Raw genomic sequence first — 143,397 nt, 5'->3', positions numbered from 1 at the left:
ATATTACAAAATAATTTAATTTTACTTTTAACAGTAAAATAATCAAATGAAATCAAGCATTTTTTGATTAATGAAGAATTTAATGCACTAAATTATGAAAAATATAAATAATTAATATATTACTATTATTATATAAATAAATACATATTTTTACAGTTATTTAAAAAAACCTTTGGATTTTCAGACATATATTGTTAGTGTGATATAAAATGATATTTTATCGACAGCACACATCTCTTCCCCTGAGCAGTGAAACTTTCTGTTTGAAACAAAGTTTCTCTGTCTGACTTCAGCTGACATCATCAATATGCAAATGAGCCTTGTGAAGAGGATGGGCCGCTCTTCCTCACACACGGCACAACAATGAGCGCTCTATGGACAGAGACTCAGGGCTCTTCATTACACACACACATCCTTCCTCTCTCAGCTCTGCATGAATGCGTCTGTGTTTCTGAGGATCCGCTGCGGCTCCGGCGCATACAGATGTTTCTGCACAGCATCTCATTCGGCTCTGAGCTACAGTGCATCAGACGTGCAAATGAAGTGAACTCGATTAAATACGAACGATGAAACTGCTGTGATCCTGATCTAAACAGGCTGACGTTCTGCATCTCCTCGTAAATCGTTTGAGGCGCTATCAGTGGTCATGTGATCCTGGAGGATGTCAAGGTGAATCAGATTCACTTGTGTTTGTGCTCAACACACACCATGTTTGTTTTGAAATCCGCCGGACCCAAACACCAGCGCGCTCACATCGAGACACACGTGAGTGTATGAACACGTACCTGCACCTCTGAATCTGCACAGACCGGCTGCAGCGGGAACCAGTGGTCTTTACCGTGGTATTTCTGCAGGTCTTCCTTCTTCACAGCCACTTTACCTGCAGAAACAACACAGATCCCAGACCAGCTCATGAATTGAGAAACCCTGATCCCCACCAACCAGAACACCCTAGCAACCACCTAGCAACCACACAGTCTTACTCTGGCTCCTTGGCGTTTTTGGTGTCAAACACTCCTTGTGTTTTCTTAGAAAGCTGTTAGTTAGTATTCAAACGCTTTGTCTGTCTTTGTTCTATGTTGTTTCTCAAATATTCTCCCTCCTCCTGCCTCTGGCCGTGTTAATCATAAATGAATCATAACGATCTGGTTGGTCAAGCTGTGTGATTAAATGTAGGATCTCTGCTGTGATTGGACGAAAACTTGGCGTTGAGGCCTAAGCTGTGTTTTCATTGGCTGAATGGACACAAACACACACTTATTTACTTTGTGTTCTAAACAGTGCAACTCCCTAGACTTATATTGTTTTATATACAGTTAGTTATAAATATTGTAATCAAACAACAATCCATACACTAACCCTAAACCTTGCGTACTTTCATTTTTACAGCACATTTACAAATTATTAAATTACAGGAAGTGCTGAACATCTGGCGACAGGTCAGAAACATGTAACATCCTGTACTGAAACACAGACATTAATAAGACGCGCTCACCGATGCTGGAGTCCCTCCTGAACACGTCTCTGTCAAAAATGTAGAAGGACAGATGGCGGAAACTGCGTGGGATTTCACAATAAAAGTCCTCGCCGTAGAACGGACTGCCGCGGACGGAGACATCAGATATTGTGGGTGTTATTATTCTTAATTAAATGACTGTTCATTGTTAGATTGATGCACATGTGAGTGATGCTACACCTCATTAACAAATTATGTGCAATGTGTGTGTGTCCTCACCATAAGGATTTCTCTATGGTTTTGGTTCGAAACACTTCCTCCTGGTCCAGGTTGACCGTGCAGTAACAGTCCCGCATCTTATTGGGACCCGGATACTGAGGGATGTTCTTCGCTTCACCTGCAGAGACACAGACAGTCGTTTAGTCATTTATGAGGCTGATGATTAATGTGTTTGCAGCCGTAATGAGATACGAGCAGCTGTCAGATCGCAGAGACACATGTTTATTCTGACACATTTTTACATCGCATCATTGCAATTTGCATTCTTTCAGTGATGCATAAAATATGACCTGGAGATGGTGGTTCCATGTGCATAAATTATGTGATAATGTCACTTTTATCAAAAGGAAAACCTGGTTACTGTTGTTTAATATAAATGTGAGCTCATCCAGACAGAGACATCATGTTATTAAGAAATACACTGTGTTTGCAATTTGCGCTACAAGAAAAATGAACACTGAATATTAAAACCAAATAAAATTTAATAAAATGCACAAAACAAAAACAACAGAACATATTTCATATTAAATGGGCAACAATAATACAAAGGGCTCCTTACTCCTTACTTGACTAAAGTTCAAGTTCTCACAACTTTCACTAACATTTTTTAAAAGTTATATAAATGTTATCACAAAACAGGGCTCTAGACTAACTTTTTGCACTGGTTGCACTGGTGTGCCTAACTTTTTTTCTTAGGTGCACCAGCACAAAAGTTAGGTGCACCCAAATTTTCGACCGCATCGCATTTAATCACCATTTACAATTATTCTAATTCTTATTTTTGCATGGTGATATGATTAATGGATGGTTCATTTTTAACAGCAGTTTCAGCTGATCTGCACATCCCTGCACACTTATATAAGCTTATAATCAATCGTGCTTTTAAGCCAAATCCACACTAAAAAGAATAACGTGAACTGACATCTGGACGTGACTCTCCGCAATCTCTGATGAAATCAGTTGGGTGTTTGAACGCCTACTGGATCCTTGGCCAAAAGTTTACAGGGGCTCACCCAGTTTAAGAAATTTCTGATCATAAAAATCTAATTATTTAAATTTTTAATGTATTGTTTTCATTATAATGTACTGATTCAGATTGGTAATCAATAATAATTCTTATGTTAATACTCGGCGTGCATCCCTTGACATGCTCTCGCGCATGAACAGGCAACAAATCTGGTGCGGGCGCGGACAAAGCGGGCGCGGGCACATCAGGCGCAATCATCAAACATATTTCAAAGGAAGCCGGTGCCCCGGTCCTTACAGTCTTTACTGGGTGATTTGAGCGAATATTTGCATTCGTTTACATACGATTTAATTAGAAATGGTGGCCTGTCATGATTTTGGCTAATGCAGGACACTACTGCATTATGCACATCAGAGGGGATTTAGAAGTGGGTATACACAAAACCGACTGATAAGAAATGAGTATATATAGGCACTGTACACCACTGCATGTTACCCTACTCAATAGCATTAACACAGACGTAACTCCCTTCAAACTTTATCTAGAATGTCACCTTTTCTGTCACAACTTTTCAAACAGGCAAACAGACACACACGCATCATTAAATCAATAAATAATAAATTATATTTTAAAGGGTTAGAAATAAAAAACATTATTTTATATTGTAAGAACATTTTGCAATATTACTGTTTTTTTTCTGTATTTTTGATGCTGAATAAATGCAGCCTTGATGAGCATAAGAGACTTCTTTAAAAAACATTACAAGTCTTACTGATCCCAAACGTTTGAGCAGTAGTGTACGTGGTCATAACATTGAGACAACATTCTTGGAATGTCCTTACGCTATGTGAAGATGAATGTTCTAATAAGCATTTTTCTAACCTTTAAACAACACTATAATCACAACAAGAAAACTGGGTATTTCAATATTTTAGGAACATTTTAAAACACCTAAATTTGTTACCTGGGATCACGGTTACAGTTGCAATTGCTGTGTAAATGCATTTATGCCACTGCTGAGCAGTATTAAACATCTGTGCAAATGCCACTTCAGAAGCGCTTCGCTGGCACTTTTGCAGTGTAAAATAAAACAAACACAGATGGAGAATCTCGATATGCGTTGTAAGTGCATGCACACATGGTGCTCTGCATTTTCACAACACGTCATTGCACACAGACAAGCAGATCTAAGTTGCTCTCCAGCTGCTCTGGGATCAGATGCAGAACAATAGAGCGTAATATTCAGCAGCCGGTGGGGCAGGGTGGGTTCAGCGCAAAAATCTGTGTGGGATCTGCAACCCAATGCACACATCAGACACGTGAGCGAAGGAATGCTTTCGGCCCGCACACACACACACGCACACATGGACACACGGCTGCGGCCCTGCAGCAGGAAGAATGCAACACTTTGGGAGGAAGTTGGGTGTGTTGTGGTGTGTGTTTCCAAAGAATGAACTGGTGTCCTGTTACGCCCTCATCAACCCACTGACACCACTGAAGGTGTCAATCAATCTCAGTGCACAGTGTAAAACACAAGTGTTTGTTGCCTGCCACGAGTTTGCATTTCACTGCATGCAATGCAACTGCAAGTGCATGTGGAATATTATGATCCCTCATAATGCAGATCAACCGGACTGCGGTGAGTCATTAAGCAGATCAGAAGCACATCTGATGCTGCAGACAGACGCCGGCGAGGTGCTGCTGACGTGGTAAGCCGATCCATGCATGACATTTCGGATCTAGAAGCATCTCTGTTTCCTGTCCACTCCCTCCCAGCGCACATAATCGCACAGATCCTGATTGGATTACAGCTCGCAGGTCACTCTGGGGACCACGGCACTGTGGGATTACTGGAGCTGTGAATGCGTGTGTGTGCTCAACCATCACTAGTGCTAGTGCTCACAAATGATCAAACCTCAGGGCCTTATGATCACAGAATCAACATAAAAATAGAATTTACAGGATGTCACGGAATTTAGCAAACTTTGGATGAATAAATCAAAAGTAGGGCGGTACATTTAATCAAATATGAATTCTGAAGCACAAGAAGACTTGAAATATGTCCGTGAGTTATTAAAGACTGAAGAAATTAATATTTTGTCTTCATTTTACCACCGTTTTTGATCATAAATTTGTATTAAATCATGAATCCATAATCTTAATTTACATAATCCATAATCATTAACTTTTTTAAACTGTTGCTAAATTGTATGTGTCAATTAATTAAGAACAGGTTTCCATTCCATTTTAAATTAATTACTAAAATGTAATTTTTTTCATTAAAATTAAGTCCAGAAAAATGAAAAAGGGGAGGAGAAATAAAACGAAATCCAGAAAAAAGAAAGCAGGGGGAAAAAATAATAGAAAAATGCAGAAAAATGAAAACGAGAATAAAAACAGAATCCAGAAAAATGCAAAAATGCAAAAAAAAACAAAAAACTACAAAGTCAGAAGAAAAGAAAAAAGGAAAAAATGCAAGGAAAACAAAACAAACAAACAAACGAAAACGGGAAATTAAAAAAATCAAGTTTTATAATATTATAGAACATTTTATAACAGTAACTTAGCAACACTCTAGCAACCACTCAGATGAACCTAGCACCTAGTTTTTATTATGACTGACACAAACACACATCATAAACATTGCATTCAAAACACAATTAATCTCCAATGCAACAAGACTTCAGACCACAGGAAAACAGCAAAACAGGAAGTGCGGCCCTCCATTCCCGGCATCTGTTTCCTCTCTCGACATAAGGACAAGCGTCTTGTGTGTGTTTCTCTGCCTGTGTGTGTGTGTGTGTGTGATATCACTGTCCATGTCAGTCTCAGTGTGTGATGCATCAGTGATGCTGCTGGGATGTTCCTACCTGCAATGATTTACATGATTTACCTGAATTCGGTAGAAATGAAATAGATGTGTTGGGCATTTTAAAGCATGAGCATTAGATAGGAAATGCTGTTCAGTAACAGTGTCCTTATCAGCAGTGCATTGAATATGTAAAAAAGTACATACAAACAACAATCAAAATGACAACTAGTTTGCATATGTGCTTACAGTAGGGCCCTATAAAATACTTTTTTTTTTAATTCCCAAATTCCATTTTTACGTTGGTTTGAGAAAGTCAACTTACCGAAATGCTACTGAAACTTCTTCTTCTTCTGAGACTAAATCTGTCGACACTGACTCCTCACAGAGCTTTAACCCTACAAACTCCGAACTCAGTCCTGATCTACAGACTGATCTGATCAAGTGTGCTGTATCTTTTTTAACTGATCGGACTCATGGTTATATTTATCTATCTAGCCAAACCTAGCAACTAGAATCATGCTAGTAAATTTGCTTATCATGTTAGAAACATGCTAGCAACCTGCTAATCATGCTAAAACATGCTAGTAACTTGATAATTATGCTAGAAACACACTAGCAACTTATTATTAATGCTAACAACAAGCTAGCGACATTCTAATCATGGTAGCAACATGCTAATCATGTTAGAAACATGCTAGAAACATGCAAGCAACATGATAATCATGCTAGCAATAAGCTAGTGACCTGGTAATCATGCTAGAAACATGCTAGCAACATGTCAATCCAGCATCCATCTGACAGACTGTATTGCTTTCAAAACATTTAAGCTTTAAGCTTTAAAACTACATTAAACTTCAAACTATTTTAGACTAAACTGTAAAACATTCTAAACTTTTCAGTTTTTTCAGACATTCTGATCAGGCTTTCTCAATTTTAGATTGTCTTGATGAACTTTTTTGTCTGTTTTCCTCTAAATTCCATTTTCTTGTTTCAATTTTTAAATTTCTAGGATTTTTTTCTGTATTCTGTTCTGGTTTTGTTTTAATTTGTGTAGATTTTTTCCCCGTTTTAAATTTTGGATTATGTTTCTCTTATTTTCTGTATTTTTTGTTAATTAATTTTTTTTTTTTTCTGGATTACCTTTTTATTTATTTATTTTTCATTTAAATTATTCAGAATGTATTTGTTTCTGTTTTAATGTTTTAATGTTTGTTTAACTGCAAATGAAATTTTATTACTCAAAAAGCATGCCCAATCAACTGAAATCATAAATCTTACACAATGTAACAACAGTTTCTCAAAAGTTTAACAAAACTCGACCTGTAAATTCTGGGCTGGAGGAACGTTTCCCACTGGATCATGCTGACAGTGCGGAGGCGTAAACATGAAACATCTGTAAACACATTCGCTCTGACGTGTGTGTGGGAACGCATGCTTGTTGCCATGGCGACAGACTCAACGCAGGAACTGCTTCCTGTTTTGTGGCTCAACAGACAGTGTAAATGAGTGTGAAATTGAATGCGTTTCAGAGACCAAAATATCCTTCCGCTGCAGTGCGTCATCATACGGGCGACTCTGTCTACATCTGCGGCCCTTTGGAAAGTGAAATCACACATGAGATCTCAGGAGCGTCTCTTAGATAGTGATGGGATAAAAAAGGAAGACAAGAAGACCCCAGTAATCTCACGCGTGTCTCAAACTGATATGAACTCACTCCACTGACTCTAGACTCAGTGACTCAATGTGGGATTTTTCCACCTGTTTTAATGTGACTCAGTAAACATGTTTCCTACAGATAAACACGTGTCTTCTCTCAATTATGTGTTTATTTGAAAGTGTCAGGCTACGTTTAATTCTGTCTCACAACAAACACATTCCCGACATGCATAAAGACGCTCATGAACCTCCACACACCCACACATACGTGTCTCAGACCTCGCAAACACAAACACACCGGGTAGGTGGAGAAGAATAAATCACAGACACAGGAAATGAGGTCAAGACACTCGAGAGATGAAAGAATAAACAGAAGAGTGAGAAAGTGAGATGATGATACTGACAGAGGAAGAAAAACAGCTAAACGGGTCAAAATGAATCACACAGGAATACTGTAGAGAGAAATCTCATAATGAGAGGCTGTGCTAGGAAACGAATACAGTTATGGATAATAAACCGGTAGGATGGTCAACTAGTCAACTAATCACTGGTGGTGCTTTGAAGCAGATTAAATAAAAGAGTGTTTCCCAAACTAGGGTTCATAAGTCTACGAAAATCGTATTTTAATTAATTTAAATTAAATTTAAATTAGCGCTTTCAAACGATTAATCGTGATTAATCACATCCAAAATAAAACTTTTTGTTTACATAATATATGTGTAAATATACACATAAATATGTGTATAAATACAAACACACGCATGTATATATTCAAGAAAAAATATGTTGTTTATATATTAAAAATATTAAATTAAATATAACATAAAATATAAGAATATAAATATATAAATGTACGTAAATATTTTCAAAATATATACTGTATGTGTGTGTATTTATATATACATAATAAATATATACCGTACACATACATATATTACGTAAACAAAAACTTTTATTTCGGATGCGATTAATCACAATTAAACGTTTTTTTCACAGCACTAATTTAAATGCATTTTAATGATATAATTAAATAATAAAAATGTAAAAATAACATAATTTAGAAATAAAAACATTAAAATAAAGCGCTTATGTAAAATGAAAACATTTTATTTGTTTACCTTAACTACATTTTTCATTAATAATATTTTTTAAATAAACTTTTTTTATTTCAGCTAGTTGTCAAGGCAACATTTCTCATTCTTGTTTATTTTAACTAGATGTACTAAAATAAACTAAATAAACTAAAAAAAACTCATAAATAAAATTAATAAACTCATAAATAAAATTAATAAAAACTCATATTTAAAAAACAAAAACTAAAAAAAATGATAAACTCAACAAAATTACTACAACTTTAGCTAAAATGTTTAAAAAAGTTAAATCTGAATGAAATCTATTTTAAAATACTAACAAAAAATATAGTATATCAATCATACTAAAACTTGCCGTGAACATGTGAATATTTTAGTGCTGTCAGACGATTATTCACGATTAATCGCATCCAAAATAAAAGTTTTTGTTTACATAATATATATGTGCATACTGTGTATATTTATTATGTATATAAATACACACACATACAGTATATATAAACTAATTCTTAAATATAAAAATGCATGTGTTTGTTTATTTATATATACATAATAAATATACACAGTACTCACACATATTTTATATGAACAAAAACTTTTATTTTGGATGCGATTAAACGCAAATAATCATTTGACAGCACTAGAATATGAAATATCAACTTGTCAGAGGGGCTTGAAAAATAATTTTAGCTAAAAGGGAGCTCAGCTGATGAGAATGTTTGCAAATCCCTAAACTAGTAGATCTGCTGGTCAAATAAACAGGTTAATAGTTCGTACAGTACCTGTGAGACACACACACAAACACAAAGACACACAAGAGATCATGCACTTTACTTTGTCCATTTACAATTACTGGACAAACGGCTTCAATAACAGACACAAACCCTGAAACACACAGACACACAGATAAAGACAGACAGAGATAAAGACACAACAGAGCTGCTGTGATCGGCGTGTGAGAGAACGACCACACTACACAAAGAGAGAGAGAGAGAGGGAGAGAGAGCTACGACAGGAAATGAGATCGCAGGAAAGGAATTCCAACTGCATCCAAGATGTAGTTTAACGTCTCTAAACATGAGCATGAGTGGGACACGAGGACCTACAACACAACAGCCACATGTTCCACAGACTCAACAAGCTCTGATCCCACTAACAGAGTCACAGAAACGGCAAACGGATACTGTTACAAAAGCAAGAGTTCAGCCAAAAAAGAAAATGTGCTGAAAATATCCTCACTCTCAGGCCATCCAAGATCTAGATGAGTTTGTTTGTTCATCCGGTTTGGAAAAATGTGTCATTTCATCACTTGCTCGCCAATGAATGTGAATGGGTGCTGCCAGAATGAGAGTCCAAACAGCTGATAAAAACATCACAATAATCCACAAGTAATGCACACCACTCCGGTCCATCAGTTCACATCTTGAGAAGACAAAAGATGAAACAAATCCATCATTAAGACATTTTAACTAAAATAGTTAAGAGTTCGTAATCCATAATAACTCTTCCTCCAGTTAAAAAGTTGTCTGGTCTGAATCAGGAGAGAAATCTGCACAGACCAAGCACAGTTTACAAGCCAAAACAGCTCTAAACAAATACATATTTACACAAATATATTTAGTTAAGTAACGGTTTAATGTTGGATTTTTTCTTTCTGGAGCTTTTATCTTCTCAAGATGTTAACTGATGGATTATTGTGATGTTTTTATCAGCTGTTTGGACTCTCATTCTGACGGCACCCATTTACTGCAAATGATCCGTTGGTGTGACAGTAATGGAATGACACATTTATCCAAATCTGATAAAGGAACAAACTCAGCTACATCTCAGATGGCCCGAGGGTGAGCACATTTACAGCTCATTTTCATTTCTTGGTGAACTTTTGCTTTAATCCGGTCACAACAAAAGGAATAGATAGTTCACAAGTCATTATTTACTCTCCCTCATCTCATTACTGACCCGTATGACTACAAAAAGCATCACAAATGAATCAAAACATAGATCCATGTGCTGTAAAAGAGCCTTGAGTGAGAAACCAGACCTCATTTTTTAAACCTTCCTCTTCACTATATTTCAAATCTTATTTGCATTTCCACATATTCAAACTTTGCTCAACGCGTTCGGTTACGAGACACATGAGAACCAGTGACATCAAACCCGCCGGGACAAGTTTGAATAAGGATTCATATAAAGTCTGAGGAAACCAGTACAGAATTTGAATAATTCCTTTAATGTAAAACATACATCCACACTTGAACATCATCATTTAGTTTGGATGTTTAATCATTTTTAAAGTGGCAGCGTGTCATTTCTGTTCCACAAGCGACGTCGAACAGACTTGCAGAAATGCTGACTGTGTTCGAACAGGTTTCACAAACACTCTGATGTTAAAAAATGAAAGTCAGAGAGTGGCATGAGTGAGCTCACATGCTACACCCAATTACTGTCAACAAGCCGTGCATCAAAACAGGAAGTGGGTGTAGAGTTTAAATGGCATTTCCTTCACAAGCTTTAGAAGGAAACCAAAACAACCTGAGGATGATGATGATCCTCATTGGACTGATTTACACGTTGCATTTATGCATTTATGGTGCACGCAAGGTTGACACACTTTCAGTAAGTTTGTTTCTGAGAATCCAACTATTAGTCATTCTCTAAATGAGAAAATACACAATCGACTATCCTGAGCTGTGACGTCACAGACAGAAAAAGACAAGAATGCTGTAGTAACAGCATTAACCAGCAGGAGTTTACTAGTTAACCATGCTCTGACTGCTGACAGCGGGTGTAACGGTGCCCCCCCCATAGGTCACCTTTACTAAATGACTGTGCAGGATAGAGACAGACAGTCATTACACACATTTACAATCATTCTGCAACAAACTAAATGAGAAAGTGCAGTTCCAGTGGTGAGACAGCAGCAAATTATACACTGAACATGATAGCGCTGAAGTTAAAGGACTAACTATCCGTTAAACAAATTTAACCTCTCGCTTCCCAGCATGACAGAAATAGAAACCAGCTGAAATGTGAAATGTTTCATAAAAATATTTACACATTTGATCAATGTTTAAATATGAGTAATATAATATAATATAATATAAATGCTGAAAATAAAATAAATACACAACAAATTGGTGTAATAATTACATCAATTAACACTATGAATTATACATGATTTTTTATTAGAAAAACTGAAATAGCATTTTAAAATAGATCATATTTTAAAATATTTAATATTATAATATTTTTATAATATGTAAAATATACTCCAATAATCTTATACTTCCTAGCATGTAGGAATAGACACCAGCTTATAATATAATATAACATAATATAATATAATATAATTCAAATGCTGAAAATAAGATAAATACACTAAAAATACTGTAAGAATTACTTTAATTTTCACTCACAAATTGCTAATTATATTTACAAATAATTACAAAGAAGCAGCAACACACTGAGTTAAATGTGAAATTTTGGAGTTGAAAAACTAAAAGAGTATTTTCTTGTCATTTTTGTTGACAACTTCAAAAAATCATTTTTACAGTGTATTTAAGATTGTTTATTTTTATTACATTTAATTACAATTATTAAAATATAGTATTTATATAACATATATAATATAATATATTATACAATATATCATATAATATATCTATACTATAATATATTTATAGGGTTTTTACACCTTTATTGTGAGAGGACAGTGGAGAGCTGACAGGAAAGTACTGGGAGGAGAGAGGCAAAGGACCTCAAGGCTCGACTCAAACTCAGTTGCGCTATATGTTGATGCACTAACCACAAGGATATGGGTGCCGACCCACACAACGTACTGTTGACTGTTGCTACAAATATACCCGTGCCACTTACGACTGGCTTTGTGGTCCAGGGTTGCATATATTGTTTTAAAAATTGTGTTATCATTCAACTAATTGTTCAGACAGCTTGTTTTGCACATCCTAGTAGCCTAGTCTTGCCATTATGGCTTTGCTGGTCCATAAAGCGTGCAGTAACAGAGTTATATTGGATTTGCTCTGTTAACTCCTGAAGGACGTGCGCCTGTTTGCCCTCATGTACACTGGGACGCTCCAGCGAGAGCCATTTCCTCACCTGAATGAGTGCGGCAGGTGGAAACAGGTACAGAAAGAACACGATGCAGGTGGAAACGTGCAGAAATCCACCTTCAACACACATTTTCCAAGGAGACTTGAGAACGTCTAATTATGTCAACAGGAAACGTGTGTTGAGATTTACATGAAAACACTGCTAAATCTTCACTCCACGTTTAGCGTATGGGCGCAACACAAAGACAGGAAACCGAATCTTTCATTGCACTCATTACGCTTTGATGCTTTTCCCAAATACTCCAAAGCCACTGCATTTCTCAGCAGTGTTCCTGGAAAACGAGTCCAATCCGTGCACCTGACTCATCGGCGGCCCTCTAAAGGATAAACAGCGCCTGTGACATCACGTCCCCTATGAGCCGTGTTAAACATTACTAAAGAGAAAGAGTGGCGTGTCATTAGAGGTCAGGTCACACCCTGCTAGAGACGCGGTCGGCGTGCTGCCAGACGGGCCTAACTCCTCATAAACGCACCTCTGACCTCCTTCAGACGCAGCGCTGGGACGTTTTTTCATCTGAGGGCGGCGCGGATCAACGGCGGACGAACCGCAGTTTAACTCACTACACTCATCCTCAACAGCACAAACTACAGCCTTCATTACATCAACAAGCATTAAACGACCGTTTGGAAAATGACGTCTACAGCAACAGCATAAAATAACAACTGAACACACCACTGACTACTAGTTAACATTAACCAGTGGCATGCACGGCCTAAGTTATGCCTGCTGAAAATAAAAGTTGTTTCAGAGCAAGTTATTGCATTCTGATTAAAGATTATGAAGATGTTCTTTTTTCTTCATAATTTGGGGAAACAACCGAATTGCAATTTTTCGAATAAAAATTGCAATTCAAAGCTACTGGTTTGCTGTACTTATCTATAGAGCTGCACAATTTGGCCAAACAATGTGATTGTATATCACAAAACTAAATAATAAATAAATAAATAAAAATATTTACATAAAATACAACTACTGTAATATTTCAGTGTAAAATAAAACATTGAGTATTTAAGAAAAATATAATAAAAATAAAGATACAATTATTATTATTATTGCTACTATTATTGATGACAATATTAAATAAATTATTTTAAAAAATACGAAAAATATTACTATTGTAATATTTCAGTGTAAAATAAAATATTGAGTATTTAAGAAAAATATAATAAAATAAAACACAATTATTATTATAAGTACTATTATTAATGACAATATCAAATAAAATATTTTTTTAAAAATAAGAAATATTACTATTGTTGTGATATTTCAGTGTAAAATAAAACATTAAGCATTTAAGAAAAACAATAAAAGTATTAGTATTACTATTATACAACTGTATTATTAAATAATTCATATTAATAAATATTTTAATATTTCATTTTAAAATAAAACAACTAGTTCAGAAAATATAATAAAAATATCATTATTTATTATGATGAAATAATCATTTTAATATACTATTATTATTATTATTATTATTTGTATAATTTTTAAATGACACTACTAATATTTGTGGCTGTTTTAGTTTCAATTATCATCATAGCTTGGGAAGATGGTTTATGCATCTCGCATTTCCATAGTCATAGACTAATCGTGCAGCTCTAACATTAATCGTCCACAACAAGATCATGACCACAAGAATTACGAGAGTAAGTGCAGTCACAGATGATTTGAAATGTGAGTGAAAGACGGAAACAGCAACACAAATTCACGATTGTTCACGTGACATTCAAAGTGAACTTCCATCTGGTTTGCATTATCCCGCTGCTTCCTAGGAATATGGAAAAACAAGCAGCTTTGCAGCTCATTCGGCCAAATCAGGAAGTGATTTGGAGCAGTTTCCTGTTTCCTCGTCGCTCCCTCTTCCAGAAGCTCCTGACCCCTGAAAGCCCGACAGCGTTTCCTCTAGACACGAGCTCCGTCAGGAAACTCCATAAAAGTATGAGACCGAGCGGGAAGCCTCCGCTTCCTTCCGTCGACACATCGGCCTAATCTTAGTCTGCTAACCGTGACACCATTATTCTCAGAAGTGCTCCACAATCGGACGTGCAGAAAATTACTCTGCTGTCTATGAACGGTTTGCATGTGACAAATAACTTTAAGTTGGAGCAATGCAATACAGCTGCTGAGTGACTTCTGAGATGTTCAGAAGAGCGAAACACTGCTTGATGATCTGTTTGTTTGAGCGACATGACTCTCAACTTCAGGCTCAGACATTCACACGAGATTGGGGCGAGGCTATCTGACGGACTGACCAATGACAGACGGGTGTTTGGAGACATATTTGGAAACAGCTGTTACACAGCGCAACAGATGTAAAAATCCCACTCATTTTCACCAGACTGGGACTGATTTTTACCTAGAACTTGTAAACCTACCATCCAGATATTTCACATGCTAAAACGAAACATCAGATGCTCTCAGCATCAGATCTGATGCAATTTTCCAGCCAATATAACTACAACAACATTAAAATTAAAGCAAAAAGCATCCATCAGTCAAGGACAACTTAATAATGCAACAGAGACAGACGTTACTGTACATCTGCCCAACCAACTGGACACGAGAGTTTCTGTAAAGCAGGGTGTGACCGCCGATAACATCTACCACAGATGAGATTTCTCTCAAAGATCTCACTGGTTTCCTCTGCTGTTCAAAGGTGCGTGACGTGAAGCGTCCGACTGTGGCTACTTCTCCAAAACATGCGCAATCATGTAAAGCACTGGTGAAGCAATCGTGTTAAAAATACCAAACTGCCACACAGGGATGTGAGGATGTTAGGAAACAATCCTCAATCCTCAATCGCAATCACAAATCAGGCACAAATGGATTTGCTCCCATGTGTCTATCAATCTAATACTGTTGCTCATAAGTGTTATAAGTTTAATAAATAACACAATGATAATAACAAACACATTTTTAATCTAAAGTGGAGATTAATGGAATCGCACGTTTGTTTCTGACTTAAAAACATTAACAAATGCTTTGAATTCTGCACTTAAGAACATTTACCAAAGTAAACAGAGTTCCTGCCAAAATACCGTAGTATTATGGTCAAAGTTTATTTAATTCAAATGGGATCTTCTTCAAACACCATAAAAGTACCATGCAATTCCATCGGTATACCACAGTATAGCCACAGTGGAGTTCTTTGTCTGTTAATAATAATAACAGCTTTATTAAGTGTTAATAATAATAAAGACGTTTTATGCATTTAAAGTAGGGAAAAATAATAATAACATAATTATATCTGAAGAGATCTGAGATGCAAAACCAGCTAAATCCATCTGACGTATTTCTTTAAAATGAGCTTTTCTTTCTGGTTTCTTTGTTTAGGTTTCTATGTAAGTACTGGCACTTCTGATTGGGCTGAGGCCGGAATTTAGCGAGTTTGGAGTAAAAGTATTTGATGTTTGATGGACGTATACTATGTGTCAGGAGCATTCACTCAGTATCATTATCTCATTTTTGACAGATATATATATATATATATATATTTTTTTTTTTTTTTTTTTTTTTGTTTGTATTTTCCATTTTGGTGATTTTTATATGTTGATTTATTCATTTTTATATTAGTTTTAGTTTCTGTTATTTTAGTGCATGCAAGTTAAATGAAAATTAGGAATGTCGCTTTGGCAACCAGCTGTAATAAAATGAGTTTAAGTACGAGTTTTTTATTTTATTTTATAGCAAAAAAAAATAAAAATATATATATATATATAATAAACCATAATAAACCTGGTATGGGTAAGTGATTCTAACACGTTGTTTATGAACGTTATTTCATGTTTAGTTCAGTGTGATGCTAATTTAAGCAATTTCTGAATTAATATTGGGTAACACGTTACTTGAAGCCTTTTTTATAATACGTTATAAAGGTATTCATAATGGGCATTACAATGCATTATATCTTTTCACAAACATTTGTAACCAAAGTTAAAATGCATTACGATATTTGCAGATTCCTGTTACATCTGAAATTGGTTGTTTGTCATGTCATTGCACTATACTTTCTAAAGCTGTATTTAATGCATAAATAAGTATTGTAATGCTTTATAAATGTGGTTACATTATGAGACGCATTACAAGGCACATATGATGCATTATATATTAAAGCCTCAAGTTTTAGTTTAGACTGAACTTTATTACTGTTATGCAGAGTGCAAATACAGAGGCAATGCGATACAGTAAAGTCTTGCGTTAATTGTTTCTACACCATTTCTTTGCAATGCACAACCAAACGGAGTGATATTTAAATGCAAAGCAGTTAGACGAGCTCATATAAATGTGTTCAGCTGCACTGTGGTACATATGGAAATGAAGAACCAGACGCTCAGAGCCAAACACGTGCCCGGGTGCCGCACACTCCCGCGGCCAGAGCGCGTTTACTGTGCCGTACAGAGATTAGATTAGACCTGCAGGACTCTGTGTGTGTGTGTGTGTGTGTGTGTGTGTGTGTGTGTGTGTGTGTGTTCTGCTTTAATCTGAGTCAAATAACAACTCAATGACAGAAGTAAACACACACTCACCCCATGCATGAGACCTGTGTACACCTGAGAAACAGAACAACATCACACACACAGAAATGTGCAATTTGAAATGTCAAGCACACTCAAATAGAAATTGAAAGAGACAAACACAAAGAGCATCTTCCCAGTGTTTATCATGTTTACATCAGTCAAACCACATGCCAGCAGTCAATCTGAGAACACACACACATGTCTGTCTGTCTGTCTGTCTGTCTGTCCAGGAAGAAAATCACATGCGTTTCTGTTTGAGTCGGAAAGAATGATTTCATCAGCATGTTGTACTTGTTGCAATGCCTGTGTAAATGATTTCAGATGCAGAACACACTGAAAAAACGCCTTTATCGTTTACGAGTCCAGAGCTAAAAATGCTCTGCTGCTTCTAAACATCCACAGCTGGAGTCAAACACACACATCTGTGCTCTAATCTGCGTCTGTGTGAGGGAAAACACCTTAAGGACGAGTATAAGGATCTGAAGACGCGTTTATCAGTGTTTTCGCGCATCTGGATGTGCAGCTATTTGAGGCTCACTGTATTCAGACTGAGCTGAGGCGTCATTCAAACACATTTATCAGATTATTCACTGTGTGATATGACCAAAATATATATCTGCGCTAAAGGCTAAATGACAAAATGACACGTTCGTTTGTGTATATTTGTATAAACATCCACAATTCTCACAATAGACAGTGAGCGCGCTGAGCGCGCCCGTGAGATTTCAGTCAGTCAGAATTTGGAAAGCGCTCCAGAACTCACCGATTTTGATTTTGACACTCTGGAAAACCCGAAGACCTTCCTCTTCGACCGCCATGCTCGCAGCTCCAGCTCTTTCCCGTTTTCCGTTCGTTATCCGCCACTCTCTCTCTCTTTCTCTGTATTCCAGCGCGGACGGTGACTCACCGGACTGAACAGCGCGCCGCGAACGCACAGCTCAAACGCGACCGTTTCTCGAGGGGGAGGGGCGCTGGAATGGCTTCTCGTGTGCTGATTGGATGATAGCGCGGGCGCGTCATGAAGCGGGCGGGAACTGTCACATTACACGGCGTCTACAGCGAAACCGTCGCGTCAAAATCAGCTTTCTAGCTTGGTCGCGTCGCGATGATTGCAAGATGTCACCCAAATTAGTCATCCTAACAGCATTAATAATGGCACCGCTGAATGCCATTTTTCACACTTTAGCTTTCCTCCACCAAAGCAACTGTTGTTTCACATTATGCAGTTAATGTCATGCAACCTGTGCCAAATGAGCCAACTTGCATCTTTTTTATTAAAAACCCCGTCAAGCTGTTTGCGCTTCTGTGCTTTTTAGATGCGCACTGTACTTGAACTCTATAATGACAATGAAGTTAAACGTAAAACTGTCCTTTTTGTTTGCTTTTACATCTTTTTGAGACTTTTGGACCACTTCTGAGTCTTGCCCTCGTCTGCTACTATAAATAACACAAGCATGTTTTGGGACAAGAGTCACCCTCGCTCAAGGCCTAACCACATACTCAGCATTGAGGATGGGGGAACACCAGAATGCATTATGAAAACTCATATTAATGGACTAAAAAGTTGCCATGATAAAAAAAAAAAAAATTGTGCTATAGTTACTGTTAGTGTAAAATCATAATGTGTGACCCTGGAGCCCAAACCAGCCTTAAGTAGCACGGGTACATTTGTAGCAATAGCCAAAAATACATTGTAAGGGTCAAAAATCATTAGGATATTAAGATCATGTTTCATGAAGATACTTTGTACATTTCCTACCGTAAATATGTCAAAACTTCATTTTTGATTAGTAATATGCATTGCTAAGAACCTCATTTGGACAACTTTATAGGTGATTATTTAAAAAAAAATTTTGCACCCTCAGATTCCAGAAATCGTTTTATTCAGCTTTGATAGTTTTTTTTTAATGACACCACACCACGTTCACACTTTAATAACTCACTTTAGTGCACGCTACAGTTACCACTGCCTTTTTTGTGTGGAATGCATGTACTAGATATGATCCTCCCCAGATTTAATGGCACATATATCACTGGCCTCACTGAATAAAACAACATGGTGATGTGCCATCCACCGAAAGCTCATCTAGTTTGTTACCAGTCACTGAAATCTCATCTGGCTTGTGAATAGAGAACGAGAGTGTAATTTAAACCTGTGAAACAGATCTCATGTCATACATCCATTTAGGCTACAAACTGCAGATTTGTCCGTGAGCCTCTTACTGAAGGATCATGAAGTCCAGGGTGATGTTTTAATGACCCTGAGGCTGCTCTTATCCGGACTACAGCTGTTGGGCCTCTATCATGTGGGCTTTGCTGGGCTAACTGTTGGACTTGAGCTCATCGAACTGTTTCCCTAATCTCCCTTCCAGGACGGCCGGCAGTCTTTGTCAGCAGTGAAGAGGAAGACGCTGAGAAGGGGCTATTGTTGCCACACTGCTTCCATTAGCCACGGCTGTAGGTATTAGTGTCTGACCCTTTTAAAATAGTACCAGAGCTAATTGCATTGCTCCAATCCTGCACGTCAGCATGCAACAGTCACTGCGAGGCGCTTCGAGAAAACCAGTGACGTCTGCACGGATGCAACTGATAGACTTCTGAACATGAGCGTGCTTTGACGCATATACAAAGCATGGTGAGACAAACAACACTTTGTCACACAAGCACCAGCCGCATGCAAATTTCCCACTGAAGGGAGTGTACAGGCACACACAGGGCAGTGTGTAATGGGGGCAATCTAACCGTCTATTTGATGCTTTTATTTTAGTCAAAACAGCACTGACTACGCCCTGTGGTAAACCACCAGGGGTGTGTGTGTGTGTGCGTGCGTGTTCAGCTTTAAGAAAACAGAGGTTAATGCTTAAAATGCATTGAAAATCTGCTCAGGAAACGGATTATGTTATTAGATCAGCACTATGTTGTTTCTCTGTTGTATGGAAATATAAAGGAACATTTGCATTTATTAATTTAGCACGCACTTTTATTCAAAACACTTGTTTGTGTCTGTTGGGCCACATTTAGGCTGTCAAAATCAGATATGATCATCAGGCTTTTGTGGAACAGTTATTTGTTCATCTCTCAGTCATCACTGCATTGCATTCTAGGTTTGGCTCATTCAAATTTCACCTTGCAAGACATATTATTGAAGATATAGAGTGACCAATATTGATATTTATATCATTTTATGTAAAGATCTCGGTGGTTTACATCTTACTTTTTACATCTTACTACACTCTTGGAACATATTTTTGTTAGCTTGGTAGCAGGCTTTTTTTTTTTTTTTTTACTTTTTTGAGACTTTACAAGCTTAAGTGACCAGACAGTTCAAATTATTCAAGTAATACTAGAGAAAAATATCTGTAATGCCTGCAAAGCAGTAGACAACGGCTTTTATATTATTTATTCATAAGTTATTAAGGGGAGACACTGCAGGCAAAAACAGTTTTTTCATACGCCTGTCAAGTTTTTCAAGATTGTCAAGATTTTGGGCTTTTTCGTTTTTCATAAAGTGTTTTTTTTTTCAGACTATTAGAAAGAAAACATCCAAAATACACTGTTAAGTGTTTCTTTTATAGCACTTTATCTATTTGTGTCAACAGATTTCAATTACAATACAGATTTTTAAAGGCCGTTTCCTCAAAATGAGTCATAAATCTCCACTTCAGCAGCACTTGACATTTTTATTCCTGTCTATATCCTGATATTTTCTGACTATCATTTCATATGTCTGGCTTTATAGGGTTAAAATGCAGTGTAAATCTGCTTATCACACATACAAATGTTACTTTAATGGCTAAGCCTTGAATTTCTTCTGTTGTATGTTCAGGGAACATTTGCATTTTTTAATTTAGCACATGAGCATGCGCTCATCTGCCGTCTGATAGGCCACATTTACACTGTCAACCTGATTATTCCACTGCAAATTTTATTGCATGCATATAAACAGCACATCCAGTTTGTCGCTTTTGAATGTGGCGATCTGATATCCGATCATCTGAGCATTTTTGCATAACCATATTTGATTCCCCTTCTATTTTTATACCATTGACAAAAACAGTAAATACGCACATGCGTGCACGAGGCCTTGCAGCATCATTCGTCTCTGAATGTGTGAGGGTGTGAGGGACAGATGTTCTTTTTATAAACTGAGAAACGCGCAACAGTGCTTTAATTTCTGTCACAAGTCAAAGAAACAATGGAGATGAGCTGGGAATAGCTGTTGAGATCAGCACACACACAGAAAATTACAGAGCTGGCAATGGTAATGCCTCGCTGCGAACACTGGATTCAGGATGAGAAAACACAGAGACAGTATGTCCATCTAGAGATTAACAAGCGATAAAGCGAGAAATAAAGTGGATCTCTCTCAAACGAGGAGCATTTCGTGTCTCTAATAGAACACGTCCAAATGAAATGCGGAAAACACAGCAGTAAAATCCATATTCATAAAGCCTCCGTTGTGCTGCTTTAATATGTCTCTATAATCGCTTCTGTCCCAGATTCCCACTCTACAGTACAGAAAACACAAAATGTCATTACATGGGTATTTATTTTATTCCCCTTTCTTAAATTGAAGGTTTTGTGTAATATAAATGCATTGTTGGAGTGATTGTGCAATCTGTTTTTCTCCAATATTGTGTTGATTTGATACTTTGTAAGTCTGTTTTTCAAAATGAAATCACAAGTGAGCTCTGTCATTTAACGCTATTGTTGTCCTAGAGAGCAAATGGAAATGTTTGAGACAGAATTATCCTGCTTCTCAGATGAAAAAAGACTCTTGCATCTCTAAATAATCTCACATGTATCTCCTCAAGAGATTCAGAAGAAATCTCAGCAATGTCTCAAACTGTCCGGAGTCAAATATCAGAGATCTCAATACAGAATATTTATCTTATTCTTAACTTAAAACAGTTATAGTTTAGAAAGCTATAGTTAAACATTTAATGGGATAGTTTTCCCAAAAAATGAGAATTCTGTCATCATTTAGTCAGTTTGTACCAAACATGAGTTTCTTTCCTCTGTAGAATGTTTGTAACCCAACAGTTGCTGGTAGCCATTGACTTCCATGGTATGGAAAAATACTATAGAAGTCAATGGCAGTTACTCAAGTGCTAATCCTACACGTCCTTTAGGGTTTCAAATCATCTCAGAGGTTAAAACAATAAGGTTTCATGCATAAACATGTTCTCTGCTTCATTCATAACAGCATTTCTCAGAAAAGACTCTATACTGTAGACATTTGAACTCGGTCATGCCATCATCAGCAGTCTTTTAGAGAAGTGAGCTTCTGAATGATTCAGCTGACCTTAAAAGCTCTAACACAAAGTGAATGCAGCTTGTGTTTAACACACACTTCACATACACAATCAAAGCAGAACAAGCTCTTTACCACATGCTCGCTCGGGACGGGTTTCTGACATTCCTCATTGCCAGGTCAGCACTGGACAGACAAATGAAAGCAGTATGTTGAACACCAGCCCTCTCAGTGGTGCCCTCTCACCAAGAATAATCACAGTGGGACAATATCGCCATCTAGAGGTTGAGCACAAGCAGCCACACAACTCGCATTGTTCAAACGAGAACTTCAGAAGTTAAGCTTTCATTTTTTTTTTTTTTTAGTTTGCAAAAATCCACACTGCAGTTACTGTTACTATTGTACATTACCAGAAACTAAACGCTGCCAGATTCACTGTCTATAGACAGTCGATAGAGTCAAATATTCTTGATGTTTAATGTTATGCATATTTGTGTATTAAATATTTCACTGGCATATTTTCTATTAACTAAAGCAAATTTGTTTTATTCATGAAACATTTTTGTTGTCTAACATTTTTGAAATGTTACTTGTTTCAGAACTTTCAGAGAACATTCAAAAGTAACGCTCCTGTGATGTTTACAAAATAAGAAAATAGAATGTTTTTGAAACATTAAAAAAGAAACTGGACGTACTGAACAGAGAACATTCAGAATAATGTTTTATAACTTAATGGGAACATTAGCAAAATGTTCTTAGAACATATTTTTTTGCAGGTTTTGTTAGCAGGTTTTTTTTTTTTTTTTTTTTTTTTACTTTTTGAGACTTTACAAGCTTAAGTGACCAGACAGTTCAAATTATTCAAGTAATACTAGAGAAAAATATCTGTAATGCCTGCAAAGCAGTAGACAACGGCTTTTATATTATTTATTCATAAGTTATTAAGGGGAGACACTGCAGGCAAAAACAGTTTTTTCATACGCCTGTCAAGTTTTTCAAGATTGTCAAGATTTTGGGCTTTTTCGTTTTTCATAAAGTGTTTTTTTTTTCAGACTATTAGAAAGAAAACATCCAAAATACACTGTTAAGTGTTTCTTTTATAGCACTTTATCTATTTGTGTCAACAGATTTCAATTACAATACAGATTTTTAAAGGCCGTTTCCTCAAAATGAGTTTTTTCTCCTGCACTGAGTCATAAATCTCCACTTCAGCAGCACTTGACATTTTTATTCCTGTCTATATCCTGAAGGTTTTTTTTAAAAGAGGGATTTGTTCATATATAATTTGCTTGATTTTATACATTTTATTTGCCAAAAAATATGAAAAAAAAAAATGTTTTCTGTCTGTTCTGTTTTTTTTCCGGAATAAAGGAGTGACAAAATGAGATACCCAAAATTTCCTCTGTAAAAACATTTAATTTGTGAAAAATAAATAAATAAATAAATAAGCAAGAATTTTGAAACTGACTCACATTCAGCGTTTAGATTTTTGTACTAGAAATGTATGCAAATTAGCGCATATTTCATTACATGAATATTTGCATATTTAAACCTAACATTTTAAAAAACTACGAAGATGTTTGCAAATATCGATGTAAATCAATCAACTGGGTAAGTAAGGCCATAACTGTTAGTTATTTTTTACCCTATTCATCTGCAGTGTCTCGCCTTAAATGAGTTACTAAGTATATAAATATAATGTGCGCAAGAATTATGTAGTAAAGCACGGTGAAAGTGAGATGAAGTAGTGTGTGTTTGCTGAGTGAGATTGAGTGTTACTGCGCCTTTAAGAGAGTCGCTCGGCTCTCGCGCACATTGTGTCGATACCGGTCCGCCGCTGTCGTGTTGTGTTTTCATTCTCGCTCTGTACCGTCATGTCTGCTCATTCCGCTGAAGAGCCGTTCCCGTTCCACGGGCTGCTTCCGAAAAAAGAGACCGGCGCTGCTTCGTTCCTCAGTAAATTCCCGGAGTACGATGGCCGAGGGGTGCTCATCGCGATCCTCGACACCGGCGTGGATCCAGGGGCCCCGGGCATGCAGGTAAATCCAGCCCGCGGCTGCGGTTCATCACTAGGCCGCAGTGGGTTTTCTTCCCGTTTAGGGGACCACAAATACTGGACGTTACCGGAACTCCGGTGTCACGTTTAAACAACGAAGCACTAACATATTCAAAGCAAATCGAGTTGAATAAAGCTGTTAAAAACATAAACAACGTGTTTGAAAGGACAAGCTGTGTCATCCTCATCAATGGCTCTCACTTACAAAGGAGTACCATGGTAATACCACATTTTCTTTGGACTGCCATGGTATTTTTAAGCAACATTATATGGCAGATACGATGATAAATTAATATAGTTAATCATTTGTCATGTTAGACGTTAAAAAAAAATTATGTATGACAAAGGTTGTGTTTCAAAACCTATCGAGCTCCCTATGTAGATAGAACTTTGTAGGGAGCTCATTAGTGCTAGTTAGTGCTGTTTTATGTGTTATCGTTTATAATCACCTAAAACACATGATGGTTGTGTTTTTAACTTGAGCTGTAAGCAGATCCAGCAGCTGTTTTGAGCTCTCACTCAACTGTCAGCCGTCCTGCTGCACACTACTGTGGGATTCATGTGATGTACATGTCTTGTTTCTGTCTGTCCATCATCATTTAGACAACAAGAATGCTCATATGGCAACACTTTGGATCATGTGAGCTGATCTGTGCACTTACAGATCATTTATCATAAATACACAGTCTGTTTTAGCATCTAAGTTTCCAAACGCATCCCGCTGTGAATCTGATATGATTTGTCTGACTCCAGACTGATGCTGAAGTATCTCATGATTTTTCACATAGACCACGACAGACGGGAAACCCAAGATCGTGGATATCATCGACACGACGGGCAGCGGCGACGTGAACATGTCTACTTTGGTGGAGGTGAAGGACGGGGTCGTGACCGGACTGACCGGACGCACGCTGAGAGTAAGACAAGCGCAATCATAATAGAGAGAACAGCACAATAACATATGTGCCTCTCATATTTCAGCCTAAAATCAAAATACAGAAAATAAGAGATGATCTGATGCATTTGGAAAATGCAACTGTATCAGGACCATTAAAATATTATTTTACATTGTGAAATTTACATTTTAATATTCAGTGCAAAATGTTAAAACATCAACCAGTCAATGCAAAAAAACCATATTCTCTCATTACTTTGCTTTGTACCGAATGTTTTACTTTTCATTTTAATTGTCAATGTAAAAATACACAAAGTGCGAAGACTTTCAAAAATTAAGTCAACTGTGAATCCAAAGCAAACTTGTACAGATTTGAAAAAAGTCTCTTTTATAGTATTTCAACTTGCCATGAATATAGTCAGTGAATCTGGCATGCTGTTAAAACGCCAACCAGTCAGTGCAAAAAATATATCATTCTCTCATTACTTTGCATTATACAGAATGTTTTATTTGGTAGTTTTTTCCCCTATTATATTTTCACTGGTGATTTTTTTTTTTTTTTTTTTTTTTTTTTTTTTAATTTCCTGTGGTGGAGCTGTGATTCAAATTAGTTTAATTCATCCTAAATACATAATACAAAATATATGCAAAAATGTAAATATAGTTTTTTTGAAAACACATTATATGTATATACAAAATATACAAATATACGCCCTCATGCATGCATTTAAATTTAATTCCTTTTAATTAATTTTGTTGAAAAATCCAAAAGAGCAATGCAAATACAGAACATATATAATAATAATTGTTCTATATTTCAGCAACTGATTTACAGTAATCTGTATTTAATATTTATCTATTGGTCAGTTTACCAAATTGTATAGTTATGTTAAAAAAAATTAAAGTAGTAACAATTTTTTTTTTTATATATATTTCTTTATTCTGGGGTGAAGTATGAGCCAGACATGGTCTCAACAGAATTTGTGAGATTCCCTCCTGTATATTATTTTAATAACTAGACTGTAGTGTTTCAGTGACACTAAAGATGTCCTGTTTTCCTTCAGGTTCCTGCCACTTGGGTGAATCCATCTGGGAAGTATCACATCGGAATAAAGAACGGTTATGATTTTTTCCCTAAAGCTCTCAAAGAGAGAATACAGGTAACACATGATTATTTGGCAGCGCTGGTGTTATATGCACATGTTGACCTCAAACTGATGTGTAATAATTCCATGTATGGCGGTTCAGAAAGAGCGTAAGGAGAAGCTGTGGGATCCGGCACACAGAGCAGCTCTCGCTGAGGCCAGCCGCAGGATAGAAGAGTTTGACCAGACTCACCCAAACCCGTCACAGGTCAGACCGCAGCTGGGATTTGTATATTTTTTAATAAAAATGAAACATGAGAAAATAAGATGTTATTTTATGATGCTTGCTGATTGTTTTGCATGTTGAATGTGGCTTAAAATAAATGTGTGTACGTGATGTCAGATGGAGAAGCTGCAGAAGGAAGAGCTACAGTGTCACGCGGAGCTGTTAGGATCCTTGGAGAAGAAGTACAGCGATCCAGGGCCGGTTTATGACTGTATATCGTGGCACGACGGCGTCACGTGGAGGTCAGAGCATTTCCAAATAAACCACCAGATTTATAGGCCATGCAAAAATGGCCATCCAAGATTAGGATGAGTTTGTTTCTTCATCAGATTTGGATAAACGTGTCATTCCATCACTGTCCCCTCAACGGATCCTCTGTAGTGAATGGGTGCCGTCAGAATGAGAGTCCAAACAGCTGATAAAAAACATCACAATAATCCACAAGTAATCCACACCACTCCAGTCCATCAGTTCACATCTTGAGAAGACAAAAGCTAAAACATATCCATCATTAAGACATTTTTAACTAAAATAAAATAGTCCATAATTCATAATAACGCTTCCACCAGTGAAAAAGTGGTCTGAATCAGGAGAGAAATCTGCAGAGATCAAGCACCGTTTACAAGCCAAAACAGCTCTAAACAAATATGTGGCTGGATTTTGATGTGACTTTTTCACTGGAGGAAATGTTATTATCGTATTTCAGTTAAAATTGTCTTAATGATGGATTTGTTTCAGCTTTTGTCTTCTCAAGATGTGAACTGATGGACTGGAGTGGTGTGGATTACTTGTGGATTATTGTGGTGTATTTATCAGCTGTTTGGACTGTCATCCTGACGGCACCCATTCACTGCAAATGATCCATTGGTGAGACAGTGATGGAATGACACATTTCTCCTTAAATCTGATGAAGAAACACACTCCTGTGGATGACCTGAGGGTGAACACATTGTCAGCACAGTAGTTGATGATTGTGTGTTTATATGTATGTGTGTGTGTGTGTGTGTGTGTGTCAGGGCTGTGGTGGACACTTCAGAGACCGGTGACTTGTCTTCCTCCACCGTCCTGAGCTCTTATCGAGAGAGACAGGAATACGCCACATTGGGATACGCTGAGATGCTCAATTACTCCGTAAACATCTACGATGAGGGAAACACTCTGTGTATCGTCACCAGCGGAGGTGAGACTGATGATGATGATCATTAAATGTATATAAATTGCTCGTTGAGTGGCTTTACACTGATCAGCGTGTGTTTGCAGGAGCTCATGGGACACACGTCGCCAGCATCGCAGCCGGTCACTTCCCCGATGAGCCCGAGCGGAACGGTGTCGCTCCAGGCGCTCAGATCCTGGCTGTGAAGATCGGAGACACCCGCCTCAGCACCATGGAGACGGGCACCGGCCTCATACGAGCCGTAAGAGATCAGCACTACAGATCACCTGCATTGACACATCATTTTAGGAACTATTTAAACTCTAAAATCACGGCGATTCTAGGATTGTTTATAAACTCTTAATATTAGCTTTTTGTTTCTGTTTTCATTGTAGTTTTAGTAATTTTATGTGCATTTTCTTTTTTTTCTCTTTTTTTTTTTATATATGCACTACCGTTCAAAAGTTTGGGGTCAGTAAGACTTGTAATAGTCTTTAAAGAAGTCTCTTATGCTCATCAAGGCTGCATTTATTTGATTAAAAATATAGAAAAAAAGCAGTAATATTGCAAAATGTTTTTACAATATAAAATAATGTTTTTTATTTTAACATACTTTAAAATAGAATTTATTCCTGTGATGAAAAGCTGAATTTTTATCAGCTGTTGCTCCAGTCTTAAGTGTCACATGATCCTTCAGAAATCATTCTAATATGTGGATTTATTATTAGAATGATCAATGTTGGATAATATCAACAGTTGTGCTGCCAAATATTTTTTGGAACCTGTGATTTTTTTTTTTTTTTTTTTTTTTTTTTTTTTTTTCAGGATTCTTTCATGAATAACAAGTTTAAAAAGTACAGTGTTTATTCAAAATATAAATATTTTATAACAATGTAAATTATTTATTATTAACTTTTTCTTTTAATTATTACCTTAATACATCCTTGGTGAATAAAAGTATTAATTTCTTAAAAAAAAAAATGTACTGACCCCAAACTTTTGAATGGTAGTATATATTTATCATATTAAAAAAAAAATTGCCAAAGCAACATTTCTAATTTTTAGTAATTTAATTATTTTAATATGTAAGCATTTTATTTTATTTCAGCTTTATTTAAAAAAAATTGCAGGTAGTTTTAGTTTACAATAATAACACTTAAATCACATAAAAATGCTTAAATATCATTCACTAGATACAAAAGAAGGAACAAGTGTCATTGTTGTGTTTTTTGTTTTTTTTGTCTTTTGAATATTGTTCAATACTGAGTATTTTGAAAGGTGCCTGTAAATACCCACTTTATTATTTGTTTATTTGTATTTTCCACAAAGTTTGACAAAAGTTTAGTTTTACAAAACCCTATTGCAGTTCTCCTTTTGCTATTACTGCTTTCATTAGAATTCAGTGTCCAACAACAAATAGTTTAGCTAGATTTAAATATTTTAGTCATAATTATAGCAGTTCTCTCTTGCACTTGCTAAGATGCACCCTGCTGCTTGAAAGCACTGTTTCCTGTGTTATTTTTCAGGTGCATGTGGAACATCAATGTAATGATATATCTTACACAGCCTATATACCGTCTAGCCCTAATAGCTAATAAGATAAGCAACATCTAAGTCATACATCCACTGAAAATCTGACTCAGACACACTGAGATGATGAAAAGAGACGTTAGCAAATACAGACAGTCTGATGAATCATCTTCACACATTTATAAATGGCTTTATTGATTGTGTTATTTGTGATCTCTGTTTGCAGATGATTGAAGTCATAAACTATAAGTGTGATCTTGTGAACTACAGTTACGGGGAGGCGACGCACTGGCCGAACTCAGGGTGAGTCTCTCACTTCTGACGACAGCTGACATCAGACGTGCACAGTCAAACTCAAGTCACATGTATTTCTGTAGCACTTTATACAATACAGATCATAATAAACAGGAAAATAAGAGTATTAATGTTGCTACATTCAACAAATTCTGTTTTAGCTGTGAAGCTGCTTCTACAGAACACAACAGAGTCAATAGTCAGATCAGTAAGGTCAAATTTTAATCTCAGCCTGTCCACCTTTCTCTTCCTGTACAAGTAAATTTCATGGGTGTGGCTTCTGGTCTCATCCGTGTCCTGCTATTTTAAGCTGTGCAACACAGCAGTGCAAACAGTTTTGCTATTTACTGAACGTTGTTATTCTTCTCAGTATTTCCCTATAGTTACTAATGAACCACAACTCTTAAAGAAAAAGGTGGATAGTCTCACTGCACAGTTGACTACTCATTGGATTGTTTGAGCCACTAGTTTACTAGTTAGCATTAAGAAAGCTCTGATCTTGTCCACGACCTTGTATTGAAAAACAGCTAGATGGAGCATGGCATTATGAACTTATGAGCTAATTATGATCTTATGATCCACGTCTGTTTCTTCAGGAGAATCTGTGAGATCATCACGGAGGCCGTACAGAAGTTTAATGTGTTGTTTGTGTCGAGCGCTGGGAATAACGGCCCGTGTCTGTCCACCGTGGGCTGCCCCGGAGGAACCACCAGCAGTGTGATCGGTACTGATCTAAAACTCAGTTCTTCAGTTCGACTCCTTGACGTGATTGTGTTTAAATAGAATATTGCCAAAGCGTTATACACAAAACAAGCAATGACAAGAAATATAACAATAACAAACAATAAAAAACTGTATTAAGATCAGAAGATCTGCACATGATTTGCCGACAAAAATGTATTTGTTCCGTTGTTGTAGGTACAGGGTTTGTACACGGTGCTTAAAGTGTTTGAAGTGCTTGATTTTGACTTGTGGAAATTTAAGGCCTGGAAAACCCTTGATAATAGCAATTTTCCTGAAGAGGTACTTGAAAAGTGTTTGAATTATTAAAAGACAGTATATCTGTTTAATAAGCACACGTCTTTTCACGCAAAATTCACACAGTTAAAAAACGTCATGTTTTTTTTTTTGCCTATTTCAGTTAATGTCAAAAATATCGAGTTAAGTCAGTACTAGCAGTACAGACAGTGTAGCGTGAACGTGGCTAAAGATGCAAAAAGAGGAACAGATGAACCAAATCAAGTGAGTGAGTCATTCAAGCAGGATCCCCCTTGATTGATTCAAACTTGAGACTTCATTTCATTTGAAGCAATTCACTAGCTAAAACCAGAACAAATTAAAAGAGCCATTCATTTTCAAATGTTGACATCGCTGATTTTAATAACCATTGTGTCACAACATGATTCACTGTTTCCAAGCGCTCCAGTCAAACTGCATTAAAATCATTCAAAATCGGATCGCAACAAATCATTCGATTCAGATCTGGGCTTTAAATCACATATCATGACTTTTGTCATAGAGATCAGGACTTTGGAGCGGGTTCATGAATTATTTGACTTGGATCGGAGCATTGCGTGTCACGAATAAATTGATTTAGATCGGAACCTCAAGTCGTGTAAATATTTTATGTGTATTTTACATTATTTTATGTATATATCGTGAATACGTCCTGATCTAAAGTGATGGTTCACAAATCATTATTCAGATTAAGACTTTGGAGCATTTCTGCAAATCTTTCAGTTTTTTTTTTTTTTTTTTTTTTTTTTTTCCTTAAACAGTAGAAAACATCAAACCGTAAGTGAGATCTCTGAAGTCTTTGAAAATCAAAAAAGTAGTGCTTGAAAAGTCCTTGAAAGTCCTGGAACTTTATTTTACAGGATCTGTACGAACCCTGTAGTTAAATTGTGGCAACCAATAAATTTGTTTTATTTTCATTTTGGTTAATCATTGCCAAGATTTACCAAAACAAGGAAATGTATGTTTGTATGAAATAGACATGTTATTAAGGCATAATAAAGAAGAAAAGCCCTTTTTTTTCTTTTTTTTTTTACTTTCAAATGATATTGGTTTCTGAGGGAATTCCCTCATATTTAGCCACATCATGCAGTCATAAAAGAAGTCGTTTGATGGTTCCTGATGTGCAGGTGTGGGTGCGTACGTCACGCCTGACATGATGGTGGCCGAATACTCGCTGAGAGAGAAGCTTCCTCCGAACCAGTACACGTGGTCGTCTCGCGGTCCCAGTACGGACGGAGCTCTGGGCGTCAGCATCAGCGCACCAGGCGGAGCCATCGCCTCCGTACCCAACTGGACGCTCCGCGGCACGCAGCTGATGAACGGCACCTCCATGTCCTCTCCAAACGCCTGCGGAGGAATCGCTCTCGTGCTCTCAGGTACACATGCACTTCAGCCCGTTTGAACCTGAATTACCAAGCTCATACTAAGGGTGTGCAATATTTTTTTTCGATAATGATAATTAGATGATATTTGAAAATGGCCCTGTATATTTTGGGGTAGTTCCAGCTGCATTAAAATTTCACAGTTGTGCCGTGACAGTGTTAAACTATCAGGACTTTTTTGCAAACTGAAAGGCATTTACTGTATTGTTCGAGATGTGCATTTGTACTCTAATTACCAGGTTGTGTGTGTGTGTTTGTCAGGTTTGAAGCAGAACGGCGTGCGGCCCACGGTGCCGGCGGTGCGCAGGGCTCTGGAGAACACGGCTCTGAAGGTGGAGGATATAGAGGTGTTTGCGCAGGGTCACGGCATCATTCAGGTGGAGCGGGCGTTTGACTACCTCATGCAGCACGCGTCTCTGCCCACCAGCAGCCTTGGCTTCACGGTGACCGTGGGATCGCAGCGAGGCATCTACCTCAGGGACCCGACCCACGTCAGCGCCCCGTCCGATCACGGGGTCGGCATCGAGCCCGTGTTTCCAGAGAACACAGGTACACGCTACGCTTCATAGCAGAGCTGAATGCATTCGAGAATGTGTTTGCAGATCTTTCAGAGATTGAGATTAATCAGGTTAAAGGAGAAGTTCACTTCCAGAACAAAAATTTACAGATAATTTACTAACCCCCTTGTCATCCAATACGTTTGTCTTTTTTTTCTTCAGTCATAAAGAAATGTTCTTTGAAGAAAACTTTTCAGGATTTCTCTCCATATAGTGGACTTCTATGGTGCCTGCGAGTGTGAACTTCCAAAATGTCGTTTAAATGCAGCTTCAAAGGGCCCTAAATGATTCCTGCTGAGGAAGAAGAGTCTTATCTAGCGAAACAATCGGTTATTTAAAAAAAAAAAATTGACAATTTCTATACTTTTTAACTTCTTTTAAACTTTGCTCATCTTGTCTAGCTCTGCGTGAACTGTGTGTGTATTCCGGGTCAATACTATTAGGGTATGTTAAAAAACTCCCATCTCATTTTCTCCTTCAAGCAATGTAGGACGATTTTGAAGTTGGGAGATGGGAGTTTTTCAACATACCCTAACTTTCATTAACCGGAATGCACAGTTCATGCAGCGCTAGACAATACAAGCCTTTGAGGTTAAGAAGTATGTACATTGTCAAGAAATATACATATAAAAAAAAAAAAAAACAATCATTTTGCTAGATAAGACCCTTCTTCCTCGGCTGGGATCGCTATATACTATATGGAGAGAAATCCTGAAATGTTTTTCTCAAGAAACGTAAGTTCTTTACCAGTTTTTGTTTTGAAAGTGAACTTCTCCTTTAATGCCAGAATAAGGATAATTATTTGATCTATTTAACCTGGTCTGATTTTGAACAAGCCAGGGTTATTATTGTTATTAACTAAAAAATAACTCTTTTCATAAAATATCATTAACTGAAAGAACAATATAACTCAACTATATAAACTAAAAGGTCGTAAAAAAATATGTAGACATTTAAAAAAAAATAAAATAAATAAAAAATGAATAAAAATGCCAAAAATGTGCAACAAAATTACAAAAACCAGAAAATATAAAAGACGCACATGAGAGGCTTGACTCAGTTTATTCTGATGTTAACATGTTGCAAAACTAAGCATGCACTACTCTAATAATCATAAAAACATACAGTATAGACCAGTGTTAAGTACAATTGAGACAAAGGTTATTCTCAGGACAAACTTGTTTTATAAGATGGACCCAGAAAAACCTTTACAATTTATTTCAAAAGTAAATTTAAAGGATCTTTTATTGAGTTGTTTTAGAATTGCTTTATTTAAACTTTTGTATTGTGTACTACTGCATCATTTATTAATATATAATCTTTGTTTGCCATGAAATAGCCTGTGAAGCTGATGTGGCAATGAACTTAAAATCAAATCAAAATCATTAAATACAATAGTCGGTTTTTGATTAGATTGAACTCTTTGGATTTTTGTAAGATTTTTAAATGTTAAAATTTTTAAAGGCTGCTTTTATTTGATCAAAAATACTGTAAAATAGTGGAATATTATTACAGTGTAAAATAGCAGTTTTTATATGAATATCTGTTAAACTGTAATTTATTTCTCACATGATCCTGCAGAAATCATTCTAATATGCTGATTTGCTGCTCAACAAACATTTCTGATTATTAGCAATGTTGAAAGTTTTTGTAAAAACCGTGATGTTTTATTTTTCAGTATTCACAGATGAACAGAAAGTTCAAAAGAGCAGCATTTATTTAAAGTACAAATCTTTTCTAACATTTTAAATGTCTTTAATGACACGTATGATCCATTTAATGCCTCCTTAATTTATTGAAATACACATCATACACATGTGTGATGGATGTTTTCTCTGCAGAGAACTCGGCCCGTATCTCGCTGCAGCTGCATCTGGCTCTCGTCTGCAACGCTGCCTGGGTTCACTGTCCGTCGCACCTGGAGCTCATGAATCAGTGCCGCCACGTCAACGTCCGCATCGACCCGCAGGGCCTGCGAGAGGGGCTGCACTACACCGAGGCACGTCTGCAGATCCGTCCACGTTCACACACTGTTTGACTGTCCTAAACTGTCCTGACGCTAATAAACGTGTATGTGTGTGTTTTCCAGGTGTGTGGATACGACACGTCGTCTTTCAGCGCCGGTCCTCTCTTCAGAGTGCCTATAACGGTTATAATCCCCGCCAAGTACGTCCGAGCGCTCTGTTCCGCCAGCGTATGTGTTTCTGCTCGCGTGTGACGTGTGTTTGTGTCTTATAGAGTAGCTGACAGTCGCAGTCAGGAGATCACGTACACAGACGTCCACTTCAGACCAGGACAGATCCGACGACATTTCATTACTGTCCCTCATGGAGCATCATGGGCAGGTAATCTGAGCGTGAGTGAATGGTGCATCACTGCAGACTCACCCAAACATAGATGTGTGATCTAATCACTCAGTCTCTTTCAGAGATCTCATTAACGTCTCATTCCGGAGACGTGTCCTCGAAGTTCGTCCTGCATGCGGTTCATCTGGTGAAGCAGCGAGCGTATCGAGCCAATGAGTTTTACAAGTTCTCGTCTCTGCTGGAGAAGGGTTCGCTCACGGAGGCTTTTCCTGTGCTGGTACACCATACACAAACTATTATATATATATATATTTTACAGATGTGGTTTTTCTGTGTCTGTCAGGTTGCATGTTTATCTGTGTGTCTTTCTCAGCCAGGACGGACTCTGGAGCTCTGTGTTGCTCGCTGGTGGGCGAGTCTCGGTGACGTCACCATTGATTATGCCATTTCCTTCCACGGGCTGGTGACGGCGCCCTCTCCAATTCATATCGTGAGTATCTTCACGCTTTAGTATTTAATAGCAAAAAAGATGCATTAAATTGATCAAAAGTAACAGTAAAGACTCTTTATAATTTATAATATTACAAAAGATTTGTATTTCAAATAAATGCTGTTCTTCTGAACTCTCTTATTATCTGTGAATCTTGAAAAATTTTAGTTTGACGGATTCCACAAAAATATTGTGCAGCACAATTGTTTTCAATATTGCTAATAATCATAAATGTTTGTTGAGCAGCAAATCAGCATATTAGAATGATTTCTGAAGGATCATGTGACACTGAAGACTGGAGTAATGATGCTGAAAATTTAGCTGCACCTCACAGAAATAAATTACAGTTTAACAGATATTCACATAGAAAACAGCTGTTTTAAAGTATAATAATATTTCACAGTTTTTACTCTATTTTTGATCAAATAAATGTAGCCTTTGTGAGCAGAAGAGACTTTTTTTCAGATACTAAAAAAAAAAATCTTACTAGCTGCAAAGTTTTGATCTGTATACACTACTGTTCAGAAGTTTGGGATCAGTAAGTTTGTGTTTTTTTTAATGTTTTTTTTTTTTTTTTTTTTTAAAGAAGTCTCTTATGCTCATCAAGGCTGCATTTATTTGATCAAAAATACAGAAAAAAAAAAAAATACTGCAAAATGTTATTAAAATATACAATAATGTTTTCTGTTTCAGTATACTTTAAAATAGAATTTATTCCTGCGATGCAAAGCTAAATTTTCATCAGCTGTCGCTCCAGTCTTCAGTGTCACATGATCCTTCAGAAATCATTCTAATATGATGATTTATTATTAGAATTATCAATGTTTTTTTGGAACCTGTGATTCTTTTTTTCAGGATTATTTGATGAATAAAAGGCTAAACAATATACTTTCCTAACAATATACACTACTGTTCAAAAATTTGGGCTTAGTAAATTTTTATTCTTTTTTTTTTTTTTTTTTTTTTTTTTTAAGAAATTAATAATTGTATTCGCCAAGGATGTGTTAAATTAATAAAAAGTGATAGGATAGATTTACATTGCGTAAAAAGATTCATATTTTGAATAAATGCTGCTCTTTTTAACTTGTTATTCATCAAAGAATCCTGAAAAAAAGAATCACAGGTTCCAAAAAAATATTTGGCAGCACAACTGTTTCCAACATTGATAATTCTAATAATAAATCAGTATATTAGAATGATTTCTGAAGGATCATGTGACACTTAAGACTGGAGTAACAGATGATGAAAATTCAGCTTTGCATCACGGGAATAAAATGCATTTTAAAGTATAATAAAAACCAGTATTATTATTTTTTTCTGTATTTTTGATCAAATAAACGCAGCCTTGATGAGCATAAGAGACTTCTTTAAAAAACATTACAAGTCTTACTGATCCCACACTTTTGAGCGGCAGTGTACATTTCGAACCTCTTTGCAAACTTGTCTAGGTCACTTAGTTTCATTGGTTTGCTTTTCGCAGCGTGCATTAGATGTATTAATGGCTTCGGTGTGTTTCTGTATCTAGCACGCCTCTGAAGGGATTTCTAGTTTTGAGGTTTGCTCTCCGCTGAGATATGAAGATGTTTCCCCAACAATCACACTAAAGAACTGGGTTCAGCCTCTCAGGTAAACACACACATCTCACAGATCAGCTGTTCATGTGCAGAAACATCTACTCATTATATGCATTGTAATAAAATGGCCAAAGATTTCCCAAGCATCCTTTAAAGCATCCTTGATCTAGTTGTACATGCTCACATTTACTGTGAGAATGATGTTCATTGAAGCCCACAATACAGTTGAAGTGGGGTCTGGGTTGAAGGATATGAAGTGTTTTATGGCTCTCTGATCATAAATCACCTTCCTAATGAAGAGCTCCTGGAGGAATGCTTTAGAAACCCTCAAGTCAAATGTGTTTAAATACTTTATAAGTATTGATGAAATATGCACAATTAACCTCTCGACAGGCCTGTAAGTGCTAAAATAAAACCCCTCGGCGCCAGAGATGTGTTACCCAACAACAGACAGCTCTATGAGATTGTTCTCACGTATAATTTCCATCAGGTGAGTGTGATTGTGTCTGTACATCCTTGCATTTTTTTTTGATTAATAAATGATGTGCCGTTTCCACAGTGTTTGTGTTTGCATGGTTGATTTATTGAGGTATTGGTGGTTTTTTTCAGCCCAAGAGTGGTGAGGTGACGCCCAGCTGTCCGCTGCTGTGTGAGTTATTATACGAGTCTGAGTTTGACAGTCAGCTCTGGCTCCTGTTCGACCAGAACAAGAGACTCATGGGATCTGGAGACGCTTACCCGCACCAGGTGAGCAGAACAACACATAACCTTCACATGATGATGTACACCTGCAAAACTGCAGGATTTCATGATGTGATTTCACAAATACTAATGCCACAGTAAACCTAAAGAAAAGTTAGAATTAAATATGATTTTAAAAAGTGCCTTTTTCTGGGTTAAATAATAAAATAAAATAAAATTAAATAAAATTAAATAAAAAGATGATGATGATGATGATGATAAATATCATGCTATAACCCAAAATTCCTGAACCTCAGGGTTTTATGGTAAGATTTCCAATTGTGATATAACTACTAATGCCAAATTGAAAATTATCATCAAACATAATTTATAAAATTAAACCATTCATGTGACTGAGCCTTTTCCTTTTCCAGTGTAACAAAATATCTTTTCTTAAAACACATTTACAACATGCAACAATATTTGTTCAGTTGGGATGCATGATTTTGCAAAAAAATTGTGCAGTTTGAACAATTGTATTCTTGTTATTGTTATTATTATATATTAATTAGTGCTGGGCAGTGATTAATTGCATCCAAAAATGTTTTTGTGTACATAATATATGTGTGTGTGTACTGTGTATATTTATTATGTATATATAAATACATGCATGCATGTATATTCTTAAGAAAAATGTCATGTTTATGTATTAAATATATGTATATATAATTGTAAATTATGAGTATAAACATATACATGTTAATATTTTCAAAATATATGTATGCGTGTGTCTTTATATATATATAATAAATATACACAGGATACACACTATTGATGTATTTTGGATTAATCACGATTAATTGTTGTCCAACACTAATATTAATGCAAACTGTCATACAAATTAAGACAAGAGAATATTATCATTGTACTTGGAAGAAAAAAAAGGATGTTTAATAATAAATAAGTCATAAGTGCAAATTTTTTTGAATTTTTTTCATCTGAATTTTTTCACAAATTTGATCTGAAAGCTGAATAAATATTTGGCCGAGATACAACAATTTGAAAATCTGGAATCTGAGGGTTGAGAAAATCGCCTTTAAAGTTGTCCAAATGAAGTTCTTGGAAATGCATATAACTAATCAAAAATGAAGTTTTGATATATTTGCAGTAGGAAATTTACAAAATATCTTCATGGAACATGATCTTTATTTAATATCCTAATGATTTTGGGCATAAAAGAAAAATCGATAATTTTGACACATTTGACTTTTTTTTTTTTTTTTTTTTTTTGTTTTTTTTTGTTTGGTTATTGCTACAAATATACCTGTGAAATTATGATTTGTTTTGTGATCCAAGGTCTAATATAATATAATATAAAACTTCATGGCCTTATGATGGAATTTAAAAAAATACTAATGCTACATTAAATGTGAAGAAAAAACTTTCTCATCTTGTTTTAATTATGTGCAGTATCAATCTGTGATTGAGTTTGTGAACACCTCCTGTAATCTGCAGTGTAATTTTGTGATGCTGTTTGTCCGTGGCAGTATTCTCTGAAGCTGGAGAAGGGCGACTACACGGTGCGTCTGCAGGTGCGTCACGAGCAGCAGAGCGAGCTGGAGCGTCTGAAGGACCTGCCGTTCGTCGTGTCTCACCGTCTCTCCAACACCCTCTCGCTGGACATCTACGAGACGCACCGCGCTGCCATGCTGGCCAAGAAGAAAGCCAACTCCGTCACGCTGAGCCCCGGCGCGGCGCAGCCCTTCTACATCACCGCCCTGCCCGACGACAAGTGAGTGTCCGTCCAGCCGCCGCCGCCGCTGATGAGTTGTGAGCCGTCAGAGGATGCAGATGTTTGTGTTTGTGTTTCAGGATGCCTAAAGGTGCCGGTCCGGGCGGGTACATCACCGGCTCTCTGGTTCTGCCCAAGAGTGAGTTCGGCAAGAAAGCTGTGAGTTGTCAGTCTCTTCACATACAGTGTTGATTGAGCTCCTCTGTGGATCTGCATGCTGCTTCACTGCGGTGCTGCTGATGCTGCTGCTGCTGTTTCTTGTGTTTCTATAGCTCAGTCTCTCTCTCATGTAAGGGTGTGTGATATTGACCAAAAATGACTTAGGATTTTGCCTTTAATGATAATTAGACAGTATTTAGTCAAGTGTCAGCTGACTCAGTGGCAGAAATGAAGTTTTTCATTAAGGGGTGACGTTTGCCACTTTAAATTGATTTCCAGTGCCATTTTCACCTTTTAAAAGGGCATTTTTAACCTTTAATTAGATGTGTGTTATCTTTTATGCTACATTTTGACATTTAATGAATTCAGTTACAATAATAAGATGTTATAGGCTGTTACAAATCAAATGAAATCAAACATTGAAACAATATTATTTTGAAATTAACCAATACTTTAAATATGACGGGCAACAAGTCAGTGTCTTGATGAGTGAGTCATTGAATCGTTCGCTCATATGTTTCATACAAACAGCTGATTCATTCATGAAAATTATAAAATAGCATTGCCCCAAATATTATTCAAAATTATGGCTATCGCATAGAATTTAGGATGGATAGTGTGCACGTTGGGATGCAGGCTACGTCACTGTTTTAATGATTGAGTCATTGAATCGTTCACCTAAATGACTCATACTAACAGCCGATTCATTCATGAACAAAGTAGGTCACTTTTTTTAATGACTAAGTCATTCACTCAGAGGATTCATACAACTGACTGATTCATTCATGAATGAAAAAAGTGACTTCTAATGAGTGAGTCATTAAATAGTTCACTCAAATAATTCATACTAACAGCTCATTCATTAACATAATAAGTGACTGTTTTAATGAGTGAATCATTAACTTAAATGATTCATAATAACAGCTGATTCATTCATGAACAAAGTAGATCTTTTTTTTTTAATGAGTTAGTCATTGAATAACTCCGTCAAATAATTCATACTTACAGCTGATTCATTCATGAACAAAAGTTACTGTTTTAATGAGTGAGTCATTGAATTATTCACTCAACCAATTGAAATAAATGGCTGATTCATTCATGAATGAAGCAAGTGGCCGTCTTTATGACTGGATCATTGATTCATTCGAAAACACTGATTTATTGTAACTCTGGTTGTAACTCACAATATTATCATCTTGTTTATTGAACTGTTATATGAATCCGATATCACGATATCAATATATGACTTCAATATATTTGCAATCATGCAAATATTTGAGAAAAACAGCTTTGTTGCTCATGTGATAAATATGGAAGTATACACACATTTTTCCCCATCCATTGAATTTCATGGTCATTCTAACTGCAGTCTGCTAGTCCAAATCAGGCAGTGAAAGAGTAGGCTTCCAAGAGCTGTTTTTGTCCCTCTTTAATTGAGAGAATTCTGATATTATGATAGACGGTATGTATCGCACAGCCCTACTTGCATATGTTCAGTATTGATTTGGTTCTGTTCTCCGTCTGATCAGCTGGTGTTGGTCGTGTTTCACTCATCCAAAGACTCTGATCGTTGTGTTCTTTGCTTCACAATGACTCCAGATAATTTGAGACGCCGTCTGAAGCTTGTTACCAGTCCAGTAACAAGAAACAGCGCTGCGAAACAAAAGCATGTCTATCAGCTGTATTCCTTTCCACTGTCACGGTGCTGGTGAACAGTCTGACTAGTCTGACCTGAGTTTAGTTTACCACATTGCGGTTATGCATTTACACAGACACTTTTATCTAGAGAGAGTTACATTGCATCTCACTTTCATCTCACTTTCATCTCAGTCTTCTGAGAGCGTCCAGCACCGTCTCGGTGATGAAGGGTTTTGTCGCGTCTGTGTGTCTGAGTTGCGGGGCTCGTTTAATGGGGTTTTTACTCTCACTGTCCTGTATGTGATCATTCTGTACTGCTGCACCTTACAGTGAATCATGATGATGATGTGAAGGAGTAGAGAGCAGAGGATAGAGAGGACAGAGAGCGTGTGTGTGTGTATGTGTGTGTGTGTGTGTGTGTGTGTGATTCTCTCTCTGATGTGTGTTATTCTGACCAGCAGGGACAAGCTTCAGCCAAACGACAAGGAAAATTTAAAAAGGTACTGGACGGATAGAGAAAGAACAGAAGTTCTGCTGTGTAATATATTGATGTTGCAGGGGCCCGATTAAATGAGCCATTTCATAACAATGTTGTGTGAACAATACAAACCCTAAATTCACACTCTCACACACTAGTGCTGGGCAGCATGACCATTACATTGTTTTTGCTGGAAATCCAACCTAAAGATGGTTTATATTATCAGTAAACATTTCTGTTTTTGATAATCTGGTGGTAATCCAGCAAATTCAATTATTTTTCTTCTGTTTTTTTTATTCAGAACTTGATTGACGTAAAACACAAGGTTCATAACATTTAGGTTCACATCAGTGAGCCAATGCATATCAGTGCTTCTCAACAAGAACGCCTTAGCAATTTTCTTTTTAAGGGTGTCCAGGATGATATAGATGCATTAAAATTACTTTTGTAATAAATTAATGTTTAAATAATCTAACTTTAAATTAAATAAAAAAAAAACAACAACATGAAATTGTTTATTCCCCCCTTTAATAGGCGTTTTTTTATTGAAGCATATACAGAATCGCAAAATTCCAGAATTTTAATATTTAAAAAATGCAATTAAATTAATTTATATTAATGTAACAAATTACATATAATAATAATTGTAATATTTTATTATTATTATTATTATCCATCGCCACCTTCTTACATTTCCGAACTTCCAGAATGGTAATATTAAAAATAAATAAATATAATAATAATAATAATAATAATAATAATAATAATAATAATAATAATAATTTCAAAATTCCAGATTTAACATTAATAATAATAATAATACTTATTATTATTATTATTATTATTATTATTATTATCCATCTTCTTACAATTCCAAATCTCCAGTGTTAATATAAAAAATATATATAAATAATCATAAGTGTTGCTAATATAATAATAATTTCAAAATTCCAGAATTTAACATTCAAAATAACAACAACAACAAAAAATTATTATTATTATTATTGTTATTGTTATTAAAAATAATTCTAATATTTGTAAAATTTATATCAATACTTAATCATTTTTAATATACATATTTTACTTTAGTGTAAGTATTATATTTAATATATTAATGTATTTGTGGGGAGAGGCCCTCTGAATGTTGTTGTTGAACAGTAGGGGTCATCAGAACCATTGATGTAAATAACATAAACTGGTCTTGTCCACTAACCTATATATATATCATCATACCGCCCAGCACTCAAACACACACACACAGAGCCATTTTTTTCTCATGTCAGTCATTTGTTTGTTGGCATCTGTTTGACATAAACTGGGGAATGACGAGAGGAAATGAGTCTGGCTGTTTATTGATGTATTTCCCCTGATGCTGTTAGAGTCAGTGTTAGTGCATTAATCCACATGAACAGACAGCACAGAGGGATTTGAGGGATTGTGGGTAATGTGATTCCGCAGTCTCATCTCTGGTGTTGCTCTCATGCAGGATATCGTGCCAATCTTTTACCACCCGGTTCCTGCTCCCAACAAAACCAAGAATGGAAAAGAGAAGGAGAAGGATGCGGAGAAGGAGAAAGACGTGAAGGACGAGTTCACCGAAGCGCTGCGAGACCTGAAGATCCAGTGGATGACCAAGTCAGTCGCGCTCATTGGTTTGCGCTCATTATAACTGTGTTTTGATCTGTGCGTCACTCTGTAATCACTGCCGTACTCAGGTTGGATAACAACTCGCTGTACGAGGAGCTGAAGGAGGCGTTTCCCACACACCTGCCGCTGCACGTTCAGAGACTCCATCAGCTGGACTCAGAGAAGGTGCGGCTCACACATGCGGCTCATTCTGCCCTCGCTCACACAGAATCACATGACGGATGCTCTTCTGTCTCCTCAGGAGCGTTTGAAGCGTCTGCCGGAGATCACAGCTGCAGCAGATACAGTGATGTCACACATCGATCAGACCGCGCTGGCCGTCTACTTCACCATGAAGACGGACCCACGACCCGACGCCGCCTCCATTAAGAGGTACAGAGCAGCCGCTCGTCTGTACATTACCAGTCTCTGATGGAGACTTTTACACTTAGAAAAACAACTCTTCTGATTTCCACAAGCCAACAAATTACATGCTAATTTGGGTGGCACAGCTGCGCCAAAAAAGTCTAAATTGCAATTATTTTGTCACACGCTGCGATTGTCATTCATTTATTCATTCAAACAGTGTTTTAAAAATAAAGACAATTTATGAGCGACATTACCATTATATTGGTAATTAAAATATTTATCTTCTTCTTCTTAATAATAATAATAATAAAACTATTGTTTTATTATTATTTAATTGTTAATGTTATAATAATTTAAACAATATTTTAAAAAATTGAGACAATTTATAATCAATAAACTGTGCAAAGTTAAAAATATTCATAATAATAATTTAAACAGATTTAAAATTAAAACCTCAATATATTGCTATTGTACTGTTAAGTAAAAATTGAATTTTAATAATAAAAAAATAATTGAATTATATTAAACTTTTTTTAATTAATGTTACAATTGTCCTAAGTAAAACAAAATAGCAATTATTAGTTAATTATTTTTTTATATTCATTCATTCATTTATTCAAACAGTGTTTTAAAAATAGACAATTTATGAGCAATGTTACCATTGTACTGCTAATAAAAATATTTATCATCTTCTTAATAATAATAATAATACTTATAATGCTACTACTACTACTACTAATAATAATGAAATTAAAATAAAAATATTATTGTTATAATACTTTAAACAATGTTTTACGAATTGAGATAATTTATAAGTAATAGATTGTCATTGTGCTAAGTAAAAAATATTCATAATAATAATAATAATATACCAATATAGGATAATAACGTATCAAAAATATATCAGTATATACCAATATATTATCTTTATACTATTTGAGTATAATATCAATATTTACTACTACTACTACTACAAATAATAATGTTAATAATGTAAACATGAATGTAATTATTATTATTATTATTATTATTATTATTATTATTATTATTTTATGATTTAGTATTAAGATAACGTGTAGTGTTAAGTAAAATGTGTATTTGATCATTATAATAATTTGTTTTATTTTACAAGACAATATTTCACTATTAATATTTGTTTTAAATTCTTCACTTGAAATTATCAAACCATCAAGTTTTTATTTTGAAAACTGCAGTTTATGTTGAAAACCGGTTTATAAATGCTACTCATTACAAATCTGAAAAAAAAAAAAGCAAATTAAATCACATCACAGGGGTGAGAACAGACCAAGATCCTCATGATGATCATGATGGAAACATACGTTTCTTTTTTTTTTTTTTTGTAACTTTTTATTTATGATTTTATCTTCTCAGAAGATTTTTACAGAACATCCCCATCCCCAGCATTCAAATGATTGTTGATGTGTCTGATGTGTTGATGTGGTGTTGAGTGTGTCTTGTGTGTCTTGTGCTGTTGCAGTGACATGGAGAAGCAGAAGTCGTCTCTTCTGGACGCTCTCTGCAGGAAGGGCTGCGCTCTGGCGGATCAGGTGATGCTGCCGGCGGCACAGGACGGCGCCAGCGTGGGCGAGGTGGGCAGCTCTGATGACGATCCGCAGGGCGTGGCCAAAACACTGACTGACACCTTCTGGGAGCTGCAGAAGTGGGCGGAGCTCACCGACTCTAAGGTACAGAGGTTTGGCGTTTACAGGTGTACATGCTATTTCATTACTTTTATATTTGATTTGACATGATGGTTTTCTCTGCAGGTTTTAACATTTTCATACAAACACGCGTTAGCAAACAAAATGTACGCCAGAGCCTTGAAGTTCGCCACTAAGATTGTCGAGGACAAACCCAGCAAAGAGAACTGGAGGAACTGCATACAGGTAAGAGTTTCTGAAAGACCTCTGTGAGGCTGCATTTATTACATTAAAAATACAGTAAAAACCATAAAATTGTGAAATATTATTACAATTTAAAACAGCTGTTTTTTTATGTGGATCCAAGTTAAACTGTAATTGATTCCTATGATCAAAGCTGGATTTTCAGCATCATTACTCCAGTCTTCAGTCCCACATGATCCTTCAGAAATCATTTTTAATCATGACAAAGTCATAATTATGGATCAAACGAGATAAACGAGGAGTTATGAGATACAAATGCAAAATTCTGAGATAAAAAAGTCATAGTTATGAATTGAGATAATGTGTCTTAATTACAACAAAGTTGTGAGATAAAAATTTGGAATTATGAAATGATGATAATTGACGTCAATATTATGAGATACTATGTGTTAATTACAAGAAAAAAACTCTAAATTATTGGATAAACATTGGAATTATGAAATGCTCATGCGATATTTACAAGATTTACAAGAAAAAGTCCAAATTTTGAGATAAGTTAGAATTATGTAATGAATTGTCAAAATTATGAGATACTACATCTTAATTACAATGAAAATTCAAAATTATGAGAGAAATTTAGAATTATGATATACTGATAATTGACACGTCGAAATTGAGATACTACATCTTAATTACAAGAAAATTAAAAATTATGAGAAAAAGTTGGAATTATGAAATGCTAATAATTGACAAATCATGATTATGAGACTACATCTTAATTACAAGAAAAAAAAATCTAAATTATAATCATTTTTGTCATTTTTGATCATTTTAATGCGTCCTTGATGAATAAAAGTATTAATTTCTTTCAAAGTAAATAAAAATGACAGACCTCAAACTGAATTTGCATAGAGCTCCTCAGATTTCCAAATACTCTCAATGTTTGCCAGTTGTAAAATCCCACACATGCCTGATGTTTTGTATTTTTGTGTAATATTTTGGCTGATCTGGTGACGCTTTTCATCATAATTAAACACTTTCTGCAGAATCCCCCCCTCTATAATCAGTGCAGTGAATGTGGCTGTGTGAGGTTGTGTTCTCCTGTAAATGAAGATGATTTGTTGTGGTAACTGTGTTGTGCATCTCTGCAGCTGATGCGTTCTCTGGGCTGGACGCACTGCGTGTCGTACACTGAGAACTGGCTGCCCATCATGTACCCGTCCGACTACACGCCCTTCTAACGTCCCGCAGCCGTTCGTTTTTAACTGAGGAGACTTTTAATGCCTTCTGGAACCATCAGGAACCAAACACCTCATATCACACGGTCCTTCACAGATCCCACAATGCCTTCCTGTGCGGATCACAGCACTGAACCCACAGTTCTCATCCTACAGCTCGAATCGTACGGCTGTGTTTCACTGGGATTTTCCATCACACTCACTGACGCTCCAGCGTTCGTCTCTTTCTCTTTAGAGGGAAACGTTTGAACTTGTAAAATAACCTGCATTATGTTGTTTGAAACGTGATTGCTGGGCATCTGCACAGTGGACATTTTTCCCTCAACAACAATAACAGCGTAAACGTCAGATGAACTGCTGAATACAGAAAACGTCAAGGCAATATGATGGAGCTCAGCGGGTTTCACCCTAAAATCAAGGCAAACTAACTCTATTTCTCTTTATTTTTTAAATTTTGGGGTGGAATATATTTTTTGGTTCGTTGTTTTTGTGACTGACCCATATATATGTCAAATGTATGCATGTTTTATAAAGACACAAGGGTCAATTCATGTTCATGGCTCTCAATCTGCCGTTCTGCAGAAAGTCTGAGCTTTTGTGTGATTGAAAGTCCATGTTTTCTCATATTTTGAGTTTGGACTCAAATATTTCTTTCTGAAATTGTCATTTCGGTGTGTAAGTGAAACAGAGATTGTCACATTTTCTTTAGCGTTTAAACGTGTGCTTTCATCTTGTGTGTCTCGAATGTTTATTCAGGGTTTATACATTGACAACGGATCATCTCTCCATTGCATTTTGTGAAGGGGGATGTTTGAAAGTAAGAAACAAAGCCAGCAATTCATGCTACACGTTCTCACTAGTGCTCCGTTACCTCCAGACGTGACGTCGCATCTCGCTTTCACTTTTCCTCAGAGGGCTTTTGGAAACGCGTCAGTGCCGTGATCATCTTCGGTTCTTCGTGTGTGTTTGTTGATGTTCAGGGCTCAGACGTCTCGAACGACAGGTTTTTTTTTTTAAAAAATGGCCTTAAATATTCACCGTCTCCACACCTCGTCCACCTCTGCATTTCTTCAGGAAATATCACACAATTCTGTATCGAAAACCCTTGAATATCTTCAGATATATTTATGGATGTCTTGTATTTATAAAGTATAAATGAATACTAGGTAATGCCAATATTTTAAAGTCATTTTAATTCATGCATAGAGTAGGTAGGTGTTATTTTATATCCATTACTCCTCGTGAGACGTTTCAGAAGTAACAGCCGGTTATTTTGTTAACGCAGTAAATGTGCTGAACAGTGTATTTGATGAAGATTCTGAATAAAATTATCTGGAACTGACAACATTTTGCTCATTTTTGTGACAAACAGGCTTTGAGTTATTCACACTGATAACAATCACTTTTTTTTTTTTTTTCCACAAATGTTTAAAAAATTAAGTAATAACGTTTTTAGATCAGTGTAAACAGTATTAGTAAGATCATAGTCTTGTATGGTTATGTGGATAGCACAATAATTCATTTTCATTAGGAAATGTGATTCATCTGAAATTAATTTTTGATTTCTTAAGCACAGCATTCTCCCATTACAGCACGGTAAGAGCCGTTTTCTCAGTATGTAAACTGCGTAAACCTCCTAAACATGTCTGCTTTTATTATTTAATAAATGTGTGCTAACATATTAGGTAAAAAGCACAAATATACAATAAAAATATATTAAATATTACAATTTGCAGCAGCTACTATTGTCCATCCCAACCCCATCATTTTCCCTCAGATGTAATTTTTTAATGGTTTTGTAACTATGCCTGTATTTAGTTGTTGGTTTTTGTTTTTGTTTTTGTGAAACTTCAACAGAATTTTTTGTATATTTGTGCAAAGTTTTTAGTTACAAACGATCCATGAATTCTCTATCCTGTTTTAAGCTAAATTTACAAACCATAATTAAACCAAATCATAATTAATTTCCAATCTGATTCATTTTCTTAAGCATCTATATTAACATCAACATGGCTTTATTTACATGCAGACAATCCTGATTTGTTTTTCAAATCCCATCTGTAGGAATTACTGTTCTTTTGCAGTGAATGAAATGAAAATAACTACAACCAGTCCAAATCAAATTTGTCAAACTCACTTATCATTATACTGTTGCAGAAATGTGATTTATTTTATTTTAGTATATATATAATTTTTTTTTTTTTTTTTTTTTTTTATGAAACCAAAAAACACAAATAATTAATAATTAATAAATAAATAAATTTCCACAAACTGGTATTGGAGATATATGAGGAATTGGGCCAATCCAAATATTATAGAACGGGTAGTTCCGGTCCTTGATTCTGATCGGTTGAGCCACATTCGAAGCTGTTGTACATTACTCTACAAACATACACCTTTGTTTACGTCTGTATGTTGCTCGGCAACCAATCTAAGAAACTTCATTGTTTGGCAGAAGAATGTTTTTTTTATTAATGTCATTACACTAATTTCTCTGTTTTATTTTGTGAAACCTTACTACGTAAATGGAATAACAGTTTTATAAAAGCAATAAAGCCCCGTAGAGCTGTGGTTTACAGTGAATTTATAACAGCTAAGAGAGTTTTAGGCACTCCGGTTTTCATTGTGCCTAACAACGTCCCTTAGCTGTTATAAATTCGCTGTAAACCACAGCTTCTTGGGGCTTACTGCTTTGTTTGTGTCTGGATGCCAAATTAATGTATCTAATGTATTAAGTAATGTATTGCCTGATGATACTGATTTGGTAACGTACAAACATCGGTGTTGACAGTCAGTCCTTAAAATTGATTTCAAAAAAACAAATGGGAATTGTCTGCAGTGTGAATATGGCATTGGCTCCTTAAGCAAACGTGAGCCACAACCATGCATATCTTCACCTCCTCTACCTGTGCCAGCAGTGTAGTTCAGAAAGCCACCTTGAAGCGGTGCGTTAAAGTTCACATGATCAGATTCTCATGGTAGCTGAGTAAATCCTCACCTCATCCAGCTCTGTCAGTAATGTGGCGTTAAAAGCTTTATGAAAGTTCTCAATAAATACCACATCTGACTGGTACCGCACCTTGTTAGCAAAGATTACAGTTGTCCCCTTTTGACAGAAGTAACTCATGGTCTCAAGCAGCTCAGAGAGGCAGTCGTGGTGATAGACTGCATCAGCTGCCAGCACGTAATCATAATGATGGGTGGAATGGGGAAACGTCTCCTCCAGTTTGTAGCCCCATGTCAATGCTGTAACCTGAGGCTCATGTCTCCGTTTCCAACGGGTATTCCGGTTCAAGTTACATGTCAGATTACCAAGGATTTCTGGCAGATCCGTGGCTGTCAGTTTAGCACCTGCAAATCAGTGATGTTATTTAATCATGGTCATAAGCTTAGTCTAAACCAGGGGTGTCCAGATTTAGTCCTAGAGGGACGGCGTCATGCAGAGTTGAACTCCAGCCCTAATTAAACACACCTGAACCAGCTAATCAGGTCTTACTAGGCATACTAGAAACTTCCAGGCAGGTGTGTTGAGGCAAGTTGGAGCTAAGCTAAGCCCCAGGACTGAGTTTGGAGGTCTAAACCAGGCGTGTCCAATTCTGCTCCTGCAGAGCCACTGTCCTGCAAGGTTCAGACCCTTTTCAGGTCTTGGAGTTTCTACTAATGAGCTGATGACCTGCATCAGGTTTGTTTAGGAGACATGCAAAATGTGCATTGTTGGGTGGCTCCAAAACATGGTTGAGAACTGCTGGTTCAGGGGGTAAGCAAGTTTGGTCCTAGAGGGCTGCTATCCTGCAGAGTTTAGCTCAGAGGTGCCCAAACTCAGACCTGATTAAACTCCTGAACCAGCTAATCAAGGTCCTACTAGGCATGCTGGAAACTTCCGGGCAGGTGTGTTGAGGCAAGTTGGAGCTAAACTCTGCAGGACACCAGCCCTCCAGGATGTTGGCCCTCCAGTAGCAGGTTTGGACACCCCATGGTTAGTCCAGTCACCTTTGTCTGACAGACCCATTTTAGGTCTTGGAGTCTCTACTAATGAGCTCATGACCTGCATCATGTGTGTTTAGGAGACAAATTGTGCATTCCAGGGGGCTTCCGGAATGTGGTTGGGAACCGCTGGTTTAGGCTGATTCAGGGTTAGGCAATTTGGTCCTGGAGAGCCATTGTCCTGCAGAGTTTAGCTCCAACCCTAATTAAACACACTTGAAGCAGCTAATCAAGGTCTTCCTAGGCATGCTAGAAACTTCCAGGCAGGTGTCCTCTATAAAACCTCTACAGGATGTTCGCCCTCTAGGAGCAGGATTGGACAAGCCATGGCTTAGTCCATGAACCACAAACTGATTCAGGGGGAGGCACATCTGGTCCTAGAAAGCTGTCGTCCTGCAGAGTTTACCTCCAACCCTAATCAAACACATCTGAACAAGCTAATCAATATCTTTAGGATCACTAGATTGTAACTAAACTCTACTGGACATTCGCTTTCCGGGAGCAGGATTGGACTCCCCATGGCTTCTTCCAGTGGTTCCCAATCACATTTCTAGAGCCCTCCACCAACACTGCACATTTTGTACATCTCCTTTACTGACAGACCCGTTTCAGGTCTTGGAATCTCTACTATGGAGCTGATGACCTGCATCCGAATTGTTTAGGAGACATGCAAAATGTGCATTGTTGGGGGCTTTCGAAACGTGGAACTGTAAACTGATTCAGAGTCAGGCAAGTTTGGTCCTAGAGAGCTGCTGTTTTGCAGAGTTTATCTCCAACCCTAATTAATCACACCTGAACAAGTTCATCAGTGTCTTCAGGATTACAAAGGCTAGAGGCCAAGTTAGGGCTGAACTCTGCAGGACAGTTGCTCTCTATGACCGAACTTGCCTACCCCATGGGCTAATTTAATCAAATATTGAGACATACCTAGAAGTGTGGCAATTATTGAGACGAGGCCTGTTCCTGCTCCAAGCTCCAGTGTTGATTTGTCAAATAGATTAATCTGCTCTCGGCCTGCTGGGGTGTCCAGGAATCGGCAAAGGGCCAATGCCTATGACATTCAAAACCAGGAGTCTGCATTAGACTCATGCATTTTACATTCTCACTAAGTACACATATAGTTTCTTCCAGATCAGAGAGGTTGATGTGCTGCTGTTGAATGTTTCATGCTCACCGCTGGCCATACCACACCACCATAATTGTCAATGCCCTCCTGAATTTTGATTTCATAACCCAGAAAGTAGTAGATCTCCTTGCCAAGTCTGCAGTAGACAGCAGGAGCCCAGGAACTACGCTCTGTTGGTTCTTTCTTGGCAGGAACAGCTGAGGGAAAGACAGAAGATGAGTATCCCATCAGATGAATATCCACATAAGCTCACTGGCATTGGACGTCTATGTTTTGCAAACCTAACCTTCTTCCTCTTCCTCTGCAGGTCTTCCCAAGTCCTGGAGTTCTTCGTCTACTTGTGCCTCATCCATCTCATTTTCTAAACTCTGAGTATCATCACACTCCAGATGTTCCACTATCTTGCTTGTAGAGTTTGGTTCCCCAGTATCCTGCTTGCTTGACTCAAGGTCCTCCTCTTCCTCGTTCATTTCTTGAACCTGGTGACCTTCCTGCTCAGATGTCTTGCAGGTTGCTATATAAATCCTCACATCATCCAGCTCTTCAAGGAGTGTGATTTCAAAATATCTAAGGAAGTTGTCGATAAAGCCCAGATCCGAGGCATAGCGGACCTTGTTCGCCCAGACTAGGGTAGTTCCAGGCTGGCAGAAGTGACGCATGGTGACCAGCAGCTCGGCCAGAAAGTCGTGGTGATAGACCACATCGGTTGCCAACACATAATCATAGTGGTGTGTGGATTTGGGGAAGTTCTCGTCCAGCTTGTGTCCCCAGTACAGTTCTGCAATCAGGGGCTCGTGTCTCCGCCGGCCTCTCGTGTTCCTGTTGAGGTTGTATGTCAGGTTACTTAGAATCTCGGGTAAATCCGTTGCTGTTAGTTTGGCACCTACAGAGCAATTTCAGTGATTATCTTGCAGCATACAGAACCAGTTAGATTAGTACCTGAGTTTTAGCACAACACTTACCCAATAACGTGACGACAACCGAAAGTAAGCCGGTTCCAGCTCCAAGTTCAAGAACTGATTTGTCGAGTAAATCGATGCGTTGACGACCCTGCGGTGTTTCCAAGAATCTGCAAAGTGCAAGCGCCTATATGAAAGGAATACAAATCACATTTCAAAAGTTCACCATGTTTGTTTTGCTGGACTGTTCTCTTGGACTTTATACTAGCAGCTGATGTCATCATAGATATACTCTGTTCACACGTGTGTTTCTCTCGCATGATTCATTGATTCTGAAGCTGAAAGTGTCTCACCGCTGGCCATATAGTGGCACCATAAGAATCAATGGACTCCTGAATTATAATTTCCTGGTCCAAAAAGTTGTAAACTTCTTTCCCGGGTCTGTAGTAAATAGTCGGTGCCCAGGATCTTGTGTACTGTTGTTTATCATTCTCTGTGGTTCCTTCTGAAATGAAAAAAAACAAATCAGATTCTAATTCTTTAGATAAGCAAATGTGTTTCAGAATACATTACTGACCAGATTTCTGCTCTACAAACGTTGAATCTGTCTCACAGGAGCTGTCGTTGTCTTCATCTCCGCTATCCACAGGCTCGGTTTCACAGTTTGTGTTGTCCTCCTCTTCTTTGATACTGTTCAGATTTCCATCTTCCAACTTTGATGTTTCCTCCTGGTCAACAAACCCTGTAGCTTGTTCTTCTCTAAACTGTACATCTTTCTTTTCATATTTTTGTTCTGTCCATTTGGTCTCCCCTTCATTCATCTCTTTCTTTGACTTATGGTTGACCTTTTCATCCACTCCTTTCCTCGCAACCTCTTCAGTCTCTTTTGCCATCCCTAGGCCACTTTCTTCTCTTGTGGTGGCAGAGTAAATCTTGACCTCTCCGTTGTCTGCCAGCAGGGTGGTGTTGAATGCTTTTTTAAAGTTCTCCACAAACACCAGATCGGAATCAAAGCGGATCTTGTTGGCCCAAATGAGGGTTGTTCCCGGCTGGCAGAAGTGGCGCATGGTGACCAGTAATTCCGCTAGGAAGTCGTGGTGGTAGACAACGTCGGCTGCTAATATGTAGTCGTATTTGTAGACTGAACGAGGGAAGGTCTTATCCAGCTCATAACCCCAAGAGAGCTCGGCCACCTGTGGCGTGTATCTGCAGCGCCCCCGTGTGTTTCTGGACAGGTTGGATCTCAGGTTCCCGAGGACATCAGGAAGGTCCGTTGCTGTCACCCAAGCACCTGGAGATGATTATACAAGTATGAAAACACAACACAACCATATGCTTGTAAATGTAGTCTAATCTCACTCCTGGAGGACCAGTGTCCTGCAGAGTTTGGCTCCAACACACCTGGAAGTTTCTAGTCTGAAGACCTTGATTGATTTAGGGTTAGAGTTAAACTGCAGGACAGTGGCCCTCCAGAAACCGGTTTGGACATCCCTGCTTAGTTCCTACCTAACAGACTGGCCACAATGGACACGAGAGCTGTGCCGGCTCCAATCTCTAGCACCGCCTTGTCAACAAGGTCAACCGTTGCTCGATTGGACTCAAGGTAGTGACACAGAGCCAGAGCCTAAATAATCATTCAGAAAATGTATCATGGTTATGCATATCAATCAGGATCCAATGTATCAATGGTTAAAGGTGAACTGTGCCATTGTTTGCTCCTCTAGAACAAGTTCTAGACCGGTGGTTCTCAACCGGTGGGGCCCACTGCTATGCACATTTTGTATGTCTTTCTCATTAAACACACCTGATTCAGATCATCAGCACGTTAGGAGAAAGATCCATGAACTGAAGTGAATGTGTCAGATTCAGAAACATACAAAATGTGCAGTGGGCCCTGAGGACTGGAGTTGAGAACCACTGTTCTAGACTGTTTTCTCCAGCATTCCTACCACGCGCCCGTCCACGTTTGCCATTGGTCAGTCAATTAGATGGCACCGCCCCAAACTAATCTGATTGGCTGAGTCAGAAATTGACATTTTTGGCAACTCAAATAAACTCAAATGAACATCCAAACTAATGGCACACTTCAGCTTATGAATAAACGTGCGTAATAAACCAGTTGTCTCACTGCTGGCCAGATGACCGAACCAAATGAATCGAGAGACTCCCAGATGCTGATCTCATAACCGGCGAAATAATGGATTTCCTTTCCAATGGTGGACAGCACACTGGGCTCCCAGGATGCTTTACGCACAGGCACAACTTCTGCCCGATATAACCAATGGAAAAACTGATGCAATCCTCATTCAAATCTTCAGATGTATTGTTTACAATCAGAGATTAAAGGAATAATTCAATGTCCTCATCCTCAGGCCATCCAAGATGGAGATGAGTTTGTTTCTTAATCAGATTTGAAGAAATGTGTCATTCCATCACTTGCTTGCCAGTGGATCCTCACTGATGTAGTGAATGGGTGCCGTCAGAATGAGAGTCCAAACAGCTGATAAAAACACCAAATCTGATGAAGAAACAAACTCATCTACATCTCGGATGGCCTGAGGATGAACACGTTTCAGCACATTTTCATTTTTAGGTGAACTATTCCTTTAAGCGAAGTTAATCTTGATATTATTTACCATATATTTTAAGTTACTTACCATCATGTTTTTCTTTGGCAGTGTTCATGTTCCCCTCCGTCTCCACTGTGGCATCTGCATTTCCATTTCCACACTGGGTACAGTCCATGATGATATTTACTCACTGACAGGACTGGTTTAAAACACAAAGTTGACCTGTTAAAATCTGGTTTTGCTTGTTTCTCAAACATTGTTTGTTAGATTAGTTCATGATGTAAAGAAGCAAAAAGGCATGATGTAATGCTGTGCAGCATGCACTTGTAGGATTTTTAATTGGGAGAGGCATCAAAAACAAGTGCATGGGTTTACTCTAAAGTTTACTCTAAGCTCAGTCTTACTGTATTTCCTCAAATGCAGAAGAATTCACTGCATTCCACTCACATCACTGCACCTTCAGCTGCTTTAATCTCCAGAGGAGTCCCTGTGCCTGCGTGAACCAGAGGTGAACTTTACCTTGTTGATTCTGTCCTGTTCACAGTTATCCAGTCAGTGGTTCTTGCAACTGCATCTTCAGCCGTCGTCCAGCAAGGTTATAGACTGGCACCACGCAACACTTAAGCGTCACACGGGACTATATTTAGCTAGAGATTGATGAAGGAGAGGCACATCCACACAAACACTGAGAAATAGAGCATGACGCAGGAGACGGAGAATGAGCTTCTGTTGGCACAAAAGAGATTATGAAGACAAACAATGAAGCCTTGAGATAAAAGAGCTGTTCTGAATGCCAGCGTCTGTTATCTGGGTATTTATTAAACTAATATAGCATTAGAGGAAGCTGTGAAGGGAGTTACACATGATGTTTTTTATAGTTCTTAAAGTAAAACATTTGCTGCATATTGATTTGTACAAGTGTTTTATTTTGGGGTGAATCTTACAAAGCCTGTCAAGTTCATCCTAAAATCAAAAGAAAGAAAAAAAATCATGGTTTACTTTAAGAAAATTGGTCTTCTCCCAATTAGTATAATGCAATAAAAATATTGATACTTTTAAATGTAATAATGTAATAATCGCACATACTGAGAAAAAAAAAAAAAGCAAAATAAGAATTTTTAGGATAAACCAAATGCACACAATGGAAAACTTTTAAAACTTCATGTTTGCCTTTTCCCAAATTAGCATTATGCAATAAAAAATTGGATAAATGAAAATGTATTTAAATGCAATAATTGATGCATCAAATGTTATTTATTGAAGGTAAACCGAATGCACACAGTGTTAAAAAACAGGCTTTTTTAATGAAAATATAAATGTGATGCATTTTATTGGTTGGGCGGTGTAATCTGAAGATGTGGCATTCACCCTTTTATTTTTGCCCGTTAATTCCATCCCCGTTGGTTTCTTCGGTTTCTGAGTCCAGGCAGCTGGTATGCGCTAAATGGATTCCGCAGAAGGGAAACCCAATATAACACTCGTTGCATCTCTGGAGGACACATGAGTTCATCGCTCTAAATCCTCTCTGTATCTTCTCCAGTTTCTTGTATGATTGTCAAAACCCTCTGGAATCATCGCGCCATTGAAGACCTTCACCATGTAGGGTCTGATATTTTGATGGTTTGGCAATGCGAGCCGCATTTACAGCGTTTGGCAGATGCGCGCATGAAGAGATAATGTTGAAATGATTGGCTTTCCTGCATTAGGATGTTTTCTAAATCTCTCTTCTGCAGTAGATGCATGTGGATTATATGTGGTGTATGTGTGATGTAATCTCACTGGCAGACTCAAGCGCAAGATGCCAGATCAAATATCTCCGTATATCATCATCAGACAGTTTACGTGGTCCAAATAGGCTGCTGCCCTCAGAAGAACCAAAACATGTTTGTGTGTCATCCGTTACCGCTACGTGCCGTTAATCATGAACACATCTGGTTCTTCTTAACTTACAAAACTATGCAAGAAATCAGTTCTGCTTTCATCTAGAAGTGCCGTATGTAGTTTAGAGAAGGAAACCTGATACCGTATGTTCATCAGAATGGTTCATGTTTATTTCCACGTATGTTCAAGTTGTAAAGTACAATTTCTGTATCAAAAAGTCTTTAACTTAAGAGAATGTAGTGAAAAACATGATCACGAGAATAACATCACTGCTCACAACTTACAATGATCATATTAGCATTTAGATGGACTGCAGAAATGTAAAGCTCATAAAGTAAACATGAAGTTTGACTTCTGAATGTTGCATGAAGTTATCGCTCAAGACTTGATTTTCAGCTGCTGAACTGATGTGATTGACTAACTGTATGTTTGTGCGTTTGCAGTGGATTGTGGAGGATCTGATACACTTTTCATCATCCAGAACTTCTCCATGGATCGCAATGGTGATGCTTCTTTATCACGTTTTTTTAAAGTACTGATAAAGTAATCTAAAAGGAATGGTTCACCAAAAATGTAAGTGAGATGAGTTTGTTTCTTCATCAGATTTGTAGAAATGTGTCATTCCATCACTGTCTCATCAATGGATCCTCTGCAGTGAATGGGTGCCGTCAGAATGAGAGTCCAAACAGCTGATGAAAACATCACAATAATCCACACCACTCCAGTCCATCAGTTCACATCGTGAGAAGACAAAAGCCGAAACAAATCCATCAAGACATTTTTAACTCAAATAGTCACAATTTATAACAATGCTTCCTCCTCAAATCAAAATCCAGCCCCATATTTGTTTAGAGCTGTTTTGGCTTGTAAACGGTGCTTGATCTGTGCAGATTTCTCTCCTGATTCAGACCAGACCACTTTTTCACTGGAGAAAGTGTTATTATGGATTATGGACTTTAGTTATTTTAGTTAAAAACATCTTTTGTCTTCTCAAGATGTTAACTGATGGACTGGAGTGGTGTGGATTATTGTGATGTTTTCATCAGCTGTTTGGACTCTCATTCTGACGGCACCCATTCACTGCAGAGGATCCATTGATGAGAAATGTGAACTGAAATCATATTTAATTTTTTCCTCTCAGTAACTGTTGTTTTTATTGTAGACTATAGCACTTCTGGAATCACAAAATTGTGGTTAATTTACTTATATCAGTAAAATATTGTAATTATAGTTCAGTTAATTTACAGCTGAGGTCAAAAGTTTTTCTCCCTTTCAGAATCTGCAAAATGTTAATAACTTTACCAAAATAAGAGGGATCGTACAAAATGCATGTTGTTGCTTATTTAGTTCTGACTTGAATAAGATATTTCACATAAGATGTTTACACTTAGTCCACAAGAGACAATAATAGTTGAATTTATAAAAATGACCCCTTTCAAAAGTTTACATACGCTTAATTCTTAACACTGTGTTGTTCCTGAATGATCCACAGCTGTGATTTTTTTTTGTTTAGTGATAGTTGTTCATGAGTTCCTTGTTTTTCCTGAACAGTTAAACTGGCTGCTGTTCTTCAGAAAAATCCATTCTTTGGTTTTCCAGCATTTTTGTGTATTTAAACCCTTTCCAACAATGACTGTATGGTTTTGAGATCCATCTTTTCACACTGAGGACAACTGAGAGACTCATATGCAACTATTACAGAAGGTTCAAACACTCACTGATGCTCCAGAAGGAAAAACATGCACTAAGAACCAGGGGGTGAAAACTTTTGAACAGAATGAAGATGTGTACAATCTTATTATTTTGCCTAAATATCTTTTTTTTTTTTTTTTTTTTTTTTTTTTTTTTTTCATCATTTAGTACTGCCCTTCAGAATCTAAGAAGATACTTATATGTTTCCCAGAAGACAAAATAAGTTAAACATACCCCAAACTTAAAATTCCAAAAGTTTTCACCCCCCAGCTCTTAATGCATGGTTTCTCCTTCTGGAGCATCAGTGAGTGTTTGAACCTTCTGTAATAGTTGCATATGAGTCCCTCAGTTGTCCTCAGTGTGAAAAGATGGATCTCAAAATCATACAGTCATTGTTGGAAAGGGTTTAAATACACAAAAATGCTGGAAAACCAAAGAATGGATTTTTCTGAAAAACAGTAGCAGTTTAACTGTAGTTGTTCAAACAAGGGACTCATGAACAACTAAACAAACAAACACAGCTGTGGATCATTCAGAAACAACACAGTGTTAAGAATCAAGGGTATGTAAACTTTTGAACAGGGTCATTTTTATACATTCAACTATTATTGTCTCTTGTGGACTGTATGTAAACATCTTTTATGTGAAGTATCTTATTCAGGTCAAAACTAAATAAGCAATAACATGCATTTTGTATGATTCCTCTTATTCTGGTAAAATTATTAACATTTTGCAGATTCTAAAGTGTTGACCTCAGCTGTATTAGGGGCCCTTCAAGTCAAACAGATTGAGGGCCAGCGGTCTACGCAGCGTCTCCGCGTCGTTTTTGCGCGCGGTACAGCTTTATTCGCAGACTGGGCAGGTCGTAAAGTTCCTCCAGATGAAAGTGTTTCTCAAACGTCTCTACGAAGCTGTTTTCCGGGGCCAGACGGAACCTCATGGCCCACAGGATGACGGTGTCATCTGAGCTCAGGTGCATGAAGGTCTCCATGAGCTCCTGGAGGTATGGATGTGCGTACACCACATCTGCGGCCATGATGTAGTCGTAGCGACAGGTGGCGCGCGGGAATCGCTCCTCCAGCTGTTTCCCCCAGCTGAGCTCGGTCACGTGGGGCGCGTGCCTGCAGCGCCCTCTGGTGTTGCGGTTCACGTTGTGTCTCAGGTTCCCCAAGATATCCGGGAGGTCTGTGGACGTCACCTTTGCACCTGTGGGTGGGAAAACAACACCGCGGTATGGTTTTAATAATATCCCCTTAAATAAAGAATGTTATATTTATATTACGTTTATTTAATTTGCACTTCATTTATGTAATTTAAAAAGAATGTTAAAAAATTAAAATTTTAAAATAGTAATATTTTAAAATAATTTTCATGATAATACTAAATACTAAATTTAAATTTAGTATTAAGTTTTAATACTAAATTTTCATAAGATTAATTTTTATATATATATATATATATATATATATATATATATATATCAAATCAATATTTTAAGTTAAAAAATATAATTTATTGAAACTTAATTACAAATTAAATGTCATATTCCTACATTTTTTTTTACATTTAAATAGTAAAAAAAAAGTTTAAATGTTCTTAGTAAAATTTTTCTAAAACTTTTTCATACAATTTAAATAACTTAAAAAGTACAATTAAAAAATAATTAAATAAAATAATAAATATTCTTTACAATAATTTTTAAATGATTTTTCTTGGCTAAATTTAATGTAAATAATTTAAAAAATGTTTTATAAGAATAAATAATTCTTAAATCATTTTAATTTTTGCAAAATTTTATATTTATAAATGTAAATAAAGCCAAACCTTTATTTTTGATTTTTGAGAAAGAGATTAAAATATATATCTCAGAATAGTAAAGTTGTTGTAGTTTTTATTGTAGTATTTGTAGTTTTTTTTCCTGCATAACCACATGCACATTCTAATTGGCTGCTGTCTCTCTCTCTCTCTCTCTCTCTCTCTCTCTCTCTCTCTCTCTCTCTCTCTCTCTCTCTCTCTCTCTCTCACCCAGGAGGCTGGTTACTATGGTAACGAGGCCTGTTCCGGCGCCCAGCTCGATGATGTTCTTGTCCATCAGGTTGTATTCGTCCCGGTGAGTATCAAGAAAATGACACAACACCATGGCCTGTGAACAGATAACAGTTACCGTTTTACTTGTTATCCTATTCCTGCTCAGTTTGAAGGATGTGAGTGAACATTACAGTACATACCGAGGGCCACAGAACGGCCCCGTAACAGTCAGTCGACTCTGTGATTTTGATCTCCATGTCTGCAAACTCGTATCCTTCCCATGCTTCAGTTTTGATCAGCGACGGACGAAAGTGTCGCTTCATAATCGCTGCTGCCAGTTCAGCATCTGCTGTGACCACTGAAACACACACACACAAAAACTTTTCATTGTAATTTCATTGTAATTTTCATAAACAGGATACAAACAATTTGCAACAATTTTTATACATTATAAAATTTATACAAAGTGGTGTTTTTAACCCAGATAGGAAAGTTTTTTTTTTTTTATAATACAATTTCTTAAAATTATTATTAATATTATTTATCTAAATAAATAAAAATACATATATATATATATATATATATATATATATATATATATAAATTAATAATTATAACTAAATATATTATAATTATTATTAAATAAATTAATTAATCAATATAAATAAATAAATTAATTAATTAATTAATTTAATTATTTGAATTAATTAATAATAAAAAAATACAATAAAAAGACAGATATCCCCCTGTCCATTTCTTATGAATCACAGTTAATTATTATATCAACATTTCCAGCAACTTGTCAAAAAAGTCATAAATTCAGCTGAAATACCAAAGAAAAGATAAAGATTTTATCCTTCATTACATCTGGTGTAGGATTCACTTTAAAACAATTTTGAATTTTTTATTAATTATGCAGATATTTGGGCAGCAGAAGAGGAATAGTATTATACACAAATGACCAACAAACAAGTAACACTGAAATAAACATTCAATTTCTTGTAAAACATACTACAGTAATCTTTATTTACAGCTTACGGGGGCCTCTGAATATTGTGTTGAACAATGAGGGGCCTTTAATAATTGTTTTAATAATTAATAGTAAACTAAACAGCCCATAAAACAATCGTTTTGACTTCTAAGATTGCTAATCATCATTTTGTCGTTTCACATGAGTTCAGAGCTGAAGTGTTCACTGTCTCATTGTACGTAGTTAATGTTAAAGAGTTTCCAGCAGTGAATGAAGCACATTTCTCATCTACTCACTGTGGATTTTCTATGTTAGTGCTGAATTAAATGACAGAAAGCAGTATATTCACACCCACCCTCGCTGTCTTCATTCTGCTCCATTTGTGCGTCTGAAAGCCAAAGGAAGGTCCTTATAAGAGCAGATTCACCCGAGCACTTCACTTCCCCTCATTGGTCTCTGTGTGTGCGTGTGCGTATGTGTGTGTGTGTGTGTGTGTGTGTGTGATGATTGACAGCAGCAGCAGGCGTGTGCTGAATGTGGGTCAGCCACAGAAAGGAAAGCCGTCGGATCCTCCAGGAGTAAACAGAGCCTGTCAAACACAAGAGCTGATCTGGACTCCGATCTGGATCCGTTTCTGGCAGCTGGTGATTGTTTGGCTGAGATCACAATAACACTTCAGTCAAATGCCACGAGCAGCTGAGATCCTCTGACCTTTATATGTGCAGATTTACCATAGAGTTATGTAACTACAGTAATAAACCAGTCTGACACACAACTCAGAGACAGCTGCTTTGTTTTTCTCCCTTCAGGTCAACACACACATCAACAGAATTAGAAATAACTCAAATAATTCTAGATTTTAAAATGCCATAACTCAATGTTATTCATGGTTTACACTCTGTTTTTCTAATGAATCTACTTTTCTAATTTGGCATTAGTTTTTTTTTTCTTTTTTTTAAATATTTTACTCACAAATAGAAATGTCTACTTAAATATTATATTGAACTTGAACTTTGAGTTTTACAAATTAATTTCCATGACTTTATTTTAATTTACTAAATATTATTAATTTCCATGGCTTTTTCAGGTCACACTATTTTATATACATATAATAAGCAAAACTATGTATATATAGGACAAATCAAAAACTGAATAAATAAATTAATTAAAAAATTCATTTTTAATTTTGGCATCCAGAACCAACACACAGGATGCAAAATTGTGGAATTCACATTGCAAATTTTGTATATTAGAAGACATTTTTCAAATCTTGTTCCTGTTGTCCAAAATGTTATATATATTTTACTTTTTAAGTTAATGATTTTCATATAATTACTTGAATATGAAATGACTTTTCTAGGTCTGTTAATCAAATAAAAACACATTTGAGTTTTTCAGATTTTATTGTGCTTAATGTGAAGAAACAAACTTTTTTTTTTTTTTTGCAAATTCATCTATTGTAAAAAAAAATAGAAATAGAAAAGCAGTAATAAACTAGCAAAGGTTGGCAGATCTGTTCTAATATGAAGAAATATTGACATCATTCTTTGTTTTTCATGATTTCATGTTTGCATTTCTCAAATAATCACGTAGTACATTAATTATACAGCATCATTGTTTAAAATCAGCGACATTCAGCATCAGTGTGTTTATTTGTGTTTGTTGTCATCATCGGTTTCTGCTCCTTCCTCTTCCTCCCCGTTTCCCTCTTCCTCTCGTTTTCCCCTCAAACACAGAACGTGCTGTAACCATAGCGACGCCCCGCCCACACTCATTATCATCCTCTGAGCTGGAGCTGCTTGACTCCGCCCTCGATGACATCATTGGTGTGGCTCCGCCCCTCGTCTCATCTTGTGTGTCTGCAGGCGAGTTCAGGAGAGGCACTGACTCTACGAATCCTCCCGCCAGCGGCCCCACGGCACCAGGGGCCCCGTCCGGCTGTGAGGCTCCGCTCCTGTCCTTCTTAGACGGAGACGTTTCTTCCTCCTCCTCGACTTCCTCCTCTCTTTCCTTTCTCTTGAGGCAGGTGACGGCTCTGCGCAGACGCTGACTGCGGATCGACTGCCGCTCCTGCTGCTCCAGACGGAAGAACGAATCGATGCGCAGCTGCGTCTGCACACACACAACAACAGTGAGAAAATATTTGCTCTTCTGCTCACCAACAATGCACTTATTTGATAAAAAAAATAGAATGATACCATTAAATGTAAATGAAACTCTTTTCTATTGTAATGTATCTAAAGATGTCATTTATTTCTGTGAAGCCGGATTAAAAATTAAATTTAATTAAATTAACACTTAGATTAACACAGATTAAATTGATCAAAAGTGTCAGTAAAGACATTTTTAATGTTACAAAAGATTTTTATTTCAAATAAGTGCTGTTCCTTTGAACTCTTTTTATCTGTGAATCTTGAAAAATTTTAGTTTGACAGTTTCCACAAAAATATTGAGCAGCACAACTGTTTTCAAGATTGCTAATAATCATAAATGTTTGTTGAACAGCAAATCAGCATGTTAGAATGATTTCTGAAGGATCATGTGACACTGAAGACTGGAGTAATGGTGCTGAAAATTCAGCTCCGCATCACAGAAATAAATTACACTTGAACAGATATTCACATAGAAAACAGCTGTTTTACACTGAAAAAATATTTAATAATTTTTACTGTATTTTAAACTAAATGCAGCTTTGTTAAACAAATAAGAGACTTCTTTCAAAAACACATAAAATCCAAATGTTGTTAAATGAATCATCAGTGTTATTTTTGTATTATTTATTTTGTCATTTTTATTCCTTTTTTATTATTTCTATATATTTTTAATTTAATTAGTTTTAGTTATTTTACTACTTAAGCTTATGTCAGGTAATTCCCAAGGCAACATTTCTAAAAGTTTTTTATCCAATGCTCATATTTTATTTGACCTTATTTTAATGAACGAAAATGATTCTGAATAGTTTTATTTTGTTCGCAGGAAGTGAAGTGTTTGACCTGTTGCATCTGGAGCTGTTTGAGCATCGGCTGCAGCGTTTCCTCCGTCTTCCTGCTGCTCCATCCGAAGCGGCTCTGACAGAACGTGTGAGGGGTTAAGAAGTTCTTCTGCTCATTGTAGACTCACAGACATTCATCATGCGTTACAGCGTAAATGACGTGAAGGATATTCTTTGATGAGCTCCAGGTGTGGGCGGCCCCAGCTGAAGGAGGCGTCCGACTGGTCGACGGTGGGCTGCAGGTAAGCCTGAGCCACGGCCGGGTTCGGGAAACCAGGATGAAGCTGGAGATTCCTCAGTTTCTTCTTGACCTTTGTGTCTTTGGGGTTGGCGGCCAGTTTCTTATTCTCCTGCGCTTCGGTCCACCACTCACTACATCACAACACACACACGGTGAGCCATGTTTAGACATTTACAGTAAAACTCATATTTTAGGTTTTACAGAACTGAACTTTGTTTTGCAGCTCTATTTTGCACCTGTACCATATACTGTATATGAATATACATGATGAAATATACTTCATTACCTGTAGCTTTTTTACAAGCAATTTACTGATAGAATTTAATAACTAACAGCAAGTGAATTAATAACAAAGACTAACAAGAAGCATAATTATTTAAACAAAATACCATCAAATGCTTCTCACAAAGGGGAAAAATATTATTATTAAATAATATTAATGCTTTTAATTTATAAAAGTTTGTTTACATAATTTGTGTGTGTACCATGTATATTTATGCATATAAAAATACACACATATGCATGTATATATTTAAGAAAAATATATTATGTTTACATGCTAAAAATATTTACATATAATTATCACTTATATCAATATAACTATAAGTACATGTAACTATTTTCAAAATATATACTGTATGTGTGTATTTATATATGCATAATAAATATACACATACATTATGTAAACAAAAACTTTTATTTTGTATGCGATTAATCACGATTAATCATTTGACAGCACTAATTAATACTTAATTAAATGAATGAATGGAGTTAGTAAGTAAACATAAATTGATCTGAAGTGTCAGTAAATACATTTATATTGTTACAAAAGATTTTTTATTTTAAATAAATAGCAATAAATGACATTTTATTGAAATAGAAAACAGCTGTTTTAAATCGTAACAATATTTCACTGTTTTTACTGTATTTTTGAACAAATCAATGCAGAATTGATGAGCAGAAGAGACTTTAAGAAACATTTTTTAAAAAATATAATTTTTCCGAACAACTTGTTCAAGACTGATTATGACTGATTAACGTCTAAATGTCTTATTTCAGTATTATTTCTATAGTATTATAGTATTTTCTTTTAACATTTTAAATTAGCTTTTATTTTTTTATTAAAAATAAACAAATTATATAAATTATATAATTAAATAAAGAATTATTTAAAATTTTCAGGGAATATTTTTATATTTTTTATATTTACTTTTTTCACCGTAAATTATAAAAGGACTTCTTAAAATGAAGTTCTTGATGCATATTACTAATAAAAAATTAATTCATCTGAGTGATCTGAATTAAGAAAATATCTTCATGGAACATGATCTTTACTTAATATCCTAATGATTTTTGGCATAAAAGAAAAATCAATCATTTTGACCTATACAATGTATTTTTGTCTATTGCTACAAATACACCTGTGACACTGAAGACTGGTTTTGTGGTCACATATATTGTACAGGAACTTGCCAATAACGATTTACCGAAGCATTTTTGTGGTCTTTTACTGTTACAATGTCATTTTCCGCAGTGTTTCTGACCTGAGCTGAACGAGCGGCTCCAAACCGCCTCCAGGAAACTCGTTGAGGATCTCCATCCCGGTGACGTATCCCACTCCTGGAATGCCCTCGGTGTAATCGCTGCCCAGCAGATACGCCAGATTGATGAGTTTGCTCCTGTCCAGGCCTGCGGACGGACACAAGCTCACGTCAGCGTCTCTGTCCTCCTGTTAAACGTGCGTACGAACTGATCTGAGGTCTGCGGCTCACCCAGCTGGTTCTGCATGTCCACAGACTGGTAATGCTCCACGTATTTGTTCTGGTTGAAGAAGTTCTTGTAGACGTGTCGGCCGCCGAAGAGCCAGATGTCGCTGTCGTCGGTGATGGTGCCGTGCGTTTGGTCCAGACGGTCCAGCGCCGCACACTGGGCTTCGGCCTCCATCGGCGCCACGATGAACGGCACACCGAACAAACGCAGCAGCTCCTGAAACCATCACAGGAACAGAAACACGTCAGTATCAGACAAACCTGAGCCATGTGTACTAGTGCACTACTCGTACTGTTCTGTCACTGATCTGTAGCATTTGTTAAGCTTGTTGCATTGTGGGATACAGGATCTGGCATAACGTGCACTTTGCAAACTCTGTGAGATCCTGTATCCCATAATGCAATGTGCTTAACATTTGCTTTCATGTTTCTTTTCAGACCTTTTTACTAGTGCTGTCAAATTAATTCATTGCAACTCATTTTTACACAAAATTGTATTAATGCAACATAAATGATAACTGTGAAATACACTACTTTTTTCATTTTAATTTGACTTTTTGTTACAGTTTCACATACTATTTAAAAAAAACTAGCATGCGTAACGTAGTAATAAAACCCAAATCATGTTATGGCTTTGCACAATTACTAAACTGCAAAGACTGTGATTTATTTTATTATTATTTTTTTAATTTACATTTTAATATTAGAATAGGATTTGTAAAAACTGTAATATATTTATTTATTTAATTAAATTACAATATGTGCTGTGTTTTCCATAGGGAAGTTTATTATTATTATTATTATTATTATTATTATTATTTTTAAATGTACATTGCAATTTTAAAATAGGATTTTTAAAAATTGTAATACTGTCATTTAATTAAATAAATGCATGTGCTGCGTTTTCCATAGGGAACTTAATTTTCTGTTTGGTTAATTTTTTTTTTAATTTACACTGCAATATTTAAATAAGATTTGTAAAAATTGTAATTGAATTAAATAAATATATGTGTTGGGTTTTCCATAAGGAACTTATGGAACTTTTTTTTTTACATTGCAGTATCAGAATAAGATTTGTAAAAATTGTAATACTGTAATTGAATTAAATAAATATATCTGCTGCATTTTCCATAACTTAATTGTTTTGTTTGTTTTATGTAATTTACATTGCAATATTAAAATAAGATTTGTAAAAATTGCAATAGAATTAAATAAAGGTGTGTTGCGTTTTCCATAAGGAACTTAATTTTCTGGTTTTTTTTAATTAATTTTTTTTTTACATTGCAATATCAGAATAGGATTTGTAAAAATTGTAATACTGTAATTTAATTAAATAAATATATCAGCTGCATTTTCCATAACTTAATTGTTTTGTTTGTTTTATGTAATTTACATTGCAATATTAGAATAGGATTTAAAGTTAATTAAATACATTTAATTACATTTGTAATTTGTAATTTAATTAAATAAATATATGTGCTGCGTTTTCCATAAGAAACGTAATTTTTTGTTTTTTATTTATTTATTTTTAATTTACATTACAATTAGATTTGTAAAAATTGTGATTTGAATTAAACACAACTATATGTGCTGCGTTTTCCATAGGGAACCTAATTTTCTGTGTGTTTTTTTGTAATTTATTTTAATTTACATTGCAATATTAGAATAGGATTTTTAAAAATTGTAACTGAATTTAATAAACATATGTGCTGTGTTTTCCATAGGGAACTTAATTTTCTGTTGTTTCTTTATATTACAATATTAAAAATAGGATTTGTACAATTTTGTTGAATATTGTTATTTCTTATTAATTATAATTATTATTAATTTCAATTCAATTATAATTATTATTATTGATTCATAAAGATACACAAACACAATATTTTGGCCAAATTGTGCTGCTCTACACATAAGCACAGCTTTTAAAAAAATATATTTTTATATATTTATTTATGGAGGCCTGTAATGCAGTATATACAACAGAACCAGAATGATGGAAGTTGTCACCGTCTTCTTAAAAAGTAAAAGTAAACTGAGTTGACAAGTTTGAAACAATAAATCTCCTCTAATCCAGCTGAATCCTTCTGAGAAAAAAGGAGTGAAGAGTATTTACCCAGTCTGCGCTAAAGCTTAAACAAACACGGCGCTGTAAACGAGGACTATGATGTCACTAAGATCAGATTCACTGCCGGATTTACACCAAACACTTCAGATGCACCTGCCACCATCACACACACACACACACTTCACTACGTGCAGCTGTAAAACTGTCATACAGGATTCAGAGTCAACACACACAGATGAGAAGATGCACACGCATCATCTGACAGAAAATACGATGTGAACTTCAATCTTTAACCTTCCCATTAACCACACACAACCACATCCATATGCAATAATATCAGCGTTTACGGTCGTGACAGTAAGCAGAACTCAAGCAGCTGTAATCAACATTTTTGCAGTGTTTTATTATTTTCCTCCTGTAGATCACATATAATATGGTATAAGGTTCAGCAGAGCTTTATTTGGACTGGGAAATGTTTTTTGTAAATGTTGCACTGGTTTTATTTCAGTATTTTAGACAGATACTGCCATAGCTTTATTAATGTTTGGAATCAGATTCTATTTTTAGTAATTCTGTTGTGTTTGTGCCATTTTTAGTAGCATTTTAGCCTCTATTAGTTATTTTATTACATCAAGATAACCTAAATGAATTGCATTATTTTATTCATTTATTGAAATGATTACATGTATTTTATTTCAGTTAACATTTATTTTAAGTAACATTTTTAATGTTTCAGTTTTAGGGTTGATTTACTAACAGCTTGGTGTTAAAAACTACTGTGACACGCAGTGAAACATTAGCAGTGCATACGGTTATTTATGTGTCTGATCTTATTGCATATGCATTTGTAGCACTTTTCCTTTCAGACACGACTTTCATGTGAGGAGAGTATTTATATGAATCATGCATGGTGATTTATTTGCACTAGTCAGTTTACTGGTATTTGCAGTTGCTTTATTTAACGCCCAAAAAGCAGGTCCTAACTCATTTGTGCCTGTAGATTACCACACCTTCTAATTATCATTGTCTGATTTATGACTTCATCAGTTGTTCTCCCTGTCAGTGGATTAGCAGAACTTTACACTCCCATCTGCGCTTTTATGGGATTTTGATCTCATGCTTATTTTTTTGGTTGACACAGGCAGGTGTCCTGACCTGGCTCTCCTGGCACATCTGTCCGGTGACGGTGGAGCTGCTGCGCTGCTGCTGCTGCTGTTGCTCTCTCAGACTCGTCTGCTCGTCCTGCAGGTCTCTGTCCAGCTGCAGCAGCTCCTCCTGCAACACACAGACGCGTGACACACATATAACGCATGTGCGATCCGAAGAGATTCGGTGTGAGACGTACCGCGTCGATGTGATCCCACTCGCTCGCAGCAGCAGCAGCAGCAGCTTCATTTAGGGACTCGTTGACTTCTTCACTCTTATCTGGGCTCTGGACGCTGGACTCTTCCTCTCTGCTCTCCTCTTCCTCTGGTTGCTCCTCCTCTTTCTCTTCTGAGGTGCTTTGATCGGCCGATTCTTCTGCTTCGATGCGAGATTCCTCTCTTTCAGATGTTTCCTCTGCATCAGAGACCTCGATAAAACTCTCTGCAGTGAACAAACCAACAGGTTATGAATCACTCGGATGAATCGGATGAGCTCAGGTTTTTGTTTTCCAGTAAAAACCTCGAAACATTCTTTAAACCAGGGATTCTGAGTTGATGAAAAGCTAATTAAAATGTAAAATGAGAATAGTTTTAGAAATTAAAATAAAACTTTTACTAAAAATTATACAATTTGAATACATCATTTTAAAATAAGAAAAAAATAAAACACCTAAAAATTAGTTAAATTATAAAAATGTAAACCAATAATTCTAAATTTAAAATAGCCAAAAACATACTAGAAATTAACAAATCACAAACATTTTAAAATAAATAATAATAATGCATAATTATAATAAACCATTTTAAAATAAAAACAAATAAAATAAAACATACCAAAAATTAAATAAAAGATAAAAATGAGTGATTCTAAAATAAAAAAAAATCTAAATAAAACACATACTAAAAATTAAATGATAATTTTAATATGTCATTTTAAAACAAATCAAAATGACATAATTAAAAAACGTAATAAAATTATGTGATAAAAATGGTTAAATCATAAAATGTAAACCAATAATTCTAAATGAAAAAAACCCAGAACAGATTCAAAATTCATAAATCATAAGCATTTTAAATGTAACTAATAAATGTAAACGTAAGCCAGGGATTGTGAGTTGATAAAAAAAAAAAAAGCTAATTAAAATGTAATTAAAATTGTTTTAAAATTTTTAAATAAAACATATACTAAAAATTACAAATTATAAAATTTTACTACATAATTTTAAAATAAGGCAAAATAAAACACCTAAAAATGTGTTAAATCATAAAATGTAAACCAATAATTCTAAATTTAAAATACCCCAAAACATACTAAAAAATAATAAATCACAAACATTTTAAATGTAAATAATAAAATTATAATAAACCATTTTAAAATAAGAACAATCAAAATAAAACACACCAAAAATAAAAAAAACCGAGTGATTATAAAACAAATTAAATAGAACATACTAAAAATTGTTAAATCATAAACATTCTAAAAGTAAATAATAAAAATGTAAAATTATAATAAACCATTTTAAATTATTTATTTAAGTTATTTATGAGAAAGGTTAAATCATAAAATGTAAACCAATAATTTTAAAATAAAATAATCGAAACTTGCTCAAATTAAAATAATAAATTTTAAAATGTAAATCACAAAAAAAATAAAATAAATAAACCATTAAAAAAAACAACACAAAAAGATGGAATATTTCATTCATTTAGCTGCATGTCATGTGGCCATTAACAGGCATTGGAGAACTGTGAACCTGCAAATATGTTGTTACGTTATTGAAATATTTACTAAGAAAATACAAGGTTTGTGAATCCTACTTTAAGATGTAATCTCTGGAAGTGTCTCTGTGTGTATTTGTACCTTCAGAGCTGCTTTCCTCCTCATCTTCACTCCTCACTTTGTTTTCTTCCGTCTGATCCGTTCGGTCTGCATGCACAGGTTTGCGATCAGAGGAAGCGCTCGGGTGTCTCTGCTCTACAAGATGATTCACCGCAGCGTCTCGAGGCTCACGTGTCTCCTCCTGGCTTCCAGATACAGCAGAACTGAGAATAAGAGGCGTTCTGGACTGATGCTTGGATTCTGAAGACTCCTGTGAGGAAACGCTGATTCCAGGAACCTCTCCATCAGAGCCGCTCCTCAGGTCCGTCTGCTCCACGGCTTCATCTCCCAGAGCTTTCTGTATGGCCATCAGAGTCCTGGGAGAAACACCTCCACCTGTGGTGACCTCAGTCATATCGCTTCTGTCAGGAACCACTGCTTCCTCCTCGTCCTCTGAGCTGCTGGTGATGACGTACGTCCTGCGTTTGTGGGCGTCTGCGGGATCCGTCATGGCGCTCTGGATGGCCTGTAGAGTTCGAGGTGAGACACGTCCATTTTCAGATCCTTCCTCCTCAGAGCTGCTGTCCATCATGGCGCTCTGGATGGCCTGTAAGGAGCGAGGAGAGGGCGGCGCTCCTTCTAACGCCGGCGGCTCTTCCTCAGGACAGGACGAGGAGGAGGAAGGCTTGTTCTCATCGTCCTCTGTCACGGGCCGCCACAAGGGCTCAGGCTTCCCTTTCGGCCTCCCTTTACGTTCCCACGGACAGCTGGACCACAGCGCTGGAGCCGGACCGCTGTCTGGAGCGCTGGCTTTCTTCTGGGACCCTGAAGAACATCATAACACAGAGACTAAAGTTTGTTTAGTTATACTTTGGTAGGACACTTTAGTATTGTTTGGAAGAAATTAGTACTTTTATTCATCAAAGATGCATTACATTGACTAAAAGTTCTTCCAAAATAAAACACACACACACACACACAAAAAAATTATAATAATAAAAGACTTATTAAAAATGAACAAATAATAAAACTTAAAATTTAAACAGGTCGTTCTACAATAAAATCAGTCAAAATAAAACACTATAAATTAAATGATTATAAAAAATAAAATATATATAATTAAAAAGTTTTAAATTAAATACGTACTACAATAAAATAAAGATCTAAACACAAAAAAATTAAATAAACCATTTTAAAATAAAAAAAACAAACATAATTAAACCCTTGCTAAAGAAACTAATAAATATTTATTTAGCTTTTGAACATCCGAATGTCATTCAATCACTGAAATACTAACTTCTACTAAATCTCAGGGGGATATTTTAGCTCCCAAACTATATTAAAAGTTTGGGAATCCTAACTGTAAGCTGTAATTTCTGTGCCACTAGCAGAATAATTATTTATAGAAAATAATACTTTTATTAATTAAGTCAAAAGTTTTCTAGTCATCAAAAAATCATGAAAAATATATAATATGTCAGAGTTGTTCAATTTTAAAAACGAAAATAAATAAATAATTCTAAAACAAAAACAGTCAAAATAAAACACTTACTATAAATTAAATAAACTATAAAAAAAAAATATATATATATCATTAAAAAATACGAATAAGTTCAATCATAAAAATTTAAATAAATCATTTTAAAATAAAAATCAAAACACAAAAATTTAAAGAAACCACTTAAAAAAATAAATAAAATTAAATTAAACCCTTACTAAAGAAACTAATTAAGTACTTGTTTTGCTTTTGAACAAGTAAATGTCATTAAATTATTGAAATAATCATTTAAAATCTCAGAGGGATGTTTTAGCTCAAAACGTTTTGGGAATCATAACTTTACGTTGTTATTTCTGTGCCACCAGCAAAAGAATTATTCATAGTATTTCAATTAAATGCTGATCTTTTGAACTTCCTACTCATCTGTGAATCCTTAAAAAAAAAAAAAAAAAGACGGTTTCCACAAAAATATTGTGCAGCAAAAACTGTTTTCAGCATTGCAAATAATCAGAAATGTTTGTTGAGCAGCAAATCAGCATATTAGAATGATTTCTGAAGGATCATGTGACACTGAAGACTGGAGTAATGATGCTGAAAATTCAGCTTTGCATCACAGAAATAAATTACACTTCAACAGATTTTCACATAGAAAACAAACATTTGAATTTGTAATAATATTTGACAGTTTTACTGTATTTTTGATCAAATAAATGCAGCCTTGGTGAGCAGAAGAGAGGTCTCAAAAACAAAAAAACATAAATGTGTTTAACACCTCTGTGTTTTCCTGACCTTTAATGAGGATGTAGTGCGAGGAGTCTTCGGACACCAGGCGGCGAATCTCCATGTCGTGGTCTTTGCTCTGGTCGTACGGCTGATCGGCTCCTCCAGAGCTGCGCTGGTTCATCTCCTGCTCCACTCCCTCCAGACGCAGGTTGAGTTTGTTCCTCTGCAGGAGACCCGCCAGCTGATACTGAGAGAACTCGCCTGACCTCTGACACGCCAGCATCAAGAGTTTAACAAGGTAAGTGAGGAATATATCAGTGTTATAATAATGTAATAATGCTCCACTGACACTATGAACTCGAGCACCTCTGGGGGTTTGTGGAACAGGGTGCGTCGCCTCTTGCTGAACTCCTTCATTTCTTTATGGATTTCGTGTTTGATCTCAGGTGGCATCAGGGAAAACTCCTCAGAGTTGATGTCTACAGAGTTCGGGTTGTCATAGACCTCTTCCTGAAAAATCAGAGACGTACGAGATACACAGTCATAATTATAAGGGAACAAATCCGAAGTATAAGGAAAAAGTCAGAATTGAATTATTATTATGATTAAAAGTCAAAATTCCAAGGAAAAGTCAAAACATTGAGATTAAGAAGTCACTATCAGGAAAATTCATCATTATGAAAAAAAATCAAAAATTACAGATTAAAAAGTCTTAATTATGATAAAGAAAAATCATAATTATGAGGAAAAAGTCAAAACTACAAGATTTAAAAGTTTTAATTATGAGATAAAAGTCATAAGGAAAAAAAATCATAATTATGAGATTAAAAAGTAATAATTAAAAGGAAAAGAAATCATAATGAATGTTGGTATTAAAAGTCATAATTAGGACATTGAAAGTCAGAATTATGAGGGAAAACTTCCAAATATTGAGTTTGAGAAGTCATGATAATAAGGAAAAAGTCAAAATTCTGAGTATGAGATAATAGTCATAATTATGAGGAAAAGTCAAAATAAGAAAAAAAAAAAAAAACTATTAGAAACAAAGTCTAGATTTTGAGATTAAATAGTCATAATTATGAGGGGGGGAAAAAATCACAAGTATGTGGAAAAAGTCAGAATTGTGAGATTTAAAACTCATAATTATGATTAAAAGTCAAAATTCCAAGGAAACGTCAAAACATTGAGATTAAGAAGTTATAATTATCAGGAACATTCATCATTATTAGAAAAAAAAAAATCAACATTTTGTGATTAAAAAGTCAAAAAATGCATATAATTATGAGGAAAAATTAAAAATTATGATACCTAAAAGTCATAATTATGAGATAAAACTAATTATATGAGATAAATAACATAATTATAAGAAAAGAGTCACAATCGTGAGATTAAAAAATCAAAATTATGAAATAAAAGTCATAATTATGAGGAAAAGTCCAAATAAGATTAAAACAATCATAACTATTAGAAAAAAAAATTACATTTTAAGATGAAAAAGATAAAATAAAATTAAGATTAAAAGTCAAAATTCCAAGGAAAAGTCAAAACATTGAGATTAAGAAGTTATAATTATCAGAAAAATTCATTATTATAAGAAGAAAAAAAAATCTACATTCTGAGATTATGATTATGAGGAAAAAGTCAATTACGAGATTTAAAAGTCATAATTGTGAGGAAAACGTCACAATGATGAGATTCAGAAATCATAATTATAAGAATCTAAACTTTGAGATTAAAAAGTCATAATTATGAAATAAAAAGCTACATTTTCTGAAATTCTGTCATTTTGACTTTTGGTTATAATTTGACTTTTTTCTCATACGTTTCATTTTTTAATGTAATAATTTCAACGTTTCATCTCATAATTACAACATTTTGTCATTCATGATTTACCAATGCATTCATGTTTTTCTTAAGTGGCTGAAATATAACAGAGCAGAACTTCACACAGGATACTCAATATGTAATCCGCATACATAATTAATTTGCTGTAATGTTGCTTTGCAACAGTATGTATCGTGAAGGCGCTATACAAATACATTTGAATTGAACTGGATAAGTATTAACTTGATTGTTTATATTGTTGCAAAATGTCACTCTATAAGGCATGAAGTTATTAAGACATTAACACGATTAACATCCTGATTTACTGTAAAGCTGCTGTATGAAGCTCAGTGATGTGACTGATCTCACCTGGAATCTGCCGTAGGTCTGCAGTGATTCGTCTCCGTCTCTTTCCTCCTCTGAACTGCGTCAGTATTTATAAACACACAATTACAAACACGTTCCTTCATTGTCGTTATGTCTCATAGCAGTGTTTTTTTCTCACCTGCTCTCGTCTCTGTCCTCGTCAGGAGGAAGCGCAGGCAGAACGTACATGTCGTCCTGCTCATCTCGTCTCACCGACGACAGGCTGGGAATCGCCTCTTGACTGCCGAAAAAGAAAACAGACACACTGAGCGTGTTTTTTCTGTGGAATAGCGTCACCGAACATGATTTAGGACTCGTACCTTTTGTCTCCTAAAGCTGCTTTGATGGCCTGTCTCTTGAGGAACGTCTGGAGGAGCTTCTCATTGGTCTGTTTGGACTCGCGGCTCATCTCCTCCCTCCGCTGCCTCCTGATGGCCTGTGGAGGTTCGGGATGTTGAAGCATCATTCCCCGTTTCACATATACGTTTTACATGCACACGTGCAGCTGCTGAAGCTCACCAGCGTCTGTTTCTTGAGCAGCGGCGCGTCTCCATCGTACACGAACACGGGTCTGATGCGGAAGAACAGCAGCTTACAGAGGCGATGGAAGAGCGTGAGGAGATGAGCGTTCTGAACCGCGTTCCCATCGCGATCCCGCACGCCTTTCACCGCCTGATTCAGCCAGATACTGATGTCTGTCACGGGTGAGTCACGGATCCAACCAGACAAACTTATACTTACAGAATGAGTTTCATTATTGCATTACCATCACGGGAATTCGGGGGCAAATGTGCGCAATGTGCAGTAAAGGATACCGACAGCTAAGATCTTCCCCTCCAGTGTTTCGGGATTGATGGGTTTTCCGGTGCTTTCCAACAGCTTCCACAGTCCGTGAACTCCCATCACTCCTGCTCAAAACATCAACTCACTCAGCATTAACACAATGCAAAACAGAAACATGATAAGAAACTCCAGTTTATGCCACATAAGAAAAAAAAAATCAAGCTTTGGGAAAACACAATCATTTTAAATGATAAAATTACAGAAAAGTCAAGATTCTAACTTTGAAAAAAAGTTACAATTATGAGGAAAAAGAGACAATTGATAAAAAGTCTAAATTCTAACAGTTAAAATGATGAGAAAGTCACAATTATCAAATAAAAAGTAAATTATGAGATTTAAAAAACCCCAAAAACAATTATGAGATAAAAACAAAAAACAAAAAAAACAAAAACAAAATTATGACACTAAGTTAAAAGTGTGAGGAAAAAAGTCCCATTGATGGAAAAGTTAAAATACTGAATTTAAAAAGTTTAATTACGAGATAGAAAATGACAAAATTATGACATTAAAAAAAAAATCAACATTATGTCACGATCAAAATCATAACATTAAAAAGTCAAAATTATGACATAAAAAGTAAAAATGTGTGAGATTTTAAATAATATATAATTGAGATAAAAATAAAAATTATGAGACATGTAAAATTATGAGAAAATGTCACAATTATGACATGACGAGTCAATTATGAAATAAAAAGTATAAATTGAGATTAAAAAAAAAAAATCACAATTATGAGATAAAAAGCCAAAATTATGACACAAAGTTAAAATAGTGAGGAAAAAGTAACAGTTATGAAAAGATGAAAATAATGGGTTTAAAAAGCTATAATTATGAGATAAATAATGACAAAATTCTGACACTAAAAAAATCAACATTTTGACCTATAGTCAAAATTATAACATTAAAAATTTTAAATTATGACATGAAAAATACAAATTATGAGAAGCCACAATTATGAGATTTATTACGAGTTGTAATTATGAGGAAAAAGTCTAAATAATGAGATTCCAAAAGTCATAATTAGTAGATAAAATGACACAACTAAAATGATAACATTAAAAGTCATAATATTGACATAAAACGTTCAATTATGAGAAAAAGTCACCATCAGAGTTAAAAAGTCATAATTATTAGATAAAAAGTAACATTTTTGTCATATTTTGGCCCTTTACATCATAATTATAATGGGATAATGTCAGAATTTCAACATTCTAACGTTGTCTTGGTATGTTATAATGATGACTTTGTCATAATGTTTACATTTTACGTCACAACTGTGACTTTAAAAGTCGAAATTATAAATAATATCTCAAAAATTGTATTTTATGTAACTTAATATTTATAATTTTACCAGTAATCCTATTAAGTGCTGGAAACTGGTTTAAAATCGTCAGAGATGCGAATCGAGCAGAAATACAACAACAATATAGTGATGATAAATCTGGTATTTGTGATTAAAGTGATTCAGTATCGCGACAGAACGATTCTTCGTATTGCTGTGTTCTAATGAGCTTGTTTAATCTTCATAGTCTTAAGAATAGTTGTTTAAATCATCATATTTTACAAAAATCTCACACAGACCTGCTGCTCACAGCATCACAACCATAACAACCGCTTAGCGCGTCCGGGCGAGTCCCCGGAAACACGTCCCGAACACAAGAGTTCCGCGGCACTTCAGTTCCGCCGCCATCAGCTGTTTCCGGTTTCGACATGGAGCCTGTGAACTCGACGCTCTGAGGTACGTGGCAAAATTCACTATGAAACACTAACATTTATCCTTTAGTAAGTTCATGAATGACGTCGTGTTTCTGTCAGATTTACACTTTTACGTGACGTCAGCGGTTTTATGATGTAGACGCGACCGGTCGCTGTGTTACACAAACCAACCGATAACCAGATCAACACACACAGATAAAACAGCGCAAAGGTCCAAACTCTCTTTATCTACACGTGTTTATGTTTTGATGAAACAGTCGTAAGATTTCTCTACATAGCCGTCTGTTCACTCCGCTGGTAAGTTAACTAGTTGTGTTGACTAACTGATGTAAACATCTTTTGTTATGGCTTTGGTCGATCGACTGCGCCCAGATTTGTCAGTAATCATGAGCTCATCAGGTCTGATCATGCCCAAAACCGGCTTTACTCGAGTAATCCCGCTTAACTAATGCTTGTTTGTTTCCGTTAGTCTGCTGGTTTGTTACACTAGTAAGCGAGTGAGCAATAAAATGCTCTGTTGTTGCAAAAAAAAAAAAGAAACTTTTTAGGGATTGTTCATTATAGTTTTATTTGTTCTTGCAGGAGTGATCTAGACTCTTGAAGTTAAAGTTGTTCTTTTTTTTTTTTTTGCTGGAGTCATTGAAAATGAATAGTATTGTGTAATATTTGCATAAAATATTATAAAAAATTTTCTTAAACACAGAAGTAATCTAGACCGTTGTATCATAAAATTTTAATAAAAATATAATTTATGTAAAATTTGCCCATTTTTTTTCTGTGCATAATTAATCTTGATTATATATTTGATTATATATATATAATAAAAGTACTAGTTTTTGTTTAAAACTTGCAGAAAATATCACATTTGTTTATTATAAGTGTTATTTTTCAGTGCAAGAGTATTCTAGGCTGTTGCATAAAAATCTGTATTTTTATTACATTTTGATTTTGCAAAATGTGCACAAAATATAAAAAATAGTTTATTAAAATATTATTTTTCTGTTTCAAGAATCACCTATTTTGTCATAAAATGTATTCATTTTTAAACTTTTTTTTATTATTATAACATTTGTTTATTAAACAATATATCTTGCCGGCTGTGCAGGAGTGATCTAGACTTGCTTCATGAAATTATATATATATATATATATATATATATATATATATATATATATATATATACACTACCGTTCAAAAGTTTGGGGTCAGTACATTTTTGTTGTTTCTTTTTCTTTTTTTTTTTTTTTTTTTTAAGAAATTAATACTTTTATTCACCAAGGATGTATTAAGTTAATAATTAAAAGTTTATTAAAAGTTAATAATAAATAATTTACATTGTTATAAAATATTTATATTTTAAATAAACACTGTACTTTTTAAACTTGTTATTCATGAAAGAATCCTGAAAAAAAAAAAATCACAGGTTCCAAAAAATATTTGGCAGCACAACTGTTGATATTATCCAACATTGATCATTCTAATAATAAATCCGCATATTAGAATGATTTCTGAAGGATCATGTGACACTTAAGACTGGAGTAACAGCTGATAAAAATTCAGTTTTTCATCACAGGAATAAATTCTATTTTAAAGTATGTTAAAATAAAAAACATTATTTTATATTGTAAGAACATTTTGCAATATTACTATTTTTTTTCTATATTTTTAATCAAATAAATGCAGCCTTGATGAGCATAAGAGACTACTTTAAAGACTATTACAAGTCTTACTGACCCCAAACTTTTGAACGGTAGAGTGTGTATATATATATATATATGTGTATATATATATATATATATATATATATATAATATATATATATAATATATAAATATATAAATAATACGTATTGTTTACATAGTGTTATTTTTCAGTGTGGAAGTCATCTGGACTGTTGCAGTTGTTAATAAAATTAATTTTGTTTAAGATTTTATAAAACAAATAATATTTGTTTATGTGCAAAAGTCACCTAGACTGTTGCATCCTATGAGTTTAATAAAAATACATATATTTTTTGTGTAACTTGCATAAACATTTGTTTATTAAAATGTTATTTTTGTGCAGGAGTCATTGAGAATGCTAATATAATTTTTTTTTTTTTAATTTAAATGAGCAGACAATATAAATTTAATTTTTATTTTTCATCTTAGACTGTTGCATCATAAAATTATTAATTAATTAAATTGTTGAAATTATTTAAAATATAGTTCCTTGTATAATAGTTGCATAAAATATAAAACTTGTTTATTAAAATATTTTCTGTGCAGAATTGATCTTGATTGTGTTGCATTATAACATTTTCATAAAAAGTATTCATTTTTGGTTACAATTTGCAGAAAGTATCAGATATGTTTATTATAATATATTTTTTTTTTTTGGTGCAGAATCATCTAGACTGTTCCAATAATATGTGTTATGTATAATCTGCATAAAAATGTACAATTTCTTTATTAAAATATTAAAATTCTGTTTCAGGCATCATCTGTTGCATCATAAAATTGTAAATAAATACATAAATGTATATAAAATTTGCATAAAATATAACATTTGTTTATTAAAGGTGAATATGTTTGCAGGCAGTAGAGGAGTGATCGAGTCTGGCCGCAGTCATGTCTGCTGAAGTGATCATCAAAGGTGAGTTCATCCGTCCATCATCTGTTAATATACAGTCTGGTGTGAACGTCACACGTGTGCTGATAACAGTAAATCTCTTTGACGTGTCTCCCGTCTCAGATGTGTCTGCGGTGGCCATCCGCGGCCCCGGCGATGGCATGGAGACGGACAAGCCCCCGGTGGCCCCTGAGCTCTCCACGGAGGCCCCGCCCCTGAAAATGGGCACTCCGAAGAACAGTCCGAGAGCGGCGTTAACTGCACAGTCACCGGGAGTCCTGCACCTGGGCAAGGTGAGCAGAGACGCGTGTACGGAGGTGGAGGCCGTGAGGATCGTGGTTCCGCGGGCCGCTATCACTCGAAGCGCTCGTGTGGGGCTCCACATCGAAGATAGAGGATCCCCTCAGCACGGGGACGAGCGTCCACCATCACCTTCCGCAGAGCCGCTGGACTACAAGAGCGCACTGGACAAACTACAGAACTCAGAGCGACGACTGCTGCAGGACAAAGAAGGGCTGAGCAACCAGCTGAGGGTTCAAACAGAGGTCAGCCGCTCAATTATGCTTATAAAAAATGTGAAATATTATTGCAATTTAAAACAGCTGTTTTCTAAGTGAATATCTGTTAAAATATTATTTATTTCTGATGCGCAGCTGAATTTTCAGCATCATTACTCCAGTCTTCAGTGTCACATGATCCTTCAGAAATCATTCTAATATGCTGATTTGCTGCTCAACAAACATTTCTGATTATTAGCAATGTTAAAAAATGTTGTGCTGCACAATATTTTTATGCAAACAGTGATGCATTTAATTTTTCAGGATTCACAGATGAATAGAAAGTTCAAAAGAACAGTATTTATTTGAAATGGGAACATTTAGTAACATTAGAAATGTCTGTTCTGACAGTTTTGTGTAGATTAGAGTGATTATTGAAACACCGTGTCAGCATTGTCATGTTGTTGTGGTTTAATCTGGTTGTAATGTGTTCTCAGGTGAATCGTGAGCTGAAGAAGCTGCTGGTGGCGTCTGTAGGTGATGATCTTCAGTATCACTTTGAGCGTCTTTCACGAGAGAAGAACCACCTGATCCTGGAGAACGAGGCGTTGGGACGGAGCCTGTCGCACACGGCCGAGCAGCTGGAGCGCATGAGCATCCAATGCGACGTCTGGAGGAGCAAGTTCCTCGCCAGCCGGTGAGACCTCAGTCAGAAACAAGGGATACAATTAAAATCTTTGAGCTTTAATAGCTATTTATTTGTGTTTTTTAATATTAAGCTGATGCGTGTGTGTTTGTGTTCCTGTAGTGTGATGGCAGAGGAACTGACCAACGCCAGAGCGGCTCTCCAGCGGCAGACCAGAGATGCTCAGTGTGCCATTCAGGATCTGCTGCGAGAGAGAGACGAGTTCTCCAGAGACATGATGCACACGCACAGGTGACGCCGCTACTGCAGACCGCCTCCGGAAAACATTACAAACACTCCTTTAATTTAAATCAATCTGAACTGAAGTAAAGTATAAAATAAAGCAGTAAGCCCTGTGAAGCGTGGTTTACGGTGAATTTATAACAGCTGAGGGGTGTTGTTAGGCACGACACAAACCAGGGTGCCTAAATCCCCCTATGCTGTTATGAATTCAGTGTAAATCATGGCTTCACAGAGCTTTTATAAAACAGTTATTCCATATATGTAGTAAGGTTTCACAAAATAAAACAGAGCAAATAAAGTGTAAACATTATTCTTCCACCAAACAGTGTAGTTCCTCAGATACAGTTGTGGTTGCAACAAAGTGGTTGCTGAGCAACATACAAATGTAAACAATGGCTTTGAATGCGTCTCAACCAATCAGAATCAAGGACCGGAACTATCTGTTTTATAAAAATGTATTAGCTGTGTCTCATTACGAAGGATGCACCCTCCGGAGGCTGCATTCGAAGGCTACATACGTCATAGAGGCTGTCTCATTTCAGAAAAGCAAGTAGGACACTCCAAATGCGACCTTCGAATGCGTCCTTCTTTCACAGGAATTCGGAGGATACATGCGGTGTATCCTTCGCTGCTACAGATAACCCAAAATTCTTTGCGTCCTCGTAAGCAACGGTCGTTTATTTGAAAATAAATCGCGATGCTGGCAGATGTAAACGCAAGCGACGATGTGGTGTTTAAATATAAAAAGTAAAACTAATACATTTCTGTCCTCCTTTTTCTTCTCCTTTTTTTCTGGAACAGATGTCAGTTGTACTTATGCTGCAGCTCCTCAAATATGCAATAAAATAAAACAAGTAAAAAACACTTTCTTTTCAAATTACTTTCCAAGTTTAGAAATAATTTGCCTTTATTTATTTAGTGTTAGAGAGCAACTAGGCGGCCGCAGCGTGACAAACATTGTGGAGTCCAGTGTAGACTGTTAGTGTGTTGTCATAGCAACGTGATACTTTCTTTTTCCTTTTCCGTCCGTCCTACGAAGGCCATCTCATTTATTTCTAGGCTTGAGGACACTCCGCATACGCATCCTACAGAGGATGCGACCTCCAAAGGATACGACCTCCGGAGGGCGCATCCTTCGAAATGAGACACAGCTATTATTTCAGTTAGTTGCAAACATTATTAATTTAATTTTAAGGAAAAAAATAATAAAAAACATTAAAGACATTAAAAAGACAAAAAAAGAAAACAATGTAAATAAAATGTATATAAAAAAGAATTTAAAATATGAAAAACTATAAAACCATATTAAGGAAAGATACCTTAAAAGGTAAAAATATAACTAATAGATATCACCATATTTCCCCAGTTGATTGATTACATTAGAAACTGCAGGATTTTTTTTTTTATTAAAAGTTTCTGAAATGCTTAAATATGCAAATGAGGCATTATCCTATTAAATCTGTAATGATTTGCATACATTTCAAGCACATAAATCTGAAAATTGGATAAAGTCAGATTCATAATTCTTGTTTGATTTTATTGTCACATTAGAGTTAACGGTTTGTCTGGATTTCTCTCTTCATCACTCCATAAATAAAAAAAATTCTGTCAATAGACTGAAAACAAACACATTTTCACCTTGCTTTTAGGAGAAATGTTGTATAAATCAGTGTGAATGAAATATGAACAAACCTTCAGAAAATAGAGAAGAATAAAAGTAAAGTTTGGTGTTTGTAAGACAAAAACTCTTTAAAGTATGAAATCTACAGATAGATAAAAAGCAATTAAAAAAAAACTTAAATGTGGATTTTGGATGTTTTCTGTACACTAGGCTGAAAGAAGACGTGATATGGAGCAGAATAGACCAAGAAAAAACTGACAAATGCATTAAAACAAACCAGTTTGCCTTTATGGTCTTAAAATACTAAATACTATAAATACTACAAAAATACTGTGACCCTGGAACACAAAACCAGTCATAAGGGTAATATATATCTGAATTAAATGAGCTTTCCATTGCTGTATGGTTTGTTACAATAGGACAATATTTGTCTGAGATACAACTATTTGAAAATCTGGAATCTGAGGGTGCAAAAAAAATCAAAATTTTGAGAAAATCACCTTTAAAGTTGTCCAAATGAAGTTCTTAGCAATGCATATTACTAGTCAAAAGTTTTGATATGTTTACAGTAGGAAATTTACAAAACATCTCCAGGAAACATGATCTTTACTTAATATCCTAATGATTTTTGGCAAAAAGAAAAATCAATCATTTTGACCCATACAGTGTATTGTTGGCTGTTGCTACAGATACACCCGTGATAACTTAAGACTGGTTTTGTGCTCCAGGGTCACATTTGTAATTAAAGCAATGGAAAATCTTGCTGGTGATCAATCTAAGAGTGTAATTTAGCTTACAAAGTAATGCAGAAGTAACATTGCGTGTTCTCTCCCTGTGATTCGTGTGGCTGGTGGTTGAGTGTTTTATTTATGTGTCCTGTGTTTCACTGCTGTGATGTTTAGGTCTCTGGAGCAGCTGCTGGTGTCTCTGCAGTGGGGTCGGCAGCAGACGTACTATCCCAGCGCTCAGCCGCTCAGCACCGGAGAACTGGCCGCAGCCAATCACAAACTCGCAGACGCCATCAACTCACACCTGCTGGGAAACGTGAGCGGCAGCAGCGTGAAGAAGAGCCCGAGATCAGAGCACTCAGAGCTCTGCAACACACCGGCCGAGAAGATGGCGGAGAAGGTGAAGAGTTCATTAGATTAATAAGAAGAAATTAGAATAATAAGAAATTAATTAAGAGGAAATTAATAATCAGACTTTTCTTTTTAGGAGCACTTGTGCACAGTCAAAAAATCAGGAGCTCCTTCTAATCAATAATCAAAAAATCTGATAAAAAATTAGCCAATTACGAGGTGATATTTGACTCCTTAAAGTGATTTACAGGGGATTTTTGTTTTTATAAGAACAAGAACAGAATAAGAACAAGTTTGCAATCAAATGAAATCAGCATTAACAAAATTAATTTGTACTGCAGAGGTGCATAGAAGAACACAGAAGTGGCTTGTAGGTGTATTTTCATGTTTATTGAGGCTCAGAGGAGGCATGAGTGCAATCAAATTCATAAATTCATGTTGAGATTAATGTTTTAAATATAACATTTTGAATACAGAAATATTAAATGATTTAAATAACTGAAAAGATACTTTAAAAATGAAACTAAAACTGCCAGTAGGTGATGGAAAGTCACTGTTTTAATTACTCAGGAATAAAGCAAGTGACTCTTTATGAATGGGAAATTAAATCATTGACTCACTAGATTTAAAAATGCACATTCATTCATAAAGGAAACAGTGCTGTGTTTGAATGAAGATGTGCAGCAGCTCAGTTGTGACTTGTTTCAAACTACACTGCTCAAAAAAATGAAGGGAACACTAAAATAACACATCCTAGATCTGAATGAATGAAATATTCTTATTAAATACTTTGTTCTTTACATAGTTGAATGTGCTGACAACAAAATCACACAAAAATTATCAATGAAAATCAAATTTATTAACCCATGGAGGTCTGGATTTGGAGTCACGCTCAAAATTGAAGTGGAAAAACACACTACAGGCTGATCCAACTTTGATGCGATGTCCTTAAAACAAGTCAAAATGAGGCTCAGTAGTGTGTGTGGCCTCCACGTGCCTGTATGACCTCCCTACAACGCCTGGGCACGCTCCTGATGAGGTGGCGGATGGTCTCCTGAGGGATCTCCTCCCAGACCTGGACTAAAGCATCCGCCAACTCCTGGACAGTCTGTGGTGCAACGTGGCGTTGGTGGTTGGAGTGAAACATGATGTCCCAGATGTGCTCAATTGGATTCAGGTCCGGGGAACGGGCGGGCCGGTCCATAGCATCAGTGCTTCGTCTTGCAGGAACTGCTGACACACTCCAGCCACATGAGGTCTAGCATCGTCTTGCATTAGGAGGAACCCAGGGCCAACCGCACCGGCATATGGTCTCACAAGGGGTCTGAGGATCTCATCTCGGTACCTAATGGCAGTCAGGCTACCTCTGGCGAGCACATGAAGGGCTGTTCGGCTCTCCAAAGAAATGACACCCCACACCATTACTGACCCGCTGCCTAACCGGTCATGCTGGAGGATGTTGCAGGCAGCAGAACTTTCTCCACGGCGTCTCCAGACTCTGTCACGTGCTCAGTGTGAACCTGCTTTCATCTGTGAAGAGCACTGGGCGCCAGTGGCGAATTTGCCAATCTTGGCGTTCTCTGGCAAATGCCAAACCTCCTGCACGGTGTTGGGCTGTAAGCACAACCCCCACCTGTGGACGTCGGGCCCTCATACCACCCTCATGGAGTTCTGACCGTTTGAGCAGACACATGCACATTTGTGGCCTGCTGGAGCTCATTTTGCAGGGCTCTGGCAGTGCTCCTCCTGTTCCTCCTTGCACAAAGGCGGAGGTAGCGGTCCTGCTGCTGGGTTGTTGCCCTCCTACGGCCTCCTCCACGTCTCCTGATGTACTGGCCTGTCTCCTGGTAGCGCCTCCATGCTCTGGACACTACGCTGACAGACACAGCAAACCTTCCTGCCACAGCTCGCATTGATGTGCCATCCGGGATGAGCTGCACTACCTGAGCCACATGTGTGGGTTGTAGACTCCGTCTCATGCTACCACTAGAGTGAAAGCACCGCCAGCAATCAAAAGTGACCAAAACATCAGCCAGAAAGCATAGGAACTGAGAAGTGGTCTGAGAGTGGTCAGAACCACTCCTTTACTGGGGGGGTCTTGCTAATTGCCTATAATTTCCACCCGTTGTGTATTCCATTTGCACAACAGCATGTGAAATTGTCAATCAGTGTTGCTTCCTAAGTGGGCAGTTTGATTTCACAGAAGTGATTGACTTGGAGTTACATTGTGTTGTTTAAGTGTTCCCTTTATTTTTTTTTGAGCAGTGTATTTTTGATGACGAAATAGAGCAGATCAGGCAATAGTGTTATAGTCAGACCATGTAAGTCACTAAATATTAACTTCTTGTTTATTGAACTGTTGTATTCAATCAATATCTCATTAACAAACTCCCTTAAAAATCATCTTAGTTCATCGCAAAGTTCCATTATAATCAGCTGCACAATGAATCTCTTATTTACACTCTCTCTACACGTTGTCTGTGAAAGGACTGGTAAGATTTGTCTGTGATTCATTACTCAACCTTGCAAAAACACATAGAAACCTTTAAATCTCCCCTCAGCGCAAACACAAATATGCTGATGGGGTCAGTCGCACTGATGCCCCGAAATATTTTCTCACAGTCACATGCAGTAGTTTGCAGCTTAATAAGAAATTAGAATTAATTGAAAAATTCCCAGAACATAACGTTGCGTAAATATATCTCTGTTCATTTAGACGTGCATTGAAAGCCTCACGTTGTTTTCCCGTCTTCTCCAGGTGTTGCGGAGTCTAGACCCCATCTCCTGCTCTGAGAAAGAGCCGGACCCGTCCGCATCCGACGCGGTTCATTCTCCGTTCCTGCCCAATAAGAAGAGCATCGGCCGCTTCCACCCGTACACGCGCTACGAGAACATCACGTTCAACTGCTGCGAGCGCTGCAGCGGAGAGATCGTCGTGCTCTAGAGCGCCACCGCTCCACATCAACACGGCAGTATTAGTGCTCACGAAAATACCAAAGACAAACCACACAGACTCAGCAGCCGACAGACACTCGCATCCACACAGATGATCTCAGAGTCTGTGGATGATGGAGACTCACACATCTCACACTGGACAGATTCATTGAATCCAGTAAGTCTGTGGTGGGTTATTCATCCTCATGATGTTTCACACCTGCGTGGTTATATTTATTCACTCAAATGATGTTCGGCTAATAAGAAATCAGAGTAATAAGAACTTAAAATAAGAAATTAATAAAACAAAATTGATATTTCTAATAGGAAATTAGAATAAGAAATTAATAAATTAAAAATTAAAAAAAGAAAACAATAATCAGATTAATAAATTGGAATAAGACATTTTTTATTACAAACAGTGATAGTGAATCAACTCCAAAAATAAAGAGCCGTGTGAACATCCTGCTGAACATCTCATGTTTGAAGAAATAGTCATGTGTGTGAAACCGCATGAAGACGAGTGAATGATGTAGATTTTAAAGTGTTTTGTGAGATTTTAAGACGTTCTGTATGTATTTATGTCTTTTGATCTGGATTTGAGCTCAGTGTGTAGATGTGTTTATATAATGCAGTGATGCTGTGACTGTATTTCATACTTCATGAACATTCTCTAGGATCACAGTTAAAGTGTTTTTCTGAACCAGAGTGTATAAAATCTTTGTTTTTACAGCATTTCAGTGATATTTTGTGTATATTGTCTCCCTGTCAAATTGCTAAAATAAATCATTTGGAATGAAAACTCTTTTGTTTTCTTGTTTTTCCCCATAATAGAAGTCAAAATTGTATTTTTAATACAATATAATGAAAGCAGACGGAAATAACTATATATATATATATATTTATAACTGTTTCTCTATTAATTTGAAATAACAGAACCTAATGCACAGAGCTAAAACTGATTCTATTCTGTTTTTTCAGTCCAAAACTAAAGAAATCAAGTTTTACATGAAGAAAAAAAACTTTTGTTATGAGAATGTGATTGTGTTTTCTGCAAATTTGAATGTAAATTTTGTGTGCAAATGCTTAAATTGTCCAAAAATGCAAAACAAAACAAGTCCTAAATCAGCGTTCATTGTTTTATGCGAAATATAATTTCTTATTTTTGTCTTATTGGTTTTTGGGTGAAATATGACCATACTGATTTTTTTTTTTTTTTTTACGAGAATATGATTTTTTTTTTAACCCCCCCAAAAAACACATTTATGTACTTTTTAATCAACCATTTGTAACAAAAAATTGGTGTAACCAGTATCTGAAATCATAATTTTTATTGAATGTGATGTTGTTTTAAATCCAACTGAAAATTTATTATGCAAATGCGTTAAATTGCCTAAAAATAATGTGAAACTGAAAAAAAAGAAAAAAAAAGAAATGAGTAATCACAATAAACCCTAAATCAGGGATCATTGTTTAACACTAAATAGAATTTCTTATTTTTGTATTTTTGATTTTGGGGTAAAATATGAAAATCATATTGATTTTTATTTTTATTAGAAGAATATGGTTTCGCAAGAAAAAAAAGACAAAAATTATTTTTTTTTTTTTTTTTTTTTTAAATCAACTGTATGTAGTTGATGCAGATTTTTTTTTTTTTTCACTTTTATTATGAGAATGTGATATATTTGCAAATCTGAATGAAAATTTGGTATGCAAATTGCCAGAAAATAATGTGGCTTCATTGTTTTATGCACAAGATAATTTTGGGGGTGAAATTTTGGGAGTGAAAAATTGTTTTTTTTTTTAATTTTGAGAATATGATGTTTTCACAACAACAAAAAAAGAAGATATATATATATATATATATACTTTATCAACCATTTGTAACAAAAGTTTTTCTTAACAGGAATCTGAAATCATATTTTTATTGATGAGAGTAATAAGAATCACTATAAGTATCACTAAAGAAAAAAAAGCAGTATTACAGTATTAATGACGATCCTCTCGACATTGGGCTCTTTGTGCTTGTTTTTTGTGTCCGTCTGTTTTGTTCTTCAGGTGGTTTTGAGCTCGAGCAGGGAAGCGACTCTCTGATGAATCGTTCCGGGTGAAGCGACTCTCTGATGAATCGTTCCGGGTGAAGCGACTCTCTGATGAATCGTTCCGGGTGAAGCGACTCTCTGATGAATCATCCCGGACGAATCGACTCTTTGTGGTTCCCATGAATCTGTTACTCTCCTGCTGGAAGCCGGCGTGTTTCCTCTTGGGCACGAACTCCAGCGCCTTCTTCCAGCTGCCCGTGTCCTTCACCGTCATCAGGATGCGCATCATCTGATCCAGGGTCAGATTCTTTGCTCCGCACTCCCAGTCCAGGTACTCGTCCAGCGGGAGGCGCGCCGTGGCCAGTTTGAGGCGTTTGGCGTTGGCCAGCGAGACGCCCGAGTGAATGGAGCGGTCCACCATTGCGCCGACGATGTAGACCTTACTGTGATCAAACGTGTGCAGGACGTTCTTCGAGTCGGCCGTCAGGTAAACCAGATCCTGCTGAGGAAACATCTCCACGTGTGTGCGCTCGGTGGCCGTGATCAGCAGCCGCTCCCACGTGTGTGATCCGTAGCGTTTGAGCAGCTCACGCTGATACGCGCCGTCCGGTTGCAAGCCGCAGAAGTGAAGGTGGAAGGGGTCTGCGGCGCGCCGGTTCCAGCCTTCGCTCTCCATCAGCTGTGCAATGGTGTTTTCCAGCTCTCGTCGACTCATGTGTTGCTCGTAGCTCATGTCGTACACCAGCGGTTGGCCGAAACGCATGGCTTGTGCCGCTCGCCAGCTCTGGACTCGATCCGCGGAGCTGCTCCAGAACTTCAGCAGGAAGGTGTTCTTGAGTTCCTCTCGCTCACGCTCTCCTTCCGGTTCCCTCTCGGATTTCTTTTTCTCCTGCTTCTCCTTCTTGGTGATCTTGTGTGATTCTTTAATCGCCAGAAACTTCAGGTACTTCTTCTTGGCGGATCTGGTGGTGAGCTGCGCCAGAGCCTCCAGCTGCTCATCCGTGATGTTCTTGGGAACAAACTTCCCCGCCTGATGCCACATCTCCACCAGCTCACGGTTATCGTCTATCGCTGAGCGACTGGGGCTCTTGGTCTCCTCCTGCAGCGCTTGAGATCTCATCACGGACTTCCAGGCGTCCAGGTCCAGAGCGTTTTCTGCCGCGTCTTTCCTGGCGGTCCGGCTGGAGCTGAAGGCTCTGATGGAGACGTGTGGGTTTCTGAAGCAGCTGCATCTCAGTGCCAGTGAACACGAACGCAGGAACATCATCAGCTGCTCTTCAACACCTACAGCATCACAATAACATCTGCAGAACAAACAAACATACAGGACTAGTCACACGTTTACTGTAGTAAATATATTTCAGGGTGGATTTATAGTTTCATTTCTGCACAGACACAAGTCACAGTTTATATCAATATATTACAGTTTACTTTTTTTTTTTATATCATCATGCTTGCATAAATATGTGACCCTCGACCAAAAAAACAGTCATAAAGGTCAGTTTTTTAATGCAATATAATATAAATTTGAAAATCTGGAATCTGAGGGTGCAAAAACATATATATCTATATATATATATATTGAAAAAATCACATTTAAAGTTGTCCAAATGAAGTTCTTAGCAATGCATATTATTAAACAATAATTAGGTTTTGATATATTTACAGTAGAAAATTAACAAAATATCTTCATGGAACATGATCTTTACTTAATATCCTAATAAAATTGATCATTTTGACCCATACAATGTATTTTTGACTCTTGCTACAAATATACCTGTGACACTTATGACTGGTTTTGTGGTCCAGGGTCACATATATATATATATATATATATAGTTTATTTAATAGCTTTTACATTTTTTGCAAGTCAAACTTTCCATAAATATATGATATTTTGAATTTTTATACTATATTTTTTATATTATAATTCATATAGTTTATGCATAATTTTTATACGAGCACATTAGTACATATTTAATAGCTTTTAAATTAATTATTAATTAATTAATTAATTTTAGCATACTTTAAAAGGCTTCCCTCTTTTATATTATGGTACTTACATAAATAGTAAAATATATAGTTTTTATATTAGCATATGTGCATATTGTAAATTATTTTTTGCATGTTTTTTCACATACATTTTTTACACACACACATATATATATATATATATATATATATATAAATCATACTTGCGTATAAATGTGAATAAATATATAGATGACTAATATTTATTTTGCTTTTAAATGTTTTTTGCATGCTTTAAAAGTGCCAATTTATATACTATTATATTAACATAATATAAAATGTTAATATTAATATATTATTATATTAATATAAAATGTGTTTGGCATGAAAATGATGGTTCTAAAACAGACTTTAAAGTCTTAATGCAAAATAAAACCTCCTGTTTTTGTTTTTTGATTCAGAGGTGGCATATGACTATATATATATATATATATATATACATTTTTAAACTTTAATTATGAAAATAAGATGGTATTTTCAGTAAATCTGAATGAGAATTTAGTGTGAAAAGATTTAAACTGTGATCTTAATGGCCCTAAAACAGGCCTCAACATATTTATGCAAAATAAAATTTCTTATTTTTGATTTCAGGGTTAAAAAAATATATTGCCATATTGCTGTTTTTTAACTTAACTACATGAAACAGACACAAACACTGACTACAGTAAAAAAAAAAAAAAATAATAAAAAGATAATTTCCTTTGTTATTGACCAGGAAAGAAATACAGTTGATATGTTGTCACAATGTCAACCTGCATTAATGGAAAAGCTCTTTTTAAAGTCTAAAAAAATAACTAAATACTAATTATTAAAGACGTATCAGAAACATTTCAATAGTAAAACAATTATAAAACATAAACAATAACACACAAAAGTAATGTTTGACCTCCCAGAAAGTCTCATTTTAGTTTGAAGGGCAGAATTCACCAAAACACATTGCACGATGGGTTTGAAATACGTTATAATAAATGAACTCCAGCAGAGAAATCAAGTATTTATGAGTCAAACCTGACGGAGACATAACAGACCTGTGACAACTAGCCCCGCTCTCCTCTACACCTACAAACACATGTTACGCGTGAAATCAATATACCATATCAGCTGTATTTCTGTACGTTCACTCAGAAGTCACTGATGGACCCTCAAAAGGACACACGCTGCGGCTGCTGCTGTCATGTGGATGTCGGTGCGCATCAATAAAAGTTGACCGTGCGGAATCTGCATTCGCCTATTGAACGGGCTGCCTGTAATTAAATATTTTAAAATACGTTTGAATGCGAGATGCGCAGAATTTTGTTAATGTGATTTAAAATAGTAAAATACGTAATGCCATTAACATTAATAACACATTTATGTTGAGTTGTGCACACAGTGTAGGAACTATCGATGGCGTTTCTAGTCGGATCACATATAGCGGTACGCCACACACTAGTAAACATCCGCCGGAGTTAACGCGCATTCTCCCGATACTGACTTCATTTAGTTCATATTTCTAAGAGAATTCATTTAAAGCGTCATGAGCTTTTTCCTCCCAAAGCTGTCGTGTAAAAAAGACATCGACGATGCCATTAAATCGGTCGCTGAGAAGGTTTTAGTGCTGCGGTTCGGCAGAGATGAAGATTCTGTGTGTTTACAGCTCGACGAGATTGTGAGTTATTCCTTATTTATACTCACTTTACTAACAAATTCATTATTATTATGTGGTATACGTTTACTTAGGCTTACTTTGCATACTCTTAGAGTATAGTGGAGTATATTACAAATATGCAGTGTACATATTTAATTGATATTTAAATACATGCTTAAATATCTTTAAATCTGTTGTATGAGTAATTTGTTTCTTATTTTTAAAAATGTCGTTTGTTTCCAAAACATTACAATATGTCCTGTTATTTTTTTACTTTTAGGTTTTTACTGAGCAAAATATAATGACTATCATACTATTTAATTATTTATTTATTTAACCATGATTTACATTTAAAATAAAAAAGTCATTTATTGTAACAAAATCTTGCAGGCATATTTAGAACAAAAATCAGTTCAGCCCCTAAAATACTAATTAATTGTCATTTTAAATCTTTACCAGTCTTTACTAGAGGTGCTCCGATCAGGATTTTTGAGGCCGATCCGATCAACGATACCGATCTTTTTAAAGCCTCCTATTAATCGTGTAGAATTATTTATAGAGGTACTCCAATCAGGATTTTTAGACACTTATTCAGGGCCTGATGTTTGTTTTTGTTTTTTTGAGAGAGGGGAGTTTTTTTAATTTGAGGGGTGGAGGGCAGCATTTTTAAGACTTTTTTTTATTTGATCTATTTTTTATTTATCTTACATAAATGTTTGATCATGCAGTGCATTTTTGTTTTTAGAATTGTGCAATTATTCCACAATAGCTTACACACAGCACAAGTCTGATTTCCACAAACACATTTATCCACTATTTTGATTTCGAATCCAAACATTGTTATTGGAAATACTTTTTCAGTATATTTACCGCAAAAAAATGCGGTAATTCTGCGTGTGCAGCACAGACTCGTTTTCCGTTCGGAAACGATCTGCAGACTGCTGCAGACGCACCGCTCCTGGAACGCACTACTAGACCGCAACCGTGTGCAGCTTGAACGCTTTACGGTGTATTTCCACTACAGCGTAGCGAGTGGAGCGGAGCGGAGCGTTTTCCTTTTATTCCTATGGAAGCTGAGCTTAAACGCTTGCGCAGTGCATTATGGGATTGAAAGCGGCGCGGAGAAAGCGTTGGAGCGCTCACTGCTCATAGAAAACAATTCAAAAAAGCAGCGACGTTGTAGCGTTGCCGGCGGCACTGAGCGTAGATTTGACGCTGTAGTGGAAATACAGCGTTAATCTGCATGAGCATGGAAAAAAATAGGCACTGCAAGCGGAGGTGTGTGAACGTGGCGTTATGTGTTTACGCTTCGAGTGCGCATGAGCGCCCGGTCTCCAGGAGAGCGCGCAAGTGCTGAATGGTTAAACACTGGAAAGAATTAAAAAGAAATGCAGTTTACAAAGCGACGATGCCACACTGATTCTTTTGTGCAAGTAACAATTCCTGTGTCAACTATGCAGCTCGCTTACAGTCAGACACGATGTGGTGGTGATTGGAAACCATTTGCGCACTTTTGAGAGAGAAAGAGAGAGAGCGCGTGCTCATTCGCTCGTGCTGTTTGTGAAATTACGTCTCACATAAGGTTTTCAAATGACTATAAGTTATTAAATGAAGAAATATGAAATGTCCCTCATCTTCAGCATTGTAATTGTTTTACCCACACCGAAAAGCGCCTGAGACGGTGCCGCTGCATGTCTTACCAAACCTCTCACGGCAGGCGCGTCATCAGCTTTAGATCGGTTTATGAGATCGGCCTTTTTAGAGACGCCGATCAAACATCCCCAAGCGATTAGCCGGTAGCCGATCAATCGGAGCACCCCTAGTCTTTGCTGTGATCCTTAAAACCAATAATAGATTTTTTTTTTTGTCAGCAAGAAGTTATTTAAAATCTAATAAAATTTAGTATGACTATGTTGTTTAATTTTTAAATAATGTTATATTATATTGTATTATATTAAATAATATTTTTATTGACATAATAGTTAAATGTTATTAATAAAAATAATGTGTGTATATATATATATATATATATATATACACACTCCTGAACAAAATCTTAAGACCAGGGGAAACGTTACAAGTATTCGCATTTTGTGCTGGTGATCGTAACCAGGTTGTAAGTACTGCTTCAAAATGGCAAAAGAAGAAACTGGAGCAGGAGCCAAAAAATGGAGAGTAGGCAATTTATAGAAAACTTAAGAACACTCAAACAGGCTGTTCATCAGCTGATCAAAAGTTTAAGACCATCGCCTTAAAAAGTTAAAATCTGCCAAAAATATGGCTTTGATGTCATTGTTCTTCAGGCAGTCACACTGTCATGACCTCCTGATGGCACAGGCAAAAAGGCTTTCTGTCTTTGAACGTGGCAGGATTGTTGAGCTGCACGCGCAACGCCTCGCACAACGTGCCATCGCTGCCGAGATTGGACACAGTAAATTATGGTAAAATATTATGGGACAAAAAAGTCAAGTGGTAGACCCAACGAAAATTCACCTGTATTGAGCCGGAGGATCCGACGGGCTGATTCGGGCGGATCCGACCCAAATTGAAGCCCTTACTGATGCTGACTGCAGCCAAATAACCATAAGACAGCATCTGCAAGAGAAGGGCTTCAAGAACAAAAAACGTCTTCAAAGGCCACATCTCCTCCCATGCCACAAACTTGCCTGTTTGGAATTTGCAAGGGAGCGTCAAACATGGGGCACTGAAAGATGGATGAAAGTTTTATTCTCTGACACGAGATGTTTTCTACACGACACAGCGGAAGAGGCTCCATCATGGTCTGGGTGCTTTTTCCTTCAGTGGGAAAATGAAGCTTCAGGTTGTGCAGGGGCGTCAAACGGCCGCTGGCTTCGTAGACATGTTGCAGTGGGCATCCCTCTTGACCGAGGGCCCTCGTCTGTGCGGTAATGACTGAGTCTTTCAACAGGACAACGCTGCAGTTCACGACGCCCACCTGACGAAGGTGAATAACGTCGCTCTTTTGGACCTTTCTGTGCGTTCCTCTGATCTATATTGCATTGAGAATGTTTGGGGATGGATGGCAAGGGAAGTTTACAAAAAAATACGTCAGTTCCAGACTGTGGATGCCCTTCGTGAAGCCATCTTCACCAAATGGACACACATTCCCACCAGCCTCCTGGAAACAGTCGCATCAAGCATACCAAAATGAATGCTTTAAGTAATCAGCAAGAGTGGTGGGGCTGCTCACTATTGAGTCCTTTTTTGGCACTTTTAGCTCTGTTGTGGGGTTTTTGGGCGATGGTCTTAAACTTTTGATCAGCTGATGAACAGCCTGTTTGAGCTTTCTTCAGTTTTCTATACATTGCCTGCTCTCTATTTTTTGGCTCTTGCTCCTGTTTCTTCTTTTGCCATTTCGAAGCAGTACTTGCAACCTGGTTCCGATCCACCAGCACAAAACGTGAAATGTTTTTAAGATTTGTGTACATGTAGGAGCAAAGGAGGCTGTGACAATGAATCTGCATTGTTGAGCTTTCATTCAAAATACTCACAAAAGTCTAAGCTTTCACGGAAGTAAAATAATTCTGTCCGCAAATGTGGTGAATGTGGTTAAAAATGGTTGTGTTTGTGTGTCTGACAGCTGTCAAAGACGGCTCATGATCTGAGTAACATGGCCAGTATTTATCTGGTGGATGTGGACACGACGCCGGTTTATACTCGATACTTTGACATCAGCTTCATTCCCTCAACAGTGTTCTTCTTTAACGGACAGCACATGAAGGTTGACTATGGGTGAGTGAGTGCTGATAAATATGGCTCTTTCATATGATATCCATTTATAGTGTTATTGCATGACATAATTTTCCTTGTTTAAATGTGGGGTTACAAGAATGGAAGATCAGATCATCTTCATATGACATTTAAGCTTCTGTTAATCTTCTGGCTTTAGTCCAGAGGAAACAGGATATGTTTTTGCAAAAAGGTACAGACACAGGATATGTGGTTAAAATGAGAAGTTGACTTCTAACTAAAATTAACTTCTGCTGAAAGGAATGTTTCCAAAGAGCTGTTCGGAAACAAAGAGATAAATTTGATACTTAATACTTCGTAGTAATTGTGCTATTTCAAATTCTGACTCGTACGTGTCAGCGCTCCTCATTTCCTCTTTAAAAGCTTCATTGCTCAGTTCAGCGTTCGACATTCTACAGCTCACCGTGTTTCTTCAGCAAAACCATCATGCACACGAACTCCTTCACCACAACCACAATTTTTTTTTACCAAACTGCACATTATCACAATAACACTCTATCAACATCTATTTACCAACCACTACATCTACAACCACTCTGTGTGTACATTTGTGGATTATGTTTGTATATTTTATCGTTTTATATAGTGTATATACTGTACGTATACGCAAGTATACTCTTACTCGTGTGCTGTTGATGATGTGACAATAAAAGTGATTTGGTTTGATATTTAAGTGAGGTTGTTCGTAGCGCTCCACTTAGATTTTGATTTATTTCCATTCAGATCTCCAGATCATACCAAGTTTGTTGGAAGCTTCAAAACCAAGCAAGACTTCATGGATCTGATCGAAGTGATCTATCGAGGCGCCATGAGAGGAAAACTGATCGTCCAAAGCCCGATCGACCCGAGAAACATCCCCAAATATGATCTGCTGTACCATGATATCTAGCGTTGAGTTTGACCCAACAAGAACAAGAATTTTCTGACTAGTTAAAGTGAGCTTATGTCAGGATGTAGAGTTTCCTGTGGAAACGATTAACAATCTGATGTAGTTATTTTGTGAACTGTGAAATTTTTGTACGATGTTTTCAAAGTAAAGCATAATGATTTTACACTGACTTCTAGAAGTTGACACTGATGTGCTTCCATAAAACAATGACTAACAAGAACTATAACTACTCTCAGACGTGTTTGAAGGAATAGTTCAGACGGAAATGAAAATGTGCTCACCCATTAGCCATCCAAAATTAGAATGAGTTTGTTTGTTCATCAGATTTGTGTAAATGTGTCATTATTTCACTTGCTCACCAGTAGATGTGAATGGGTGCCGTCAGAATTAGAGTCCAAACAGCTGATAAAAACATCACAAGTCTATAAAACAAATCTATCATTAAGATGTTTTTGAAGTCCATAATCCATAATGTCACTTCCTCCAGTGAAAAGGTGGTCTGGTCTGAATCAGGAGAAAAATCTGCACACATCAAGCACCGTTTACAAGCCAAAAAAGCTGTAAACATATATATTAGAGATAACAAGAGATGGAATTTTGCACCGGATGAAGCATTATTATGGATTATGAAAGACTTGAAAAGTGTCTGCAGTTTATCAGTGTTTTCTTTGGAAAACTTTTACTTCACAACATCCCAAAGCATAATATTGTACTTTTTACTGCACTAACATTACATTTTATAAATAAAAGTTGTCTTTTTTTTACCTTTAATACTTAAGAATGTAAAAAAATAGTACTTTCTTGTACTCAAGTAAATTTTTGAATTAAATTTACTCGAGTAAAAGTAAGAAAGTACTAGATTTCTAATGTAATTAAGTATTAAATGTTATTTAATATGAAACGTAATGCAGTAAAAAGTACAATATTATGCTTCGGAATGTTGAAAAGTAAAGTTTTCTTACACTTGAAAAGAACTTTTAAAGCAGAGTAAAAACCACTATTGTCCGCCTCTGGATTATGGACTTATTTTAGTTAAAAACGTCTTGATGGATTTGTTTAAACCTTTGTCTTCTCAAGATGTGAACTGATGGACTGGAGTGGTGTGGATTATTGTGGTGTTTTTATCAGCTGTTTGGACTCTCATTCTGACGGCACCCATTCACATCCATTGGAGAAACAGTGATGGAATGACACATTTACACAAATCTACATAAAATACAAGACCATAATAATGCTACCTTCAGTGACAAAGTCCATCACCTGTTTGTTTTGGCTTGTAAACGATGCTTGATCTGTGCAGATTTCTCTCCTGATTCAGACCACACCACTTACTTTATGGATTATGGATCCCTATTTTAGTTAAAAGCATCTTAACAGTTGAGTGGAGTGAATTACTTGTGGATTAATGTGATGTTTTTATCAGCTGTTTGGACTCTCATTCTGACGGCACCCATTCACATCCATTGGTAAGACAGCGATGGAATGACTCATTTACATAAATCTACGTAACATACAAGGACATAATTCATATTAATGCTCTTCGAGTGACAAAGTTCATCACCTGTTTGTTTGGGCTTGTAAACAGTGGTTGATCTGTGCAGATTTCTCTCCTGATTCAGACCACACCACTTATTTTATGGATTATGGATCCCTATTTTAGTTAAAAGCATCTTAACAGTGGAGTGGAGTGAATTACTTGTGGATTAATGTGATGTTTTTATCAGCTGTTTGGACTCTCATTCTGACGGCACCCATTCACATCCATTGGTAAGACAGCGATGGAATGACTCATTTACATAAATCTACGTAACATACAAGGACATAATTCATATTAATGCTCTTCGAGTGACAAAGTTCATCACCTGTTTGTTTGGGCTTGTAAACAGTGGTTGATCTGTGCAGATTTCTCTCCTGATTCAGACCACACCACTTATTTTATGGATTATGGATCCCTATTTTAGTTAAAAGCATCTTAACAGTGGAGTGGAGTGAATTACTTGTGGATTAATGTGGTGTTTTTATCAGCTGTTTGGACTCTCATTCTGACGGCACCCATTCACATCCATTGGTAAGACAGTGATGGAATGACACATTTACACAAATCTACATAAAATACAAGACCATAATAATGCTACCTTCAGTGACAAAGTCCATCACCTGTTTGTTTTGGCTTGTAAACGATGCTTGATCTGTGCAGATTTCTCTCCTGATTCAGACCACACCACTTATTTTATGGATTATGGACCCGTATTTTAGTTAAAAACGTCTTAATGATGGATTTGTTTCAGATTTTGTCTTCTCAAGATGTTTACTGATGGACTGGAGTGGTGTGGATTACTTGTGGATTATTGTGATGTTTTTATCAGCTCTCATTCTGACGGCACCCATTCACATCCATTTGTGAGACAGTGATGGAATGACACATTTCTACAAATCTGATGAACAAACAAATCCATCCTAATCTGGAATGGCCTGAGGGTGAACACATTAACTTTTTTTTATGATAATCAGACAGATAATTCTGATGCTAAGTCTTTTATTTATTTCAGATTTGAACATTAATACATCCTTAACACTCAAATCCTTCAGATCAGTCCATTAGCGTGATCAGACTAGGTTGCTGTTCTGGTCGTGAGTGCGGCTTTTGCTCCTGGTGATGATTTCAAACGGAGTCGGTGTGGCTTTAGGTTTAATGGTTTTGGTGAAGAAGCGAAACACAGACTCCATGCAGACGGCGGGCACAGAATCGTGGCACTGAGTCCCTGCGGAAATCTGCGGGCAGCCGGCCTTCAGCGACCCGACGGAGCGATTCAAGGGTTTGGTGCTGAGAATCCAAGTTCTGGAGTGGGATTTCAGCCAGTCTCGTCCAACCTTTCCCAACGGCTGATGCCACAAGCTGTGAGATGAATCTAAGAAAGCCACAGCCTTCACTTGCGGCTGAATCTCTTCTAGCTGATGGCAAAGCAGATCCACAAAAGCCAGGCCTCCATATCCATGAGCGACCACAAACACGTGCTCAGCGGAGCTCCTGGAGACCAAGCGTTCCCAGACCAGATGCACGTGATGTTCTAGAGTTTCCCCCCCCTCGTTAGGGTTCATTATGATAACGGCACACGACTCCTGCTCTGCCCAGCGCAGATACGGGATCTGACTGCCTCGCTCCAGTCCCTCGTGAGCCGAAAGCTTCCAGCTCCACACGCCGCTCCGCGCCGTTCCCCAGTCCTGGATCAGAACCAAGAGACTCCCGGGATGATCCAGCGCTCCTGGACTCGTGAATACAAAACTGTCCTCTTCGAGATGCACCTTAAGAAGGTGAAACTTCCTCTCTAGAAGCTCGTACACGTGCTGGGTGATGTAGTGGCAGAGGCTGTGATGTTCCCGATCGGTTCCACGGACGTCATCGAGTCTGAAGGTGAATCTGTAGGGCTCAGAGGTGACTCTGTGTCGCAGGTGACCGTCCTCGGAAAACGAGTATGGAAAGTCGGATCGAAGCGGATTACGGCTCGAGTCTGAGCACTCCAGCATCATGCGTGATCTGAAATATGAATATGCAAAAAATACTTCTGTGAAAGTTTAGAACGTGCACAAATTCTGAAATATTTTTACAATTTAAAACAGATGTTTTCTATGTGAATATCTGTTAAAATGTAATTTATTTCTGTGAATTTTCAGCATCATTACTCCAGTCTTCAGCATCACACAATCCTTCAGAAATCATTCTAATATGCTGATTTGCTGCTCAACAAACATTTCTGATTATTAGCAATGTTGAAAACAGTTGTGCTGAACAATATTTTTGTGCAAACTGACTTACATTTTATTTTTCAGGATTCAGATGAACAGAAAGTTTAAAAGAACAGCATTTGTTTGAAATAGAAATCTACTGTAACATTAATTAATAAATGTCTTTACTTTTGATCACTTTAATGCATCACTGATTAATAAAAGCATTAATTTCTTTACAAAATTGTACTTATACAAAACTTTCGATTGGTAGTACATCACAGTTTCCACAAAAATATGATTCAGAATGCATTGATGATAATCTTTTGAACTTTCTGTTCATCTATGAATCCTGAAAAATAAAATGCATCACAGTTTCCACAAAAATATTGTGCAGCACAACTGTTTTCAACACTGATAATAATCAGAAATGTTTGTTGAGCAGCAAATCGGGATATTCAAATGATTTCTGAAGGATCACGTGACACTGAAGACTGGAGTATGAAATGCTGAAAATTCTGCTGCGCATCACAGAAATAAATTACATCTTAACAGATATTCACTAAGAAAACAGCTGTTTGAAATTGTAATAATATTTAACAATTTGTTCTGTATTTTTGATCAAATAACTGCAGCTTTGCTGAGATGTGTTTTAGAAACATTTAAAAAAATAATTATTTTAAACAAAAAAAAAAATCTTAATTATCCTGAACATGTGATTAGTAGTGTGTCTATTTAAAACATGCACAATCATTCATCATAGAAAGAGATTTCAGTTTAAATTCTGCATAAAACATTTGTTTTATACATTTACCAACACAACAGACACTTCATAAAGATGACCTGCTAACACTATTAGTCTGAGGACTAGCTAAACTTACACCTGATGTAGTTGCAGACTGCTGAGATGTGAATCAGTGATCATGTGATCAGGTGTTGCTGATTGACGTGAGGGCGTGGCTTTGATGTTTAGCCAATACCAACACAGTATATACACTAAATAACGACCACTATTTCATAAAATAGTATAAAGTAAATACGGCTAATTTGCCTTTTTTTTGTTTGTTTAAAATGTGTGTTTTGGTGGATACTGACTTAAGAAAAAAACTCAAATTTAATGCAATGCTTTGCTGGCTGTAGTATGCATGCATGTGCTTTGTTGTATACTGCACATTTAGATAAAGTAGTAGGAAACTCCATGCATACAGTATGCATACTGCGCACAATTTATGTTGTGTAGTATAGATTTTAAATGTGTATAATTTCATATAGTTAGAAAATGCAGGAATAGTAAGCATAGTATGCTAGTTTTTACGCATTTTTTTGACCTTTTTTACACTACATTTAAGCATGCATACTTTATAACATGTATATTTATTTGCCCATTAATTGCTAAGAATTGTACGTATTTATTTCATTGTTTTAGATTTTTAAACTGCAAACATCTGGAATAAAACTCAAATGAACTGTAATAAGGCGGAACTCGTGATTCGCGCGACTGTTTCCACCGGCTGAGTTTCACCGACAAACCGGATGTTGATCAAACATGGCAGCGACCTTGTGGATCCGCGAGACTCTGCTGTGAATCAGATCTGAGAAGAAATGAAGATTTATACGGGTTTATGTTTTGCACACAGAATTAAACTCTAGAGTCAGTCATGTTCTCAGTACTAAAGCACGCGTTTCTGGGGTTTGTCCGGACATCGAGTCAGCCAGGTGGATTTTAGACAAATAATTTTACAATATGACTTCTGCTATAATATATTTATGTCTTATATACAATATTTTATATGAATTATTACTTTTAGTACAACTAAAAAATATATATTTGTACTGCGATACTATGTTTTTAGACATGTACATGATATTCTTACTATGTTAATACCATGATTCAGTGTGAATTATATACCTCATATTTATTTGTGGATTGAACTCATTCTTCTGTCTGGATTCACAGCCTGCTTTACTATATATGTTTATTATAACCAGAGTGTCATAACTTGTCAAATGTGATATTATTTTGTGTTATTTTAGCTTTTTACTCTTTCTCTTAACACAGCTGTTCTGCAGAATGAGCTGAAGGTTCTGTCAGCAGGATTGAGGACTTACGATGTTCCTCCAGACTTCAGCGGTAATCAGCGTTCATACTGCACCAACGCTTAACCAGTTAAACACTTCACTTAGTCATCAAGTTGATTTATGATAGTACTTTAATGCATCCTGTATTTGTAAATCCCTTTCAACAAAACAAATGAGAAGGGCTGCACGATTTAGGGAAAAACAAACTCAAAAATGTGACTGTAAAAATGTAAATAAATCAATAAATAAAATATACATTTAGTAATAGTAGTAATACTATTTTTATTATTATTATTATATTTTTATAATTATTATTGTTACTAAATTAAATTCTAAAAATTGCTAAATAATATTTTTTTCAATTATTCATTTTGTTTTATTTTTATAGAATTTAATTTAGTAGTAACAATAACAACAATTATTATTGTTGTTGCTAAATAAAAATATACAACGTTAAATAAAATATTATTGAATTTAATAGTAATAATAATAATGAAATATTTATTATTATAATTATTATATTTATTTTATTATTATTGTTACTAAATAAAATTCTAAAAATTGCTAAAAAATTCTAATAATTAATTTTGTAGTATTTTTATGTATTTTAATTTAGTAGTAACAACAACAATTATTGTTAAAATAAAAATATACAACATATTAAATAAAATAATATTGTTGAATTTAATAATAATATTATAATTATTATATTTTTTATCATTATTATTGTTACTAAATAAAATGTAAAAAATGGCTAAATAATTCTTTTTTTCTAATAATTCATTTTGTAGTATTTTTATATATTTTAAATTAATAATAACAATAACAATGATTATTGTTGTTATTGTCACTAAATAAAAATATAAATAAAATAATATTTTTTAATTTAATAATAATAATGATAATAATATTAATAAAAATATTATTATTATAATTATGATATTAATAAATAACATTCTAAAAATTGCTAAAAAAAATATTTTTCCTAATAATTCAGTAGTATTTCTTTTCATGTGAATTGTGTAGTAACAACAATGATTTGTTGTTGTTGTTGCTACATAAATATATACAAAATATTAAATAAAACTATATTTTTTAATTTTATAACAATAATAAAATAATAATTATTATTTTTGCTAAACCAAATTATACAAATTACTAAATAAAAACAAAAGAATAATTAATTTTGTAATATTTCACTGTAAAATTATAATGCTAATGGCTGCCTTAATTTCAATGCATATATTAATTTAATTTAAATGTGGTTTTATTAAATATATATAAAGAAATTAGGACAGTGGTTGCATTATGGTCATTTCATTTCGGTTTGTGTGATTTCCGCTGTGTTTTTCTCTCATGCAGACGTGGTTCTACCAGACAAGCCCAAACTGAAGTTCCTGGAAAAGGTCCCGAACTTGAAACAAGCGAAGAAGGAGATGAAGAAGCTGCGTGACATCCAGGGCCCGGCCAAAAGCATGAACACGTTCAGCGACGGACAGTACGGGATCGTGGTCAGTGTTTTGTGTTTTGACCCAGGAAGTGTGTGTTTCTGTAGTGCGCGCGTTAAAGATCTCGGCACGTGTCCGCAGGCTCTGGGTGGAGGATATCTGCACTGGGGTCACATGGAGATGATGCGTCTCACCATCAACCGCCGCATGGATCCCAGCAGCACGTTCGCCGTGTGGCGCATCAAGGCGCCGTACAAACCCGTCACCCGGAAGGGCCTGGGCCAGCGCATGGGCGGCGGGAAGGGCGCCATCGACCACTACGTGACTCCGGTGAAGTGCGGCCGGCTGGTGGTGGAGGTCGGAGGTCGTGTGGAGCTGGGTGAGGTGGAGGCCGTGCTCAAAGAAGTGGCCAAGAAGCTTCCCTTTCCAGCCAAGGTTTGCTCTGAAAAAATTTAGTTTTTAACTTCCTCTTCATGAATTTTCATAATCATCCTTTTCCCCAGAACGATATTGCAATAATGTGAATGAGGAAAGTGCGGTGTGACATTTATTAAGTCAATGAGCTGTGTGTTTCTTTGTTTATTTAGTGCATGTAACCCTCTGGTAGCGCTTGATCATTTTAGACCAGAAAATATTTACATTTTCATTTTTTGCAAATGGTTTGCTTTTTCAGAAGGGCGACTTTTGTGGCATTTACATAATGCAATAAAAATAATAATGCAAAACCTGACACTTCAAGTCAACATTTTAAACAAAAACATCTAAACTATTACTAAATAGTCTTGAATGTATATCCAAATTTAGAGGTAAATATTGCCATGTAATCGCCTTAAAATACAAAATATTACAGAATAAATATGAAGTAATACAAAATTACAGCTACCAGAAGGTTTTAAATGTGAAAGGATTTCTTAGAAAGCAGCTGTGCACAAAAAATGGACATGTTGTAATAATAATTCTAATGCAAAACCTGAAACTTCAAATCAGCATTAAAAAAACCCTGAACTTTAGTCTTAAATATATATCCAATAGCCAAATCTTATGAAAGCAGTTTATTTATAATTAATCTGGAATTACATATGACGTTCTTTCTTTATTGCGTTATTTATTTTTTTCTTTTTAACTTAAATAATGCATTATTTAAAAAAAATGTGTTCTTTTTTTAATAATAATATTTATTAATTTATATAGACATAAGTTGTGCATAATTTAGAGTTAAATATTGCTTAATATTACAAGGATATAATTAAAGAATAAATATTCAGTAAATAAAATACAATACGTTTTCATTAAAATGTAATTAAATTGATGTTACGCATATTGTTTTTGGTCTATTTTGACCGCCAGCATCAAAAGAGATTGCACTCCAAAAATTATTTTCTTACTTAATATTGTTTCGTTTTTCCAGTACAAATGTCTAAACATTTTTAAGCAAAATTTAAAAATCATAAATAAATAAATAAATGAAAGAAATCAAGACATTTACCTGAGAAGCAAAACATGATATTAAATGTTATTTTCTGGGGATGGATAAATAAATAAATAAATAAATGTGAGTATTTAAAAGCTGAAAAGTGTGTGTATGTATATGTGTGTGTGTATATATATATATATATATATATATATATATACACTACCGTTCAAAAGTTTGGGGTCAGTAAGACTTGTAATAGTCTTTAAAGAAGTCTCTTATGCTCATCAAGGCTGCATTTATTGGATTAAAAATATAGAAAAAAAAGCAGTAATATTGCAAAATGTTTTTACAATATAAAATAATGTTTTTTATTTTAACATACTTTAAAATAGAATTTATTCCTGTGATGAAAAGCTGAATTTTTATCAGCTGTTACTCCAGTCTTAAGTGTCACATGATCCTTCAGAAATTATTCTAATATGTGGATTTATTATTAGAATGATCAATGTTGGATAATATCAACAGTTGTGCTGCCAATGAATAACAAGTTTAAAAAGTACAGTGTTTATTCAAAATATAAATATTTTATAACAATGTAAATACATCCTTGGTGAATAAAAGTATTAATTTCTTAAAAAAAAAAAAAAAAAAAGAAAGAAACAATAAAAATGTACTGACCCCAAACTTTTGAATGGTAGTGTGTATATATATATATATATATATATATATATAAATATATATAAATATAAATAAATAAAATCTAGGCATTTGTCTGAGAAGCAAACGTGATATTAAATGTCATTTTCTGGGGATAAGTAAATAAGTAAATAAATGAATAATTTAATGCTAAAACAAGAAAAAACATCTCTGTATGTGGTGTCAGAAAAATAATCGTAATTTCTTATTAAAATAATAATAATGTGCTGTAGGTGGTGAGCAGGGAGAGTCTGGCGGCGCTGTACGAGGAACAGGCCGAACGGGCCGCCAACAACCAGAACCCCTGGACCTTCCAGAGAATCGCCCGCTCCAACATGCTGGGCATCCGCAAAGTCCTGAGGCCGTTTGACGCCCACAATCACGGACGCTACGCCGGAAAGTTCTTCAACCCCAAACGGGTGTAGCGTGATTAAGAGAGAAGGTCGCTAAACCTCAGATCTCCAGAGTCAGCACACACAAACACAAACTCTCTCCTCGCAGGCAGGATGTGGTTGGCTGATATTTAGAATGCTTTAATAGACACCTGATGGATATCTGCTGCTCTGATGGGCCTGTCATTCACTTATCACCCGTCTTTTGCAACACTCAGCAGCTCTGATTGTACAAGTGTGTCATTCTGGAAAAGTTACAGATCACCTGTTTACTTGATGAATCTTTTATCAAATGTGCAATCATGTGGGGAGTGAGTGTTATGTAGAAATGTTCAAGATGTTTTGGCGATAATACGTAAGACAAATAAAAATGATTTCTTTGCAGCTGAGATTTGTACATGAAGCACAGCGTATTTCCATCATGGAAAAAAGGTAACTGCAGATTTTAAAATTGTATTATTATTGTTTTTTTAATATCTCACAGATATCAGACCTTTGAATCCATGTCCTGCAATTGCAAGATAAAAAGTTTTTTCCTCAAAAATGCGTATTTATATCTTGCATTTTTTTGTCAGAATTCTCAGTTTGTCTTTTTTTTGTTTCCGTCATGAAATAACATATTAATAATTTAAAAAATGTAACCACAACTTAAGTCACAATTCTGACTTTTTCTCAGATTTTTTTTATGTCTCACAATTTAGTAATTGCAAATTTTTAAATTTTATTATTTATTTATTTAATTTTTCATTTATTTATATCTAACGGTTTTCTCAGAACCTTGAGTCTAATTGCAAGATAACAAGTAGTTGCAAGTTTTTTTTTCCTCAAAAGCTTTATTTATCTTGCAATTTTGATTATTTTTCAGAAGTTTGCTTTCCATTTTTTTTGTTACTGTCATTATAATAATAAATTTTAATACTAATTAATAAAAAATTTATATTATTTTTTTTTTTAATTATTTTTTCAAAATGTAAGTCGCTAACATGTTTTCTGTGCAGTTGTGCTCAATTTTGTACATTAACCACAGTGCATTTCCACTATGGGGGAAAAAGCTTTTTTTTAATTTAATTTTATTATTATTATTATTATTATTGTTAACAATTTTCTCAGAACCTTGAGTCTATGTTTTGCAATTGCAAGATAAAAACAAGCAGTTGCAAGTTTTTTTTGTTTGTTTGTTTACATCTTGTTTTTTTGTTTCTGTGTTAATAACATAACAAATAATAATAATAATAATAACAATAATAAATTGTAATAAAATGATGATAATAAATTTTAAAAATGTAATCACGACTTTTTATTTTAAAATTCTGACTTTTTCTCAGATTTTTTTTATATCTCACAATTTAGTAATTGCACATTTTTTAATTTTATTATTTATTTATTTATTTATTTAATTTTTCATTTATTTATATCTAACTTAGATATATCTTATTTATATCTTTTGTACATTAACCACAGTGCATTTCCACTATGGGGGAAAAAGCTTTTTTTTAATTTAATTTTATTATTATTATTATTATTATTATTGTTAACAATTTTCTCAGAACCTTGAGTCTATGTTTTTTTTTTTTCTGGGTTTACATCTCGTTTTTTTGTTTCTGTGTTAATAACATAACAAATAATAATAATAACAATAATAAATTGTAATAAAATGATGATAATAAATGTAAAAAATGTTGTAAATTTATTTTACAACTCTGACTTTTTACTCAGAATTCTGAATTTATATCTCGCAAGTTTTCCCCACCATAAAATATAAATAGATAAATTCTAAAAACATTATTGCGAATTTTTATTCTCACTTTTTTATCTTGCAGTTGTAAGTTTGTGTGTCATAATTCAGACTTTTCAGAATTTTCTCAGAATTGATAGCTTATAACCCCAAAATTATGAACTGTCAACAGAAATTTTATATATATATATAGCTTATTTTCGACCCGTGATAAAAAAATCATTATATATTTGGTAATTAAAAACAAAATTATGTATATATATATACATATATAGTCGCAATGATTTTTTTTTATCACGGGTCCAAAAAAATAAGCTTCCATACTACTCTATTTAATTTTATATTAAATATTTGGTAATTTAAAAATGTAGTTAAGACGTAATGCACGAATGAACGCAAACGAGTACATTTAATAAAAATAAAGTTAACAAAGATTGCCCAAGTAGGAAGTGTCAGTTCTCTTCGCGCATGCGCACTTCAGTTCGCGCTTTGAACAGTGTGGCGCGAATCCGGTGAGTACTGAAGCGGCGGTCTGTGTAGACGTGTCGTACATAGACGATGAATTAGCGAGTTTTGCTTGTTTTAAGCTTAACATATTTATCGAATCGCTACAGTTTTTCCTCATTGTTCTTATCAGTGTGTAATGAGTGAGAAAACAGCTGCTGTTTCTACACGCGACGCGATAAAAACAAGTGTCTTCCTTTATAATAAACAAAGCTGTGTAGATTTGACGCGTCGCGTCGTTCTCTTTTATTTTATAGTTTTATAGTCTTTTATATTTTCCACATTCGTATTCCATTGTTCTTTAAAGAATACCACGGTACTGTACCATAGTATACAAAGAGTACTATAGTATAACCGTGCCGCATATCTAAAAAAAATGCTTTATCCTATTTAAAAACAACTATCGCTTCCGAAAATTAACCATGGGTTTACTACAAATAAAACCAAAAAAACATGGTTACTATAGTTAAATCATGATAACCTCAAATTAAGCAGTTTTGCTGTACCAACCATAGTTTAATCACAGTATGTGCACTAAAACTGTGGTTAACAAATGATAATAAACATTTTAAAAAAAACTAAAAAAAAACCCCAAAAAAACCCAAAAACTACAACCAACCTACTAAAAACCAAAACTACACTAGTTCATTTTGGTAAGCGATACAGTATGATACTGTAGTACATGTAGTTGTCAGTGGTTTGTTTTACATATCTTGAGGTTTTGTCAGGTTTTGAGCTGGTCTGACTCACTTCGTGTTTTTCTCTGCAGTTTTTGATGATGAAACCAGCCCGAGGGTCAGGAAGGGCCTCCACACGGGGCCCCAGAGGAGCCGCAGACAGGAACACACACAAGACCGATAAAGTGAGACGCAGTTGGCCGAACTCGAATTTATTATTATTATCATTAATAATAATAATAATTATTTTTTTTGCCATTAAAGCCTTTTATTAAAAATGTATAAAACAATATATTGTTCATATTAATATATGAACAGTCATAAGGAATTTATGTATGTCTCACTTTACAACTACTAACATCCAGATACATGCATACAATGCCCAATTCATTTATCAGTAATATAGTTTTCCTGATTTTAGATTTAATACTAAAATAACAATTTGGTATATTCTAAATGTGACCCTGGATCACAAAACCAGTCATAAGGATCATTTTTTCAAAATTATACATCATATGAAAGCTGAATAAATAAGCTTTTCATTGATTCATTTTCATTCATACATTTACAGTAGGAATTTTACAAAATATCTTAATTGAACATGATCTATACTTAATTTCCAAATTATTTTTGCCATAAAAGAAAAATCAATAATTTTAACCCATACAATGTATTTTTGGCGACTGATAGAAATAAACCCCAGCGACTTAAGACTGGTTTTGTGGTCCAGGGTCACAAATGTGATCTTTTGTTATACTAAAAAAAAAAAAGTGCATCTGGAAAAGATTGTAATTAGCACAAGTGTTTTTTTCTTATCAATATAATATTTTACAAAAAAAACCCTGATATTGCTTGATTTGATGATTCTGAGTTTGATGTTCCAATTAAGGGCTTAAAAGGTCTTTAATCAAAGCAGAAAGTCTTAATTTCATTAAAGACATGACATTAAATGTTGCATGCCCTGCAACAAAAAGAATATCCCTCAGTATTTCTGCCTCGTTTTCCAACACAAATATCTAAACATCCTAAATCAAGATACACTTGAGATGCAAAATGAACATATGGAGTTTTGTTTTCTGAGAAACTGAGCAAAATTAAGTGAGTTTATGTTTAAAACAAGAATAAATATCTGTCAATGTCCGTATGTGCCCACTAACAGATTTTTTTTTTTTTAATCATAAACATTTAGTTTTGATCAGTTTCTCAAGACAATTTATTAAGCAGTAATAGAGGTCTGTTGGGAACATTTACATTTAGAGACTGTGTTGTATTGAGTTGTTTTCAGTTTATTCCCTAAAATTTCTGTGCTTGGTCTTAAAAACGTTTTAATTTCATATATGTGAAATTCATACATGTGAAAAGTAGCTGAGAACTGAACAAACAGTTGTGTTTGGGCACATGTGAAGTCAGGAATTGTGTCTTTGTGGTGTTTTTCTGCTGATTAAGGGGTAAAACAAGACTTCCTGACCACACAAATGGTTGTGGAAAGTAAAAATGCTACAAAATGCATGATATTTCGTAAGAAAGCCTGATGTGCTTCATCAAAACAGGCACAATTTTTTGAATCAGCTCCTTGAATTAGTGAAAAAAGCACTTATTAGATTATTAAAATATGATAAAAATCAATAAAAGCTACAATATAAACATGCTCAATGCTTTTCTTTCAGACGTCCAAAGCCATTGCTGAAGGCCCACGTCCGGAGTCATCAAAGAAACATGACGGTAAGTTGAGAAATGATGTGAGATGTCTGTACTTGAACGCTTCAGCAGACTCATTGCGTAAGGTGAGCTTATTCTGAAACTCATTTGTCAACCTGCTGAGTTTCTTGTTTCTGAAAGTTTGCCAACAACAACAATGAGCTACTGAAAAGCCTTTGTTTCCCCCGTTCCTCTGAAAATGTCAATTCTGCCATCATTTTCTAACACACACACATGACGTAGATTCTGTAAAACTCAAAAAGAAAAGCAGATTGTTTATTCTGCTTTTTATCATGCAGTTAAAGCAAACCGTGAACATTAGACTTCAGAAAGTGCCATAAAGTATCATAAACAGTTCATCCAGGTGAAATGGAAGGTGTAATATCTTTCAGAAATCTCATTTATAAATACTTATATTTGACATCAGTGAAACCAATCAAATGGGCTTTAGAAAGATTAAATATGTGAAATAAAAAAGCTTTAAAAAAAAATTGTACTGTTCACACAGTGAATTTAATTTAAAACTTAAATTTAAAGGAGATCCATGTTCAATCCATGAAATAAATCTTGAAAAAAAAATCCAGCTTTATTTTCTATATATACACTATAACATTAATAATACCAAACATTAATTTATTAAAATGCTCTTGAATTATTGTTTATACATGGAGGAAACCGCAATTACATGTATTTATTAAGGATATATTTCTGTAAACCTGATATTTACATTGCAGCATGGTTATTATAGTTAACTAAATTGAAATTAAAATTTAAATTACTTGAAATAAAATAAAACAATTACTGAAATAAAGCAATTTAGTGCACTAAAATAAACTGAAATAAAAATTAATAAAAATATGTAGACATAAAAACAAAAAAATAGTAAAAATTACAAAAAAATAAACAGGAAAATATTAAAATAAGGTGACTTTTTACTAAAAACTGTATTATCTTAATGAATCTAAAATGTGTTAAGAAATAAAAGGGTCTTTGTATATGCATTAACATTAATTGATTAAAAATTAATTTATAATTAATGTGAATAAAAATCAAATATGATGAATGCATGCCTAATGTAAACGTGTGGGTGAGGTCTAAGATGTCATCAAATGATGACAGAATTGGCATTTTTAGCTGAATTATTTCTTTAAAATTCTGTATTGTGTCTGAATATATCGGTCTGTTGTTTTACAGTGATTAATGGCATAACTATTTTTCCTCTGATTTTGTGTTAAAACCTCAGCGATTGCTGGAAAGAGTAAGAATAAGGCAAACTGGAGGCCGCTGACCAAGTCTTCCCTACTGGCTCTGGAGAACATGCTGGGTTTGTCCGTACTGTGAGTAACATGTTATGAAATAATTACGTGTGCGTGCAGATTGCTTCCTCGTCACGGTCTGATTGTTATCTTTTCTTCGTTCTTTTGACTCACAAAGATCCGTACTGGCATTGAAAAGCAGAGAAAAAGAAGAATCGCAGAAGCATCTCAACCTCCTTAAAGACCAGTAAGAGAGGTTCTGCCAAACACCTCCTTTTGTTTTTCCAAGCACTTCAGGCCTGACTCTTTCCCACTATGCTTTCGCAGGTTCCTGACTAAGTGTGCACAGCTTTCTGTTCCCCCAACGAAACATGGAGACCTTATGCACGTGTCCCATCAGTTCAAAGCAGAGAGTAAGAAGTCTGAGAATGGCAGGAAGACGCTTGAGGCTTTAGAGGTGATGAACGAACAGAATCACGATGATCAGTTGATCGGTTGATCATGACACGGCCACTTATTAACCTTTGTGTGTTCAGGAGAACGTGCGCTCGGTCGTAAGCACTCTGGAGGAGATGGAGGTGCAGATGGATAGCTTGGAGGAGAAATGCAGGATAATGAGAAGCAAACTAGAGGATGAAGAGGAAAAGGCACAAGAGGTTGAAGCACGCTTCGTTAATTTGCTGACACGCAACTGGTTTTACCGATGGTTGTTTAATCCTGGTGTTTGTCTCTGATCTGTTCCAGTTTCTCCAGCTGTCAGAACAGACAGTTCTGCGTCTTTCTGCTTTACCGTCTCGTCCAGTCAATGAGCCGACGCTACAGGTACATCACACTACATTTCCGGTCAAATGAAACCTATGAACTACAGTCGAGATTGCTTTTTTAACTTTGAAGAAGTCATATTTGTGACACCTGGACCACAAAACCAGTCATAAGTATAGATACATTATACATACATTGTATGGGTCAAAATTGTAAGTTTATGCCAAAAATCATTAAGATATTACGATCATGTTCCATGAAAATATTTTGTACATTTCCTACCGTAAATATATCAAAACGTAATTTTTGATTAGTAATCAGGCATGAAAATCCCTCACCTTTCGGCGAAATTCGCCATTTTGAAGCCAAAACAGGTGACCCACGTGAATCGTGTAGATCTGATGAGAAATTCTTTTTGAGGGGGTGGGGGGAGGGGTCTTGGATGGTATTTATTGATTAATTAAAACTTAATATAAAGTGGATTTGAGCCATTTCAAATCGTGAAAGCTGAGCGTCCCGCGTTCGTAGACCGTGCGTGCCATCCACTGACCTCCAGGGCGCCATTTCTTCCTGCGGGACAATCCGCGTGGGAGAAGACGACAGGGGAGAGATCCACAATTTAATTTCGTGGTGTGTATGTGTCACCAAAGGCTTAGTCGCCGTTCACATGCAGCCCGTTTTGCGCGTGCAAACTATTTATTTTCAATGGAGCCGCGCAGTTTAAAATCCAAAGCAGAAATGTTTTTGTAACTGACAGCGCCTTCACGGTTGCCTAGTAACAGCAGATGCTACAGAAGCGCGAGCACCCAAGCGCTCTGAAATTGGTGGAGGAAGCGACGCGCCTCGCGTTTTCCACGTGTTTTTAGACGCTTCATGTGAACGTACCCTTAAGAGAGTAAGTTACATTTAATGCTAAAGTATCGTTAACACTAATACAAACATTATTTTTGCAGTATGAGTGTGTTAGGGCAGAACGATGCAGCTCTATTTCATATGTCTTTAGACAAATGTCAATACAGTATTTTTTCAGAACCTGTGCTTGGCTTATTATTCCATTCAACTTATTTGGCTACTGTAAAACTGGCAAAGGGAAACTTTTATCAAACATGTTTTTTTTCTGGCATGCTCTGTCTGCAATAGCAAATAGCATTTGTGGTTGATGGTATGTTTTTCGATAATGGTAGAAAACACTTATTAGGTTGATTTCTTTGCCCAAAAAAACAAACAAAAAACAAAAAACTTGGCTGTCAATCTTGATGGAAGAATAAATAAGTTAAGTTACAGCATGTCCCCTAATGAGGCCGTAATATTTATTCTGTGGGAGTCCCCCCACCTCCCGACCTCATCAGAGGCCACATCACCCCTCGAGCACCCTTCTCACCTTTTTCACCCCTGACCCATTTTCATGCCTGAGTAATATGCAATGATAAGAACTTTATTGCATTGCTGGACAACTTTAAAGGTGATTTTCTCAATATTTTGAATTGTTGCACCCTCAGATTCCAGATTTGTATTTCAAGTATTGTCCTATCCTAACAAATACATCAATGGAAAGCTTATTTATTCAGCTTTCAGATGATGTATAAATCTGAATTTAAAAATTTGACCCTTAAATGTGCTCCAGGGTCATATTTAAGCATAGAATTAAATGATAAATGAGGTTTTGCTTGAAGAGAAGGTTTTTGTTCATAGGCCTGTTAAGTTTTTTGGCATTATGAATTTATTTCTTTGACAGTTAAGCAATTGTCATGTGTAATGGATATATATTTATATGTTAGTATCTGCTTACTATAGACCAAAGAATAAAATAAATAAAAAAAGGTAATTGTACTTTCTTGCAATTACGTTTATATCTTTCAGTTCTGACTTTTTTGTAAACACCATTGAATAAAAAATTTAATTTTTATAAAGTTAAACTTTTTGTCTCACAGTTTAGATCATTTTCGCAATTTATATCTTAGACTTTTCCAAGTTATAAACGCGTGATTTGCAATTGTAGCGTTTTTCCACTGGATTGTGATTTTATGATGCAATTCTGCATTTATTTATTGTATTTCTTGTATGAGTTTATATCTTGCAGTTTGGATTTTTTCCTCTTAGAATTGCTTGTTATAAACGTACAATTCTGAATTAACATCTCGCAATTCAGATTTTTTTTTCTCTCAGATTTGCAATTCTGCATTTATATCATTCACATCTCATTTTGGACTTTTTTTTTCTCAGAACTGTGAGAAAAAATAATTATGATATAAAAAGTCTATGCTGATTTAAAAAAAAAAAATACAGAAATGTGAGAAACTGTTGAACTATTGAACTATTGAGAAACATTATAAATTCCCAAAATGTTGAGTTCACAGGTTTGTTGCATTGCTGCAATGATGATTTGCAAGCAAATGTGTTTATATGCCATAAAAATAATGTCGCAATGCTTTAAGTCTTAATGGTTCTAAAAATAGACTCTCTTGTCCTTTTTCTTTTTTCTTTTACTTTTTCTTTTTTTTCTTTTTTTGGAATTTGTGTAAAATGGGACATTTTTTAGGGACATTTCTCCCAAATAAGATGACCAGTTGCAATCTGAGTAATATCAATATTGATTTTATCACTTTGGAATTCATTTTCGGTTGTCACCTTGACCACAAGTAGGCCATGGACACACTGCAAGTTCCAGAAAAGACAGCTGTAACAACAGCAACATTTTGGCATCTTGCAGGAGTAAATGAGAATTTAGCCGTTTGGTATCTGCCTTTTTTGGCTAAACACTCTTACACTTTTTCTACACACAACTTTTTTTTTTTTTGGTCAATTTTCACCAAACTTCCGCTGATAGATGTGCTGTGCTTTGTTTATGCTGGAGAGGCTGCTTTAGAGAACGCTGTCTTGCAGTGTTGCCATGTCCTCGTATGTACAAGCGCTTTTAGGCATGTTGTTCAGGGCTCTATGCTTACTTTTCTTTTTAGGACCACTTCTGTGTCTAACTTAAAAATTTAGGAGCACAGTCAACATTTCAGGAGCACATTCTAAACAATAATCAAAAAATATGATCAAAAATTTGCCTTCTCATTATGGATATTTCCCCATATTTGACTCCTTAAAGTGATTTAAAGGGGAATTTTGTTTTTACCTTTGTAATGGTATTTTTCCGATTTTATTAAAAGTATATTGTCTTTTGTGTCAAATTTTTAAAAAATTATATTTTATAAGCTTCTTAAAAAAAGTCACTGATTTAATTATTGAATCATTCATTCATTTGATTCATTCAAACAGCTGATTCATGCAGGAATAAAGCAAGTAACTGTCTTTACGAATGAATGGTAATTGAATGATTTACTCAGTAGATTTGTTTAAAAACGCATGTTCATTCATAAACAAAACAGTGCTGTGTTTGAATGGAGATGTGAAACGGCTCAGTGACTTGTTTTAAACTATTTTTGATGACGAATTAGAGCAAAATCAGGCAATAGTGTTATAGTCAGACCATGTAAGTCACTTAATATTAAGTTGTTCTTTATTTAACTGTTGTATTAAATCAATACTTAAAAATCATTAAAAGCTCTCACTAATCTTAGTTCATCACAGAGTTCCATTATAATCAAGTGCACAATGAATCTCTTATTTACACTCTCTCTACACGTTGTTTGTAAAAGGATTGGTGAGAGACGTCTGTGGTACATTACTCAACATTGCAAAAACACGTAGAAACTTTTGAAGTTTCCCTCAGCGCAAACACAAATATGCGGGTTGGGTCAGTCGCACTGATGCTCCGAAATGTGTTTTCAGTCACAAATGACTAAAATGGTTGCACTGTAGAGCCCTGTTGTTTGGTCTTAGCTCATAAAGCTAGGCATTTTATGGGGTTAATGTTGTGGATATAAGATATGTAATTTTTTTGGCTTCATAAAACATAAAGCTTTTGGGTGTTTTAGTATTTTTTTTGTGCTTGTACTTGTTTGTAGTGTTTTTTTCTATGAAGATCTGGGAACACTGACACTTTACCGCAGGGCTCGTGAGCACAACTAGCCCCGTGTCAAAATGTGCTAAGGTTAAGACTTGGAATAAACTTGAAATACAGATGAAGACACATTTCTGATGCGGGTTTAAATACGTCATTAACAACTAGTTGTTCAGTTCAGTTTCGTACACACTGTATAGAATTTCTCTGAATGCGGTTGTCACTAACTCTATATTTTGGGAGTTAATGCAGTTGTTGAATGTGGTTGTCACTCGTGTATTTTAGTGAATTATGTGTGTACAGAACGCAATGCAGATGTAAAATTTGAACTGACAACTGAATTTAGCTACAGTGTGTACGTGGCCGTAGTGTTTTGAATTAGAGTATTTATGTTGATCAGTAAAACGTTACGGACTAGTGAGCCTCAAAAGCCTTAATGTGTAATTTGTGCATAATGAATCAGCCAAGTATGGCCGGGTTCACAGACGGCAGCAACATTTTTTGTTCTATGGTGTGAGGTTTTGACACCTACTTCACCACATCTTCATGAAAAATGCACTCCGTAGTGTGTACAGAGTTAAAACACATGTTGAGAAACCTTCACCTTATATGGAGCATTAGCAAAGTAATACAGACAGACTTGATGCAATGTTTTCAGGAAAAGCAGTTTCAACACCAAACAGGGTACTTTTTGGAAATGTTGTGCAAGTGATTCACAATATGCTTTTGCTAATCACAACAAATGAGCAACTGCGATCCAAAGTGAATGGCTGGTTTTAGGCGTAATTGCAGCTTAATTCAAGTCAAGCAGGACCATGTGCTGAATTACCAGGGTTTTCGTGAGTCTTAAAAAAAGTCTTTCACTAATTAAGGCCTTAAAAGGTCTTAAGTCAGAGCAGAAAGTCTTAAATTCTTAAGTTGTGACATTAAATGTTGGATCCAGTGCCAAAAAACAAATCTTCCTAAGTATTTTTTCTTGTTCAAAATAAATATCTAAACATCCTTAAATCAAGATACACTTACTTGAGCTGCAAAATGAAGATAAATTAATCTTGTTTTCTAAAAATGTGAACAAAATGACCTGAGTTAGAATCTCCTTGGAGATTTTGGAGATTTTTCTGACTCCATTGGCAGATACTTGTTTTTGTTTTAATCGTAAACCCTGATTTACAGACTCATGTGTTATTGGTCCTTCAGGAGCACCTCATGAAGATCGTCCCCGATCCTCCGGCGGTGGTCCAAGCGCTTCAGGCGGCTCCTGTCCTCGAGGATGTGAGGACCTTTCTGAGGCTCGCACATAAACAGGTGGATGCAGTGCAAGCAGCTCACAGAGACACAGCCCTGGACTGAGCGTCACAGACAAAGACACTAAACTTTACACATAAACAAAATAACTGCTTATTTATTTAAAAACGACAAGGTTGCATAGAGAAATAGACACGGAAATTACATTCTTATCGAGCATTAATACTGCAGCATCAAGCGCTGGAATTCAGTTTTACTTTCAGATTTAGCTTTGATAGGAAACTTTCTGCTGTCTGTCAAGATTATATATGATAAACTGATTAACAACATCATCTTAATCCTTAACATGTTTGGTTTGATGTCTGATCTTTTGTTTTAAATGTTTTGCTAATGAAAATGTTTTATGTAAGGCACATTTGTACAGCGTAAGATATAACAGAACATTCTTTATGCTTAATTTAAGCCTTTAGTCACAGGAAAGTCTTTCATTTGCTGTTCCTAAAATGTAAGTGGTACAATGCATCACAATTAAATCCAAGATTAAAAAAAATCGTGTAAATTACAGAACAGTTCTTGGGAAATGCTTTCATGTCCATCAAATGAAGTTTCAGTCAGTGTCTTGTAGGGCTGGGCGATATGGCAAAAAATTAAAATTACTCTGTTTTTTTTTTTTTTTTATTATGACCATTTATTTATTTATTTATTTATTTATTTTTTCTATATATTTTTAAAATGATTTTTAACTAGTCAACTTGAAAATGTAACTACACGATTCAAGTAACTTTTTCTTTATTAACCCTCTTGTTAAAGAAAATTCTATTCCAGTTGCACCATGCAACATGATGTAAATGTTAAACAAATCACTTTTTTTTTTTTTTTAAATATCTCTGAGATGCATGAACTACAACTATATCTTGTACAAACTTCTCTTATACATATTATATGGTAAGAAATAAGCCAAAATGCTTTTAAAAAAGCTCAAAAGTCAAGGTAATTGAAAATGGCTGAAGGTATAACATTAGGGGTCTATGAAATCCGTTTTATTTTTTCCAAAATTATTATTATTATTTTTTTTTTTATTTATTTATTTATTTATTTAAATTCTGTTTTTTCCATTTAAATTTCTCTGGACTTTTAATGGTTAAATGACATTTTGATAGTCAAAAAGCATGTCTAATTAGTCATTAAATTATTAAACTTATTTTAACAATTTAATATCAATTTATTAAAACTTTAACAAAAAATGACATGTTTAGGGCCCTGTGAAATGTTTTATTTTTGCCCACCTTAGTTTTAGTCAAATTCTTTGTTCTAGCATGTCTAAATATTTGAATGCAGTTTCATTTATTCTTACAGTAGCTTTGTGAAATGTTTATTTGCATTTTTCATTTTATCAAATGAAAGCATAAAGCATTAATTTCATGTATCTTATAATGAACTAAAATTAAACAAATTGTATTTTTTCGCAATTAAAGGGGATTTACTATTACAACTAAAACAGTGAAGAAATATATGATTATTCCTTAAAAATAAGGTTTTAATAATTTTAGTAGTAGTAGTATGTACATTTTACTGAACAATAGTAATGTATTTCTGCCGCAATGTCTTCATGTGAAACCAAACATTTATATTTATACCTTTTCGGTGTATATGATACGACGATAGTTTTGCTCTAATGAAACAGTAAAATGCTCAGAGCAGTTCTTGAGATTTTGTCCATGTTATTATGTCCTCATTTAGTGAGACCACACACGCTTCAGTACGAGTAGTAAACGAAACGGCACGTCTGTGCCATTCGTTACCACAGAGACAAACAGAATTCATATTTAAACAGTTGTTTTGCAGCTTAATATTTACAAATATTTGTCCGTATCGTGATTTAAGTATAATGACCTACGTTTGATTCATTCATCCAAACTTTGACACATTCCGTGACATTCTGCATTAAACTGTAAATTATATTTTAATAACTGGATTCTGCGATTCAGTCCACGTTTTCCACATGTATAACACCAGGTATAACACCAGTAAACTATTAACTACAAATGTGCTGTAAAAAGAAAAAAACAGCAGCCTTCAGCCTATCATCATGATGAAACATGAAATATCAGACATACAGTAGTTCTTCACAGGTTTTTTTATGTGATTGCGCTGCTTTTGAAATTGTTTTTTCTATGTAAACATGGATGCGTTTGACTGTTGCGCTCTCATCTTATGCGTGAAGCAGCATTATAAAAACACGGCACTCAAATTAAAAGAAGTTCACTCCCACCTTCTTGCACGTTTTTCCTATTCCACTGCCTGTGTTGCATCTTTGTCAACACAAAAGCTCATTCTGTGTGCGTATGAGCACATCACGCTTTTCTCTTTCCTGTTATCACTGGCATATTGTCAGAGTGTCTAATTCGAACGTTTGTTAATATGTCTATTCAAAATCACGATTCTTCGATTTCTAAGAAAATACATGGCAAAACATGAAATTTGAATAAATTGATAAAATCGCCCAGCCCTAGTCTCTTGAGATTTACACTGTTTTCTGCTTGTGATCTCCGATGTTGTCCGTCTGCAGATCAGTATTTTAAAACTCAGAATCCCTCCTTCGTAAGGACTTTCTGCGTAAAGACTCTGATAACTCCTCGTTAAAGACCCGCTCGATCGTCGAGATGAGCGACGCGCGAACCGTGCGTCCGAGTCCGCGAGCCGCGAACACGTACAGGACGGGGTTGAGCGCGCTCTTTACGTAAACCAGAAACAGCGCCACGTATGCCGCTCCGATCGCTCCTTCTTTGACCTTCTCCCAGCCCAGGCGCTTGTTCGAGAGGGCCCTCAAAAAGCGGCAGGTGAAGTACGGCACCCAGCAGGTGAGGAAGAGGAGCATGGTGAGGAGGAGTACGCGGTAGAGGCGGCTCAGTCGGTGGGATGTGTAACCCGGTCCGGATGCCGAGGTAGGTGAAGACATTGCGCTCTCAGCTTTCTTTGCACAAAAAATCACGGCGATGTTGCAGGACAAGAAGATCACCAGAGGGAGCAAGAATCCCGCCACGGTCTCCAGCACGATTAAGGCTTGTCCTACATCAACATCGCTTTCTACGCAAGCCATGCGGTTCTCCCAGTTAATGACTTTGGCCGTGCTGATATATGGCACAGCGAAGACCGCCGCCAACACCCATATTGCGGCGCAGGCCAGCGGCACGGCCCAACGAGGGCGTTTCAGTCGAGCCCAGACTGGTCTCATGAGACACAAGCAGCGCTCCACCGCGACGGCGCACAGCAGGAACGCGCTCGCGTACAATCCCAGGCATCGCAAATAAATCACCAGCTTGCATGCAGGCACCCCCAATGTCCAAGTGAAGTTGTTCACCAAGTAGGGCAGCATCAGCGGCGTACGTAACAACAGCACCAAGTCGGCGAGTGCCAGGTTCACCACGTAGATCCGGAAGCTGTCGGCACTCTGCGTTTCACCGCTCATTCCTTTGTTGCGGCACCAAACTCGAATCCCCAACGCCCAGACCACCAGAGCGTTTAGAGAAACGCCCACGATGAAGATCGTAACGGTCATGATCATCTGCAGCACGCGCATGCCCTCGCTGGGGTAGACGGTGGAATTGGTGTGGTTGGAGGTGTTCATTGGTTCTCTGTGGAAAAACAAGTGAGACACGTTCACTTGAGGCATTTCGTTATGCTTAAGAAACACATCTGTATGTTCTCTGGATGAAAAATGAAGGAAGTTGTGTGCAGTTTCCTCTTTCTGGAAGCATTATGAAATGCTTTGTTTTCAATGAAATAAAGTATGGCCATGTCACAATGCTTTCTGCATTAGTTCTTTTTAGGAAGGTACTATATGAATAAAAGCACACTATAGGTGTGTCTTAAGGGTCAATTTCGTGAAATTGAGATTTATACATCATCTGAACGCTGAATAAATAAGCTTTCCATTGATCTATGGTTTGTTAGGACAGGACAATAATTCCCCTTTCTATCAAACATTTTATTGGACTGTCCTGCTTTTAATGTGTGTAGAAAACTCTTTTACAGAAAAAGTTTTAGAATTTTTATTGTATGTTAATGTAAAAAATCTTGTGTAATTAACTTGTGTTTGTTTGTTTGCTGTTTTTTTTTAGGATAAGACAATATTTGGCAGAGATGCAACTATTTGAAAATCTGGAATCTGAGGGTGCAAAAAATCAAAATACTGCGAAAATCACCTTTAAAATTGTTCAAATTAAATTCTTAGCAATGCGTATTACTAATCACAAATTAAGTTTTGATATATTTATGGTAAGAAACCATGGAACATGATCTTAATATCCTAATCATTAAAAGAAAAAAAGAAAAATAAATCATTTTGACCCATACAATGCATTTTTGGCTATTGCTACAATATACCTGTGCTACTCAAGGCTGGTTTTGTGCTCCAGGGTCACATATAGGAAATGCATGCATTTCTGCTAAAAGATGAAGACTCAAATTTATGCACGTTGTGCAAAGCCTTTTCCATTAAACATGTTTTATTGTCCTGCTTTTAATGCAGCTAGACAACATTTTTATTCAGTAAACTCCGTTTAGTAGTGTTTTACCAGAAGGCTTTAACAATTATGTGTGAGTGTAACGCATCTTATATAATCACAACTTTTTTTTATTGTGTTAGTGCAACGCTTGTATGTTTCATAACTCAGTTCTTGCAATGAAAGTAGCCTCAGTTGCTGACACGGCATTAAAAACTACACTACTACTACAACGACACAGTTTTAGGGAACACAAACATTGTGCGGTTGCATAAACACAACCACAATGTTAAAGGATATTTCACCCAAAAATGAAAGTTTTGTCATCGTTTATTCACTCAGATCGTTCCAAACTCATATGCGTTTCTTTCTTTCTGCTGAACACAAAATTAGATATTTTGAAGCATGCAGTTGGTCCTCATTGATGTCCGTGGTGTTTGTTTCCCCATTTTGGTTAAAATAAATGTTCGACAGAAGAAAGAAACTCTTGCATGTTTGGAACAACGTGAGGGAGAGTAAATGATGACAGAATTTCCATTTTTATGTGAACTGTCCCTTTAAGACTTAAGAAGTTCTTTAGTTTAGAGCGGCAAAACGATTAGTCGCGATTAATAAATTAAATTTGAAACACTTGTAATTTATATTATATATAAATATTTTACATAAAAATCTAACATTTTTTCGTAATATATACATGTATGTGTGTGTATTTATATATACAAAATAAATATACACAGTACACACACAGTGTGCAAACATACATTTTTATTTTGAATCGATTAATCACGACTAATCGTTTTGCAGCTTTAAGTTAGTTTGAGCAACTAGCAGTTAATCAAGGGTTAATCAGTCTGTCTTTTCAGTTTCACATTAAGCTTATGAAAGTTATGACCAGTCTTTAAGAAAAATTTGCAAGACTAGTCTAAGCGGTCTATGCAACTGCCTGCATTAAGATGGTATTTAGATATTTAGAGCAAAATTATACTAATGTGTATATATAATAAAAATGTAAAATCTTACATTTTTGTAAATTTATTTGTATTTAAAGGACAGAATAATGTCAATATATTTTATATTTATACCATTTTTGTATTAATTTATATGCAATAATAATAATTTAAAATATTGTATTTTTTGTAAAAAAAATTTTAGTTAAGAATTCTGTTAATGTAATTATTTAATATTTATAATAATTATGCTAATATACATATCATAATTGTATATTTTTGTAAGTTTGGTTTAAAGGCAAAATTACACTAAAGCAATAATGTTTTTGAATTTTACATTACATACTTTTTTTTGTGCTAAGTATACTACAAATACATATTTATGTGCTTAATAAGAATACCCTGGTATACTAACCTTGTATACTTAAAGTCTGCTAGATTGGAACAGCAAATGTTGTGCTCAATTGTGCGGAAGTAGTGTTGAGTTACAACTACAGATTGTGCTAAAGTGGAACTTTTGCAAGCCAAGTATACTTCAGCTGCACTTTAGATATTTTGCATTTAGAGAGTGATATTGCTCTGAGATCATGCAATCAAGTCAAAACACATTTTAGTCACATTATTAAGAAATATGCATTGTGCAATAATGAAACAGACCAAATAAAGTTTAATTACAATTTTATATCAGTAAGTCTTAAGTAAAATGTCAGTGGATTTGAAGTATAATTGGTATGAAATAAACACCCTAGGTCTTTTTGTAACAGGGTAAACACAACTGTTTCTTCAAAATGTCTTTTGTGTTTAACAGAAGAAAGAAACTCATACAGGTTTGGAACAACTTGAAAGTGAGCAAATAAGATTTTAAATTTGGGGTGAGCGATTCTGTGAAATGTTAAAGTGCAGCAGCTCCAGACATGAATGATTCTTCAAATTGTGAGCGATCGGATGCGCAATTTTTACTTGCTGAATCAGAATACAGGCCAAACAATCCCACAGAACCATATCTAGAAACCTGATAGGTGAGACAGCCCCATCAGTGCTTTATCAATCACTAAAACCTTAAGATCAAATACAGGTGCAGTTGTGCGGTCATGCGGCGTGATGTGGTGGTGTTCTTATGAATGGTGAGTCGCAGGAATGTTAACTTTATTACCTGAAGGCGTAGCTTTCTTACACCCACAGCTGTCCTCACATTCATAACCTGTTTACACACATCCATAATGCATTCCTAGCATGTGAACACACCTACAGCGCTGCTTATCTAGAATGCAACGTTCACCACACGAGAGCATTTCAGTTTTACCTTAAATTCTCTGATTCAGCTGGTTTTGTATTTAATTAATAAATTAATAACTTGATTTGTTTAGAAAGTTTTACAGGTTAGTCATAGTTGAGGTTTATGAGTGTCTTACCTTCTTATGAGGCTCTGGTTGACTTGCATGCATTGACTCAGAGATCTGAGAGCTTTTGCTGATGGAGGATAAAAGAAAAGAGAGGGAGTGTTTCTGTGCTTTAAACTATCAGTGGGAGGGTTTAAACATGACACTGTCCCTTTCGAATCGATTGCAACATCAATGGACAGCATGAAACTACATTAAAATGTAGTATCTTCATTCATGTGCTGATTTACTATATTTATTTATTGCGTATGATAAGGGGCAGTTCATAAAATGTGAATCCTTCATGAGGTCTGGGATTACAGCTGGTTTGAGTGCAGAGGAATTTAAAATGAGACTCTTTTTTTTTTTTTTGCAACTGTACATATTAACTAGATTTATTTATTAGTTTATTTTAAAGAAATATTAGAAAATTTAGATTTTTTTAATTTATTTTATTTATTTTATTTTAATTTGTCCCATTATTTTCTTTTAGTAGTAATATAGTTTTTATTTTGGTTTTATTTTTTACATTTTGCTTTTTTTTTCATTATTTCTTTGTTGCCTTGCCTTTTTTCAAAATTTAATTTCAAATAATGACATTTCCTTTTCCTGATTTTAGTGAACTCTAATTACCCTGGATTCCACAACTCTCCTCAACAGGACACATGATTTGAAGAGTCAAAAAGATCAAACGCTCTGCTACAACTTACTGGTGTTTAATACAAACCCATTAACTCTAACTATAAGCAATACTTACATGATTCTTCCCTTAGAAGACACTACTAGTGAAGTCTCATTTATTAGGTGTAAACTGCACTTTCACTGAGCCGAAACTCGCAGAGGCTTGTCTGCATTCGTGCTGCGTTCTCTACGTGTGTCATAAGTGTTGAAGTGTACATGTGCGTTGCGTCACTGCGCTCTTGAGACAACTTGGTAGGACTGAAACTTCCTTATCAATAAACCACGAGATTAGACTCAGCGATTTTTCAGATGTGTTTGACTGATACCATCAAACTCCTGTGGTTGATCTTTTTTTTTCTTTTTTTCTCCTCATTTGCTGTGAGAATTGTGTTCTATACTGTTCTCACATTAAATATGTGGGCTCATGTTTTTGGTCAAGTCTGCGTGCTGGTCGATGAGCCTCAGTTTGTGTATTGTTTTGGGAATGATGACAGATGTCACTCTCTAGGCAGGATGTGGTTGTGGTAATTAGCGTTTTTAATAGTAGAGCTTCAAGCTGTGTGTTTCTGTTACATGTTTTTTTCTATTAATTCATATTAATCATGCAGTTAAACTGCTAGTTTCAAGCACTGAGGCATTGCTGGCCTACAAATTCAGGTTTATGCAAAAAAAAAAAAAAGATGTATAATAAAAATGTGCAGTTTATGTGCAGACTAACAGTTTCTTCTTCAGGACTTAACTAACCAATAACCAGTGGGTGTGGTGATGTCTTTCCAGAGTTTCATTTGTGCCATTCCGTTCATCACCAGTAGATGCAGCTGCTGCGCTGCATGTGAAATAGTGAGACAAAGAAATACATCAGTTTGTGAAACAGTTATTCATATGTCATAATATTAGAATTGGAGCTAAAACAGTTGTTTTAGTTTGGTTTTAAACATTAAAAGTGATAATAGAAGGTTAGATTGACAGCTCCTCATTGTATGTCTCATTTCGTGTTTCTTGGCAGGAACACTAATGTTTGTCCTGATCCTGTTGGTTTATTTTAGAAGGCTTAAATCTATAGACAAGGACCAAATTAACTAATAGAACAGCGTCCTTGTTAGTCCAGGGTAATTTGGTTTTCGCAGTTATAGGTTGTGTTATGTATTGCATGTGTCTGTTTTGATACAAACGTCTATATAACTTAAGTTTTGGCTCTAGAAAGGCTATGTGTATATATATATATTTACATTTGCATTACATTTAGTCATTTAGCAGATGCTTTTTCAATATTCAGTCTGACATGTAATATGCAAAATAGCAATGCAATATTTAAAATGGCAATGTATTTCTGTATTTAAATTTATATTTTTCCATACATGTGTACAACATTTAGTGCAAAATTAGATTAAAATTCAATTATGTAATTTACATTTGCCATTTTCTACACTAGTTTTAAGGGGAGACACTGTAGGCAAAAACGCTGTTTTTTCGTGCACCTGTCAAGTTTGAGATTTTGGGCTTTTTGGTTTTTTCAGGCAAGTGTTTTTTCAGACTATTGGAAAGAAAACATCCAAAATACCCTGCGAAGTGTTTCTTTTATAGCACTTTATCTGTTTGTGTCAACAGATTTTAATTACAATACATATTTTTAAAAGCCATTTTCTCAAAATGAGTTCTTTCTCCTGTACTGAGTCATAAATCAACACTTCAGCAGCACTTTATATTTGTGTTTGTACAATACAATTTGCTTGATTATATATAACATTTTTTTTCTCCCTAAAATTTGTAAAAATATATTGTTTTCTAAGTATTTTCTGAATTGACAGAAATCAGATTTTTGTACTAGAAATGTATGCAAATTAGTGCATATTGCCTCATTTGCATATTTAAACCAAAAATGTTAGAAAACTTGTAATACAGTTTTTTTTTTGCAATTATCAATGTAATCAATCAGCTGGGTAAGTAAGGTGATAACTATTATTTTATTTTATTATTATTTTATTTTTTTTACCCTATTCACCTGCAGTGTCTCGTCTTAAAATGCAAATTCAACATATTTTTAACGCTTTATAAGCAAAAATGTAATAACCAAAATGATTCGATATATTGAACATGCCCATGCATGTATTTTGGGTAAAACATTTTCATTTTTAAATTTGCAACTTATAAAGTGTTAAAATATGTTTTTGATTTGCATTTTAAAACTAGTGTAGGAAATGACAAATGTAAACTAGATAAAAAAGTTTGTCAAGACAAACTTTAAGTTGGCTTGAGAAAGCCGGAACAGAAAGTTTTAAAAAGTTTGAAAAGTTTAAAAAGTTTAAGAAGTTTTAAAAAGTTTTAAGTTTGATGGTTTTCAGTCTGAAATAGTTTGAATTCTAAAGTAGTTTTAAAAGGTTAACGTTTGGATGTTTTGAAGGCAATACAGTCTGTCAGAAATAGATAGATAGATAGATAGATAGAATGTTGTTAGCATGTTATTAACATGATTAACATGTGACTAGCATGATGTTATAATGATTAGCAAGGTACTAGCATGTTGTTAGCATGCTTATAGGATTATTAGCAAGTTCCTAGCATTTTACTAGCATGGTGCTAACATAATTAGCATGTTGGTAGCATGATTAACAAGTTACTAGCATGATTAGCAAGTTGCTAGCATGTTTCTAACATGATTAGCAAGTTGCTAGCATGTTTCTAGCAAGATTAACAAGTTAGTAGCATATTGCTAGCATGATTGTAGCATGATTAGCATGTCGTTAGCATGTTATTAGCATGATTACCAAGTTACTAGCGTGATTGTAGCATGATTAGCATGTTGTTAGCATGTTATTAGCATGATTAGCAAGTTACTAGCATGATTATCAAGTTACTAGCATGTTGCTAGCACGTTTCTAGGATGACTACCACGTTACTAGCATGTTGTTGGCATGATTAACAAGTTACTAGCGTGATTGTAGCATGATTAGCATGTTAGCATGATTACCAAGTTACTAGCATGATTGTAGCATGATTAGCATGTCGTTAGCATGATTAGCAAGTTACTAGCATGTTACTAGCATGATTAGCTAGTTACTAACATGTTGCTAGCTCGTTTCTAGCATGACTACCACGTTACTAGCATGTTGTTAGCATGATTACCAAGTTACTAGCGTGATTGTAGCATGATTAGCATGTCGTTAGCATGTTATTAGCATGATTAGCAAGTTACTAGCATGATTCTGGTTGCTAGGCATAGATAGATAGTAATGGTTAGATAGATAGATAGATAGATGAGTTTGAATGAGTCTGAATGGATTATAAATACAGTACATAGAAGGGAAGTTTGATTGAGTCTCAAAGGATTCTGGGAGTTCTGTCAGTTGGAATTTGAAGAGTGCTGGCTCATTTGAACATTCCGTCAATGTAAGTCTATGGGATTTTTGGCCTACAAATTCAGGTTTATGCAAAAAAAAAAAAAAGATGTATAATAAAAATGTGCAGTTTATGTGCAGACTAACAGTTTCTTCTTCAGGACTTAACTAACCAATAACCAGTGGGTGTGGTGATGTCTTTCCAGAGTTTCATTTGTGCCATTCCGTTCATCACCAGTAGATGCAGCTGCTGCGCTGCATGTGAAATAGTGAGACAAAGAAATACATCAGTTTGTGAAACAGTTATTCATATGTCATAATATTAGAATTGGAGCTAAAACAGTTGTTTTAGTTTGGTTTTAAACATTAAAAGTGATAATAGAAGGTTAGATTGACAGCTCCTCATTGTATGTCTCATTTCGTGTTTCTTGGCAGGAACACTAATGTTTGTCCTGATCCTGTTGGTTTATTTTAGAAGGCTTAAATCTATAGACAAGGACCAAATTAACTAATAGAACAGCGTCCTTGTTAGTCCAGGGTAATTTGGTTTTCGCAGTTATAGGTTGTGTTATGTATTGCATGTGTCTGTTTTGATACAAACGTCTATATAACTTAAGTTTTGGCTCTAGAAAGGCTATGTGTATATATATATATTTACATTTGCATTACATTTAGTCATTTAGCAGATGCTTTTTCAATATTCAGTCTGACATGTAATATGCAAAATAGCAATGCAATATTTAAAATGGCAATGTATTTCTGTATTTAAATTTATATTTTTCCATACATGTGTACAACATTTAGTGCAAAATTAGATTAAAATTCAATTATGTAATTTACATTTGCCATTTTCTACACTAGTTTTAAGGGGAGACACTGTAGGCAAAAACGCTGTTTTTTCGTGCACCTGTCAAGTTTGAGATTTTGGGCTTTTTGGTTTTTTCAGGCAAGTGTTTTTTCAGACTATTGGAAAGAAAACATCCAAAATACCCTGCGAAGTGTTTCTTTTATAGCACTTTATCTGTTTGTGTCAACAGATTTTAATTACAATACATATTTTTAAAAGCCATTTTCTCAAAATGAGTTCTTTCTCCTGTACTGAGTCATAAATCAACACTTCAGCAGCACTTTATATTTGTATTTGTACAATACAATTTGCTTGATTATATATAACATTTTTTTCTCCCTAAAATTTGTAAAAATATATTGTTTTCTAAGTATTTTCTGAATTGACAGAAATCAGATTTTTGTACTAGAAATGTATGCAAATTAGTGCATATTGCCTCATTTGCATATTTAAACCAAAAATGTTAGAAAACTTGTAATACAGTTTTTTTTTTTTTGCAATTATCAATGTAATCAATCAGCTGGGTAAGTAAGGTGATAACTATTATTTTATTTTATTATTATTTTATTTTTTTTACCCTATTCACCTGCAGTGTCTCGTCTTAAAATGCAAATTCAACATATTTTTAACGCTTTATAAGCAAAAATGTAATAACCAAAATGATTCGATATATTGAACATGCCCATGCATGTATTTTGGGTAAAACATTTTCATTTTTAAATTTGCAACTTATAAAGTGTTAAAATATGTTTTTGATTTGCATTTTAAAACTAGTGTAGGAAATGACAAATGTAAACTAGATAAAAAAGTTTGTCAAGACAAACTTTAAGTTGGCTTGAGAAAGCCGGAACAGAAAGTTTTAAAAAGTTTGAAAAGTTTAAAAAGTTTAAGAAGTTTTAAAAAGTTTTAAGTTTGATGGTTTTCAGTCTGAAATAGTTTGAATTCTAAAGTAGTTTTAAAAGGTTAACGTTTGGATGTTTTGAAGGCAATACAGTCTGTCAGAAATAGATAGATAGATAGATAGATAGAATGTTGTTAGCATGTTATTAACATGATTAACATGTGACTAGCATGATGTTATAATGATTAGCAAGGTACTAGCATGTTGTTAGCATGCTTATAGGATTATTAGCAAGTTACTAGCATTTTACTAGCATGGTGCTAACATAATTAGCATGTTGGTAGCATGATTAGCAAGTTACTAGCATGATTAGCAAGTTGCTAGCATGTTTCTAACATGATTAGCAAGTTGCTAGCATGTTTCTAACAAGATTAGCAAGTTAGTAGCATGTTGCTAGCATGATTGTAGCATGATTAGCATGTCGTTAGCATGTTATTAGCATGATTACCAAGTTACTAGCGTGATTGTAGCATGATTAGCATGTCGTTAGCATGTTATTAGCATGATTAGCAAGTTACTAGCATGCTACTAGCATGATTATCAAGTTACTAGCATGTTGCTAGCACATTTCTAGGATGACTACCACGTTACTAGCATGTTGTTGGCATGATTAACAAGTTACTAGCGTGATTGTAGCATGATTAGCATGTTAGCATGATTACCAAGTTACTAGCATGATTGTAGCATGATTAGCATGTCGTTAGCATGATTAGCAAGTTACTAGCATGTTACTAGCATGATTAGCTAGTTACTAACATGTTGCTAGCTCGTTTCTAGCATGACTACCACGTTACTAGCATGTTGTTAGCATGATTACCAAGTTACTAGCGTGATTGTAGCATGATTAGCATGTCGTTAGCATGTTATTAGCATGATTACCAAGTTACTAGCGTGATTGTAGCATGATTAGCATGTCGTTAGCATGTTATTAGCATGATTAGCAAGTTACTAGCATGATTCTGGTTGCTAGGCATAGATAGATAGTAATGGTTAGATAGATAGATAGATAGATGAGTTTGAATGAGTCTGAATGGATTATAAATACAGTACATAGAAGGGAAGTTTGATTGAGTCTCAAAGGATTCTGGGAGTTCTGTCAGTTGGAATTTGAAGAGTGCTGGCTCATTTGAACATTCCGTCAATGTAAGTCTATGGGATTTTTCCCAATTTTAATCGTCATTTTTAGGAAAACCGTAAGTCCGATCAGTTAGAAAAGATACAGCAACTAACTTCAGATCAGTCTGAAGATCTGGGCTGAGTTTGGAGTTTGTAGAGTTAAAGCTCTAGGACGAGTTAGTGTGGACAGATTTAGTCTCAGAAGAGCTTTCTCAAGCCAACTTAATTAGATAATTGAATTTGCATTTTGCACTAAATGTTGCACATATGAATGGAAATATGTAAACTTAAATACAGAAACTAATACACAGAGCCGTAAATCACTGACAAGCTACACAATATCGCGTTCATAATCGCAGATGAATGGCATTCGATTATGAACGTGATTTTGCACAGCTTCTCAGTGATTTACGGCTCTGTGTCTTAATTGCCGCTCCAGCTGAACGCAGGTGATGGAGATTTACTACTAATCACAAAACATCAATGCATTTTGAATTTTAGCTCTTGGTAGCCAGTGCAAATTGATGAAGACGTGCGTTCTTTTTGGCTCATTAAAAATGAACCTTGCAGCTGCTTTCTGGATTAATTGTAAAGGTTTGATAGAACTGGCTGGGAGATCTGCCAAGAGAAGAGTCTGGATAGAACAAGAGCTTGAATAAGGAGTTGTGAAGCATGTTCCGAAAAAAAGAGCCTGATCTTCCTGATGGTTAACAAAGCAAATCTGCAGGATTGGGCAGTTTTAACAGTGTGGTCTGAAAAAAGTCATCTGATCATCAAACATATCTCCAAGGTTTCTGGCTGTTTTTGAAGGAGTTATGGTTGATGTGTCTAACAGAATGGTGAAATTGTGATGAAGTGATGGGTTTGATGGAACCACAGCAGTTCTGTCTCGGCAAGGTTGAGTTGAAGATGATGTTCCTTCGTCCAGCAAGAAATGTCTGTAAGACAAGCTGAGATGCGAGCAGCTATCGTCGGATCATCAGGATGGATTGAGAGGTAGAGTTGAGTGTCATCAGCATAGCAGTGATATGAAAAGCCATGTTTCTGAACGACAGAACCTAGTGATGCCATGTAGACAGAAAAGAAAAGTGGTCCAAGAACTGAGCCCTGAGGTACCCCAGTAGCTAGATGTTGTGTCTTGGACCCTTCAGTCTGAGTTCTTTAAAAGAGATGGGTTAAGGGTGGATTTCTTAAGTAGAGGGGTCATGTGAGCCTAAATGAGGTTAAGAACAGCAGTGTGAAGGGATGTGTTAATGATGTGAGTGCAGGTACAACTGCAGGGAAAATGGCTTGAAGGAGATGAGATGGAATAGGATGAAGCGGACAAGTAGTAGGATGATTAGAAAGGATGAGGTTGGAGACTTCTGTCTCAGAGAGTGAAGAGAAGGTTGTAAACAAGTGTATGTTTGCTGGTAAGATGTGGGTGGCAGATTGTGGTATGGAAAATTGTGCACTGATGATTTTAATTTTATTAATGAAGAATGTTGCAAAGTCGTCAGCTGTTAGAGTTAATGAAGGAGGAGGACAAAGGAGGGGGGAAAATGTGAGCATGCGAGAGTTCGATACTCCCACACCTATATATATATATATATATATATATACACACACACACACACAAATATATATATATATATATGAGGTGCATCTCAATAAATTAGAATGTCATGGTAAAGTTCATTTATTTCAGTAATTCAACTCAAATTGTGAAAGTCGTGTATTAAATAAATTCAGTGCACAAAGACTGAAGTAGTTTAAGTCTTTGGTTCTTTTAATTGTGATGATTTTGGCTCACATTTAACAAAAACCCACCATCTCAACAAATTAGAATACTTCATAAGACCATTAGTGAATTGTTGGCCTTCTGGAAAGTATGTTCATTAACTGTATATGTGCTTAGTACTTGGTAGGGGCTCCTTTTGCTGTAATTACTGCCTCAATTCGGCGTGGCATGGAGATGTTCAGTCTGTGGCACTGCTGAGGTGCTATGGAAGCCCAGGTTTCTTTGACAGTGGCCTTCAGCTCATCTGCATTTTTGGTCTCTTGTTTCTCATTTTCCTCTTGACAATATCCCATCGATTCTCTGTGGGGTTCAGGTCTGGTGAGTTGCTGGCCAGTCAAGCACACCAACACCATGGTCATTTAACCAACTTTTGGTGCTTTTGCTAGTGTGGGCAGGTGCCAAATCCTGCTGGAAAATGAAATCAGCATCTTTAAAAAGCTGGTCAGCAGAAGGAAGCATGAAGTGCTCTAAAATTTCTTGGTGACTTTGGTTTTCAAGAAACAGTGGACCAACACCAGCAGATGACATTGCACCCCAAATCATCACAGACTGTGGAAACTTCACACTGGACTTTGGCTATGAGCTTCTCCACCCTTCCTCCAGACTCTAGGACCTTGGTTTCCAAATGAAATACAAAACTTGCTCTCATGTGAAAAGAGGACTTTGGACCACTGGGCAACAGTCCATTTCTTCTTCTCCTTAGCCCAGGTAAGACGCCTCTGACGTTGTCTGTGGTTCAGGAGTGGCTTAACAAGAGGAATATGACAACTGTAGCCAAATTCCTTGACACAACTGTGTGGTGGCTCTTGATGCCTTGACCCCAGCCTCAGTCTGTTCCTTGTGAAGTTCACCCAAATTCTTGAATCGATTTTGTTTGACAAGCCTCTCAAGGCTGCGGTTCTCTCGGTTGGTTGTGCATCTTTTTCTTCCACACTTTTTTTCTTCCACTCAACTTTCTGTTAACATGCTTGGATGCAGCACTCTGTGAACAGCCAGCTTCTTTGGCAATGAATGCTTGTGGCTTAGGGTTAGAGTTAGGTTCAGAAGACAGTGTCTTCCCTATGATTGTGTAGCCTAGTGAACCAAACTGAGAGACCATTTTGAAGGCTCAGGAAAACTTTGCAGGTGTTTTGAGTTGATTAGCTGATTGGCATGTCACCATATTCTAGTTTGTTGAGAGAGTGAACTAATGGGTTTTTGTTAAATGTGAGCCAAAATCATCACAATTAAAAGAACCAAAGACTTAAACTACTTTAGTCTGTGTGCACTGCATTTACTTAATACACAAGTTTCACAATTTGAGTGGAATTACTGAAATAAATGAACTTTACCATGACATTCTAATTTATTGACATGCACCTGTATATATATATCGAGAGAGAGAGGTATTAAAGGGATGTATTATTAATATATTAATTGTATATTTAGAACAATATTATACTAATGTGTATATATAATAAATATGTAACATCTTACATTTTTGTAAATGTATTTTATTTAAAGGATAGAATAATGTCAATATATTTTATACCATTTTTGTATTAATATATATGCAATAATAATAATAATAATTAGTATATTTATTGTACATTTTTTGAGTTCAGAATTGTTAATGTAATTATTTAATATTTATAATAATAATGTGCATATCATAATTTTATATTTTTGTAAGTTTAGTTTAAAGGCAAAATTGTGCTAATGAAATAATTTTATATTTTTAATATTTTTATATTAATTAATATACAATAACAGCTGATTCCTCTTAATATAATAATTGTAATAATTTTATACTAATGTAATTTAAAATGTTATATTTCTGTAAATGTATATTTAATGTATTTTTTAAATGTAAAAACAGAATTCTGTTGATTTTTATTTGTGTTTGCATTAATGTATAATATATTATTATAATAATAATGTATTTGTTTTATATTTTATATTTTTGTGAATGTATTTTTATCTAAAGAAATTCGCAAATTTGTTATGTTTTAAACCAACATACAAAAAGACTGCTAGACAAAACAAGCGTTTTTGTAATTTATATTATTACATATTACACAAAATTGTGTAAAATTGAGAGTCGGAACCTCATGGTTACTAAGATACCAAACTTTCAGTCTGGACCAGAGTATGTGAGTGGAGCGGTGTGATTTTTATTTTTTTTTTTTTTTTTTTTTTTTGGAGTGAGGAGCGGAAATTTTAAAAGTTGGAGCGTCGTGGTTTTCACTCGCTCCAAGAGCGCTCCAGCATCGCTTCATCGTGAGTACAATTCATGACAACGACCCATAATATAACTGCATATTCAGCAAGAATTCACGTGTTAAACTTAGCCTATAGCTAGCTTGATAGAGATGGATCAAATCAGAAAGAATGTGAAGACTAGGATGACGGCAATGAACATGAGCAGAAAGTTATAGTTTTCAACGAATTCGTTTGTTCCTTCAACATACAAAGTACAACACTTACTCACACGCAACCGCTCTCAATAATTTATTCAAACAAATGTAAAATTACTGTGCTTCTTCATCTGTATCCGATTTCGTATGAGAAGAAATCTGTAAGAAATGCAGCGATCTGTACATAAACTCACTGTTATTTTCATCACAAACATTTGCACTGCAAAAGGCAGTAATTATACCTTTCAATGCTGACAACCGTGTTAACTTGACATGAGGAAAACAGTTTGCACACTAGTGTTCCAATAAGCCACTTTTAAACTATCCTGTTGCTTTGTTTCTGTGATTTTCTTCTTTTAATATACGTTATGAACAGAACTGTGGTATTTCAAACATGCTGAAATAGTTTAGAGTTTCTGGTATCGGAGCGGAGCTGGAGCGGTTATAAAATGCTCGGAGCTCACATACTCTGGTCTGGACTAAACATCTTCATTTATGCCTTTGAATGGTCACGATAGTTGTGTTTATTGTCCAAACAGATTTTTTTGCTGTTGTAAAATCAAAAGTTCTTTCCATCTAATAGACACGTCGCTCTCAGCAGTCTTTGAGGTCGAGCTAATTTTCATTGCTTTGAATAATTCTTCGTAGTTCCAGTGGCTGCGGATTTAGGATGACGTGGGAATCCCAGGAAGTTTAGACGAGTCCAGACATCAGCGCTCTCGAGATGCTCTTATCCGTATCGTGTAGTATCTGTTTGATAGAGCAACTGGGTAAGGGAGAGATGACACGTCTCTGTATGACTCAAAAACATTTCCAGATATCATAGCAAAAGTGAAAACAAGCACACCTTACAGCATCTGTGTACTTCCCTCGTCAGTGAAAGTTTGATTTCTCCCCAATTTGAGCCGTCGTTTATACTAAGCGAATTCCTGATGTCAAGAATCTGACGCAAACCCATAACCTTCTCGTGGTTTGCCCACAGGGTGCTTTTTTTCACCCTGGACTTTCCAGAACCAACACACTCTACATGTGAACTTTCTCTGATTAGGGAAGATTATGCAGGACTTGTGCCACATTCAGCCTTCTCTGACCTTCTCTATGTTTAGTCATACAGTGTCATATAGAAACAGTTCATTTAACGTTAGTGATGTTTACTAGTTGTTGCTCTTATTGATTTACTCACAGATTCTTCAAAAACAGTTGACGTGATTAATGCATTTCAGTTTAACTCAATAAAAAAAAATAGTTACACAAACATCGCAAAAACTGGTCATAAAAATATGGTCTTAAATCTTGAATGCTTTGGAGCACAGACTTAAAATAATCTTAAGAATAAGAAGCGTAAGTTTATTGTTATGGGAAATGCACGAAAACACTATTTTCAAATTTTATATGAAATGTCTTTCCAAAACATGCTTGACTTTAACATGGAAGAAAATCAATTTTTTTTTAAAAAAAGTTTAAAATGTTAAAAATAGGGCTGTCAAACGATGAATCGCGATTAATTGCGTCCAAAATAAAAGTTTGTGTTAATATATATGCGTGAGTACTGTGTATATTTATTATGTACATATAAATACACACAACTTGCATGTATATATTTAAGAAAATGTTATATTTGTATATTAAATATTAATATGTATATATTGTTGAAATAATATAGAAATATATATGGACAAATATTTTTACAATATATACACATGTATGTGTATGTATTTATAAATGCATTATAATTATGCACCGTATTTACACATAAATTGTATGAACACAAACTTTTATTCTGGAGGCGATTAATCGCGATTAATCGTTTGACAGCCCTAGTTAAAAATTGTGAACCGTTGCCGGTCGTTTTGTAAATGTAAAATAGCTCGATAAAAGGACCTAATGCTAAAATTCAAATAAAAATACACATTTTTGAGAAAATGCATTGTTTGCATTAAATTGGACAAATCTGTGATCTAATGATCTAAAAAGCTGAAATGAAAACGATGAGAAATGTCCCTAAATTTCACACGGGGTTTGTGTGAATTTGGCATGTGCTATATTTGAAACGAAATAAAAAGAGAAAGAACAAGAGAGAGAAATAAGAATAAGAGAAATTTCCATTTCATCTGTCGTTCCTCTAAATGACGACCCGAGCGACGCAGCTGTGATGAAAGCGTCTTACAAGAAACTTTAAATGTCATGTCTGGTAAAGTCAGCACATGCAATAGAGTGATGCATTTTCCCCTTAGTGGTGCGCCCACTCCTGTACACTTCAGTAAATTTAGATCATCAATTCAGATCACAGACAGGATGCAGATCTTAACTCTTTAGAGACACCAGAGCACGTGTAGATTTCACGGGCTGTTTAAGGTACAAATACAAAGGAACTTCTGACTGTGATTCAGGAAGGAACTTGTGCACGTTGTTCGCTTAACCGCCCAACAAAACACCGGTAAAAACGCTGCAGCAACCTCATGGCAACACCCTAACAACCATATAGCAACGTGCTCATAACTAGTCAACTCAAGCCATCTTGGCAACCGCTAAAACCGCAAAAAGCAATTCCCAGGCAATCGCTCACATTTTGTCCCGGAAATGTACGTTTTGATTTTAAAAAATGTTTAAAGTGTCACTGAATCAGTTATTTTTTTATTTTTTAATATATATAAAATGAAGCCTTCCAGTAGCTCAAGGTCATGGATTCAGTATATGTGTATTTTGTTAAATTCTGGTCACCAAGGCTGCATTTATTTGATCAAAAATACAGATAAAAATTGTGAAATATTATTCTAATTTAAAACAGATGTTTTCTATGTGAATATCTTTTAAACTGTATTTTATTTCTGTGATCAAAGCTGAATTATCAGCATCTTTGCTCTTAGAATTTCTCCTAATTCACTTCAACAAACATTTCTGATTATCATCAGTGTTGAAAACAGTTGTGCTGCACAATATTTTTGTGGAAACTGGGATACATTTTATTTTTTAGGATTCACAGATGTCTTTACTGTCACTTTGGATCAGTTTAATACATCCTTGATAAATTGAAATATGAATTCTAGAATGATTTCTGAAGGATCATGTGACACTGAAGACTGGAGTAATGATGCTGAAAATTCAGCTGCTCATCACAGGAATAAATTACATTATACTATATATTTAAATAGAAAACAGGATTTTAAATCGTAATATTATTTAATCATTTTTACTGTATTTATGATCAAATAAATGCAGCCTTGGTGAGCAGAAGGAACTACTTTCAAAAACATGAAAAATCCTAAATTCTTCCAAATTTTGCTTTTTTAAGTCTTGTATTTTTCATTCTTTTTTCATTAATTAAAATGTCACTGAATCAGTTACATTTTTTTTTTTATTATTATAAACTGAATCCTTCCTGTAGTTAAAGGTCATGGATTCAGTTCCCATGAATAAAAAAATATTTATTGCTTGCAATCAAAGCAAGTTACTTTAAATTCTGCTCACCAAGGCTGCATTGATTTGATCAAAGATACAGAAAAACAGTGAAATATTATTACAATTTAGAATAAATGTTTTCTATGTGAATATCAGTTAAACTGTAATTTATTTCTGTGATGCGCAGCTGAATTTTCAGCATCATTACTCCAGTCTTCAGTGTCACATGATCCTTCAGAAATCATTCTAGAATTAATTAACACTATTTAATCAAGGTCACATTAAATTGATCAAAAGTGACAAATGCATGTATACATTTTCAACATTGCTAATAATCAGAAATGTTTGTTGAGCAGCAAATCAGCGTATTAGAATGATTTCTGAACACTCATGTGACACTGAAATGATGCTGAAAATTCAGCTGCGCATCACAGAAATAAATTACATTTCACAATATATTCACATAGAAAACCACTGTTTCGGCACCCAATAATATTTTAGATTTTTTTTTTTCAGTATTTTTGATCAAAATAAATACAGCCTTTCTGAGCAGAAGGGAAACATGAAAAAAACTAAATTATTCCAAACGTTTGACCAGTAGTGTGAATGTAAATGTCTTGTATTTTCATGCTTTTTATTAATTAAAATGTCACTGAATCAGTTACATTTTTTATTTTTTATTATTATATATAAACTGAATCCTTCCTGTAGTTCATGGTCATGGATTCAGTTCCCATGAATAAAAAAAAATATATATATATATATTGCTTGCAATCAAAGCAAGTTCCTTTAAATTCACCAAGGCTGCATTGATTTGATAAAAAAATACAGAGAAACAGTGAAATATTATTACAATTTAAAATAAATGTTTTCTATGTGAATATCAGTTAAACTGTAATTTATTCCTGTGATGCGCAGCTGAATTTTCAGCATCATTACTCCAGTCTTCAGTGTCACATGATCCTTCAGGAATCATTCTAATATGCTGATTTGCTGCTCAACAAACATTTATGATTATTAGCAATGTTGAAAATGTATACATTTGTCACTTTTGATCAATTTAATGTGACCTTGATTAAATAGTGTTAATTAATTCTAGAATGATTTTTGAGGGATCATGTGACACTGAAAACTGGAGTAATGATGGCATGTTGCTAGCATGATTCTAGCATGATTAACAGCAAGTTACTAGCATGTCATTAACATGACTGACAAGTTACTAGCATGATTAGCAAGTTACTAGTTACTGAGTCTTGGCTGATTTGAACATTCTGGCTTTTCTGTTCAGTTTCTTTACTGTTCTACTCTGCTGTACTCTGGGGTGAAGCAGAGCACATTTTCATTTCTGTGTTAAACATCATTTCATTTAAAGATTTAAACTCGCACACTAGTTTTAATGCTTGGAGTGCAGTGTGACTAGTGTAAGTGTGACTCAAGTGTGACTCGTGCGTCTCTGGTGAGGAGACAGTTAACATCGACGGGTAATGAGTGGTTTAATGGGAAGAAACAGAAAGAGAACAAACGACCAGAGTGAGAGGGAGGGGACGTGTAGAAAAAAAGGGGACGCCCCTAAACGCTGGAAATTCACCGCCCACGCTGCTCGCCATATGATTGATGCGGTCAGAAAAAACTTCCAGTGCGCAGGATCCTTCCCATGCGTTTTACAGGTCATCACGGACAGCAGGCGTTATGCAAAGACGACCGCTGGGAGAAAAC

At 35.5% G+C, this 143,397-nt stretch overlaps 12 protein-coding genes across 23 annotated transcripts in view; 5 read left to right on the top strand and 7 right to left on the bottom strand.

The window, feature by feature from the left end:
• rasa3 (RAS p21 protein activator 3) overlaps window positions 1-17,843 on the bottom strand; it is a 42,724-nt gene extending 24,881 nt beyond the window's left edge. For both annotated transcript variants that reach the window (XM_051117111.1, XM_051117119.1), the window contains exons 1-4: window positions 17,676-17,843; window positions 1,736-1,853; window positions 1,496-1,599; window positions 786-880 (exon numbers count right to left, since the gene is read on the bottom strand). In XM_051117111.1, the coding sequence (XP_050973068.1) occupies window positions 786-880; window positions 1,496-1,599; window positions 1,736-1,853; window positions 17,676-17,730 (372 nt within the window). In that variant the 5' untranslated portion in view covers window positions 17,731-17,843. The remainder of the gene's footprint in view (window positions 1-785; window positions 881-1,495; window positions 1,600-1,735; window positions 1,854-17,675) is intronic.
• Window positions 17,844-23,948: 6,105 nt separating this feature from the next.
• tpp2 (tripeptidyl peptidase 2) lies at window positions 23,949-47,982 on the top strand. 3 transcript variants are annotated; one of them, XM_051117031.1, is made up of 28 exons: window positions 23,949-24,205; window positions 25,011-25,139; window positions 26,182-26,277; window positions 26,366-26,470; window positions 26,606-26,730; window positions 27,505-27,668; window positions 27,749-27,903; window positions 29,398-29,474; window positions 30,062-30,189; window positions 31,610-31,858; window positions 32,126-32,413; window positions 34,263-34,420; window positions 34,511-34,587; window positions 34,660-34,766; window positions 34,850-35,004; window positions 35,101-35,217; window positions 36,743-36,843; window positions 37,185-37,281; window positions 37,401-37,538; window positions 39,020-39,264; window positions 39,345-39,423; window positions 41,523-41,561; window positions 43,026-43,174; window positions 43,255-43,351; window positions 43,428-43,558; window positions 45,033-45,240; window positions 45,322-45,441; window positions 46,551-47,982. In XM_051117031.1, the coding sequence occupies exons 1-28, from the start codon at window positions 24,041-24,043 to the stop codon at window positions 46,638-46,640; spliced, it is 3,789 nt and encodes a 1,262-aa protein (XP_050972988.1). In that variant the 5' UTR covers window positions 23,949-24,040; the 3' UTR covers window positions 46,641-47,982. The 3 variants fall into 3 exon arrangements, with proteins under 3 accessions (XP_050972988.1, XP_050972978.1, XP_050972996.1); XM_051117021.1 differs by having other exon boundaries at window positions 41,520-41,561; XM_051117039.1 differs by lacking the exon at window positions 41,523-41,561.
• An 837-nt stretch (window positions 47,983-48,819) lies between these two features.
• On the bottom strand, window positions 48,820-55,820 carry LOC127169572 (uncharacterized). Of its 4 annotated transcripts, none has more exons than XM_051117060.1 (11): window positions 55,736-55,820; window positions 55,304-55,415; window positions 54,775-54,911; window positions 54,153-54,270; window positions 53,224-53,937; window positions 53,000-53,151; window positions 52,710-52,833; window positions 52,034-52,630; window positions 51,796-51,944; window positions 51,549-51,672; window positions 48,820-49,988 (listed from the first exon to the last, which is right to left on the bottom strand). In XM_051117060.1, exons 2-11 carry the CDS (start codon window positions 55,389-55,391, stop codon window positions 49,603-49,605), a joined length of 2,589 nt encoding a protein of 862 aa, XP_050973017.1. In that variant the 5' UTR covers window positions 55,392-55,415; window positions 55,736-55,820; the 3' UTR covers window positions 48,820-49,602. The 4 variants fall into 4 exon arrangements, with proteins under 4 accessions (XP_050973017.1, XP_050973008.1, XP_050973025.1 ...); XM_051117051.1 differs by having other exon boundaries at window positions 55,664-55,790; XM_051117068.1 differs by having other exon boundaries at window positions 54,775-54,908; window positions 55,664-55,790.
• Window positions 55,821-57,245: 1,425 nt separating this feature from the next.
• On the bottom strand, window positions 57,246-62,305 carry mettl21e (methyltransferase like 21e). The gene is made up of 4 exons (XM_051120215.1): window positions 62,143-62,305; window positions 61,018-61,175; window positions 60,815-60,932; window positions 57,246-59,995 (listed from the first exon to the last, which is right to left on the bottom strand). Exons 1-4 carry the CDS (start codon window positions 62,165-62,167, stop codon window positions 59,592-59,594), a joined length of 705 nt encoding a protein of 234 aa, XP_050976172.1. The 5' UTR covers window positions 62,168-62,305; the 3' UTR covers window positions 57,246-59,591.
• Window positions 62,306-63,186: 881 nt separating this feature from the next.
• On the bottom strand, window positions 63,187-78,736 carry ercc5 (excision repair cross-complementation group 5). The gene is made up of 16 exons (XM_051109732.1): window positions 78,654-78,736; window positions 77,045-77,137; window positions 76,749-76,924; window positions 76,550-76,665; window positions 76,369-76,470; window positions 76,233-76,287; window positions 74,406-74,549; window positions 74,106-74,307; window positions 71,861-72,643; window positions 70,200-70,441; window positions 70,010-70,129; window positions 66,793-67,006; window positions 66,565-66,709; window positions 64,951-65,151; window positions 64,781-64,865; window positions 63,187-63,899 (listed from the first exon to the last, which is right to left on the bottom strand). The coding sequence occupies exons 2-16, from the start codon at window positions 77,130-77,132 to the stop codon at window positions 63,456-63,458; spliced, it is 3,117 nt and encodes a 1,038-aa protein (XP_050965689.1). The 5' UTR covers window positions 77,133-77,137; window positions 78,654-78,736; the 3' UTR covers window positions 63,187-63,455.
• blzf1 (basic leucine zipper nuclear factor 1) lies at window positions 78,721-89,259 on the top strand. 3 transcript variants are annotated; one of them, XM_051109770.1, is made up of 7 exons: window positions 78,721-78,810; window positions 81,365-81,422; window positions 81,522-81,943; window positions 82,393-82,592; window positions 82,704-82,832; window positions 85,347-85,572; window positions 88,282-89,259. In XM_051109770.1, the coding sequence occupies exons 2-7, from the start codon at window positions 81,398-81,400 to the stop codon at window positions 88,465-88,467; spliced, it is 1,188 nt and encodes a 395-aa protein (XP_050965727.1). In that variant the 5' UTR covers window positions 78,721-78,810; window positions 81,365-81,397; the 3' UTR covers window positions 88,468-89,259. The 3 variants fall into 3 exon arrangements, with proteins under 3 accessions (XP_050965727.1, XP_050965738.1, XP_050965747.1); XM_051109781.1 differs by having other exon boundaries at window positions 78,763-78,810; window positions 81,349-81,422; XM_051109790.1 differs by lacking the exon at window positions 78,721-78,810 and adding an exon at window positions 78,913-79,085.
• A 1,109-nt stretch (window positions 89,260-90,368) lies between these two features.
• On the bottom strand, window positions 90,369-93,744 carry trmt10c (tRNA methyltransferase 10C, mitochondrial RNase P subunit). 2 transcript variants are annotated; one of them, XM_051109757.1, is made up of 2 exons: window positions 93,624-93,744; window positions 90,369-91,803 (listed from the first exon to the last, which is right to left on the bottom strand). In XM_051109757.1, exon 2 carries the CDS (start codon window positions 91,764-91,766, stop codon window positions 90,447-90,449), a length of 1,320 nt encoding a protein of 439 aa, XP_050965714.1. In that variant the 5' UTR covers window positions 91,767-91,803; window positions 93,624-93,744; the 3' UTR covers window positions 90,369-90,446. The 2 variants fall into 2 exon arrangements, with proteins under 2 accessions (XP_050965714.1, XP_050965704.1); XM_051109747.1 differs by having other exon boundaries at window positions 93,559-93,713.
• A 213-nt stretch (window positions 93,745-93,957) lies between these two features.
• Window positions 93,958-99,170, top strand: txnl4b (thioredoxin-like 4B). Its single transcript, XM_051117009.1, has 3 exons — window positions 93,958-94,178; window positions 97,759-97,910; window positions 98,652-99,170. The coding sequence occupies exons 1-3, from the start codon at window positions 94,047-94,049 to the stop codon at window positions 98,815-98,817; spliced, it is 450 nt and encodes a 149-aa protein (XP_050972966.1). The 5' UTR covers window positions 93,958-94,046; the 3' UTR covers window positions 98,818-99,170.
• A 2,013-nt stretch (window positions 99,171-101,183) lies between these two features.
• si:ch73-41e3.7 (uncharacterized protein LOC572312 homolog) lies at window positions 101,184-103,539 on the bottom strand. 2 transcript variants are annotated; one of them, XM_051116985.1, is made up of 2 exons: window positions 103,355-103,539; window positions 101,184-102,352 (listed from the first exon to the last, which is right to left on the bottom strand). In XM_051116985.1, the coding sequence occupies exon 2, from the start codon at window positions 102,343-102,345 to the stop codon at window positions 101,425-101,427; it is 921 nt and encodes a 306-aa protein (XP_050972942.1). In that variant the 5' UTR covers window positions 102,346-102,352; window positions 103,355-103,539; the 3' UTR covers window positions 101,184-101,424. The 2 variants fall into 2 exon arrangements, with proteins under 2 accessions (XP_050972942.1, XP_050972933.1); XM_051116976.1 differs by having other exon boundaries at window positions 103,422-103,526.
• A 501-nt stretch (window positions 103,540-104,040) lies between these two features.
• On the top strand, window positions 104,041-108,723 carry mrpl16 (mitochondrial ribosomal protein L16). Its single transcript, XM_051116998.1, has 5 exons — window positions 104,041-104,256; window positions 104,600-104,671; window positions 105,982-106,130; window positions 106,209-106,502; window positions 108,411-108,723. Exons 1-5 carry the CDS (start codon window positions 104,199-104,201, stop codon window positions 108,600-108,602), a joined length of 765 nt encoding a protein of 254 aa, XP_050972955.1. The 5' UTR covers window positions 104,041-104,198; the 3' UTR covers window positions 108,603-108,723.
• A 2,038-nt stretch (window positions 108,724-110,761) lies between these two features.
• On the top strand, window positions 110,762-120,543 carry cenpq (centromere protein Q). Of its 2 annotated transcripts, none has more exons than XM_051119383.1 (9): window positions 110,762-110,816; window positions 111,578-111,670; window positions 113,153-113,207; window positions 114,427-114,520; window positions 114,618-114,686; window positions 114,767-114,896; window positions 114,976-115,086; window positions 115,184-115,261; window positions 120,348-120,543. In XM_051119383.1, exons 2-9 carry the CDS (start codon window positions 111,584-111,586, stop codon window positions 120,498-120,500), a joined length of 777 nt encoding a protein of 258 aa, XP_050975340.1. In that variant the 5' UTR covers window positions 110,762-110,816; window positions 111,578-111,583; the 3' UTR covers window positions 120,501-120,543. The 2 variants fall into 2 exon arrangements, with proteins under 2 accessions (XP_050975340.1, XP_050975331.1); XM_051119374.1 differs by having other exon boundaries at window positions 114,976-115,095.
• On the bottom strand, window positions 120,537-127,333 carry LOC127170975 (C3a anaphylatoxin chemotactic receptor). The gene is made up of 2 exons (XM_051119363.1): window positions 127,260-127,333; window positions 120,537-124,030 (listed from the first exon to the last, which is right to left on the bottom strand). Exons 1-2 carry the CDS (start codon window positions 127,286-127,288, stop codon window positions 122,974-122,976), a joined length of 1,086 nt encoding a protein of 361 aa, XP_050975320.1. The 5' UTR covers window positions 127,289-127,333; the 3' UTR covers window positions 120,537-122,973.
• Between the last annotated feature and the right edge of the window lie 16,064 nt (window positions 127,334-143,397).

The sequence above is a fragment of the Labeo rohita genome, chromosome 1 (assembly GCF_022985175.1).
Source record: "Labeo rohita strain BAU-BD-2019 chromosome 1, IGBB_LRoh.1.0, whole genome shotgun sequence".
NCBI classification, from domain to species: Eukaryota; Metazoa; Chordata; class Actinopteri; order Cypriniformes; family Cyprinidae; genus Labeo; species Labeo rohita.
This window is presented reverse-complemented; position numbering and strand designations above follow the sequence as displayed.

Bases quoted from the DNA above. Each gene is read 5' to 3' on its own strand.
- tpp2 (XM_051117021.1), top strand. From the start codon at position 24,041: ATGTCTGCTCATTCCGCTGAAGAGCCGTTCCCGTTCCACGGGCTGCTT. The intron at 34,767-34,849 runs GTAATCTGAGCG...AGTCTCTTTCAG, and splicing joins TCATGGAGCATCATGGGCAG to AGATCTCATTAACGTCTCAT. The intron at 45,241-45,321 runs GTACAGAGGTTT...TTTTCTCTGCAG, and splicing joins CGGAGCTCACCGACTCTAAG to GTTTTAACATTTTCATACAA.
- LOC127169572 (XM_051117060.1), bottom strand. From the start codon at position 55,391: ATGGACTGTACCCAGTGTGGAAATGGAAATGCAGATGCCACAGTGGAG. The intron at 54,912-55,303 runs GTAAGTAACTTA...TATATCGGGCAG, and splicing joins TGCCAAAGAAAAACATGATG to AAGTTGTGCCTGTGCGTAAA. The intron at 52,834-52,999 runs GTGAGACACTTT...CCTTTCATATAG, and splicing joins GTGCCACTATATGGCCAGCG to GCGCTTGCACTTTGCAGATT.
- mettl21e (XM_051120215.1), bottom strand. From the start codon at position 62,167: ATGGAGCAGAATGAAGACAGCGAGG. The intron at 61,176-62,142 runs GTGGGTGTGAAT...TGTGTGTTTCAG, and splicing joins GCAGAATGAAGACAGCGAGG to TGGTCACAGCAGATGCTGAA. The intron at 59,996-60,814 runs GTGAGAGAGAGA...TCCCACCCACAG, and splicing joins CATAGTAACCAGCCTCCTGG to GTGCAAAGGTGACGTCCACA.
- ercc5 (XM_051109732.1), bottom strand. From the start codon at position 77,132: ATGGGAGTTCACGGACTGTGGAAGCTGTTGGAAAGCACCGGAAAACCC. The intron at 72,644-74,105 runs GTCAGGAAAACA...GATGTTCTTCAG, and splicing joins GCACTACATCCTCATTAAAG to GGTCCCAGAAGAAAGCCAGC. The intron at 64,866-64,950 runs ATATCCTTCACG...AACCCCTCACAC, and splicing joins CACCTGGAGCTCATCAAAGA to GTTCTGTCAGAGCCGCTTCG.
- blzf1 (XM_051109770.1), top strand. From the start codon at position 81,398: ATGTCTGCTGAAGTGATCATCAAAG. The intron at 82,833-85,346 runs GTGACGCCGCTA...TGTGATGTTTAG, and splicing joins GACATGATGCACACGCACAG to GTCTCTGGAGCAGCTGCTGG. The intron at 85,573-88,281 runs GTGAAGAGTTCA...CGTCTTCTCCAG, and splicing joins CCGAGAAGATGGCGGAGAAG to GTGTTGCGGAGTCTAGACCC.
- trmt10c (XM_051109757.1), bottom strand. From the start codon at position 91,766: ATGATGTTCCTGCGTTCGTGTTCACTGGCACTGAGATGCAGCTGCTTC.
- txnl4b (XM_051117009.1), top strand. From the start codon at position 94,047: ATGAGCTTTTTCCTCCCAAAGCTGTCGTGTAAAAAAGACATCGACGAT. The intron at 94,179-97,758 runs GTGAGTTATTCC...TGTGTCTGACAG, and splicing joins GTTTACAGCTCGACGAGATT to CTGTCAAAGACGGCTCATGA. The intron at 97,911-98,651 runs GTGAGTGAGTGC...ATTTCCATTCAG, and splicing joins CACATGAAGGTTGACTATGG to ATCTCCAGATCATACCAAGT.
- si:ch73-41e3.7 (XM_051116976.1), bottom strand. From the start codon at position 103,465: ATGATCACTGATTCACATCTCAGCAGTCTGCAACTACATCAGGT. The intron at 102,353-103,421 runs GTAAGTTTAGCT...TTCATATTTCAG, and splicing joins AGTCTGCAACTACATCAGGT to ATCACGCATGATGCTGGAGT.
- mrpl16 (XM_051116998.1), top strand. From the start codon at position 104,199: ATGTTCTCAGTACTAAAGCACGCGTTTCTGGGGTTTGTCCGGACATCG. The intron at 104,257-104,599 runs GTGGATTTTAGA...CTCTTAACACAG, and splicing joins CCGGACATCGAGTCAGCCAG to CTGTTCTGCAGAATGAGCTG. The intron at 106,131-106,208 runs GTCAGTGTTTTG...ACGTGTCCGCAG, and splicing joins ACGGACAGTACGGGATCGTG to GCTCTGGGTGGAGGATATCT.
- cenpq (XM_051119374.1), top strand. From the start codon at position 111,584: ATGATGAAACCAGCCCGAGGGTCAGGAAGGGCCTCCACACGGGGCCCC. The intron at 114,897-114,975 runs GTGATGAACGAA...TTGTGTGTTCAG, and splicing joins AGACGCTTGAGGCTTTAGAG to GAGAACGTGCGCTCGGTCGT. The intron at 115,096-115,183 runs GTTGAAGCACGC...GATCTGTTCCAG, and splicing joins AAGAGGAAAAGGCACAAGAG to TTTCTCCAGCTGTCAGAACA.
- LOC127170975 (XM_051119363.1), bottom strand. From the start codon at position 127,288: ATGCAAGTCAACCAGAGCCTCATAAGAAG. The intron at 124,031-127,259 runs GTAAGACACTCA...GTTTTTCCACAG, and splicing joins AACCAGAGCCTCATAAGAAG to AGAACCAATGAACACCTCCA.